The following is a 144,179-nucleotide window of genomic DNA, read 5'->3' as shown; positions in this document are numbered from 1 at the left end:
GCAACTCCCTGGAGCAAAAAGGTGGAAGGAATTTCAGATGGCAGTAACTCCAGCAGGGCTGCATTTTACTCCGCTTCCACTGATAATGAAGAATTACATTGACATTGGTCCCTGGGCTGTATGCCTATTGAAACAATATATGAGAGACTTGCAGGCAGTGTGTGTCCTAGGAAGAGGGGAGTCAGATCATATGGGACCCAGCAAAGATTGAAGCTACTGAGAAAATTCTGTCTTCCTTCCCCACCCCAGCTGTGGCCTTTCCTGCAAAGCATTAGTAAACTTAAAAAAAAAGCAAAACTGAATACAGGTTGCACCTCTAAAATCTGGGACTGTTTGGTCCAGCAACATCCATGGTCCAGAAGGCTGGTCAGGCTCAGGGGCTAGGCTGATCGTGAGGGATGCAACCTTGGTGGTAGCAGGGCCAGTGTGGTGGGGAGCACAGCTCCCTCTGGGGCTGGTGGTGGGGAGCACATCCCCACCCTGGAGCACAGCCATGGTAGCAGTGGGGCAGGCACAGTGGGGAGCACAGCCATGCCTGTCTAGAGGTAGCGGGGAGCTAGCACCCGGGAGCACAGCCTGAACTGGAGCCCAGGAGTGTAGCCTGGGCCGGTAGCGAGAGCAGAGCCCCAGTTGGGGTCAATGTGCTTGGGAGCGTAGCCCTGTCCCTGGGTGGGGGAAGCTCAGGGTTGGGGGTAGTGGGCCTGGGGCAATGGGAAAGGGGCCAGAGTGGGGAGCCTTGACCTTGTTTGGTCCAGAAAACTTCTTGTTCAGGACTGCTCATGCCCCGAGGGTGCCAGACCAGGGAGGTCCCACCTGTAATACCAAAAGAGTTGGCAATTCTCTGTAGCATCTGAATCAGGGACTCCATATAGAACAGTTACCCCACATAATGGGGAACAATTTACAGAGCTGGCAGGGATTTTTCAAGACTTTAAAGGTCCAGATAGAGATCATCGAATCTTGGAAGTGAATGCATGGTTGCACCGATGGTGTCAGAGAGGCGGCTTTGGTTTCTTCGACCATGGGATGCTGTTCTAGGAGCAGGGACTGACGGGATTCACCTAATGAAGAGAGGGAAGGCGCACAAACCTAGCGAGGAGAGCTTTAAGTTAGGTTTGTCGGGGGATGGTGATCTAAGCCCTGAGGTAAGTGGGGGGATTGGGATACTGGGAAGAAATACAAAGAGGAAGAAGCAACAAAGGATGACCCCTGATTCGTATGGAGAAGGTAGGGCAATCTGCTAGTTACCTAAGGTGTCTGTACACGAATGCAAGAAGCCTGGGAAACACACAGGAAGAATTAGAAGCCCTGGCACAGTCAAAGAGCTATGAGGTGATTGGAATAATGGAGACTTGGTGGGATGATTCACATGACTGGAGCACTGTCATGGATGGGTATAAACTGGGAGAAAAGGGGGAGGAGTTGCCCTGTATGTAAGAGAGAAGTATAATTGCTCAGAGCTCCAGTATATAGAAGGAGAAAAGCCTGTTGAGAGTCTTCGGGTTAAGTTTAGAGGTGGGAGCAACAGAGGTGGTGATGTGGTTTGTGTCTGTTACAGACCATCACATCAGGTGGGTGGGGTAGATGAAGCTTTCTTCAGACAACTAAGAGAAGCTTCTAGATCACAGGTCCTGGTTCTCATGGGGGACTTTAATCACCCTGACGTCTGAGAGACCAATACAGCAGTACACAGACAATCCAGAAAGTTTTTGGAGAATATAGGAGACAACTTCCTGGTACAAGTGCTGAGGGAACCAACCAGGGGCAAGGCGCAGCTTGACCTGATGCTTACAAACAGGGAAGAACGAGCAGGGGAAGCAGATATGGGTAGCAACCTGGGCAGCAGTGATCATGAGATGTGGATTTCAGGATTCTGACCGAAGGAAGAAAGGAGAGAAGCATAATACACACCCTGAACTTCAGAAAAGCATGCTTTGACTCCCTCAGAAAACTGATAGGCAGGATCCCCAGGGATGCTAACATGAGGGGGAAAGGAGTCCAGGAGAACTAGAAACATGATTGAAGGCACAGGAACAAACCATCCTGATGCGCAGTAAAAAAAGCAAAGGTGGCCGGCGACCAGCTTGGCTTAGCAGTGAAATCCTTGGTGAACTTAAACCCAAAAGGGAAATTTACAAGAAGTGGAAACTTGGACAGATGACCAGGAAGGAGTATAAATTTATTGCTCAAAAATGCAGAGGTGTAATCAAGACGGTGAAAGCACAATTGGAACTGCAGCTAACAAGGGATGTGAAAGATAACAAGAAAGGTTTCTACAGGCATGTTAGCAATAAAAGGGTGGTCAGGGACGAGGTAGGATCTTTACTGGATAAGGGAGGTAACCTAGTGACAGAAGATGTGGAAAAGCTGAAGTACTCAATGCTTTTTTTGCTTCTGTCTTCACAGACATGGTTAGCTTCCAGACTAGTGCACTAGGCTACACATGGGATGGAGGTGTGCAGCCCTCGGTGGAGAAAGAACAGGCTAAGAACTATTTAGAAAAGCTAGACATACACAAGTCCATGGGTCTGAATTTAATGCATCCGAGGGTACTGAGGGAGTTGGCATATGTCATTGTAGAGCCTTTGGCCATTCTTTGAAAACTTGTGGCACTCAGCAGAGGTCCCAGATGATTGGAAAATGGCAAATGTAGTGTCCATCTTTTAAAAATGGAAGAAGAACAATCCAGAGAAGTATAGACCAGTCAGCCTCACTTCAGTCTTCAGAAATATCATGGAGGGGATCCTCAAAGAATCCATTTTGAAGCACTTGGAAGAGGGGAGTGATCAGGAATAGTCAACATGGATTCACCAAGGGTAAATCATGCCTGACCAACCTCATTAGCTTCTATGATGAGGTAACTGGCTTTGTGGGCATGAGGAAGATGATGGATATGATATACCTGTACTTTAGGAAAGCCTCTGATACGGTCTCCCGCAATACTCTTGCCAGCAAGTTAAGTTTGGATTGGACAAATGGACTGTAAGGTGGCTGGAAAGCTGGCTAGATTGTTGGGCTCAGTGGATACTCATCAATGGCTCGAGGTCTGGCTGGTGGCTGGTTTCAAGTGGAGTGCCCCAAGGATTGGTTCTAGGACTGGTTTTGTTCAACATCTTCATTAATGGCCTGGAAGAGGGGATGGATTGCACCCTCATCAAGTTCACAGAACACCAAACTAGGGGAAGAGGTAGGTACGCTGAAGGGTAGGGATAGGATCCAGAGTGACCTAAATAAATTGGAGGATTGGTCCAAAAGAAATCTCATGAGGTTCAACGAAGACAAGTGCAGAGGTCTGCACTTGGGAAGAAAGAATCCCAAGCATTGTTACAGGCTGGGGGCTGACTGGCTAAGTAGTAGTTCATCAGAAAAGGACCTGGGGATTACTGTGGATGAGAAGCTGGATGTCAACAGTGTGCCCTTGTAGCCATGAAGATTAATTGCATGAGGAGCATTTCCACCAGATCTAGAGAAGTGATTATTCTCCTTTATTTGGCATTGGTGAGGCCACATCTGCAGTATTGTGCCCAGTTCTGGGCCCTCTACTACAGGGAGGTAGTGGATGCACTGGAGAGAGTCCAGCAGAGGGCAACCAAAATGATTAGGGGGCTGGAGCATATGACCAACAAAGAGAGGCTGAGGAATTTGGACATATTTAGTCTGCAGAAGAGGAGAGTGAGGGGGGATTTGATACCACCCTTCAACTTCCTGAAGGGAGGCTCCAGAGAAGATGTTCTCAGTAGTGACGGATGGCAGAACAAGGCGCAATGGTCTCAAGTTACAGTTGGGGAGGTCTAGGTTGGATATTAAGAAGAAGAGCTATTTCACTAGGACAGTGGTGAAGTACTGGAATGAGTTACCTAGAGCAGTGGTGGAATCTCCATCCCTAGAGGTTTTTAAGTCCCAGCTTGACCAAGTCCTGGCTGGGATGATTTAATTAGAGTTGGTCCTGCTTTGGGCAGGGGCTGCACTTGATGACCTCCTGAGATCTCTTCCAGCCCTAGGAGTCTGATTCTATGATAATTCCATTCTGTTACTGGTGGCAATTTTCTACTCTCTTAATATGCAGATCCTTTGACCTGGCCCATCTTGGTTTCTTGCTAGATAATTGTCTCCTGATATTCTTGCCATTATAACAACACCTCTTTGTCTCCCATTTTCAGTTACTATTATGAGATGAGGAGTATCTGTGCATGGAAAGGAAGTTTCCCTTTGCACATGGATTCTAGGAGGGGATAGGGAGGCAGAAAATGCGCCTTATTTCAGTAGCCCCAATGTACTACCACAATCCAATACTGTAATAAAGGTAGTGGCAGCCTATAGCTCCACCTAGTGGCAAATTGTTTGGTCTTTATGTAGCACTCCTTTTTCATCATATTTGCAAAAGCATATTTTATTGATTTTAATCTTGTTCAGGATTGTGATAGCTGTTTGGTTCTTTGTCTAAGAAGTTCAGAAGGAGAAAGTGTTATTGCAATCAAAAAACTTTACAGACCGTTTATAAAATGTTTGAATTAAAGATCTCAGAGGGGAAGCCGTATTAGTCTGTAACTTTAAAAAACCAACCAACCAAACCTCAAAAACCTTGAAAAACATCAATGGTCCAGTAGTACCTTAGAGACTAACAAAAACATATAAATAGTATGAGCTTCTGTGGGCACAACCCACTTCTTCAGATGCGAAATAATGAATTAAAGAGGTTTACATAGTTCCTGTTGCTTTTTCTCCACAAATTATTAATGGTTGTAACTTATTTGTTTGGGGATGATAGCTTGCTACATTTTATATAATTTTAAAATAACAAATCAGCTGCAAATGCTGTTGTGTGTACTGAAGATAACTGAGGCCTGACCTATGCTATAAATTTAGGTCTACGTAAACTGCTTTTTGTCAACCTAATTATCCTCAGATACGTTTGGTGTGCACACAGCATATGCTTATGTATTAGACTGAATTAGTCTGCACAACACAGTGCTGACGAAGGAAGAGAAGTTTAGCACTGTGCTACATACCTCTTCTGACTCTGGAGTACTTACTTCGCTCTAAAGCTGCTGTATTTTAAAAAACATATTTGCAGGTTATGGTTACCTTTGTGGAAAGTAGCATAGCCTAGCGGACAGAGCACTGGACTGAGATTTGGGAATCATATTCCTAGTCCGCTAGCGGGTGACTTGGTGCAAATCACGGCACCTCTCTGTGCCTCTGTTTCCCTATTGGTAAAATTAAGTTAGTGATGACTACCTCCTTTGTAAAGTACATTGTGATCTATGGAAGAAAAGTGCTATATAAGAGCTACGTGTTATTGCTATAATAAGAAGCAACAGTTCACAGATCTAATTATATTTGCTTTTTGGTGGTACTGTGACTTATTCTCCATCAAAGCATTAGCTTAGGCAGGGCCCCATCCTGTATACATCTGTATCTCCTCCGTTTCCAAAAAAGAATGGAAGTTGGGTGAGCTCAGCAGTCCTCTGGTTTGGCCCTGTGTCTGTAGTACTGTACTGAACATATTTATTCATAATCAATGCCTAATGGCCAGTAGGGGGTGAGCTAAGATCATGCAATACAATAGCCTAAATCTCTTCACTTCCAGTGTGTAGAAGAGAGGCGTGATATTTATTCATTGGCTGTACTGTACAAAGGTGTGGGTATGGCATAGGGGCAAATAGGTTACCGACAGATGAGCTAAAAGGCAAGTGTGGAGGGAACTGTAAAAGTAATATAGTAAAGGTAGGGGTTGTTGCGTGGTTGTGTCCATTTTGCTCCTGATGGCATAGAAATATACTTGCATCTCAGCTTTCTGAGACAGCATGTATCATGGAAAATAGGGATGTTAACGTGTAACCGCTTACCCGGTAAGCCTCACAATAGGTGCAATATTCTATTATGTGGGCAACTGCAACTAATCCACTTCTCTGCCCTGGAAACTAACTCTGGCAGAAAATATATTACCGAGGACAAGGAACAACTTGCTCTCAAAGCCACTTTCAAGGGTCACTGCCACTTCTTAGAAGGAGCCCAATTCCTGATCCAAGTCCTGATAAATCACAAGAACCTGGGATACCTTCAGATTATTAGACTCCTTAACCAACAACACCATATTCGCCAGTACCTTATCTTCACTGACTTGGCTTTTGCTGTAACCTGTTGCCCGAGGCTGACAAGTGGGATGGTAGATGTCCTATCCAGAAGAGACAAACATCTCAAATAGCACGTTAGTGACTAGTTGACTACTTGATAAGCTTAGGCTTATCGAATAGTCGAGTCACCACTTGATTAGTCTCTTCCCTCCTTGCTGCCTCTGTATCAGAGGCACCAAGGAGAGGGGAGCGGGAGCTGGTGCTGGAGCTGGTTTAAAAGCCGATTCTGCCCAGCACTGTCTCGGGGGGAGGGAAGGGTAGGGGAGGCAGAGGCACAGCAGGGGAAACAGGGTGGCTTTTGTAAATTTCAAAGACAAAGGTGCAGCGGGATAGTGAGTTCCTCCACTTATTTACTAATCAAGCAGTCAATGGAAATTCCATCGACTACTGGATTAGCTGATTAATTGAAATTTAACATTCTTAACCTCAAATGTGGTAAAAAGGTTTATTCTACAGTACTCAAGTAGTTCAGCTTTAACAAGATAATCAACAGCAATTTGACATCCTCCACCCTCTCCATGATCCCTGATGTACCTTTTGCAATCCAGATCTCCCAGTCCGTGAACAATGCAGTTGTGATGCTGTCTATCAGGTTGCCAGCTCAAATCAGAGCCATAGGTCAATTCACTTGTGGGCTAGTAGGCTTTGGCCAATTTGCTTGTTAGACTAGAACAAGGGGGGATGTTATCACGTTACATTTACATGGAGTATGCTCTGGTAATTATATTTGCTCAAAATTCATGAAAACTAGTGAAATGCTAATGCCATTGTCTTTACTTATCTGTGACTGATTGTTAGCATATCATTTATGTATATCATGTAATTTGATAATCTTAGATTAAAGTCTGTGTTAGTGTTAATAGTTGTATAAACGTCATGAAAACTAATGAAAAATTGTTTGCTGTTGCTCCTCAAAGAAACCTGCTGTATGTTAATGAAGAGGGTTTTTAATGTCAAAGCAGGGGCTCTTAAGGGACAATGGGAATTCACTGACTTTCTGCATTGTTTATTCTTCATCAAAGGAAGGAGCCATGTGGCTGAAGATGCCTGTCAGGTGTCTTTTGTGAGCAGGATTTATATATACTGGCTTAAGGAATGATCCTGCATCTCTGAACAGTTCTGGATTCTAAAAGGGTGAAATGGACAGACACCCAATGGAATTCTGGGTAATCCTAAAGAATTGATGGAAATCTAGGTGAAAGCTACAACTATTATTTTGTACTTACAAACTTTGATTTACCTGTTTAATATATTTTACTTGCTTTAACCTCTCATTCTATTCTTAGCTAATAAACCTTCAGCTATTTAACTAGCAAAATTAGCTTCAGCATTGTCTCTGGTAACATTCAGATTACAAACTGAACCTTGGGTAAATGACTAGCCCTTTGGGATTGGGAATAACCTGTTGTGATTGATATTTGATATAGTGACCAATATCATAAGGTTGTGACTGTGACTCCATGGTAAGGCCAATAAAGTAACTCAGGAGTACACAAATTTGTAACCAGCTTGGTAAAATCTATTGATAGAATATACCACCAGCTTGGAGTGTCTGCCCTGTTTTCTGACTTTCTGTCCTGAGATTAAAAGCTTCAGAGGGGTAGCTGAGTTAGTCTGTCATAGGAGATTGACACACTCAGTTGTGAACCACCAGACAGCTTGATAGCAAGCTCCTGACCTAACTCCAAGTTCTGCCTGCAGAATAATAATCTTTATCACAAGGGTTGTGATTATTTTTCAGAGGGACAACCAAGGTAGTTTCAATTGAAACTATGCCATAATTCAATGCTTTTATGTCATTTTGACTAATTCAAGAATTTGGGCTTGGGATGCCTTTGTTGGCCATGCCTATGCGTGTACATCAAGGCTGACCTCTGTGTCCATAACAAGAACCCATAATAAAGGCAGTTATGTATACTATATATTCAGAGCTTGCAAGTCTTGCAGAAAGAAAAACCTGTGAATACAAATTCTATTGTGCACAATGTTTCCTATTGTGTTCTAATGATTTTTAGTAGTGTGTGTTCAGTGCCATATTTTTGATGTAATGATATTGTTTTAAGAATGATTCATGATTCTTAGTTTATTAATTACTTCTGTGAGAAGTGTTAATTAATTTTCTCTCAGATTTGTCAAATTGGCTAATCCTGGCTCAATGTGTCAGGGATTACCTTTTACTAATCTGCTTGAGAGCTATCAATTACCATGCAATTTATATATTATTAATTTTAGAAAGGCAATCTGATTCAAGGAATTCCCCACTACTAGCTAGAGGAGGTATATGCCGGAAAGAGTTCTGTGCACTCTTATGGCTGGAATAGAGGTATTTACTGCAAACATTGTGACGGACTCATGTGTAGAAACTTCACCAAATAATTTTGATACATAAGATGAAGATGGGCTCTCACCTAAACTTTAGATCCAAACTCTGAGGTGGTTGAAATCTAGAAATGAACTTTGCATCTGAACTCTCTTTCTAGGAATTGGCATACTGGATGAGTTCTATGATATATCTGTGGTCCACTATTCTGTTTCCAGCAAGGGCCAATATCAGATGCTTCAGAGGAAGGTACAAGAAACCCAGCAGTTAGGAATTACATAAGTATGAGAGTTTGGAAACTTCCTGCCCTTAAGAAGTTTACTTCTTGCCTGTAATTGCTGGATGCTGGCTTAGGTTCCTCTAGATCAGGAACATTGAATGTTGGCATTTTGGAATAATAATTCAGTGTAATAAATGGACTCATGAGTTCTTTCAACACTTGTTAAAATTATATATTGCCTGCATCATTGATGGTACTAGCGGGAATTAGTAGATTCATGTGCAGTAAAAAAATCTTTAATCAGATATTTTAATTGCTTGTTGCGTGTTATGGATAATTCCTAACGTGAGTTTAAAAGTAGTAAATTGTTAACCACATTTCAGACAGATATATATTGTATGATGACAGCTTCTACTGTGCTAGCGTGCGAATAACAAGCTCATAGTTCTCACATTCATTTTCTTATGTCATATAAGCTATGAAAGATTAACTAAAGAATTTCATGCTTATTGACTAATGTGAACCTCATTACCCCATAGGAGATCCATTGTATGTGCTGTTCAAATACAGGTCCAGCAGCTGTCTTTGGGTTGCTATTGTAAGTGCTTTGCCCAAGGTGAAGGTGACAGGAATGAAGGGATGGGCAATATCAGAATAACTGAGGGAAAATAATGTTTCTGAAGAGTAATTTTAGGAGGTGTAATTAGATCCCTTTAGTACTACTTAATTGCTGGTATGGTTCTATTGAGTTACATCAGGAATGAATTTGGAGCCACTCGCATATATTAAAACCATTTCTGTATAAAATTTCTTTTACCCCTGGCACGTGGTCACCCACAGTTGCCCGATGCCACTGAATTTTTTAAGCAGGTGGTTTCTTCAATTGTCCCTTATGCCCCAAACTGACAGACTCCCTCCTGTGAAGTGTTCCTGATGCTGGATGTTTCACATTGCCCTTCAGTATTACTTGGCTGCTTTATTTTACTCCTTGGCCTCCTCTCCCCTCTTAAATGTGAGGAAATCCTAGTTCTTCCATGTCCCTCTTTTGCCAGGATTCCAGTGGCAGGAATACTCAGAGATTTAGGTTTTAAAGAAAGGTCTTTTTCTCAAGGTTGAGAATTGATGGTTCTTTCCTATAATCTCACTTTCTCATGACACTTTTTCTACCAGTGCTAGCTCCATTCAGCCACCAACTTTTTCCTTTCAGGGAAAATTGCATCTTTATTTATTTCTATAAATAAAGGCATCCACCTTAATCCTGTAAATGGATCTGAGTGAATCATTATGTGTAGTCTATGAATTCACCAGCATTAACACCTTAACGCTTACAAAGATTTGGCACAAAGTGTCTACTAAATAAACTGGACATAGTCTGGGATGTGTGTTAGAGAGACTATTTCAGACTCAACAACATATGCAGTGCTACAAAATAATAGGTCATCTTTGTAAGACTTGAGACTGAACCATTTAAAAATGATTTGAGGCAGCCTACTTGAATTTACGTAGCATTTAATAAAGCTGCAGACACTATGTGGAGCGACAAGGTGTAGCTCCGCACTGTCCTGGGCAGTTCATGACCTCAACGTTCTTGAAGGAACTGCCCAGTATTCAGTGTGGTTGAGGATGCTCCCTTTCCCCAGAAAATATTGCTGTTGTATTTGCAGTGGGACTTGCCTTTGTGACAAACTGACAGCTACCAGTATCTGTAATACTTCATTATGCTCTGTCCCTTGATTTTTTTTGCATTAGGCTGGATGTAACTGAGTTACCTCCAGTTTGTAGAGCAATGAAACTCCCCAAAAGTATGGAGGATAATTAGGAGCTAAAGAGACTTTGTGATCCAGCTGTGATCCAACTTGCCAGTGTGCCACGACCTCTTCTTTGTTTTTGTCTTTTTTTTTTTTGGTCTTATAACAGTTTTGTTTTTTTTAAAGAAAATTTTCATAGGTGTTCCGCATAAAAAAAATTGTTTGGTGTTCCATGGTCTCAAAAAGTTTAAGAAACACTGCTTTAGAATATGGTAACATAGGGAGAAAACACGCATATATCTGAACATGAAAACTTGCTTACCCAATTGCTTATGGAATCATGTGGATTAATGACTTAAGTGATGGCTGCCAAACATACTGAAAGGAGAGATATTATGGATGAGATTTTTAGAAGCACCTCAAACTTGGGAATCCAGGTCCTATTATTCCTGTTCCTAAATCACATAGGTGCTTTTGAAATCCCATCCTATAGACACAGGCTGTTCCCCTATTTTGCCCATCTCTGTTCTACGTGGTTAGTCTGTTGACTGCTGAAGGGTAGAGAGCAACCTGATCTCTGACAAATGCTGGAAATAGACCGGTGAGTGCAAACCCCCCCCCCCCCCCCAAAACAAAAAAAACAACAACAAACCCCTCAAAACCCACAACAGTGGATGTTCAATACCCCACAGACAGGATACGGATCAAGGCTTGAGGAATGCGCTGTCATTGCCAAGTCATCAGAGCAGTGAAAAAACAGAGGCCAGTGACAGCTGGATATTAACATATTAAGTGAGTTGTGCTAATTTGAAGGAAATCTGGGATAGTTTGTACTATAAATACAAAAATATGCTTAGGTAGAGACAGGCCTGAGCACAGAGACTGTACACTTCAATTGTACATCTAGAGCAAAGGATGTTGCCACTGAAAAGGTGAGAGAATGTGCCAGAACAATAGTGCAAATCAGTATTGAAATTGAGCAACGCATTGTAAATAGAGTGTTGTCGCAGGAAATCCCTGTCAAAAACTGGTAGATCAGGTAGTTCTTAACTCTGCAATATCTTCTAACTTTCCCACGCTACAGAAAGTGTGTGTTACTTCTCAAAGGGTATGTCTACACAGCAACATTATTTTGAAATAACAGCCATTATTTTGAAATAACTTTACTAGCATCTACAGAGCTAACTTTACTAGTGCTTATTTCAAATTTGGTAAACCTCATTCCATGAGGAATAACACCAAATTCGAAATAGCTACATCGAAATAAGCACTTTGTAGACGCTTATTTTGAAATAGGGGGCCTCCAGCCCTTCCCAGGGTGCCCTGGTGGCCACGTTGGGCCAAACCAGGAAAACTCTTCTACTCCCCCCAGCCCTGAAGCCCTTAAAGGGGTAGACTCTGGCCACAGTCCCTGTGCCAGCTGCAAGCCTGCCAGCCCAGAGCCAGCAGTCGCTTCCCCTGGCCCAGCAACCCACTGGCACCCAGCCCTCCACCTCTCCCCAGGAGCAGGATGGCAGCTCCCAGGAACCTGCCAGGGGCTGCAAAAGGCCAGACTCCCAACCCTGAGCTTCTCCTCCCACTTCCTCTCCTTGCCTCCCCCTTCCAGCTCTCTCCTCCCAGGTTTACCCCTCCCCTCTCCCACCCTCATTTCCCCCCCCCAGTTATGTTCAATAAACAGAGTTTGTTTTTGGCAACACACATGTGTTTATTTTACATCAGGAAGGGGGGTTAAGGAGGGGAAAGTGGAAGGATGTGAGTGGAATAAGGCACAAGGCCCCAGGGCATGCGAAGGAGACGTCGCTCCTCCTCCGTCTGGAAGCTCTCCCGCAGGGCCTCCCGGCTACTGACAGCCCCCCGCCACTGGGCCTCCTGGTTGTCAGCTGTATGGGGCTGCGCGTACAGGCCAGCCAAGTGGTTGGCTCTGCCATCCAGGCTGGCAGGAAAGCCTCCCTCTTCTACTTGCACAAATTGTGCAGCACACAGCACGCTGCCACCACATGTGGAATATTCCGCTCGGAGAGGTCCAGGCGGGGGAGGAGGCATTTAAATTGGCCCTTCAGCCAGTCGAAGGCACCTTTCACCACAATACGGGCCCTGCTGAGCCTGGCATTAAAGGCCTGCCAGGAGGGGGTGAGGTGTCCCGTGTAGGGCTTCATGAGCCAGGGCTGTAGTGGGTAGGCCGCATCCCCCACCAGGCACATAGGCATGTCCACATCCCCAACCCTGATGTGGCAGTTGGGGAAGAAAGTCCTGGTTTGCAGCCTCTGGCATACGGAGGAGTTGTGGTATACCCACGCGTTGTGTGCTTTGCCAGACCAGCCCACGTTAATGTCCAGGAAGCAGCCCCGGTGGTCAGACACAGCCTGCAGGATGACCGAGAAGTATCCCTTCTGGTATATGTACAGAGAGGCCTGGTGGTCTGGGGCACGGATGGGGATGTGCGTCCCATCGATTGCCCCCCCCCCCCCCCCCGCAGTTGGGGAAGCCCAGGGCACCAAAGCCCTCAATGACCATGTCCACATCAGTGAGGCGGTTGACTCTGCAGAGCAACACTCTATTCATGGCCTTGACCACATATAGAGGGACACAGAAACTACAGAGAGTCACTGGGGTGCCAGGGTGGCTGACAGTGCGCCTTCCCCACCACTGACCTGCACCCCCTTCCCAAGAGCAACCCCCCCCCCTGCAATCCTGGCCACCGCGGATAGGGCGTAGTGTGGCTGGGATAAAACAAACCTTCTCAGGGAGGGGACTTGCACCACCTCCCCCCCTATTCCCTGGATCTCCCCATGCCAAACTGGTTTGCCACGGATATGTAGCTATCTGGTGTTGAAAGCTTCCAGACGGTGATGGCCACACGCTTGTGGAGGGGAATGGTGGGCCTGATGTGTGTGTGTCCCATCACTGCAAAGCAGGGGTGAGCCACTCACAGAGCTCAAGAAAGGTGTACTTCTTCATCCTGAAGGTCTCCCCAGTGCTCCAGGACGATGTGGTCCCACTAGTCACTGCTGGTGTCCAGACGCCAGATGCGGCAGGGCATGCTGGCATCCAGGCACTGCTGCTGCTCCTCTCCAGCCCCCAGGAGGGTCCAGAACAGGGCCTGGGGGTCGGGCTGCAGCAGATGCTGTGAGGCAGACTCTAGCAATTGCTGCCAGGCTTGCAGCAAGACATCCAAAATGAGCACCAGAGTGCCCAGGGGCAGCTCCGGCTCAATGGCACCAAGTGCTGTGGTGTCCTGAGTCAGAGCAATCAAAGCAGGCAGAGACAAAAATGCTTTGCTGTCCCTCATCGAGATAGGCAAGCAAGCAGGAAAAGCTGAGAACCGGCTGTCCGGTGGGTGGTCCCTTTAAGCACAAGCCTCAGATAGCTTCAGGCAGCAGCCACACAAAGTAATTACTGACCTGATGCCCTGCTGGAACCGGTTTCAGCTGGCCTTAAATGTGATTCAGCGTCCAATCAGTGTGGATGTGCTATTTCAAAATAGCAAAATGCTATTTCGAAATGCATTTTGTGTGTAGATGCATTATTTCAAAATATCTTATTTCAAATTAACTATTTCAAAATAAGATATTTTGAAATAACACTGTAGTGTAGACCTACCCTTAGGGTATGTCTATACTTGCACCCTAGTTTGAACTAGGGATGCAAATGCAGGAATTCGAAACAGTCAATGAACCGGGGATTTAAATATCCTGTGCTTCATTAGCATGATCTCGCCGGCACGTTAATCGAATGCCAGCTGTTTCGAAAGTGAAAGTGCACGCCTGGATGAGTTAGTTCTAACCAAACTCCTTGGTACGAACTAACATTACTCCTCATTTTTGGTTTGATTCGATTTTGGTTTGATTTTTGGTTTTGGGGTTTGGTGCATCTTAGAACAGAGATGAATTTCATCTCAGGTAGGAAGATGATCCCCAAAACCTCTAGATCCTTGATACACATGCCAAATAAACCAGAGAACCCCCACTACTGGTGATGAAGAGAGCTATTCAATCACTTCTCCTTGTTGGTGCAGGATTGTTCTTCACAGTACATTGTCTCATCTTATATCCCAAATAGTGTAAAATGTCTGAGGATGTAAAATGCAGGGGCGGATATACGGCAGGGCGAACGGGGCGGCCGCCCCGCGCATGCACCGTGGCGCCACCGTGCATGCGCATGGTGTCATGGCGCATGTTCCATGACAAAGGGGGGCCCTGTGGAGTTATGCTGCCCACGGCTCCACAAAACAGTCATCTGCCCCTGGTAAAATGTCTCAAGTTTCAGCACTTCCCCGGGAAACTATTCTGGAGCCAAATGCATCTCAGCATCAGGAAGATTTTTCTGATGTTCAACCTAATTTTTGCCTTCCTTAATTCCATTTCATAACTGTTCTCTGTGCACGGTAGAATAGTCTCTTGGGTAAGGCAGTGCTGGAATTTGTCCCCATGTGTCTCAACTAATGAAACAGATCTGTTTCCTATTCTTTCCTCTCCTATTAATTACACCGTCTTGGCCAAGTAATTCTGTCAGTTTGTTGTAAAGTGATTTATTTCCATACTTTCATACAATGGTGCAAAGGTGTGAGATGTGACGTTCAAAAATAAATTAACTTCAAATTCAGCTTGCTTATGCCAGTGTGAAGTTGATCAGTTTAATCAAGAATATAATCTCCCTGACACCGTAAGAGTTCATTCGTTATTCCAGGACCAGTCTCCTAGCCTGAGTTCGTGATGAGGAACCTGTTCATGTGAGAGATGATCTGTCCGTTTTGGAAAATCAGTGCACAGTATATCCAAAATGAAAATAATTCCTAAGGATCATTGCTTCTTTGTCAGTGCCTTCACTTTGCACTTCCTCTTGCTGCCCTTGACAACTTTCTCCCTCCCTTTCTGCATGGCAGATTTTTAGCAGATCACTGTCTTTCATCTCCAAGAGTCTTGAAAACAACTCTGGTGCCAAAGTTGCGACTGAGCAGTCCCATTTCACAGCTTTGAGACTGGCTATTGTGTTTGATGGGATGATCCACACCTCGGTCATTTTTTTTAACCTGTGCAGCCTAGTTTCTTTTGGTCTAGCTGTATGTATTCAAGCAGGATAATATCACACTGAAACGTTTGGGGTGGGGAGCAATGATATTTATAAAAATGTTGCAATACTCTCATTCAGCTCCTCCCATGTTCTTTCATTTAGCAATTTTGGCATAACATAGACTCATAGACTTTAAGGTCAGAAGGGACCATTATGATCATCTAGTCTGACCCCTGCACAGTGCAGGCCACAGAATCTCATCCACCCCTCCTAGAATAATCCTCTCACCTATATCTCAGATATTGAAGCCTTCAAATACTTTGAAGACCCCAAGATGCAGCGAATCCTCCAGCTGTGATCTGTACCCCATGCTACAGAGGAAGGCGAAAAACCTTCAGGGCCTCTGCCAATCTACCCTGGAGGAAAATTCCTTCCCGACCCCAAATATGGCGATCAGCTAAACCCTGAGCATGTGGGCAAGACTCACCAGCCAGACACCCAGAAAGTTCTCTATAGTAACTCCTATCATCCCTCCATTGACCTATTTCCCACTGATAATGAATGGTCAGTTAGTTACCAAGATCATGTTATCTCATCAAACCATCCCCTTCATAAACCTATATAGTTTAATCTTGAAGCCAGATAGATCTTTTGCCCCCACTACTTCCCTTGGAAGGCCGTTCCAGAACCTCACTCCTCTAATGGTTAGAAACCTTCGTCTAATCTCAAATCTAAACTTCCTACTAGCCAGCTTATATCCATTTGTTCTTGTGTCCACATTGGTATTAAGCTTAAATAATTCCTCTCCCTCCCTGGTATTTATCCCTCTAATATATTTAAAGAGTGCAATCATGTCCCCCCTCAGCCTTCTTTTGGTTAAGGTAAACAAGCCAACCTCCTTAAGTCTCCTTTCATAAAACAGGTTTTCCATTCCTCGGATCATCCCAGTGGCCCTTCTTTGTACCTGTTCCAGTTTGAATTCATCCTTCTTAAACATCAAGATCATGGGGTCACACAATATCTTTAAAAGAAAATCTGGGAGTTCCAGGTATAGTTCCCTGCTTTGCGATCGGCTTGATGTGACCTAAAGTCATTTGGCCTCTTTGTGCCACAGAAGGTATGCCAATACTGGGGATGGCCCTTGTTCTTTTTCCTCACCTGAGCCTAGGGACAGGTCTATACAGGGGCTATGTCTATCCTGCTTTCTTCCACAAAAGCTTATGCAAATGAAGTGCAAAGCAGAATATCGCTGTGTTTCATTTGCATAATTAATTAGAAGCTGTTTTTGTGCAAGAGGCTTTTGTACAAAAAGGAGCTGTGTAGACGGCTCTTTTTTGCGCAAAACCCCCCTCTTGCGCAAGAGCCATTGTTGTTCATTTTTTCAGAAACAAAAATGATTAGGAGTATGGAACAGCTGCCATATGAGGAGATATTAATAAGTCTGTGACTTTTCAGCTTAGAAAAGGGAAGACTAAGGGGGGATATAATCATGGCTGGAGTGGAAAAAGTAAACAAGAAAAATTTACTCACTACCATATCATAAGAACTACGGAACACCAAATGAAATTAATAGGCAGCACATTTAAAACAAACAAAAGAAGTATTTCTTCTCACAATGCACAGTCAACCTGTGGAACTCCTTGCCAGAGGATGCTATGAAGGCCAGGTCTTTAGCAGGCTTAAAAAAGAGCTAAATAAATTCATCAAGGTGAGATTCATCAATGGCTATTAGCAGGATCAGCAGGAATGGTGTCCCTAGCTTCTGTTTGGTAGAAGCTGGGAATGGGTAACAGGGGATGGATGGATCACTTGATGATTACCTGTTCGGTTCATTCCCTCTGAAGCATCTGGCATTGGTCACTGTCAGAAGACAGAATACTGGGCTAGATGGACCTTTGGTCTGACCCAATATGGCCGTTCTTATGCAAGTTTCTTCCACACCACTCTAGAGAGGATGGAGCAGAGTCATAAGACAAAAGGAAGAGCAGGACTGAATAGCAGGCAGATGCTCAAAGGTTTTGGAGAGACAAGAGACCCATGGGATCACATGAAAACTCCCCATATTTGTCTTTGCTCGTGTGACCCTGAGGGAAAGATCTGTATCTGTGGCTACATATGTCTGATATAGTGGTGCTTGTCACTGTTTTATGACTAACGTATGACATGTGATTATGGGGAAGGCTTACAGTGTGAGGGTCTGATGGGAGAAATCAAAGGAGACAATAATTAATAATCCATTTAAGGAGAGTGGACTCCCCTACAAGACAGTGTAAGTATTCCTGCTCTACTCTTTTCTCTAAGGGAGAGATGTAGAGATGTGGGGATATAGGCCTGGCACTTGAAAGTGGAAAAGACAGTCCCAATAGGGAACCTATCCAGGAACTGTGAAACAAGCATTGTGGCAACAGAGGAGCGAGAAACTTGAAAAAAGTTTGTCACTACTACCTGAAAGCTTTCAGTATTAGTGTGTGTTTTCTAACCTTTCAGCACTAGGTTCAGTTTCAATTCTGGGTCTACCACTGTGTGTATGCATGTGTATTCAGTATCTTGAAAACCTTGGCCGACTGCCATATGGGCTCTGGGAAGCTGTACTGTAATAAAGTACGAAAAGAAGAGCACTAAACCACTGTTTATACAACTCACTGATTTATTGTTATAGTGAACATTTATGACTTCATTTATCTTTTAAACTCTTGTTCAGGATAGGCTCTCCACTGTTTTTCTGTGGCAGCACGTTTGGCTGCTCATCTTGCTATAGTAAGCAATTTTTATTTGCTATCATCATTTTGTTGCCTTTGGTGTCGTACTTTTGTGAAAAAAATTAATCCATTTCTGGGTAGTTACCTTTGTGCAGAGGACATGTTTATTGTAGTCCCCATCACAATGCGTAAAGTAACTGAGGGATTTAGAAAAAGCGGTGGCAAGTCTGACTCATATGAACTAACCAGTCCTACTCCCCAAACTCAGAACTACCTTAACAGAACTGTATGGAAGTTTTAGACAACCAGTTAATTAAAATATACACACATTTTTCTCATCATGATTCTGGACAGGAGTGGAACTGGGATTGTATGCAAATTGCATGTTTAGATGTGTATTTTGCTGGGATTGAGTTGGGTTTGTGAGACTGTTTCAGTGATCCAGATCTCCTGGAATTTTGATGAAATTGAGAGAAGCCCCCACTTGCAACAGAGCTGTCTGAGATACTGAGCCATTGTGAGCACAGCACTTCAATGCTTCATATAGCCCCACTTACATTGGTACCTTCTTTCAATTGGCCACTTTTCATCTGACCAGTTGAGAATAGAAATTACATCCATCCAAAAGCAGAAGGCATGAGGCTTGACGACATGGCCAAGGGCATGAGCATGAAGAAGACATGGAGGAATGACTCCAATTCTCTTTGGAGCAGGTATTCCATGACCACCTTGACAGAGTCGCTTGTAGCCAACTAGCAGATGTTTGAGATGGTAAGAGGGAGAGAGAGATTTTAAAACTGTCTGGTAGTAGAGGTAGAAGAGAGAGTGTGATAGAAATATGGGTACAGTGGAGGAGGGAGGAGAATGAAGGGGTAAGCATGGAACTGGGGAGAGTTGCTCCTAATTAGTTTGCTCTAAAAGTTCAAGCACAGAAAGGCTTGACAGGATCTCTTGGCTTTCCAAAAGTGAATATAGGTTATATGTATTGTGAATGTGTATTACTATTATGTAGGTCTATTATTTTCCACATCTAAATAATATGACATATCAGTATTTGTGCAGATACCACATAAAATTGTGCAAGGAACCTTCTAGGAGTGAAGAACATTGGGGTAGGTGGTTTTTTGTTTTGTTTTGTTAAACATGATAAACAATATCTTCCAAGAAAGTTAGCAATGGTTTGAAAGAGCGAGTGCTTAAGGAAATTTCCAACAAATCTATAAAATTATATTTCTGGTTTTCCCTAGATTTATGGTAACAAATCAGCTGCTGGATTAGAATGATGTTGTGTTTGAACCTTTACAAGAATTTAGTTTGATTAAGTGAAAGGATGTACTGAAAAAAAAGGCAAATGACCTTAATGGTCAATAGCACCCCATGTTAGATGTCGTGTGTATGTATCTCAGGCACAATATCTTTGAAAACTTCACGAAAGACATTATTATCCGAGCTGTTTGATCTGCCAGTCTGAGCCTGCTGATGGGAAGCTGGAAATAAGTGGCAAGCTTGCAAGAAAAACCTGCTATTTGACATTTCTGGCTAATTAAACTGATTGAAGAGGTTCAAACACAGTTCATATAAATAGTGATTGTGTATTTGAGCCAGCAAATGTTGGAGCATTTGAAATTTGCCCATTGTTCAGTCTGTTCTAAACTCTTCTCTGCCAGCTGCAACATTTGAAATCATGTTTCACAAATGTTTTTTTCAGACAGATTTGTTTTTCTATTGCTCTGTTCATTCCTGTTGATCCTTTATCTCTCCTGTTGAAACTCAGGGTTTCATTTTATTGTTACACAGAGTGTGAAGAGCTTGTAAGGAACGACTAGGGAACATGGATCAGAGTTCACATTGCACGCTCTCACAGTACCCAGTCTAATCCGGGGCTGCTAATGATCCAAGCAGTGGATGAATTCTGGGGCTGTGCCACCTGAGGCATGCTGAGCATACACTAATGTAAACCTCTGCCAGGTAGAATCAGCAGCAATCAGGGCTGGGCTCGTATTGTTGAAAAAGAACCCCTGGATATAACACAGGACTGGCTCAAGCCTCCATCCAGTAACCTGGGGAAAGGACACACCACCCCTGAGCACCACATCCCCACTCGCAAGCACAGAGTCTGAGGGTAGAAACAAAACTTTGAAGGAAAGAAAGGAAGTCACCTGACATTATTTAGAGGAAATGCTACATAAAGCTGTCAGCAGCCTCAGAGTGTGTGGGGGCAGTGCCTTGTGCCTCATGGTCCTCAGTTCTGCAACCAAAAGTCCCTTTCTGTTTCCTCACCCTCAGTCTGGACCCAAGGTTCAGAGGCACATCTGTGTGAGTTCACCTCCCACCTGCGGAAAAAGATACTTTGCATGCTCCACCATCTGAGCAGTAGTTCTGGCTGTCTGCCCCACCAGTCTGGTGTCAGTCACTGAGCTGTCACCTGCCTCTGCTGTCACCTCTGCACATCAGTTTCTTAGCCTTGGTCTACCCTTCGGCGTTATTCTTAAATAACTCCCCTTATTGCAAAATAACAAGCAGAGCATCCACGCTGCCACGCTTGTTACAGTAAAACTCCAATAGTCCAGTATCCAATAGTCCGGCACTCCTGATAGTCCGGCATCAAAATGGCAAGAGCCTAGTGAGTGAGCTCCGGCAAAAAACGAATCACAAGGCAACAGCGGCAGCAGCTGAACCAAGCAAAAAGGGTAAAAAAAGGTTTAAAAAACTAAAACATCACAGTATACTGTATACAGTATGTACAATAAAAAGGGTTAAGAACACTTTATATACAGTATATAATGTATACAGTATATATATATAACCATCTTATAGTACCTCCTGATAGTCCGGCATATCCGATAATCTGGCACCACCTAGGTCCCAAAGGTTCCGGATTATCGGAAGTCTACTGTATTTCAAAGTCAGGGGCTGGTTATTTTGAAATAACTCCTGCTTTTCTTGGGGAATAAGCTTATTTTGAATTAGTTATTTCAGGAGTTATTATTTCCAAATAATGCCCTAGTCTCGACATGCCCTTACTATTTTTCAGCTCTGCTGGCTGGTCAGGAACACCGCACCATCCCAAGTGATCTCAGCTCTCATTTGAGCACTTTAACCTAATAGGCTTTGAATTAAAGCTATTAAGCCATTCAACAGTGGGGAGGAACAGGTTAAAGCAGTCTGGGGACTTTCCCTAAAGGTCCACACCCCTGGCTGGGACACCAGTCCCCACCCCTCTTATATTCACAGGGCATTCAAGCTCCTTGCGTATTGAGGCCCTTTCATCAATAGGTTCCCCCTCATTTGGACAGGTTAAGCATAATTCAGCTCCCCTTCATTCACACCATAATGACGCAATATGGTAACAGCATTTCAGTAGCCCTAAATTCAGTACTAAAGTGATTTGTAACCCAGCACTACCCAAAGTTGATTACTTTGAGCAACAGCTCCCTGTCCACTGGATAGCTAATCAGAATAGGGGTGTTCATGCAAATACAGTTTGCTCCTGAAGTCTCTTACCCCTGCAACAGTGAGCAGTCAGGGGAGAATGTGTTCAGATGCATTCGCTGAGAAGGAATCATTTATATTGGGGGTGCAGTGAAATGTCTCAGGACCAGACCAAACCCATTCTATTTTGGAAGATGCCCTTTTACTGCAATGAACGTCCCATGTTTCTGATTTTGTTATCTTTGTATATTATTTTGGTAAATAAACCGTATAATACCCAGATGTGCTTGGATTCCCACACCTAGCAAAAGCCATGTAGCTCACAGGACTCTGGCCTGCGGGCCAGCTGAGTTCTCATGCAGACGTATGGGCTGTAGGCACATAGCAACTATTTCTCTACAGTGGTTCCTCTTAGCCATCAGGGACTGGTATGACATCAGATTCCCTCTTGCTGCTCTCCCTATTGGATCTAAGCCAGTTTGTAGCCCAAAGGAAAGGGCTACAAACTGAAGTGGGAATGGCTTAGGATTGTGCCATGCTGGAGATCAGATCCACTACCCTACATGGTGAATTTAGCTCTTTTCTTTTTGTTCATGAATTGTACACAAACACACAATCTTTACAGATTACTTTGATAATTTTGGGTAAGTTTATACACGGGTTTGTGTGATGAGAGTTGGCTAGGTTGAATACATCCATAGAGTACAAAAGACACCAATGCCCTTGGGCACTTTTTGACCAGAGTTTTTTTTTTTTTTTTTTGCAAGGGTGGTATAATAGAACAATATAACCCTTACATAACTGGTGGTATAAATCACACGTTTGTTTGCTCGATCAATAGATTAATCATCACTATCTTCATTCTTAATTCATCAGTGGTTCTCTATTAACCAACTGAAATTAATGGACACCAGTATTCTTAGTGTAGCTGTTTGTATCTGCAATTCCAAATGCAGAAAAATATTTGCATAATGATAGCAGACACTGTACAATGTGATGTTAGGACGTTCCTTTGGTAGGTGCACCCCGACCTCTTCTGAGCTGTTACTGTTTTCTTGCAATCAGATAGTAGGTCAGAAAGCATAGGATGCTGATATGCTATCAGCAATGGTCTGGTATGTGTGCAATCTTTTCATGTAGACAGAATTTAGTCTCCTGATGACCTTATATTCATGGAAACTTCTTGATAAGTTAATCACGATTTCATAAAATATACCATATAAAAATGAGGTACTAAAAAGAAGACTTCAATAGCGTACACATTTATAACAGCTATAGGTCAGAGGTTCAAAGTAAGCCCACTCCTAAAAGTACATGAAATTCTAGACTTGATCCTTCTCTATTGAAGTCACTGGGGAGTTTTTCCATTAAATTGAACTGTGTGCAACATAGTACCCACTGTGACATGCTCAAGGTCACACAGGAAAGCCAGGGACAGAGCCAGAAAGTAGAATCCTAAAGTGCTAACTTCCCCGGTTTGTGGTATCAGGTAAACTACACTGCCTCATTACTATGCCTTGATAAGCAGTCAAGGGGCCATTCCCTGCTTAGGAAGGTCATGAACAGTCTCTTCAAACAAGTGTTTTCTCAAAGTTGTAGCTGTTAATATCTGCTTAATCTTATGTGCCCTTTAAATAGTTCCCAAATGAACACCACTCAAAACATCATGATTAGAAAAAAAGTTGGTGATAATAGTCAATTGAGTTAGACATCAGGGAATGCTGACAGAAAAGAGTTTTCAGGAGAAGGTTTTTTCAAAATGTTGTGGAATTTCTTTTACAGTGCAAGAAAGGAAAAGACCTTGTCATTATTAGGATAACAAATAAGAAGAAGTTACCCATGAAAATTTATCCAGATATTACAGCAGACACTATGGGTAGGTAGGGAGAAAGCACATTTAGCACAGTAAGTGCCCACATTAATCTTTCATTATATTTTTTATTTATTCACACTGACAATGAAGGGCTTGTCTGACAATGGAATTCTCCTAAAACTAACCCATGAGAAAGCAATTGCAAACACTTTGAGGTCTGAGCTGAAGAAAAGAGTTGGCAGAATTATGGACTGTGAATAAATTACCTGACCAGTTTAGTTATTTTTCTGCTTGAACCATGTGTGAATGGATTTTTATTAATTTAATTGCTATTCAGAATAGTTTTAAGAGTTTCGGAGAAGTATTGTGCTGTGAGTTGTTTTTGCTCCACTAACCAATGTGTGATAGGTCAGCAAAACCTCTCAGTATTGGTTATTTTTCCTGTCAAAATGTCTGAAATGGGGAAATTGTAAGTAGTGATCTTGTTCATGCATGAATTTCATTATTCACATGAAAATATTTATTTGAGCACAGAATAATCAGCATCATATTTACTTGAAGTTTTAAACATAGCCTTGTTTGTCTCCTAGTACATATAGATTAAGCTTTCCTTGTGGCTTGTTTTCATTTCTCTGACACTTTGCCTTTCGCATTTCCCATTCCCTTTATGCTTTTTTTTTTTTGTTCCTTTCATTGACTTTTGTTTTGTGCCTTCTTTATTGTTCCCCTTTGGTAAACCTTAACAAGTCTGTTTGCCAAGCAACATCCTTTACCACGTTCAGATCTCTCTCAAATATTTACTTCCACTTATCTGGTATGCATGAGTTGTAATAAAGAAGAAAACAGCCTGAATGTACAATACCAACAAGCTGTATATTGTCTCATTAATTGTGCAAACATGTTCTTTTCACTATAATGTTTGTATCTTCCTCTTTTGCTCCTTATAATTTTTGATTGTTGTATCCTGTTGAATTCAGTCTGTGCTATTAAGGGCAGAGACAGTATCTTAATGTTTTTCAGTAGGAACCTAGTATTTTTCTGAGTCCTCAAGAAATACTTTATTTACTGAACATTATTGTAACCCAAATCCATATATGAGCAGACTGTAAAATATGGTAGAAACAAAGAACCATGATTTCAAATAAATGTCCACAAACCATTTTTTACCATGATCAGCTAGGGAATACTGCATTATAAAAAACAAAACAAAAAAGCCAAGCAAATTCTGTATAAATGGATCTAGATCTCCAGCTAATGTTAATGCATCTCTGTTGATTTTAGTTGAATTTTATAACCATCTCAGGGTCTGACTCAGGCCATAATTCTGCATGATCTACATTTACAACAAGGTTTCTCATCATGTTGTCCATAGGCCACCTCTGACCCTCATAACCCTCTGGTGATCTGTGCAAATGATTCTCAATTTATTTAAATTTTTGGGAATGAGTTGGTGGACAGCAAAAAATGTCCTGTAAAACTGAATATCTTAAGATATCTTATCTTAAGATAAGAAGTGCTCAAAAATAAAGAGGTTGTGTAATGATATGGAAGCTTGTGTGTGACAATAACCTGGAGAACTATACTAGCAGGAATTTTAATTCCTGGTAGTGCCATTGCAAGCCTGCAGGTCAAATTGGACCAGATGAAAAATCAGTCTATTGGCTCTTCATGTTGGGAGTTGAGTGAGAGAGAGGCTAACAACTTACCTTTATTAAAACAAATTTAAGTTATAGAAACACAATATAGACATTATGGCAAATAGTATAATAGATGGGTATTGTACAGTCTTGTCTAATGGTATGATAAATCCGTATTTAAGCTGACAATGTGATTATAGCTATGCACAACCTCATGAGGAATTCATACAAGATATTTTTAAAATTTCATTTCAATGTCTCCTTTTCTACACTACATTTCAGGTTTCAGTGAACATATAGTCTAATTAAAAACCTGATTTTCATTTGATTTTGTGTAAAATCCACAAATTTGCCCATAACTTCATAAAAAGAAATCAGCTGGTCCAGGTTCTCTGGAAAGGTTTATGAAGTTTAGCAAATCTTTCACTAAACATGTTTTAAATTACAAATTCAAGTCAAAACTCAGACCAAAGAGAGATGAGTTTGTTGGCTATAGATTTTACTGCAAACATTTTGCATTGCTCGATCAGTGATGATTTTTAGTATCTCACTGTCATTCGTGGGCCAATGGGGCTTATGCCCTGTAACAATCAATTGTCTTTGAAAGCATGAATTGTGAAGATAACTGAATTTGTTGTCCACTCTGTACTGAATTTGTGTCTGACATAGATCAGGCACAAAAGAATTCATGAGAATAGTTGTGAAAATGTGGGGGAGCCAAGCAGATAGTTCCAAGTCTGTTTTCGCACTAAAATGATATCAGTAGTGAGATCCTAAGACCACTAGATGCTCACTGGCATAGGGCATGCTGTCACTTATCAGAACCATCCAACTTGCTACACCCAGCACTCTGTTTTTATGGTATTCATCTAGCAAAGGTTGTATAGAGTAGCCTATAACAAGAAATAACCTGCTGAGAATTAATATTGCAAAATGCATGTGTTAATGTTCTATATGAAGTTATGAATGCCCTCTCTATGATGTGTTTAAGGCCAGACAATCTAGCTTAGGTAAAGGTGCCAAACCAGTCTGTTCTAAACAAAAGAATGAGGGTTTACCTCTGCTTACATATGAGCAATAAACAATGTGATGAAGTGAAGCCAGCCGTGATCCTGAACTCAAGAGACAGAATTTACATGGCTCCTGCACTCCAGAGAGAGAGAGGAGACTGAAACCCCTTGAGGACTTCCTGACTTGTTAAACACAGATATTCCCCTTGGGGATATCAGAAGAAGATTTCCATTTTTTTTAACCTAAGGAGACAAAAGAACCAAGTAATTCGATCTCTGTGATGGGCTCTGGTCAAAGAAAACCTGGAAATGAGAGGTGCGAGTGAGAAAAACCATCTTCAACCAGGACTGTATCTTGCTAGATTAAGTTTTGGTCTTTTAGAAGCATAGTTTCACTTTTATTTGCTTGTAATGATCTCTACATTTATCCCTTGTACTTTGTTTCACTTAATCCTTGTTCTTTGATTAATACACTTACTTTGCTTTCATTATAAATCATCTGTGTTATGTAAGCTGCATAAACTATGGTCCAAGAAAACTAAGCGCATGGATTATTTTATTCTCTTTGTAAAGGCAGCAAATGTGCAACTTTCTTTGTGAGGGGCCAGACAGAGGCACTGGTTCCTGCCATACCATGATTTAGGGTGAATTTTGGGCTGGAAGATACTTTTAGCTTCATTTAGACAGCATGAGGCTAGTGGGTTGCTGGCAGGTGGCTAGGGTGACAGCTCTGGACCCAAAACTGCACATTCATAAGACACTCAGGATTACAAGGCAAACAGTGACTGAACCAGATACTGGCCTGGGAGAACTAAAATGTCACAAGTCAATAAGACACTAATAAAAGATACAGATTTTGGCAGTATTTTGTGATGCTGTGACTCAATCATATTAATAAATTACGTACTGCAGACAATGGATTGGCCTTTCAAACACCACAAAAAATTCCTTCTTACTGTCCCAAAGATTCTCTCCCTTTCATGCCACCAGCAGTAGCTGGGAAGAATAAAGCACCTGGATCCACTCTAGAGACAAAAAGAGAACTTTTGATTCATACATGAGTTAAACTTATGTGGGAGAATTTATGTTGAAAGTTCTCCTTAAGGAAATATGAATTGCTATTGTTAACTGTTATCTTCTGGTGGAGACCAGGAGGTTACAACATAAACTGAAAAGCAGAACAAATTAAACACACTTTCCTTTATGACTGAAATGAATTGGTATTGATTAACTGTACATGCAGAGCAGATTGCTAAGACACACCCCTTCATAGTCACAGCCTATAAATTCTGATGTTCCGTTCCTAAGAAGTCCTCACACGATGGGTGTCACAATGATCTTCGTTTGGATGTTTCTGCCAATTTTGGGAACTCTGCAGCCTGCCGCAGGTAAAATGCCTCCAATTCTTTCAAAGTCATTCTTACAAAAATGTAGAGAGAACTTTTGCTCACTTTCACTGTGTCCACATCTAGAATGCCCAGTCACACTAATGGGAGCTTTGTGCAAAGATTAAAGGTAGTGTCAATGTATGGCCTCATTGGATAGCACAGCTCCATTCTGTTGCAACATGTGAACAAAACAAATTAGTTAACTGTTTGATATTATATGAGCCATTTAAATAAACTGCTTATTATTGTGGAATTAACCTTGCTCCCACCACCTAATGTTTTGTGTTAGTGGCTGGTACAACAATTAAAATCAAGTCAATCTGTCACCTATAAGTTAACAATTTATTGTCTCCAAAATTTTGTCTTCAAAGTGTGAATTATGGAGGAATTATGGAATCTCTTGCGAAAATGCACATTTATTTTCAAGTGCTTCAAAAGTAATACTTTTAGGTGCACATTGAATAATGCAGGTTACATTTCACCAAACATATTTTAACAAAATGTAATAATAGAATTGTGACATTATCATAGTGTACTTGGGTTAAATGAACTATATTGCTGGCATATTCCACTTTGTTAGTGGTTTTCTTTTTTGTTACCTTGTGATTAGTTTAGGTAGCCTGTTCAAAATGTTTGAACCAACCTATTCTAAACAGCCCTGTAAAGCTCATGTGATATAACGTCCGGAAACAATGTGGGTGATCTTCAGATCTAGTAGTGAAGCAGCATAATCGTTTTTTCTGTTTACATCAGGCCCTTAGTAAAATGAGATTTGTGAAGTGCAAGTGAGCAATAACTTGTGTTTTTATGTATGTAACTGTATTTATGAATGATTATGAGAAAGAGGTAAGGATGAATCTTTTAATCCTATAAGTGACCTTAAGACAAGGCAGTTTCTTCAGAATAACTTTGAATTTGGGCTTCTTCCCTAACAAAGTATGTTTCCAGCCAGGGCCAGATTAAATCTTCTGCGTGGCCCAGGGCTATCAGATTTTGTGAGATCTCCTAGGCTCCAGAGCCAAAAATGGAGGGGTTCAGCGTGCTGGAGTGGGCTGTGGGTTGAGTTCGGAAGTTGGGAGTAGGAGGGAGTGAGGGCTCCAACTTGGGCATGTGGGTTCTGGGGTGGGGTTGAGGGTGAAGTATTTGTGGTGCAGAAGGAGACTCTAGGCTGGGGCCAAGGGATGAACAGGCTTAAAGCAGGAAGTGTGGATGGGAGTTAGGGACATAGAGTGCAGGAGAGGGCTCAGGGTTGGGGCAGGGTTGGGGTACAGGGCGTTTATCTGGGACAGCTCCCATTTGGTGAGGGAGCGGGGACAGGTGGTTCTGCACAGCCTGTGCTGTCCTTATGCTCACCCACAGGCACTGTGTCCTGCAGCGCCCATTGGCCATGATTCCCAGGCAATGGGAGCTGTGAAGGCAAAGCCTCCAGGTGAGGACAGTGCAGGGACAGAGCTTCCCAATGTTTGTGGTGACATGGCTCCAGCTGAGGTGGGAGATGGAGGGGTGGGTGAGGGAGGAATATGAATGGCAGCACACAGAATTGCCTCCTGCCTGCCCTGCCAGGGGGGGCTGGCCCAGAACACAGGGACTTTAGAGGTTATAGCCCGGGCTCAGCCTCTAATGCCCTTTGCTTAATCTGGAGCTTCTTCCAGCCTACCACTCATAGGATCTGAGCTATCTCTGTGCTCCCCACTACACAGATGGCTGGCCTCCCAAGTATCTGAAGGTCTTGACTCAGACACCTTTCTTTCTCTGTTCTTCTTGTGTTTCTCGCAACTTTCCCCTGTACTGCCCAGTCCCTTCACTACTGCTTCCCAGGACCCAGGAGAGATTATGTGCACTGTTCTCTATGCATTATGCATTTGGCTATTTCAGGCACCTCTATTTTTTGCACCTCTCACCAAGGTAGCAGTGAGTAGGTGTGTAGAATTACATTCCTAATGGAAATATTTAGTGAGTGGAAAGTGGAGGAGACAGCAGGTACGTTGTTTCACTTAGGCTATGTCTAGACTACAGGTTTTTTTTTTTTAAAGTGGACTTTTTTGAAAAAACTTCACCTGCATCTAGACTGCCGACACATTCTTTTGAAATTAAATTGAAAGAACATGGCATTTTTTTAACAACGGTAACCTTGGTAACTTCATTTTACGAGGAAGAACTTCTTTTTTCAAAAGAGCTCTTTCGAAAAAAGGCGTTCTTGAATGCAAACAGGGCTTTTTCGAAAGAGAGCATCCAGACTGCCTGGGTGCTCTCTTTCAAAAAAGCAAATCGCTTTTTTGAAAAAAGTTGTGGCTGTCAATCTTTTTCGAAAGAAGCTTTTTCAAAAGATTCTTTCTAAAAAGCTTCTTTTGAAAGAAGTGTGTAGTCTAGACGTACCCTTAATCTTGAGCACAGTGTGTAGGGCATTCACCTGGGCTGATGAATCCGTGAACAGATGAAAATACCTTGGAGCTGACACATTTTTCACTATTTGTATGTGTGTGGGAGGGGGGAGAGTTTCAAGTTTAGTCTCAAGTTGACCTTTTTATTTATGGGAAATTTTGGTACAATTTAGTTGATCCATTTTTTTTTTATTTTCAAGCTCACATAAGATTGATTCAGTCATTCTTTCTTGGTCAGTTAAATAAAAACAAAAGGACACATACCACCCTTTTAACTTGGCTGGGTATGAGTATAGTGAACAATGTAGAATGTCTGATTTGGCAACTGTGAACCAACTGATCATGATATAAAGTTATTATTGGATGGGGAATGTTTTCCTTACCCAAATGAAAACGTTGTAATACAATTGCCTTGGTTGTAAGTGCAATGTACTTATTAAATATCCCATATGGAAAACGTTACAGGGATGCAGAATTCTATGGGAATATAGTAGAATTTGCTAGAGACTGTTGTAAAAATTATATAATATAATAGTTGTGATGTCCTTTTTGAATCATTGTATAGATTTTTTTTAGCAGGACTAAAAATCCCTATTAAATGTTTAGAACTGTTAAAAATGATAGGGTATAATTTTCTATTAAATTCTATAGAACCTCTGTTAAAGTGAATGAGAGATGTTTCTTTGGAACAACTTCTCCTGGTGAGAGAGAACAACAACTTTTCCATAAAATCCATTTGGCCAATTTCTGCATTCATTTGCCCCAGGCAATCCCAACTGTGGCCCTAGATAAGTGAATTTAAAGAATGTTGTATTTGATACTGAATAGGGAAATGTGCTGTGGCCATTGACCCTTGACTGAGCTCTGCAAATTTTAAATTCCAGTATTTGAATCAGTTAAACCAACATCTTGTATCTTGTCTTAGCTAATATTGTAAGCTCTTCAGGTAAGCTAACAACGTGTTTGAAGACACTATAACAGATAAATAATATTTTTTTAAATGTATCCACAAGGTGGAGCTAACCCTTTTAGAGCCATGAAAGACGCTCATTCAAAATAAATCATCAAACCCCAAACCAACAAAGAATCTGATGGTACTTTAAAGACTAACAGTTTTATTATGGCATCACCTTTAAGTGAGTTACAACTAATCAGATCTCATGCCATAATAAAATTGTTGGTCTTTAATGTGCAACCGGACTCTTAGGGTGTGTCTACACAGCATCCTAAACTCTAAAGAAGATACTCAATTTGCATAGCGCAAATTATGTATCTTATTTCGAAATAGCTTATTTTGAAATTTGGCGCATCTACACAGAGCCAGATTTCAAAATAAAAGTATTTCGAGCCATCCCTTATCCCTTGTGCAACAAGGTTTACTGGGATGGCAAAATACTGCACCTGGCATTTGATGAAAAACTAACCAAGGGCGATGTCACTATCAATTCTGCCATTTCTCTTTCAAATATATTTAAAAATTACTCAGTTTATTCTAAGGTTAAATCTGGCATCATTTTCCTTGACTAGTACCAAACCAGAGACTTTACTGAATCACGGGAGGTCAGTATTGTTTAGCAGCATTACCAACACTTTCACTGCTTACTGGGATGTTAGAAAAATTTAGGGGTAAATTAGGGCTAAATAACAGCACAGAACACTGAGAGCCAGGACTAGTGGCTGTAAACAAACGTTAGGGGACCACAGGAAACTTGGCCACACCCATGATAAGTGGACATCCCGCTAACTAAAATCATGCTGGACCAAGGATGTTGCCAGACCAGAGAGTGCTGGATTAGGGAGATTCAACCTGTATTAGTATATCGGTACACCTAGGAGTCAGAATTTGTGATCATGCTAATTTTGCTCTATAACGCACTCAGAAATTTTATCTCATCACATGCTATGGATTATTTTAGAATGGGCGCTACCAAGTAACACTATAGCCTCATCCCTCCTTACTAAACCTTCTCCACTGATTTGTGCCATTCCACCAGGTTTCAGTGATGTCTGTTAAGTCCAAATCCTTTCCCATTAACACACCTTCTAGCTCATGTCTTTCTGCTTTTAAGGTTTCCATGATTTTCATTTTTGTTTGTTCGGCTCTTTTAACTTACCTCCATTATGAAAAGTCCTGTTATTTGTCCAGAGCTTTCGCGTGTGATCTCCACCTGCCCCATGCCCTATTCAGCTGCACTTTTCTTACTGTTTCATTCTTCCAGATGCTTGTATTATTCACATCCCTGGCAGATTGTGTTTGTCTGAGCTGAGCACTCCTTGCACTCAGAAATGTTCCTGCTACTTAAGGGTTTCATAGCTCTATTTAGAAAAAGCCTTGGGCTACGTCTAGACTGGCATGATTTTCTGCAAATGCTTTTAACCGAAAAGGTTTCCGTTAAAAGCATTTGCGGAAAAGAGCATCTAGATTGGCACGGACACTTTTCTGCAAAAGCACTTTTTGTGGAAAAGCATCCATGCCAATCTAGACGCGCTTTTGCGCAAAAAAGCCCTGATCACCATTTTTGCGATCGGGGCTTTTTTGCGCAAAACAAATCTGAGCTGTCTACACTGGCCCTTTTGCGCAAAAGCTTTGCACAAAAAGACTTTTGCCCGAATGGGAGCAGAATAGTATTTCTGCAAGAAGCACTGATTTCAGACAGTAGGATGTCAGTGTTCTTGCGGAAATTCTATTGGCCAGTGTAGACAGCTGGCAAGTTTTTCCGCAAAAGCAGCTGCTTTTGCGGAAAAACTTAACAGTCTAGACACAGCCGTGCAGTATGGGTTGTGCAGAGCCAATTCAGGGACCTAGGTGGCAGAGATGCAGTGCTTTCTGTTTGGTTGAAATAGAGTACATGCCTGGTGCTACACCCCTTCCTGGGTCGAAGATGACCAAATAGTCTATGGGCACTGTTCACTCCAGCATGTATAATACAACCTAGGAAGTTCCAAAAACAAGCAGGCTTTGATGTGCAGTATGCTCCCAGCTGGATCTAGCTGGCTGCCCTATCTGCTGGTTACCATTACTGTTTGCTCATTTGCTCCAGGATCAAGACATATTATCTTGAGCTATATGAACTCTAAAGGAAATGAATCCTCTGTGCGGCAGTGCCGATATTGGCATGGTCATTTTTTTTGCATTTTGTCCCTATGTTGCTATTCATAGGATCATTTTGCACATTGGATACCGATCTGCCTGTGTGAAAAACTGATAATGTGAAAAAATACTGAGCAAAACTGCTATCTATACACATTTTTTAAAAAAGTCTCACAACTGACCCCCTCACCCAAGTAGTTGACTGACTCCATGTTCCTTCTGACTGAAGAGATGTCAGTGTAAATCCACTCAAGCCAATGGATCTAAACTAATTTACATCAGAAGAGTGGCCCTTTTAGGGGTTTTTTTTGCGGGGGGGGGTGCTATTGAGGTGTTCAGCAAATTATCCCATTGCAAATAAACAACATGCAAGTATGTCATCTTACAACCTTGGGTAGTTATTTAATAAAAACCCACGGCATACAAACATTGCCAAATCATATTCCCATATCATTTTGTGCAAAAAAAGAAAATACATTTTTGCATCAATAATCGTAAAAACAAAAGACTTACAGAAAAGTAATTGACAACATCTCTAAGGTTAATAGAAAAATGTGTATATGTGAAGCAGTAAAATAATTGATTCTTGTGTCCTTATTAAAACAATTTTCTAATTTTGTCCTTTTCTGAAAAAGGGAGAACTACATCTTTTTATGAAACTACCACAACCACTCCTGAAACTACCACAACGACGACACCAGAGCCAACTACCATTTGTAAGCTCTATTTTTATCCTTACAAATATTGTATCTGTTATATTGTATTCACCTACAAAAAATGTGGCATATAATTTTACAGTTTATCAAACAGACTCACTAAAATGCAATTAGTAGCCTCATGATTGCAGAAGGCTGACCTGGTGTTGCCCAGGGCCTTCAGGGCAGGGGGCTGGTGGGTAGGGTGTGTGTGCAGGAGTCAGGGCAGGGCTTAAGGTGCGTGTGGAGGAGGGCAGAAGGCTGTGGGTGGAAAAGCAATGGTTGGAGGATGAGGAGGGGTTCAGGGAAAGGGGGTCCCATCCAGCAGTCCTTTCTCTCCTCCCCCTGGCTGGCACAAGCCGCCTTTCTGCCTTCAGTCCCCCTTAGACAGCTCCAGCTTTTTCTCTCTCCCCCAAACCATAGGGCAGCCATCAAATTACCTCAGGAATAGAGGTTAATTGCATTTAGTGCGTGGGGGGCCCTGGGCAGGGGGTGTAGGTGATTCAGGCATCAGGGTTGGAGGTGGAGGAGTGAATGCAGAGAGCGCAAAGGTGCCATTTCAGTAGCCAGGGGGATGCCTGCAGCAGCACATATTAGGTTGCTGCTGCTTTTCTTCCTCTTCCTCTCAGGGAGGGTATGTCTAAACTACACCCCTCTGTCGGCAGAGGGATGTAAATTAGATGTATTGAAAATGCAAATGAAGCTGGATTTAAATATCCCGTGCTTTGTTTGCATAATGGCGGCTGCCGCTTTTTTTTCAGAATGGGGCTTTTCGAAAAAACCGGCAGTTTAGACGGGGCATTGTCAACAGAAATGCCCCATTTTGAAAGATCCTGCACATCTCTGCCAGGGTTTTTTTTTTCCAAAAATGCCCCATTTAAAAAAAAAAGTGGCCGCCGCCATTATGCAAAGGAAGTGTGGGAAATTCAAATCCCGGCTTCATTTGCATTTTCGATACATCTAATTTACATCATTTTATTGAAAAGGATTCTGTGGGGAGAGTTAGGGTGTGGGGCGTCCCAGACAGGGAGGCACGTACACCCCAACCAGCCTCTTTTACCTGCCTGGCTACCTGCGGCATAGCACGACGAGCCCCAGGAGCTCAGCCCAGTGGGGAGCAGCTGCAGCCAAGCACCTCAGCTGGCCAGCTGTCTCCTGCCAGAGTGCCACACCAAGATGCACTGGCTTACTTTTACCTCTGGTCTCAAGAAAACAATCGCGGACATACAGGTGTCCTGTTCCATATCAACAGAGGACAGAGAAGCAAAAACCAGGATTGTCCTCTAAAAGAGGATGAATGGCCACCTTACTTGAACCCTTTCCATGGCTGGTATGGGCCTTTTCTCTCCATCCCAGCCCTGCTCCCTGGCCAGCATGGGCTCATAATGGGAGATGATGTAGCCACAGAACAACCAGCCACACACTCAGCTTGCCATAAAGCTCCCTTTCTGCATGGGTATGGAGAGCATCATGAGGGGTGTTCTGTGGCACACAGACTGTGGATCTCACATGAAGTTTTTTCAAGTCCTCTGTCTAGTGCCAAATAGCATTGGATGGGAAGGAGAGGGGCGGGACAGGAAAATGTAGGCTTTCTGAACAAGTTACTATGTTTATTTATATGGTTTATCACAAGAAATTATATTTCCAGAAGCTTAAGCATGTTGTGCTAATATGTTTTGTGTTATGTGCTTTTTTTCAGTTGAAACTATGGGTGATGGTGAGTGTGTCTACACACCATATTGTTCACATTTGTACTTATATGAATTTACAACGTTATGTACAGTATATAGGTACCAGCTTTGTGTTGTGGCTTGGAAAAGGACAATGAGCCTGTGAATTTGATTTTGATTATAATAAAATTGAAGCTCTGTTAATGTAAAGTGGATTTCATGCTTGGGAAAGATGATTCAGACTACTGGAGTCCAAAGTCTCCTATTTCTTCCCAGAACCCAGCATTGACAGCATGGGCCAATATTACTCATTTGGTGGGAATTCCAGGGCTAGCACAAATTGTCTAGCAAGGCATTGTTTTGTGAGAAAGGTGGTTCAGAGTGCTAATGCCTAGTGACGTCTATTCATTCCCAGAAAATCCCAGCACACAGCATGGGCCAATATTCCTCATTTAGTGAGAATTCTTGGGCAAGGCACATTGATCTCTGAATCCTTGATCTTTATGCTGAGACAATCATCTCTACTCGGATAGTGCGATGGAGAGGCAGGAGGGGACTAGCTTCTCAAATCAATGACACTGCGGGGTCAATATAGGATAAAATACCTCCATGGGACAAATTGTCTAGCAAGGCATTGTTTTGTGTCTTTCTCAGATCTGTCTCTAGGACTTGCAAATGGGCCAAACCACTGTGCAGGCCGGGTTGAAATCTTTCACTTTGGAGGCTGGGTAAAAGTTTGTGGTGATCTGTGGGACATGGAGGATGCGCAAGTTGTGTGCAGGCAACTGGGTTGTGGTGAGCCCGTCGCTGCTCTGAGATACAGCTATTTTGGTGAAGGCTGGGCAGATCCTTGGATGACTGAAGTGAAGTGTTCCGGCTTTGAAGATGTGTTGTGGCATTGCCCTTATGAATACGCATATGGTTCATGTGGTTTTTATGGAGATGCTGGTGTCATATGTGCAGGTATGTAGTCTCTTTTATTGCATATCTGGCTTTAAACTAAGGAAGTCAACTTTATGTTTGTGGTAGAATAGACTAAAGATATTTTTTTTTAAAAGTTTGATTTACAGTTTTTCTTTCAGTATACTTTACATTTTATAGCTGAACATACTGTAAATCTGTAAACCCTATGTTAAAGGAAATGTAATTAACTGTTGAGGTAGATAGTACTGTTGAGTGGCATCATGAACCATCTAAAGGATGTATAGGTCAGGAATTGTATCTGTTGGATTTCCATGCACCCAATCTGAACTCCCTTACGGTCATGGAATATTTCTACGTTAAGTTCAGTGGAATTTGGGTTGAATCAGGGACAGCAGAATATTATTGTATTGTAAAGTTATTGTAATGATTAGTAATATTAACTTTTAAAAAACATGGCATTTCATACTTCTGCTCTGTTGGTTTGAAACATGACCTCCTCAGTGAAGGGTCCCTGCAACAGGAATGTCCCATGATTACAATGTCAAATGTTTCTCCATCAACAGGTTCTGGACTAACAGCCCCTCCACAAACAGGTAACTCAAGATTCATACTTTGTCATGAAATGACGGACTTGATTCTGTAGCTGTTGAACAATCTGGCTCTAATAAATGCTTTGCTAAATGCACAGGTTAAAGTGTGTGCCCATAAATACTCCCGTTGAAGTCTGGGAGACCACACATGTACTCAGATATTATGCAGTACCAAAGCCAGACTGCTCAGTACCTGGCAGAGTAGGTTTTCTATGCTGAACTGCACATCTCTGGAATCTGTACTTTAGTTCTGAATGCGCTCGTAGTTCACGTATAAGAGACAGGCGCTGTAGCAACAAGCATATGATACAGATAGATAAGAAATTATGAAGAATTTACTCAAAGGAGCTGATAGATGCAATCTCTTTTTGTTCTTGCTTCCTAATTTAGACATTTGAGAGTAGCCCATTGAATTAGCTGTTCTAAGAAGTGTAAATTTAAAGAGCAGAGAAATTGCTTATGTAAAACTTGTCTTTAGAAATGATCAGTTTATAGTTGGTTGTGAAAAGTCACACATTATTCTTCGGTCCCCCTCAGCACTGCACTTACAATTTCCCTCAATTGGGGACTACAGGTTGTACCTCCCTTAACTGGGACTCCCTGGTCTGGTAACATCCGTGGTCCAGCATGGACCACAGAGCCCAGAAACAGGGAGGTCGGCGGCGGGGCAGGCGCACCACTGGGGCACTGGTGACACATCTGGGAGCCCAAAGTGTGTGTATAGGTGGGGAGGGAAGATGGACGGCATGGTGGGGAGTTCTGGCCCCAGCCGAGCTCCCTGGCCCTAGTGGCCAGGGAACTCCAGCCTGGCCACTGTTGTGGACCTCCAGCTCCGGCCAGGGAACTCCAACCCCAGAAGCAGCCAGGGAGCTCTAGCCCCAGCAGCCGGGAACTCCAACTCCAGCGGCAGACAGGGAGATCTGGCCCAAGCCATGGAGCTCCAGCTCCATCCCTCCACCCTGGCCGCAGAGCCCAGAAACAGGGAGGTCGGCGGCGGGGCAGGCGCACCACTGGGGCACTGGTGACACATCTGGGAGCCCAAAGTGTGTGTATAGGTGGGGAGGGAAGATGGACGGCATGGTGGGGAGTTCTGGCCCCAGCCGAGCTCCCTGGCCCTAGTGGCCAGGGAACTCCAGCCTGGCCACTGTTGTGGACCTCCAGCTCCGGCCAGGGAACTCCAACCCCAGAAGCAGCCAGGGAGCTCTAGCCCCAGCAGCCGGGAACTCCAACTCCAGCGGCAGACAGGGAGATCTGGCCCAAGCCATGGAGCTCCAGCTCCATCCCTCCACCCTGGCCGCAGAGCTCTGGCCCCAGCCGCAGAGCCAGGCGGCTGTGGAGCTTTGCCCCGGCTGTGCAGTTGTGGCTATGGCACTCTTGCCCTGGCAGCAGCGAGCCTGGAGAGAGCAGAGGGGGGCTGAGGCAGCAGTGGGGGCAGCCCGGCCACAAGGGGAGGGACCTTCCCTGGTCCCCAGGGTGTCAGACTAGCGAAGTCCAACCTGTAGCAGTAAGATGCTACTCGTAGATTGGTAGACCTATAAGTCAGAATTTGTATCCATGTCAATTTTGCTCTAACACCTGCTCAGAAATTTTCTCACATCACATGCTATGGACTTTTTTAGAATGGGTGCTACTCACTAGCACTATAGCCCAGGGTTGGGAAAAGGACTCTCCACGGGCCGGATCCATACCACCAAGCTGGTGGATTCAGCCTGTGGCCACCCTGCTACTCCCCCAGCTCCAGGTCAATCAGGGTCTGGGGACGGGGGAGTATGTAAAGTCTCCTTGCCCCCTCAAGAGCCCGTGACAGCTAGAGAGACACGCCAGCTTTTAAAAAACAGCAGGAGTTTATTTCTAGCTGCCGTGCACCTTTGGTGGGGGAGTGGAGGGAGGGGAGAGAGTTTTGCATGCTTCCTGCCCCCAGGCCAATCAGGGAGTATGTGAAGTCTCTTGTGTCCTATCCCTGGCCTGTCAGGGGTGCGTTGCGGCCAGAGAGACATGCTGATTGAGCACTTTCTTCACATATTATCCCAACGTTGTTCATGGAGTCATTTTGAAAGACTAGTCTGCTTGTGTGGCATGATTAAAACAGATGACATGGAAAAAAGCCAAGCAAAACTGCTATCTATACTCATTTTTAAAAAAAGCCTCACAATTAGCTCCCCAGATGGTTGACTCTATACGCCCTCTGACTGAAGGGACCTCTCAGTTGATATAAATGGATGTAAATCCACTCAAGCCAATGAATCCACAGTCAGATTGCTTAGTAATCCACACTAATGTACATCAGAAGAGGAGTGGCCCTTTTGATTTTTTTCCTATTGGGGCATTCAGCAAATTATCCTATTGTAAATAAACTTACAAGTCCTCTTACAACCTTGAGTAACTACCGTATAAAAACCCAGGGCATACAAAAATTGCCAGATCAGATTCCCGTGTCATTTCATGCTAAAAAATGGAAATTTTTTTTGCATCAATAATAAAAAAACCCCAAAAAGGCTCCCAAGGAAGTAATTTACAACATCACAATGATTAATAGGAAAATGTGCATTCATGAAGCAGTAAAATAATGGATTCTTATGTCCTTATTAAAAAAGTCTCCAATTTTGTCATTTTCAAAAGAGAGCACTACAACCACTCCAGAAACTACTACAACTATGACCACCACTTGTAAGTTCTATTTTTATCCTTACAAATATTGTGTATCTTTTATATTGTACTCGCTTACAGAAAATGTGGAATAGAATTTTACAGTTTATTAAACATTCACTAAAATGAAATTACTGGCATGATGTCTGCAGAAGACAAAGCATATGAATAATAACCGTGGGCAGCATTAGTTTGAAAGAATTCATCAGAGGAAAGAAATCTGATCACTATTTCTGGCAGAGACAATGAAGTGGGATTTCATATTTCTGGATTCAGATATAAGATATCTGGTCACTGTCCCAGAAATATTCCTTGGAGACTTCACTTAGTATGTCTAGAACCTAAGTATTGTCACACGAATTGAAAATAGAATGATGAATGATTAAGGAAGTATTGTGATATGTAGCAATGGGCCCACTATAATTATAGAGACCACCGATTTTCAGTCGCTAATCCCTGAGAAGTGCTGTCACATAGGGCAGGGAATATCAGCAGGAGCCTGAATTCAGAGCTCTTCTAAGATGCCACTTTAACTCTTCAGGCAGCAGCTCTTCATAAGAGATAATGTAGTCACAGAACAACCAGCCTCTCTCACAGCTAGTCATAAACCTCTCCTCCTACAGGTGTATAGAGAGCACAATAAGGGTTGTATTGTGGTGCACACAATGTAGAGCCCATATGAAGTTTTCCCTACTCCTCTTTTTAGTGACAAACAGCATTGGATGGTTGAAAAATGTATACTTTCTGAACAAATTATTACATTTAGACAAGAAAAAAGAAAAATATTCCTTGACACTTAAGTATTTCGTGCTAATATATTTTGTGTTATGTGCTTTTTTTCAGTTGAAACTATGGGTGATGGTGAGTCTGTCTACACACCATATTGTTCACATTTGTACTTACATGAATTTACAATGTTATGTACATAGGTACCAACTTTCTGTCTTGTGGCTTGGAAAAGGACAATGTCATGTGAATTTAATGTTTATTATACTGTAATGAAATTGAAGCTCTGTTAATGTAAAGTGGATTTCACAGCATGGGCCAATATTCCTCATTTAGTGGGAGTTCTTGGGTGAGCCACATTGATCTCTGAATCCTTGATCTTTATGCTGAGACAATCATCTCTACTCGGATAGTGCGATGGAGAGGCAGGAGGGGACTAGCTTCTCAAATCAATGGCACTGCGTGGTCAATATAGGATAAAATACCTCCATGTGCAAATGGACAAATTGTCTAGCAAGGCATTGTTTTGTGTCTTTCTCAGATCTGTCTCTAGGACTTGCAAATGGGCCAAACCGCTGTGCAGGCCGGGTTGAAATCTTTCACTTTGGAGGCTGGGTAAAAGTTTGCGGTGATCTGTGGGACACGGAGGATGCGCAAGTTGTGTGCAGGCAACTGGGTTGTGGTGAGCCTGTTGCTGCTCTTAGATACAGCTATTTTGGTGAAAGCTGGGCAGATCCTTGGATGACTAAAGTGAAGTGTTCCGGCTTTGAAGATGTGTTGTGGCATTGCCCTTATGAATACGCATATGGTTCATGTGGTTTTTATGGAGATGCTGGTGTCATATGTGCAGGTATGTAGTCTTTCTTCTTGCATATCTGGCTTTTATACTGAGAAAATAAGCTTTGCATTTGTGGTAAAACAGAGTAAAGAGTTTTTTTAAAAAGCTTTCGATTTACCATTTCCTTTCAGTATGTGACATTTTTTGCTAAAATGTTCTTTAAATCTGTAAACCCTATGTTAAAGGAAATGTAATTAGCTGTTGATGTAGATTATACAGCTGAGTGATGTTTTGAACTATCTAGGGTGTGTGTAGGTCAGAAGTTTTTTCAGCTGAGTTAAGAATAGGGAATATTTCTCCATTTACTTCTGTGTGATTTATTTTGATTCATATATGTAAGAATTTTCTTCCCAGACCAATATCATAATGGTTAATATAATTACTTTTTTTAAAAAACCAAGATTTTTCTGCTGGTTTTAAACATGAAATCCTCAGTGAAAGACACCTGCAATAGGAGAATTTCATATCTAAAATATCTGATGTTTCTACATCAACAGGTTCTGGACTAACAGCACCTCCACAAACAGGTAATTCAAGATTTACACTTTGTCATGTAAATGATTTGATCCTGTAGATGCTGAGGAATCTGACTGTAATTCAACAAAACATTTAAGCACAGCCTAAAATGTGTGCCCATAAATAATCCTGTTTAAGTCTATGAGACTACTCATGTGCTTAAATATTTTGCTGGGCCAAAGCCAGACTCCTCAATACTTGGCAGAATAGATTCTATTAGCTAAATGGAGCATCTCTTAGCATCTGTAATTCAGTATTTAAGTTTACTTACAATGCATGTATAATTGACAGAAGCTCAAGCAACAAGTATATAGTACAGCTATACAAGAAGTTGTGGTGTTACTATTAAGAATATACTCAAAGGAGCTGTTAGTATATACTCGACAGAGCTGGTGCAAAGGTTGCAGGTCTCTCAAGACATCTAGATAGACTTATGTGTAGTGCTGGGGAGGAACTGGTGGTCATGGTACACATATGTACCAATGGCATAGGGAAGGGTAGGAGAGAAATTCTAGAGGCCAAATTTAGGCTGCTAGGAAAGATTGAGATCCAGGACATCTATGGTAGTGTTCTCTGAAATGCTTCCAGTTCCACACGCAGGGCCGGGTAGGCAGGCAGAACTTCAAACTCTCAATGCATGGATGAGATGATGGTGAAGGGAGGAGAGGTTTAGATTTATTAGGAACTTGGGAAGCTTTTGGGATAGGGGGAGCCTATAAAGGAAGGATGGGCTCCACCTAAGCCAAAATGTAACCAGACTGCGGGCACTTAACATTAAAAAGGTTGTGGATCAGTTTTGAAACTAGGGGCTAGAAAAGCCAACCGGTGTGGAGGAGCACATGAATTGGATAGAGACATCTCTTAGCAGAAGGTCTATTAATAGAGATTCTCTATGTTCTAGTCAGGAGGAGAGGATAGAAGTATGGGTCAGATCAGATAAGACATAATCAAATGCAAAAGAATCTAACACATCAGGAAATGTCAGACAGATAAATAGTGACAAATTTGTAAAGTGCTTATATACAAACACTAGGGATATGTCTAGATTACATGGTTCTGTCGATGGAGCCATGTAAACTAGTTTACCCGCATAGGCAAAGAAGCGGGGATTTAAATAATCCCCGCTTCATTAACATAAACATGGCCGCCGTGCTGTGCCGACAATCTGCTGATCTGGCATAGCAAAGCAGTCTGGATGCAGATCTGTTGGCTGGGGAAGCCTTTGCCGACCAATCCTGTAAGCCTCATTTCACAAGGCATAAGGGATCTGTTGGCAAAGGTTTCCCCAGCCGACAGATCTGCGTCCAGACTGCAGCGCTGTGCCAGATCAGCTGATCGTTGGCACAGTGCGGTGGCCATGTTTATTTTAATTAAGTGGGGATTATTTAAATCCCCACTTCTTTGTCTAGGCTGGGTAAACTAGTTTACATGGCTCCATTGATGGAGCCATGTAGTCTAGACATACCCTAGAAGTCTAAATAATAAAATGGGTGAACTAGAGTGCCTCATTTTAAAGGAGGATATTGATATAATAGGCATCACAGAAACTTAGTGGAATGAGGACAATCAATGGGACACAGTCATACCAGGCTACAAAATATATTAGAAGGTCAGAATAGGTAGTGCTGGTGGGGGAGTGGCACTGTACGTGAAAGAAAATGTAGACTCAAATGAAGTAAAATTCTAAAATGAGCCAAAATGTTCCACAGACTCTCTATGTGTAGTAATTCCATGCTCCAATAATAAGAATATAGCACTAGGGATATATTATTGACCACCTGACCAGGACAGTGATAGTGACTATGAAATGCTAAGGGAGATTAAAGAGGCTATCAAAATAAACACTTAGTAATAGTGGGGGATTTCAGCTATCCCCATAGTGACTGGATACACATCACCTAAGGACAGGATGCAAACATAAAATTTCTTGATACCTTAAATGACTGCTTCTTGGAGAAGCTGGTTCTGGAACTTACAAGGGGAGAGGCAATTCTTGATTTAGTTCTAAGTGGAGCACAGGATCTGTTCCAAGTGATAAATATAACTGGACTGCTGGGAAATAGTGACCATAATGTAATAAAATGTAATATCCCTAAGGTGGGAAAAATACCTCAGCAGCCCCAAAATGTGGCATTTAATTTCAGAAAGGGGAACTACTCAAAAATGAAGTAGTTAGTTAAACAGAAATTAAAAGGTACAGTGACAAAAGTAAAATCTCTGCAAGCTACTTTTTGAAGACACTATAATAGAGGCCCAACTTAAATGTATACACCAAATTAAAAAAACACAGTAAGAGAACCAAAAAAATGCCACCGTGGCTTAACAACGAAGCAAAAGAAGCAGTGAGAGAGAAAAAAAGTGGATCTTTAAAAAGTGGAAGTCAAATCCTAGTGAGGAAAATAGAAAGGAGCATACACTGTCAAATTATGCGTAAAAATATAAGAAAAGCAAAAAAGGAGTTTGAAGAACAGCTAGCCAAAAACTCAAAAAGTAATAGTAAAATGTTTTTTAAGTACACCAGAAGCAGAAAGCCTGATAAACAACCAGTGAGGCCCTTGGATGATCTAGTTGCTAAAGGAGCACTCAAAGATGATAAAGTCATTGCAGAGAAGCTAAATGAATTCATTGTTTCGGTCTTTACGGCTGAGGATATTGGGGAGATTCCCAAACCTGAGCTGTCATTTGTAGGTGACAAATCTGAGGAATTGTCCCAGATTGAGGTGTCATTAGAGGAGGTTTTGGAACAAATCGATAAACTTAATAGTAATACGTCACCGGGGCCAGGTGGCATTTACCCAAGAGTTCTGAAAGAACTCAAATTTGAAATTGTTGAACTATTAACCGTGGTTTGTAACCTATCCTTTAAATCAGCTTCTGTACCTAATGACTGGAAGATAGCTAACATGACACCAATATTTTAAAAGGGCTCTGAGGTGATCCTAGCAATTACAGACCAGTAAGTCTAACATCAGTACCGGGCAAATTAATTGGAACTATAGTAAAGAATAAAATTGTCAGACACTTAAATGAACATAATTTGTTGAGGGAAAGTCAACATGGCTTCTGTAAAGGGAAATCATGCCTTACTAATCAACTAGAGTTCTTTGAGAAGTTCAACAAACATGGACAAAGGGGATCCAGTATACTTGGATATAATATACTTAGATTTCCAGAAAGCCTTTGACAAGGTCCCTCACCAAAGGCTCGTAAGTAAATTAAGTTGTCATGGGATAAAAGAGACAGATCCTTTAATGGATTGATAATGGGTTAAAAGACAGGAAATAAAGGGTAGGAATAAATTGTAAGTTTTCCAAGTGCAGAGGTAACTAGTGGGGTCCCTCAAAGGTCTGTCCTGGGACCAATACTATTCAATTTATTTATAAATCATCTAGAGAAAGAGTGAGGAGGCAAAATTTGCAGATGATACCAAACTGCTCAAGATGGGTAAGACCAAATCAGACTGTGAAGAGCTTCAAAAAGATTTCACACAACTAAGTGATTAGGCAACAAGATGGTAAATTAAATTTAATATTGATAAATGAAAAGTAATGCACATCGGAAAAAATAATCCCAACTATACATACAATATGATGGGGGACTAATTTAGCTACAACTACTCAAGAGAGATATTTTGGAGTCCTTGTGGATAGTTCTCTGAAAACATCCACTCAATGTGCAGCAGCAGTCAAAAAAGCAAATAGAATGTTAGAAATCATTAAAAAAGGGATAGCAAATAAGACATAAAATATCTTATTGTCTCTATATAAAACCATTTTACACTCACATACAGATGTGGTCTCTTCATCTCAAAAAAGATATATTGGCATTGGAAAAGGTTCAGAAAATGGCAACAAATATGAGTAGGGGTTTAGACGGATCTCATATAAAAAGAGTTTGAAAAGACTTGGACTTTTCAGCTTAGAAAAGAGGAGAATAAAGAGGGATATGATAGAAGTCTATCAAATCATGACTGGTGTGGAAAAGGTGAATAAGGGAAAGTTATTACTTATTTCTACCATAAAAGAACTAGGGAGTCACCAAATGAAATTCACAGGCAGTAAGTTTAAAACAAACAAAAGGAAGTTTTTCTTTACTCAGTGCACAGTCAACCTGTAGAACTCCTTGCTAGAGGATGTTGTGAAGACTAGGACTTTTGAACAGGGTTCAAAAAGAGGTAGGTAGATTCATGGAGATTAGGTTAGCCAATGGCTATTAGCCAGGATAGAAGAGGAATGGTGTCCCTAGTCTCAGTTTGTCTGGAAATGGGTGACAGCAGAGGGATCATGTGATGATTATCTGATGTGTTCCTGCCTTCTGGGGCATCTATTGGCAGACAGGATACTGCTATATATTGACCTTTGGTCTGACCCAGTATGGCCATTCTTAAGTTCTTATGTAGATGCAACCCCTTTCATTTTCATATTGCTGAAAAAAGAAACAATGTAATCTTTTGAAAGGATTGGCCTTCACGGTAGGCATTGAAAATTCTATTTTCTTTGGTGTGGGTACAGAAATTGTAATAAGTACTATAGCAAGTGCTCCTCAAGCAATACAGCAAAAGCTGATGTTCTCAATAGTATAGTTGAGGGAATGGAATTCACAGGAACTACATATCTATATAAGCTCCTGTTTAACTTGTAGAAAATTGAAAGTAAAGATTTCTTCCAGTAGATTCTGGGACATTACTTTACTTTGAATATGTTGAGGTCTATAATAATGTTTAATCCGGATCATCACTCTATTTAAATTGGTATAGCTCACCCAAGTAAATGTATCTGTAGCATTTAGCACTAGCAGGGGATCTGGTGCTGAGAGGTTCCTTGACCATTTGGGACATTCCTCAAATTACCCAGTATGAAGTAGATGAACGATTTACAAGACATCTATACATTCTATTAATTGTATAAAGAAAATAAACAAGAAAATTCCTTCACTATATACACATGTGTCGCGGGGCACGACTCATCACCATGGTGTCCCTGCTGGTAGCACTGGGAATTAGCTCCTATCAGCCCACTGGGCCCCTCCTTCTGGTTGGTGTCTCCCCTTGCCCTCACTCTAGACTCGCGTTGCTCCTGGACCCCAGCACTCTCTTCAGAACACTGCACTTCTGCAGTGCCCACTACAATAGACTCTCATCCCCCTTCTGGGGGAGGAGGGGAAGTTTATCAGCAATCCTGTGTCTCTGCACTCTGGGATCCTCCTCTCCCAGGACGCCAAATTCCCCTACATCCACCTTGCCTCAGTGACCCACCAGTTGTCATCTATCTTCTACCTCAGGGGGAAACTGCAGTCTGAAATGGCTGCTCATCATTGGGAAGGGGGTGTGGACTGGCTCCCTTTTCCTATCACCGGCTATTTCCCTGCAGCCTTAGCACACTCAGGGCTTGCCTCAGTCCTTGCAGCCTGGAAGTGAGATCAGGCCAGAGCTCCCCAGCTCTGCTTGCCTTTTCCCAGCACTGCCCTATTTCATGAAGCCTCCAGCTTGCTGGCAGCCAGGTCTCTTCTGTTCCCTCAGCTAAAGCAAGAGTGTGTCTGTCCTTCTTCCTCAAGGAACCCTTATTTATACAACCCCAGCTGGGCCCTAATTGGCAATATCAACATCAGCTGTGGGGCTTTCCTCTCTCAGTTCTACCATTAAAGGGTCAGTGGGGGGCAGATGCCCTGTCACACCATGTCATCAGCTCAACCAAGAAAGAAAGACTTTGCTTCAATAATAATCAAAGGAAAAGGGTGTTCAGGAAAGCAGTTTAAAATATCAAAATGGCTCATAAGAATTTGCATATACTGAGCAACAAAGAACTTTGACATCCTTTTATAAACACAGACCTCTCTAATTTGCTTTTGTTTTCTTCCAGAAGAGACTACTACTTCAATTCCTAAGACCACCACAACAGAGACAACCACAGAAACAACTTGTAAGTCCTACCTTACACTGGCTTTACTAATGTTTGATCTATTTTATGGGACATTATATTGTATCTGTATTGGAAATGTAGTTATGACTTCATAGTAAAACTACCATGTTCACTGAAGTGAAACTGCTTAACAGGTTGACTAAAAACCACAACCCATAATAGTAATAACTTCGAACCACATGATTTTGTGAAGAATACATCATGGAAGAAGACACTCATCACTGTTTTTGATTAACACAATGAGTAGAAGAGGGCAGTATATATAATATATGTGGACTCTAGAAAGATATCTGTTCACTCTCTCAGAAATAGTAATTGCACACTTTAGTTAATATTGGTTTAGGTCTAATTATTGTCACATGGATTGAAAACGAATTGAAGAATGGTTAGAAAGAATGATGATGTGCAGCTGTGTATCAGCATTGGGGTTATAGAAATCAGACCCACAAATAAGGGCGGGGGGAGGCACATGGGGCAATTCCCAGGGGTCAAGGTGATTTAAAAAGGCCAAGGACTGCTGAGACTCCATTCTGTCCTGTAAATGGGGCGCACCATCCCTGCAGCATCCTGGGGCTGTGGTATTTCCACATGCTACCCCTGCCCCATGCACCTACTCCGCAGCTCCCATCGGCCAATGAGAGTTGTGGGGGTGGTGACTGCGGGCTATGGTCTGCAGAGATCCCCTGCCCCCTCCACCCACCTAAGAGCCATTTCCAGAGGAGTGTGCCAGTTGCTTTCAGGATCTGCATGAGGTAAACACTGGTCTCTGACTCCCTCCTGCATCCAGAGCCTGCACCCCACACTCAAAACTCCTTTTCATAACCCACACACCCTCCCACATCCACACACCCTCCCACATCATCTCCTGCAGCATCTCCTGCAGCACATCATCTCTCCCATAGCCTGGACTCAGATATAAGACATCTGGTCACTGTCTCAGAAATATTCCTTGCATGCTTCAGTGAGTATTGATAAGTATTTTCATGTGGATTGAAAATAAGATGATGAATGCTTAAGGAAAGTACCATGATATCCATCACTATATCAGCTCTGGTAGCGACCAGAGAGTTTTCTCAGGGACTGATCCCCAAGGAGGGTTTCATATGGGACAGCAAATATCTGCAGGACTCTGAATTCAGAACTGCTCTAATTTGCAACCACAGTCTTGGAGGCTGCAGCCTTCATGGGAAATAATGAAGTCACAGAAGAACAGGTCGCTATCACACCTTGGCATAATTTCCCCCTTTTGCAAGGGCATAGTCAGCACCATGAGTGGTGTTTTGTGGCACACACAGTGTGGACCCCATGTGATGTTCTTTTTAGTTCTCTTTTTAGTGCCAGACAACATTGGATGATGGAAACTCCTTTCTGAAGGAGTTACTGCAGTTATATAGGAAAAGAGAAAAGCTTTCTAAAAGCCTAAGTATGTCGTACTGATTTAGTGTGTATTGTTTCCTTTTTTTCAGTTGGCACTGTGGGTGATGGTGAGTCTGTTTACATATATTATTTTTACATTTGTACTGATTTTAATTTACAGTGGCATGTATTAGGCTAATGACTTTCTCTTTTCTGGCTTGGAAAATGCTGCTGCCCTGTGAATTTAATGATGACTGTAATGAAAGTGAAATTGAAGCCCTGGAAATGTAAAGTGAATGTCAAGCATGGGAAAGATGGTTCCGAGTACTGGAGCCCAAAGTCTCCCATTCATTCCAAGGAAAAGCCCAGCACCCAGCATTGGCAGCACAGGTCCCAACATTCCTCATTTGGTGGGACTTCTCGGGTGACCTCTCAATCCTTGATCTTTATCTGAGACAGTCACATCAACTATGACAGTGCTATGGCCAGCCAGGAGCTAAAGGAGGGGGTGAGGGTGTAGTTTCTCAATTATCGGTGCTGCATTGCCAGTAACGGGTCAAATTTTAACTGATAAGCCAAAAATGATAAAACATCCCCATGTGAAAATGGACACATACGCTAAAAACAATTGTTTTGTGTTTTTCACAGAGCTGTTTCTGGAACTTGTCAATGGGCCAAACCACTGTGCAGGCCGTATTGAAATCCTTTACTTTGGAGGCCGGGTAAAAGTTTGTGGTGATCTGTGGGACATGAACGATGCACAGGTTGTGTGCAGGCAACTGGGCTGTGGTGAGCCTGTTGCTACTCCAGGAGATAACTATTTTGGCGAAGGCTGGGGAAGGCCTTGGATGACTAACGTGAATTGTTTTGGCTCTGAAGATATGTTGTGGCATTGCTCTTTTGAAAGCTGGCCGCAGACATGTGGTTACCATGGAGATGCTAGTGTTATATGTTCAGGTACATACCCTTTTTTTCTGCTAACTCTGTAGCTTTTATGCTAAACTAATTGGCATTGTGATTACTGTTAAATAGACTAAAGATTATGCTTTTAAAGTTCTTTGCTTTACAACTTTGTTTTTATCATGACAATAAACATCCCATTCCTCGCTAGCATACACCTTAAATACATAACCAATGCATAGCTGTTGATGTAGATGTTGCTGGTGAGTGATAAAGACTTTGTTGGAAACAACCATCCTGATTATCTACTCTGGCCTCCAGCACATCACAGCCCACAGAATCTCACCCATCCACTCCTGCAGTTGGCTCATACTCCATTTGAATTACTAAAGACCTCAAATCTTAATGTGAAGACTTCCATGTAAATATATCCATTCATACCAGTAGATTTAGAACATGTTTAAGTGAGGAGTCTGATCAGCTAGGACTATATGGGTCCCATGCAATGTCCATTTGACTTTAGTGGGAGTTGGTTTAAATCCAGTGGTGGCCTAATTTTAATATTCTAATATTGACATGATTACATTTTTTGCAAACTTCTGCTTTGTTGTTTTGAAAAACGCTATCCTCAAGGAAAGATCCATTAAATAGCTCATGTTTCTACATTAACAGGTTCTGGAATGAGCCCACCCACACAAACAGGTAACTCAAGATTAATATTTTATGGAAAAAATTCCTTTCTTCAAGGTACCCTGGCCCTAGTTCATCAAAATAGTGTGCTAGAACTACTAAGAATTTGGGAGACTTTTCTCCACTCCTGCAGATCTTAGAGGGCCACCAGAATGAGCTGCTGCTTTCCTGGATCTATAAAACTTTTGCAACCCCCGGCATAGTTATACATATTCAAAGCAGCAGCAGCTGGAAAACAGAATTAATTGTATTGCCAGCAGTACAAAAACTGAAGAGGGACAAGTAGCATCCTATAATTCTTAGATGTCATATAACTCCCCTTATTTTGAAATAACAAGTCCGCACTACAAAGCCCGTTATTTTGAATAAGGGGCTGGTTATGTCAAAATAACAACTCCTGTTTTCCAAGAGGAATAATGCTTATTTTGAAACCGTTATTTCAAAATAGCAGTAGTGTGGATGCTCTACTGCTGCAATTTCAAAATAACTACTCCCCAGAGTCATTCAAAGTAATTGCTTCCAAGTGCTTCCTGGGGCTCTCAGTTGAGCGTCCACATTAAGGGAGCCTGCCTCGGACTAATTTTGAGGCTTCCCTGTAGTGTGGACACACTATTTCAAAATAGTTATTTTGGGAGTTATTATTTTGCAATGAGTTATTTCAAAATAATTTCCTATTGTAGACATGCCCAGACTGACAGGGTACTAAGATGATTCCTTGCCCACACTGTGCTGATGATAATTGGATGCTTACCTGCTTCTGGGCAGTTGCATGGCACAGTGGGACTGTTTCCTATGTCCAGCTGCCATATGTGTGGAATGGGAGCCTCTTGTTCTCTTACACAGCTACCTTATTGGACCTTTCAGAAGTGAGGTGCTGTCCACTACTCTTGGTGCAGTCTCTCTCTCAGCATTCTCCTTTTGGAGTCACCTACAGCTGGAGCAGGCCATAAAATCTTAATCTAAATTGATATATTTGGGGCTATTGCCTCTCTGCTGTTCAAACTTATATGCTTTTTACTTTCCCTCTCTATTCTCCCTCCTTTATAACTGTTTTTTTTTCTTTATTGGTCCCTCTATAAAAGGGAGGAAACATTTGCTAACCAACTTTGCAGGACTATGGAATGGATTCATGAGTAGTTATTGAGTATGCAATACACTATACAAGTTCTAAAGATATTGTTATTATGTTGCTTTAGCTTTACAGTATTTAGGAGGTTTTCAGAAGCTGTCAGTGTGCACATGGGCTACGTCTAGACTGGCATGATTTTCCGGAAATGCTTTTAACGGAAACGTTTTCCGTTAAAAGCATTTTCGGAAAAGTGCATCTAGATTGGCACGGACGCTTTTCCACAATAAAGCCCCGATCGCCATTTTCGTGATCGGGGCTTTTTTGCGCAAAACAAATCTGAGCTGTCTATACTGGCCCTTTTGTGCAAAAGTTTTGCGCAAAAGGACTTTTGCCTGAACGGGAGAAGCATAGTATTTCCGCAAGAAGCACTGATTTCTTATAGTAGGAAGTCAGTGCTTTTGCGGAAATTCAAGTGACCAGTGTAGACAGCTGGCAAGTTTTTCCGGAAAAGCGGCTGATTTTCGGGAAAAACTGGCCAGTCTAGACACAGCCTTGGAGGCTGGGATTTAGAACATGATTTGCTATTCCTCTACTCTTGCATATATCACTGGTGATTTCTGTTGCACATTAATGTTCACCTCCTTGATAACACAATAGGAGGATCCATTGTTGTTATAATAAATGTCTTTTCTAATTGTCCATTTGTCTTATTTCAGCAAGTACCTCTTACCCTCCAGTGAGCATCACCATGTATGGTAAGTACTGTCTCACTTTGTTTTAATAACATTTCTTTTATTATAGGATTCAGTACTGTTACTGTTGATCTGATCAGAAACACACCCATACTAGGTCAGACCAGTGGTAAATCTAGCCCAGAATCATGTCTTTTAACAGTGGCCAGATGCTTCAGAGGGAATGAACAGAACGGGGCAATTCTGAGTGGTCCATCTCCTGTCATTCACCAGTTCCTGGCAGTTGGTGATTTAGGAATACCCAGTGTATGCGGTTATTTGTTTGACAATCTTGGCTAAGAGCCATTGATGGGCCTTTCCTCCATGAACTTCTCATTCTCTTTTGAGCCCACCTAAACTTTTGATCTTAACAACATTCCCTGGCAATGAGTTCTACAGGTTAACTCTATATAGGATAAAGAGGGATGTCTTTTTATTTATTTTAAACTTGCTGCCCATCAATTTCATCAAGGGATCCCTAGTTGTTGTGTAATGTGAGGGGGTATACAACATCACTGTACACACTTTCTTCACATCATTCATGGTTTGATAGGTCTATTTTATATCAACCCTTAGTGGTTTCTTCTCTGAGTTAAGCCATCCCAATCTTTTTAATCTCCCCATATACGGAAGCTGCTCTGTAACTCTTAATTTGTTGCCCTTCTCTATACTGTTGCTAATTCTAATGCATCTTTTAAGAGATGGGATGACCACAAGTGCAAGCAATATTTACAATGTGGATGTTAGTTTCTATGTTATTTTCCTTCCCTTTCCTCATGGATCTTAACATACCGTTAGCTTTTTTGAATGCCACGGCACATTTAGCAAATGTTTTCAGGGAACTATCCATGATGACTCTAAGATCCCTCTCTTGAATAGTAACAGGTAGTTTAGATGCCATCTCTTTGTTTGTATGCTTGGAATTACTTTTTCAAATGTGTTTTTTCCAAGTTGATCCAGATGTGTGATCTGGCCATGGAATCCCCTTAGCAGTCAATTGGAGTTCCATACATGGATCAGGTTCACCTTAGTTGCCACTGAGTTATGAAAAGGAACAAAACTACAACTCATGAACTAATAATAATTACTTTGCATCTATTTTAGGACTGGCCTTGAGACTAGTGAATTCAGCTAGCAGATGTGAAGGTCGTGTGGAAATCTATTACGCGGGATCGTGGGGGACTGTGTGTGATGATTCTTGGGATCTCAATGACGCAAATGTTGTGTGCAGCCAGCTTGGATGTGGATATGGTGTTGCAGCAAAGACCAATGCTTATTATGGTCAAGGCTCAGGAAATATTGTCCTTGATGATGTGAGGTGCACAGGATGGGAATCCAGTCTGTGGGACTGTCCTCATGCAGGATGGCTCAATCATAACTGTGGTCATCATGAAGATGCTGGTGTCATTTGTTCAGGTGAATACCAAAAGTTTGCTGGTATTTTGCAATTCAATGACTGGCAGAGAATACACTTTTCACCATGCCTAGGATGTTTTTGAAAGTCACATTGCTGAGGTTACAATATATGAAATTCAGTTTCTGGAACCAAATCCTATATTAAAGAGATCACTTTCCTACCTCCTCAAACATTAGTTCCATGCTTCAATTAGCCAACCAGTTATTTTCCTGGTGAGTGTGATTGTGCTAGAATAGAATATAGATGTAGAATGACAAAAAAGGGAAGATAGCCAAATAACGATGATATTAATCTTCCATTCTGGCAACCTCACTTCCTTTGAAAGTCGAATCCTGCCAGCGAGATAGGACATGGTTATGGGAAACCTGTTCATGGTTTTGCCATCCCACTTAGTTTCATTATGCTGCAGTTATCTGGCAAGTAAATTATGGATAATGAATCTTACTCAACTTCATACAAGCCGTAGAGATCCAAAGATGAAAGACCTAATTAAGTTTCAGCCTCAGTCTTGTGCCATCAGGAAAGGTACATTTTTCTGATTTTTTTTTCATTTACTTCAGTGGGAATAAAGCCCATTTTACTCTATTTCATGATTACCCTCAAGGAGACATGAGAAAGTTGTGTCTTCAAAGTTTTACTCTACTTGTTTTGAAATATAACATCCTCCAGGAAAGTGTTGCTGCTTCTAATGTCATTTGCATTTAAAATATTATACATACTTTCAAGCTAATATCCATTTTTTCATTCATTAGCAATTTAAAACAATTCATTCTGATTTGGATCAAAACCAAATATTTAAAATTTTCAGTAAACCAAAACAATCGAAAAAAGTATGTTTCAGATCACTGAAAAAATGCTTGAACACAATCATAATATTTTGGCTTGAATTCAGCGACTTTTGCAGGCTTGGGGGATTTTAAAATAGAACTTAGAAACAAATTTATTTCTCACTTAAAATGCCAAAAAATAATTTTCAAAAAGAAATGTTCCTAGAAAGGTGTTTGAAATGGTAGTTTAATTGATCAGTACATTGAAACTGTCACAAATTGTGTAATGTTTTGGTGTTGCTGAATCTGTAATTTTGCTGCAAAACATTTTGGCCTAAATATTTTGCCCAGTTATGAGACACTAATAACAAACTATAATTTCTCATGTTTTCCCTTTGCAGATGCTGGATACACAACATCGCCATCCACAGGTAACTCATCACTTGCATGTTATCCATCATGACATTACATTTGAATATTCTGAAATGCATGTGTACAGGATCACCACCTATATATATTATAGGCAGACCTGGCAGTGCCATTTCCAGTTGAGGTCACCTAACACTTTCTATGATAAGACCTAAATGTTAGTTGCTTATTACTTTGCCAAACTTAAACCATTAAGACTCAACTCCATTTATGTCTGAGACTGGTGTATTTTGCCAAGTTTTGAGCTGAAACATTTTAGCTGTTTCCCAAATAAGAATAGGGGAACATGTTGTTTTGCCCACATTAAATAAATCTTCCAACTCTTTCACTGAAGAGCTCTGGTGTCGCCATGATTTGGTATGGGGATGTGGAATTTGGCAGCCAGGATGTGTGTTTCGTCATTCCAGTGAAAAGTCACCAGAGGTCTCTAGTTATGCTTCTGTTCTCTTCCTGCAGAAACACCAGGATCCACTACATCATGGCCTTGGTACACAACAACTGGTAAATGCTAACTCATTCACTTTCACTTTCACTAAAATATTTCTTGCTGATCGAGTTCTGTGCTCTGCAGGGGCAGATGACCGTTTTGCGGGGCCCCGGGCAGCATAATTCCGCGGGACCCTCCCTTTGCCATGGCGCATGTGCAGTGACGCCAGGCGCATGCGCGGAGGCGCCACGGCGCATGCGCGGGGCTTTCTGAAGCGCGGGGCCTGGGGCGGCCGCCCCGTTCACCCTGCCGTATATCTGCCCCTGGTGCTCTGAATTCTTGCCTATGGATTTATAGTACAATGGCACAGGAACTGAGATGAGAGTCAGGGCAGGTTGAATAGCAATACACAAGGTAAATTTCAAATGTGATATAGGCAATACATGTTTCCCGGTACATTTGTTGAACTGTATAGGTCCATTCCACACCCATATTCTTGCCTATTGTACCTTCAGAACACTGAAGTTTGGGGAATAAACTCAGTTTTCTTCAATCTATTCAACTCTCCCTCTTCTGTTCCATCACTCCCTTGCTACAAGAGTGCAAGAACCTCATTTTAGACTGAGACTATCTATTAGCCTTTCTGTCACACATATAAATAGGGCATTCCCCAAGAGACAGTCTATGGGACCTTCCTCATTGACGATGGCTCTCTCATAACTTGTCATTCAGAAGATGCCAATGTCATCTATTCAGGGTGCCTTGCAAAAAATTTCGCTTGCTTAACTGATGAGCTCCATGGAGTAGGGATTTGACAAACACAATGTGTAATTTCACCATAGGGCTCTAGTTTAGTTTTTGTTACCTTCATGTAGGAAGACCAGGATACACTACATCATGGCCCTGGTACACAATCACTATTGAGCGTTAACTCATTCTGGCTTCATGTAATGTTTCTACATTACAGGATTCTGTGCTTAGAGAAGTTTTGAAAGTGTAGCTTATGATTTCATTGTGCAGTTGCCACGTGAACTGAAATGAGAGCAAGGAGAAATTGAAAAGAAATTTAAAGGACCAAATTTTGAAACTGGTTCAGGCAATAAAGCTTTCTTGGTATAGTTGTTGAATGACACCCTTGTGTTCTGACGTCTTCCAATACCCTGTCACAACTCCATGCTTACCCTGTGGTTTTGGGGAAGAGAGGAGAATATGGATAGTAGTTCTCAGACTCACTTTATAGCTGTTGGAATGTGGTGGGATTATGTTGATAAATTACATGAATGCAGATTGGGGAATAGAAACCAGATACTTTGACTCGCTGTTACCATGCTATTTCCATAACACCATGTTTCCTTCATTTTTGGTGCCTATACAATATTTACCTTTCTTTCAATAGGCTGTGGCTGGAAAACAAGAATTCCATTTTGGAAAATAATTCTGAGACTTTAAAATTTGTTTTCATTCTGCCTCAGAACAAAAATAACCTTTCTAGTTCTCCTTTTTGAATGTGTTTCACAAACACAAAATTGAGGAGGAGCATTAAGCCTTATGTCACTTAAAGCTCTGCATTAAGTAAAAATTGTGACTTTACAAAGTTGGCTGCAGATGCTATTTTCATTCAGGCTGTTATTTTTCACCCCTGTGTACCAAGTGCTTCCTCAAAAATTTACTTCCAACCTGAATTAAGAACATTGGAGGAAAAAGGGCAAACAATTTCTTTCCTGAACATTTTCTGTGGCCAATATTTTCTGTCTTCAGCTATATCCATTTAGGTCCTAATCTTAAGGGGTGATGAGCATTAAATGAAAGTGTGAGTGGGATCCACAGATCTTGGGATCAGATGCTGACCCCAGAGAGCAACTTTTATAAAGACCATTGGTTTTATAGCAGATATTCCTTTAACTTAAGTAGGTTTTGGGTCTGACTGATAAATCATATACACATATATAAATGACTTGTATGTGTTTACGTTTCTGACATTTTATTCTGCAGCAAGATATACTTGTGGTGGTGTCCTTCAATATTCATCTGGGACTTTTCATAGCCCGTTCTATCCTGGAAATTATCCAAACAATGCAGATTGTGTGTGGGAAATAGAAGCAGAGAACAATTACCATATAATACTTTCCTTTAGAGATATCTCGTAAGTAAATCGCTATTTTCCTGGGCAATTCATGTGTTTAGAGTCATGGATTTTTTTCTCTGTATTTGAAGAATATTTCTCAACAAGGTTTAACAGTTCAAAGTCACCAGTAAACCTAAAATGAAAATTGCATGAATGGAGTAGTATTTGTTGTTACTTGTTGAGTCCTCACAAAGAGGTTGGTACCACACAAGATGCATAATGAAGACAATTTTTGCAACAGACACCTTGCAGTCTGAAGGGTTTAATGTGAGATTTCTGTGTTGCTCTGTAATGAATACCTAAATAGGAGTTTACAAAATGTTTATTTTCCTTTCCTAGGACAGAAGGTAGTGGATGCCAATATGATTATATTGAGATATATGATGGAGCACTCTATACTTCTCCTTTACTGGGGAAGATTTGTTATAATTCGACTCCTACTTATACATCATCCTCAAACTTGATGACAGTTAGATTTCACAGTGACTCAAGTGTCACGAAGAGAGGGTTTCGTGCTGACTATTACACCATTCCAGCAGATCAGAATACTAGTAAGTTCATGCTTTTCAGTAGACAAGTCTATTGATTTTTATTTACTAAATAACCATTGATTAATGTTCAACAGGGGTGCCGACAGCCTCCACAGACCCCTGGCAAAGTGTGGCAGCCTGGCTCTGTGCTCTTGAAAGGGGTGGGACCTCCAGTGGAAGGGACGGGGCAGGGGTAGCCAGAGCTCTGAACCACCCAGAGTGCACCATCTGAAACCAGCCCCCACCCCATAGAGCTATCCGGAGCACATGGTGTGTGCTACAGCAATGAAAGGGATCAGGGATCCTGCCACCGCCACTGCCACAGTAGTAGTGGCGGAGGTTGGGAACCCTTTGAATTGCTGGGCCCTAAGGCCACAACCCTCTTTGCCTCCCCTCCTCCTGTTGGCGGGCCTGGTGTTTTACCACGTAAGTATAGTACAACTCATTGTCATCTTTCATAGTGCGTCATTACTGGCCTTTTACTTTCAGACAATAGTTTGATTTCATTTAAATTTAAAACTTTATCATCAGATTATTTGTGACATTTTCTCTGATTCTCAACCTAAATTTAATGTTTTCGTCATCTCATTATTCTTACTTGTACAACCCAATTACTCATTCTCTTTGGGTGTGATCCTAGCCCTGATGTAGGCAAAACTCTCATTGAAATCACCCTTTTTCATACAATAGGAGTCAATTTCATGTCCTCTCCCCAATTCATTAGTAGTTGTTTATCTGAGCTCGGTGCCTGTTTAGCACTGTACTGATACAAGTTTAGTATCAGAATCATTTACATTTAAATTTATTCCCTCTGCTTCATTTCCCAGTTTCTGATGTTCTTCCCAGAACCCCCTGCAATTTGTCCATGTCTTCAAGTGAACTTGAACACCTTTCACACTCATTCAAAGCCTGATCCTTAAGCCCTCATTCAGACAAATCTCCTGTTCATTTCAATGTGACTTTACAGGATCCAGGAAGTTACTATACAGGATCCAGACTCCTTTATGTGAGTCCACCTCTGCATATGTGATATATGTGATTCCAAACCCCATCAGACAGGGGTGGGGAACCTTTTTTGGGTCCGGGGTCGCTGACCCACAGAAAAATCTGTCATGTGGAGAGCAGCGTGGGCTCCCCAGTGCTGGGAGTGAGGAGCAGCCACATTTGGCCCGTGGGCCTTAGGTTCTCCTCTGCCATAAGGCTTATGTAAGCTCACATATGCAATCCTCTGATTCTGCATCCCTTATTTATACTAAATAGCTTGCAACTGGTTAATTCCACTAGCTGATCAGTAAAATTCATGGTAGCAAAATTGCCATCAACCAAACACACTGATCAGTATCTTAGATGCCTATATACAAATGCAAGAAGTAAGCAGGAAGAACTATAAGTGCTAATAAATAAACACAACTATGACATTGTTGGTATCACAGAGACTTGGTGGTATAATACATATTATTGGTATAGCAGGCTACAGCTTACTCAGGAAGGATAGGAAGGGAAAAAAGGGAGGAGGTTTTGCCTTATATAATAAAAATGTGTATACAGGCAGTCCCCGGGTTACGTACAAGATAGAGACTGTAGGTTTGTTCTTAAGTTGAATTTGTATGTAAGTCGGAAGTGGTACATATTGTAGGGGAAACTCTAGCCAAACATTTCTCCAGACCTCAGTTTTATTCTCCCACACCTCACTTCCCTCAGTCCTTTATTCTCAAGCTGAGGTGTCTGCTGAGAAAAGCCGCTCCGCGTCTCCCTGGTCTGCTGGGGGCGGCTCTAGCTTCGCGTCTCCCTGGTCTGCTGGGGGGAAGCAGCTAGTGCGGGGTTGCCTCACCCCATTTGTAAGTAGGTATCCGATGTAAGTCGGATCCATGTAACCCGGGGACTGCCTGTACTTGGACTGTGGTGGAGATGGACGTAGGAGACAGATGTGTTGAGAGTCGCTGGGCTAGATTAAAAGGGGTAAAAAACAAGGGTGATGTCATGTTAGGGGTCTATTACAGGTCACCTACCTAGGTGGAAGAGGTGGATGAGGCTTTTTTAAAATAACTAACAAAATCATCTAAAGAGCAGGATTTAGTGGTGATGGCGGACTTCAACTATCCAGACATATATTGAGAAACTAACACAGCAGGGCATAGACTATCCAATAAGTTCTTGGACTGCATTAAAGACAACGTTTTATTCCAGAAGGTTGAAAAAGCTACTGGGGGAAGCTGTTCGAGATTTGATTTTAATGAATAGGGAGGAAATGGTTGAGAATTTGAACGTCGAAGGCAGCTTGGGTGAAAGTGATCATGAAATCATAGAGTTCATGAATAAGGAATGGTAGAAGGGAGAATAGGAAAATAAAGACAATGGATTTCAGAAAGACAGATTTTGGTAAGCTCAGAGAGCTGGTAGGGAAGGTCCCATGGGAAGCAAGAGTAAAGGGAGAAACAACTGCAGAGAGTTGGCAGTTTTTCAAAAGGACATTATTAAGGGCCCAAAAGCAAACTATTCTGCTGCGTAGGGAAGATAGAAAGTATGACAAAAGTCCGCCTTGGCTTAAACAGGAGATCTTACATGATCTAAAAATCAAAAAGGAGTAATATCAAAATGGAAACTAGGACAAATTACAATGGATGAATATAAGCAAACAATACAGGTATGCAGGGGAAGATTAGAAAGCAAAGGCACAAAATGAGCTGAAATTCGCTACATACATAAAGGGAAAGAAGAAGAAATTCTATAAATATATTAGAAGCAAGAGGAAGACCAAGAACAGGGTAGGCCCACTGTTCAGTGAGGAGGGAAAAACAGTAACAGGAAACTTGGAAATGGCAGAGGTGCTTAATGACTTCTTTGTTTCAGCTTTCACCAAGACATCTGATGATGAAGGAATACCTAACAGTGAATACTAGTGGGAATAGGGTAGGTTTAGAAGATAAAATAAAAAAAGAACAAGTTAAAAATCACTTAGAAAAGTTAGATGTCTTCAAGTCACTAGGGCCTGATGAAATGCATCCTAGAATACTCAAGGATCTGATAGAGGAGGTATCTGAGCCTTTAACTATCAACTTTGAAAAATCAGAAGACAGGAGAGATTCTAGAAGACTGGAAAGGGGCAAATGTAGTGCCCATCAATAAAAAGGGAACTAAGAACAACTCAGGAAACTACAGACCAGTCAGTTTAACTTCTGTGCCATTGGCTGGGAACTGGGGTCAATAGGAGATGCAGGGAGCAGTGCCTATGGGCAGTGATGTGCGAGACCCACCTAAAAGCTGCTCCTGCTGGTCATTTTTGGGAGCTGCCTGAGGTAAACTATGCTCCCTGCCCTCTCTTGCATCCAACCCTCTGCCCCAGCCCAGATCCCGCACTCTTCCTGTAACCAAACTCCTTCCCAGAACCTGCACCCCACCTTCCTTTCCATACACTAACTCCCGGTCCCAGCCTGGGGACAGTGAGTGAGGGTGGGGAAGAGCCAGGGAGGGAAGAGTGAGATGGGGGTACATCCTCAAGGAAGGAGCAGAGAATGGAGTGGGGCAAAGATCTTTACGTTTGCATTGCTAGACAGTTGGCACCTCTAACAGATAGGCCTGTGGAAGCCATGGCAGTGCCAGAAGAGCATGCCCAGCAGGGTAGCAGACAGCTTTCTGGGCACCAGCCGGTGCAGGTGCAGCACTGTGTACAGGGGGCCCATTGACTAGTATGTCCTGGAGCCCCGAATTGCTGTTGGCAGCCTGACTGGTTGAACAGTTAATTATTATTGTGTGCTTGACTGTGCTAATATGTGTTTCTTCCTCCCACCAGCTCTTCGGTGTCTGCCAGAATACATGCACGCAGTTGTTAACAGAGCTTATCTCCACTCGCAAGGCTACATTTCAGAGACTGTCAGCTTGAATGACCCTTCTTGTAAACCAAACATTACCACAAGCTATATTATCTTCAAAATACCATATAATGGCTGTGGCACAAGGCGACAGGTATGAAGTTGATTTAGCAAGCCGTGTGAATAGGGGTATGTGCAAACTGCACAATTCATTTAGAAAAGGGTCGTGAACAGAAACTTGCCCTGTGATTCCCAGGAGCTGCAAGTGAACCAACAGTACAGGTTCAGATGCACTGATCACTCCCATCTATTCTGCTTTCTGCAGGGAACACTGCATTTATTGCAGATTGATCTTATGGGGAAGATTGTGGGCCAGAGTAGATACATGAACAATCTCCACCAATGTTCACAGACTTCCTTTGAGCATGAGCTGATATTCTTGAATAGTCACAACATTTTGCGCTTAGGTCCCAGTTCAGCAAGGTACTTACACAGGTCTAATTTAAAGCAGTCACTTCAATAGCACTACTCATGTGCATTAAGTTAGACTCATGCTCAATTACCTTGCTGAATCAGGATCTTTGTAAGCAAATGGTCTGGTAGCACTTTATAGACTAACAAAACATGTAGATGGTATCATGAACTTTCCTGGGCACAGCCCTCTTCTTCAGACAACCGGAGTTTTGATTAGAGGATAAGGAAACTCAAAATAAATAGGAGAAGGGAAGGGGAGGGGGAGAGATGTTCTGTCACCCATCTCTCTACCTCTATGCATAAAGTATCAGGAGAAAGGGTGCTAAACCTGAGTAGATAAAGATCAAAGTCAGTGGATGGATAAGGCAGGAAGGATACCATTCAGAAAGTAGTAATAGAGATGTAGCTGTGTTAGTCTGGTCTTGCTGAAACAAAAGACAGGACTATACAGCACTTCAGAGACTAACAAGATGGTTTATTAGGTGATGAGCTTTTGTGGGCCAGACCCACTTCCTCAGATCAAATTGAGGAAGAAAATTGGCACAACCATATATACCAAAGGGATACAATAAAAAAAAAGTGAACACATATAAAATAGACAAATCAGATTTTAGAACAGAGAGGAAATGAGGGGGGGAGGTTAATGTCTACGAGGTAATGATATTAGAGGTGATAATTGGGGAAGCTATCTTTGTAATGGGTGAGATAATTAGCATCTTTGTTAAGGCCCATTTGTAAAGTGTTAAATTTAAGCATGAATGACAGTTCAGAGGCGTCTCTTTGAAATCTTGTGTTAAAGCCTCTTTGAAGCAGGATGCAGGTAGTAAGGTCATTGAGACAATGCCCAGGCTGGTTGAAATGGCAAGAAACTGTTTTTTCTTTGTGAAACTGTCTGATGTCTGTTTTGTGTGCATTGATTCTTTGGCGAAGTGTCTGAGAAGTTTGTCCAAAATACATAGCAGACAGACACTGTTGAGAAGGGCTAAAAGGGAATGGGATCTGAGGAAACGTTATTCTAAGTCAGCCATAAAGATGTTAGCGTACTGTGGGGCCATGTGGGGCCCCTTCTCTACTTATGCTACATCAGTGACATCTTTATGATCTAGACCCATGACCAAGAAACACTGGATGCATTCCACAGAGACTTTAACAACCTACACCCCACCATTTGGTATATATGGTCATGCCATTTTTTTTCCACAGTTTGATCTGAGGAAGTGGGTCTGGCCCACGAAAATTCATCACCTAATAAACCATCTTGTTAGTCTTTAAAGTGCTGCATAGTCCTGTCTTTTGTTTCATTCAGAAAGTAGTTAGCACCTTCATTAATAAAGGTTCCACCACCCCATATCTTGATTAAGTCCATAATTAATTGAATTGAATTTGCATTTGTACTGTAATTCCAAGCTTTCCTTGTGGATTTTGCTTGAAGAACTGGCCTGTGACAAGCCCGCCACCTTCAGATCTATGAGATTATGGTTAGGTAAACAGAAATGTTCTGCCACTGGCTTCTGAGTATTTTCTTTACATATATCCGATTTGTGTCTGTTGATTCTTTCCCATAGAGAACGTCCAGTTTGGCCAATATATATAGTAGAGGGGCACTGTTGGCATTTGATGGCATAGATCAAATTACTAGAGGAGCAGTCAACTGACCCTTTGATTTTGTAGCTAGTGTTGTTTGCTCCAGTGATTAATTTGTCAGTGTAGATATGTGGGCAGAGTTGGCATCTTTTCTGGTTGCAGGGCCGGGTACCTGGAGGCTTATGATGTGGTTGTGTGGCATGGTTATCAGAAAGAATACATTTCAGATTAGGAGGTGGTCTATACGCAAGAATAGGTTTTTTTCACAAGGCCTCTGAGAGTGAAGGATCATTTTTTAGGATGGGTTGTAGATTGTGTACGATGCGTGGGAGGGGTCTGAGTTGTGGACTGTAAGTAACAACAAGAGGAGTTCTGTTATTTTCTCTTTTGGGTCTGTCTTGAAGTAGTTTATGTCAGGGAACTTTTTTGGCTCTGTCAATTTTTTTTCACTTCCCCAGGTGGGTATCTCAGATTTATGAATGCTCTGTAAAGATCCTGTAGGTGATTGTCTCTGTCTGTGGGGTCAGAGCAAATCCAGTTGTATTGTAGGGCTTGACTGTATACAATCAACTGAAAAAATGTGTCTGGGATGGGAGCTGGAAGCATGAAGGTAAGTGTAGCGGTCTATGGGTTTACGATATAGGGTAGTTGAAAGTTGTCCATTATTTAACTTTACTGTAGTGTCCAGGAAGTGGATTTCCCTTGTGGACTGGTCCAGGCTGAGGTTGATAGTGGGGTAGAAGTTGTTGAAATCCTGGTGGAATTCTTCAAGAGTCTCTTTACCATGTGTCCGTATGATGAAGGTGTCATTGATGTAACGTAAGTAAAGAAGGCATGTTAGGGGGCGAGAGCTGAGGAAATGTTGTTCAAGGTCAGCCATAAAAATGTTGGCATATTGTGGTGCCATGTGTGTGCCCATGGCTGTGCCGCTGATTTGGAGAGAGAAATTGTTTCTGAATTGGAGGTAGTTGTGGATGAGGACAAAATCGCAGAGCTCTGTAATCAGGTGTGCAGTATTGTTATCGGGGATGGTGTTCCTGATGGCTTGTAATCCGTCTTTGTGTGAAATGTTGGTATAGAGGGCTTCTACATCCATGGTAGCCAGAATGGTATTTTCAGGGAGATTATTGATGTTTTGGAGTTTCCTCAGGAAGTCAGTGGTATCGTGGAGGTAGCTGGAAGTGTTGGTGGCATAGGGTTTGAGGAGGGAGTCGAGATAGCCAGATAATCCTGCAGTGAATGTGCCAATACTGGAGATGATGGGTCGTCTGGGATTACCAGGTTTGTGTATTTTGGGTAGTAGATAGAAGATTCCTGGTCGGGGATTAGGAGGGGTGTTATTGTATATTTGGTCCTGAGTAGCATCAGGGAGTTTAATGAGCAGCTTTTTCATGTTTTTTTGGTATTCCTTAGAAGGGTCACAGGAGAGAGGCCTGATATTGGATCTTTGAATCTGGTATTGGATCTTTGTGCATTTCATGTTTAGCCTTTGTACTAATGTTAACTAACTTGGCTGTATTTGAATTCCATGAAAATATTTTTCACATCTCTGTGTGATCATCATATCCGTCAACAATTTTGTTTAAAATGTGTCATAAATAGAAAGGACCAAAGTCACATTTCTTTTAAAAAAACTGCCAGTGGAAGCAATGCTTTTATAGGGCATGTTATTCTGGGGTGTATCAAAATGTAATGGTAATTGTGACTTTGGGCAAAAATATGAGCACATTAACTAATTCAGCATTTAATGTGTCAAACAGGGAAACAGCAATACTATCATGTATTCTAACTTGATCAGAGCAACCACTTCTGGCTACATAATCAACAGGGAAAAAGATCTTCACTTGCACATCAACTGCAAAATGCTCGAAAACACATGGAAAGAAATAATGTATGTTGCTGGGGACGAAAGAGCTATTGAGATCAATGAAACGCAGTACAGCAGATACGACTTGAACATATCATATTATGAATCTCCATCCTTCTCACGGCCAGTGTATGATTCTCCATACTACGTTAACCTGAACCAGAATTTATTCCTTCAAGCTTCAATTAACAGCTCTGATGCAAATCTGGTGTTGTTTTTGGACACGTGTGTTGCATCTCCTGATCACAATGATTTTACAACAGTAACCCATGACATTATCAGAAGCGGGTAAGGACTTTCTCAACAATGGTTTACAATGAAACTGTGCATGCCGTTCTGTATTTGTTTTGTTTATGGAATCATCTGAATAGGGACAATGCACACTGATTTCAATTCCCTATGCCAATAAACTGTTTAAAACCTGTTTTAACCAATCCTGTCAATAAATGAGAAATTTCAACAGAAACAATGTTAAGGCCCGTGCAATCATGCAAGAGTGATTGCTCTTAAACATGTTATGTGATAACTAGAGAAGTGAATTCAGTTGTGATGTAAACAAGTTTTATCGCAAACTTCACTGACATCATTGAATTTTCACTAGCCTATATCAAGAATGAATTCAGCCTCAACTAGTTAGCTTATAGAATTCAATTGTGTATTTTCAAAATATTCTGATTCTTTATTTTTTTAATTATTCATTCTCGTTCTGTTCTAGTTTAGTGTAGCATACTGCGAATGTTGTTACAAATTACTGTAGCTCAATGCTTGATTCAAATGACAGAAGCTTAATGATTGATATTCTTGCTATCCTGTATGATTTGCAAGTGACACCGAAGTATTTTAATGTCACAAAGTTGGCCCAGGCTTGTTCTTGTGGCTTGGTTTAAATCATTTCTAATGGAAAATGAGACAAATGAATATAGATTAGATTCTTAGATCTGGTAAGGAAAAAAGTCACTAATCTCATCCATTATAGCATATCCTATGCTTTACTTGCCAGAATTTCAGTAGACTTCTCTCACTAGATTCTACATCTTCCTGGGTATGACAGTGCAAATCTTGTTGGAGCAGGTCCAATTGTCAATAAATGTCTGACTTGTTTTCCTGTCTTCCCCCGCCCCCCCCCAAAAAAACCAAAACCAAAAACACACCTGTTCATTAAAACTGAAAAGTTTCATGGATGTGTATCAGTTTTGATAGAACTGTCATTGGGTAGAGTTTCTCAGCTAAGACAATGAAAGAAACCCAGGCCAAGTGGTTAGATTGGTTGACTGGGTTGCGGGAGACGGAAGGTCAAGTCCTTGCTCTGAATAATGCAGAGCAGGCACTTGATCTTGGGTCTACCATGTCCTGTGTAACAGCCCTGGCTGTTCGGGGTTGGCTCTCTCTCGTGTGTGGGTCTTTTTCATGAAAAAATGAGAGAGAACACATTTTTCATCTGCATTGGAACAAAAAGAAATTTCAAATTTATGTGTGAAATGTTGTTTTCTGTCCAATCTCGTGAGCTTAAATTGTGGTTATATGTCTCCCTTCACAGTAACAATTAACACCCTTTGCATCAGGGGTCATAAACACTGCAGCCTGAAGATATAGGTAAGCCGCTCTGGGCTTTTTCCATAGATTAGTTGCCAGGACGACTAAAGGGGACTCCTGTAGAACTTGGCTGACCTGAGCATTGATCATACAAAGGCTTATGTACAATCTTAACTTTAAGCATGTGAGTTCAGTAAAACTACTCCCACTCTTAGGCATACATATAAACACCAGGGGAAACAATTTTGTATTTTTTGCTTTCAGAAAACTCACTGCCACTATTTTAACCTCTTTTCGTTTTCCATTCTTCCTTCAAATACATATTTTTCTCCCTTTCCATTGGTTATACATTGTTAATTTTTTTAAATCTTTGCATGTAGGGCATGCTTGATGCTCCAATTTATTTTTGTGTGTAGGCATGAAGATTAATTTTGCTTATTTGTTTATTTTAGGTGTGTTAGAGATGCTACCTATGGTACATACTATTCACCCTACGGCTCCATTATACGGTTCAAATTCAGTGCCTTCAAGTTTATGAACCAACATCCATCAGTTTACCTACAGTGCAAAATGGTGGTGTGTAGAGCATATGATTATTCTTCCCGATGCTACCAGGGCTGCGTACCAAGGTCTAAGCGAGAGACAAACTCTTACCAAGAAAAAATGGATGTTGTTGTTATTGGGCCAATTCAGCTTCGGAAAGATGCCACTGAGAATAGGAATGCTGGTAAATGGATATAACCTGCTCTTGTGTTAGTATAAGCGTCTGTAAATCACTTTTCATTTCACAAAATCTGTGCATGTCTGTTTACTTCCAATTTCTATTTAGCAACAGCTTTATCAACAGCTCCATTATAAAAGTTAAGGATCTGTTAAATGACTATTAGCATCTATATTAGTTCCTCATTTAGCACGTTTCCACCATCTTAGTCTGAACAGCTCAAAAATGCTAATTGAATCACTTTAGGAAGAAAGATGAGATACAATCCAGCTCCTTAATACAGCTTCATTGATTTAATTATACCCAAACTGTTCAAGCATTGTGATAGGTATGTCTAGTCTTGAATACCTCCAGTAAAGTGAAGCCTCAGACATCCTTGAGAAAAGTTCCATTCCATAGCTCTTGTGCAACTTATGCTCTTTTCATAATATTGAATCTAAAACATCCTTGCTGGGGTTCAGTTCATGAAATAGTCTTTACTAATATAAAGACATTGATATATCTAACACGTGTTCTATGAAATAGAGTGAAATTGATTTATTTCCTGACCTGATCTAGCATGTAACATTTTTAATTCAAGTTCTCTTGTTCTGATATCTTTGGCAATAGCTAGAACAGAAAACAAAATATAACAAACCATCTTTCTTTTGATTCACAGAGCTGGACTATTCTGAACATCAGGAAGAGGCAGATTCCTATAGGTCACTTCTTGCAACTGCTGGTCATTCCCAGACTCCGTTTATTGTTACAGTTGTGGTACTTGCAGCTGTTGTTTTAACTCTTCTTGGGTTCCTCTTGAAAAATAAATTGAGGAAGCAGGTTCCATACCAGCTGATGTGAGATGCTGGCAGCAGACGCTATCTCAAGCCATGTACCTAATTATTCAGTTGCTAGCTTTTGCACTCAATATCTTTTATATGGCAATTTGTGCTTCAGAGGGAAAGTATGAAAAACTTGCTTTAATAAGTCTACCCTCTGAGTTCTGGTAAATTCAGGCTAGAGCTGGGCCTAAGGTTAAAACATCCAAATAACATGGAAAGTTAGGAAAAGTTGAAATTTAGGTCCCAACTCCCCAGCCTGCTGTCATTTCTAATAATGGACTGAACTTCTCCCCCATATGTGACCCACCGGCTCCCTCCTCTCAGTCTAGAACCAGACTTTGCAGCTCAGGACTGTCTCTAGTCTAGATAGTCCAAAAGAGTTTTCACAGTATTCTGCAGTGAAATTTGATGGAACAACTCATGTAATTCCTATACTACAATGAATGTGAATAGAGGAAGACTGGTCCAGAGGGTTGAGCACTAACTTGGAATGTGAGTCACTGTGTCACCATCAACAGCTTGTGTCACTCTGGGCTTTAGTTCCCCATCTGGGATAACAGCACTTGCCTTCCTCTCAGGGGTGTTGAAACAATAAATACATTTAAGATTTTGAGTTGATCAGATATTACCATGAAGGGGAATATAGAAGTACCTAAGATTGATTGATAGAACTTTGGTTTGAGAACTTTATACATAAAAAGGGTACTCTGATATGTTTAAAAGTTACTGGCCTGTAGAGTAGTTGACCTGAAAACATATACTGTGTATCTGGATTCTAGATGTCCCATACATCTGCAAATCCTGATGTAAGCCCAAGTGTGTAGTCCATCCTTTACTTCCATTGGCTATAGTGAGCCATATATATATATTTTAATCCAATACATGTCAGTACATAACCACTAGACCATACCGCTAGTATATTTTTAGTGTAAAAATACATGAAATGAATCTACTTCTGAATATCTTGGTTAATTATTATATTTTAAAACATTTCCAATAACTCCATGAAATCTAAGGGTTTTGCTGATATCAGTTTTTGAAATTTCTATCCTTATCCCAAAATTAATGGCTTTGAAGTTCCATTATCATGAATGTTGGGGAAAATGTTCTGAGAAAATTAGATATATGAGATGAATGTCACTGCAATTGATTTCTAAAGACTCTAGAGTGTTCAGATCTGGGATTTTCTACTGGGACCTTTTGTGGAAATTAGATTTAAAAATTAAAACCCAAATCTAATTCAACTTGTCTGCATGTATTTTCTTTCCGTGTTCTCTAGGAAATAGTTAATGTGCCTTGTTGTATTTCAAATATATGTGGCTCATTTTCTAGTCTATATTATCTTGGAAATTGTTTCAATATATTGTGTTTCTGGGAAATACAACTATTAAACTCATATTACTAGAGTTGTCTTCTGTTGTACAAATTTTAGAAATTACCAACATCCTGGCTTTAAGAACATTTATTTTATTCATTTTTGGACCAGATTCTGCCAAACTTACTCACAGCTTAATAAAGACCATGAGTAGTCCCACTGAAATCAGGAGCAATAGTATGTAATGTATAGGTTTTTTTTCTCAAATTTCAGAAGTACATATATCTAAATTGTAATCTGGGTAAGCTGTTAAATAAAAACTAACTGAATTCAACAGATGATGGGGTGTAGAATTTAAAAACAAAATTGAACTCAACTTGGTTTTACAACCTCTTGTGTGATCTCTAGGAAATTAGTGTTATGTGGCTCCCTGTCAAATCTGAGTCACTTTGTAGCCCATATTACCTTGAGAACATTCTCATCATACACTGGCTCTGTGAAATACAAATAGAACATTACGCTTGCATATTCCTAGAGTTCTCTTCTGTTAGGTAAGTATGGGGGTATGTCTACACTACCCTCCTAGTTCGAACTAGGAGGGTAATGTAGGCATACCGCACTTGCTAATGAAGCCCGGGATTTGAATTTCCCGGGCTTCATTAGCATAAGCGGGGAGCCACCATTTTTAAATCCCCGCTGCTTCGAACCCCGTGTAGCGCGGCTACACGGGGCTCGAACTAGGTAGTTCGGACTAGGGTGCCTATTCCGAACTACCGTTACTCCTCGTTTCACGGGGATCGAAGCAGCGGGGATTTAAAAATGGCGGCTCCCCGCTTATGCTAATGAAGCCCGGGAAATTCAAATCCCGGGCTTCATTAGCAAGTGCGGTATGCCTACATTACCCTGCTAGTTCGAACTAGCGGGGTAGTGTAGACATACCCTGGGGAATTAACAGCATCATAGCACTCAGAGAACATTTGGCTTATTCATGTATCTATGGTATTATAGATGCTGGAATCTGCAAGTGCCTTGGTCCCATCTTTTGAGCACTAAGACTACATCTACACTGCAGAGTTTTTGTGCAAAAATGGAAGTTTGTGTGCAAAAACTCACGGAGCATGCACACTACAAGCCTATTTTTGTGCAATAAAAATTACAGTAGATCATCAGACAGGGCTTTTTGCGTAAGAGTTATTTCTCTTTCTATGAGGAATAAGCCTTTTTCCTCAAGAGCTCTTGCGCAAAAAGGTGTGTGTGGATGGACAACAGGGGTTTCTTCCACAAGAAACCCCTACCAGAAAAAGCACAGGTGCTCTGATGGCCATTCATAGAATGGCCATCAGAGCTTTCTTGTGCAAGAGCATCCATGGCAGTGTGGCTGCTGTCTTGCGCAAAAGCACATAGCAGTGTGAATGCACTCTTCTGCAAACAGTTCTTGCACAAGAAGCCTTCAGTGTAGACGTAGCCCAAGAGAAGATGACATAAGCTGGTAGGGTTGAGAGAGGAACTGTGATAGGAGGGACTTACACACCAAAAGAAAGAGGTTTGAGGGCTGGATGTCTTAGTCCCCTGCAAAAAAAAAAAAAGTCTTTTCACAATGAGCTCAGTAGTCATGGACACCCATTATAATACAATATTGCCTTTTCTTGGCCTTATTGTCTTCTTTGAGGAGTGTGGATTCAACTGACAGGCTGCATGTAGAACTGGGTAAAATATTTTGAATAAAATAGCTTAATTGCTGAAAAATGCAGCTTTGCATGAAATTTGCATCAAATTCACAAAATAGTTTCAGGAAGGAATAAACTTATAACAATGATGTAATCTAAACGTACCCCTTTGTAGACTCTGGCTTTTACCCACACTTTCATCCAGTCTTGCACCATGAGTTACCCAGTAGTGTCCACCATGGATTTAGCCTCCCTCCTACACTGAGTGTGCACTGGAAGCTTAAGGAACACTTACAGTGTGTCAAAGAGCCCTATAAACATCATGCATCCAAGACCATCAGTCTGCTCCCAATATGGCTTTATTGGACAAGGTGTGGGTCTCTGCCTATAACCTTCAGTTGAACTGCTTACTGGGGAAGCAGTCCCAAAAACTAAATATCAAAGCCCTAAAACTGAGACTTCTCTCAAAAGGCCGTCACAGGACAAAGTCTAATAAAGCTTTTTGTAACAATTTACAATCAAAACTGAACTTTCAATGACAAATGTGTTTAAATAAGATAAGAAATGCTGACGTTAAGAAATCACCCTGATTTTCTTAGCTCTCCTCCACTTTCTAAGGGTATGTCTACACTACCACTCTAGTTCGAACGAGGGTGGTTAATGTAGGCAACCGGAGTTGCAAATGAAGCCCGGGATTTGAATTTCCTGGGCTTCATTTGCATATTGCCGGGTGCCGCCATTTTTAAATGTCCGCTAGTTTGGACTCCGTGCCCCGCGGCTACACGCAGCACGAACTAGGTAGTTCGGATTAGGCTTCCTATTCCAAACTACCGTTACTCCTCATGGAATGAGGTATACCGGTAGTTCGGAATAGGAAGCCTAATCCGAACTACCTAGTTCGTGCCACGTGTAGCCACGGGCCCGGAGTCCGAACTAGCGGACATTTAAAAATGGCGGCGCCCGGCAATATGCAAATGAAGCCCAGGAAATTCAAATCCCGGGCTTCATTTGTAACTCCGGTTGCCTACATTAACCACCCTAGTTCGAACGACATACTCTAATAGATTAAAGGTAGCACATAAAACACACAGGGTATGTCTAAACAACAAAGTTAGTTCGGAATAACGGAATATTGTTCTGAAATAACTATGTGAGCATCTACACAGCAATTCCATTATTTTGAAATAATGGACAGTGTATTCTGACTTTGGTAAACCTCATTCTACAAAGAATAATGCCTATTCTGAAATAGCTATTTCAAAATAAGGCGTGTATAGACACTCCACTTCTGCTATTTCAAAATAGCCCCTCTCCTGGGCTATCCTAAGTTATTTCTTCTTGGGCTCTAAATTGAGATAGAACATCTACATCAGGGAAGCCTGCCTTGGACTAATTTCAAGGCTTTCCTGTAGTGTAGATGTGGTATTTGGAAAGAAGCTATTTTTGAATAACTATTCTGGAATAGCTTATTCCAAAATAACTGCAGTGTAGACGTAGCCAAGTTGGACTTCTCACAGCTTCCCCTTGCCTTTGCCCTCCCTCCTCTCTGGTAGTAGGGACTATGCCCAAGCAAGTGAGATGGAAAAAGCTGTGCATCAAGCCTCCGCTCTTTCCCGGTGAGTGACAAGCACTAAAACTGTCTGTATTGTGTTAGTGAGGTGCATATCATCACCTGTTTTCTCCTTTGTTGCTTATTCCTGCCTCAGACTCAGGCAGCTAGAGGACTTTGCCTGTGTAAACACATGATGGAGGAGGCTATGTGTGAACGTGCAGAATAAGATCAAGTACAAGTGGCTCTTCTGATGGATGATGAGCAGTTCCCTAATGCTTTCGTGTATTGGCACTGGTGGGACTGTAGCATCCGCCGAAGCCCTACCATGAGCATAAGAAGCGTAGCTGAAAGAGAGCCTGAAATATAAGGTCTTGTATTGGAGGCCTGAGGCCTGAACTAAAGTAATCCTCAAAGCTTTGATGATATAAAGCAAAGTCAGGATACGGGTAAGAGGCCCTAGTCACAGAATCTTGTAAGAGCAGGGCTAATGGAGCAGAAACATACACTCCTAAGGTGTGCTAGGCACAACACTCATGCAAACACACTTCAGAAACATAATACGAGAAAAGCCCAATACCCAGTTGATAAAAACACATTCCCCAAGAACATGCTGACTTCTCTTGAAGATAAGGCCAGGACAACAGTGTATTGGATAGAGATATTTTGGCTGAACTAACATGTACAAGGTGGTGGCTAGTCAAGTCAGAGGCTGGCATTAACCTCATCAGGGGGCAGTAACTAACCATGTCAGAGGGGGACAATATGTAGCTTGTTTGTATTGATGAAATCTCAAAGGGAGTGTCTCTGTACGACCCGGAGTTAGGGAGAGACAGAAATCCCTCTCGTTCACTGAGCTGATTCATTGTATTGGAAATAGCTGTGTTCATGGTCCTGTAGAGTCTGCTGTATACTAGGACTGTGTCTTGTTGACAATAAACCTGGCCCAACCAATCTAAAATGCCCTGGATTCCTGTGCCCCTACCCTGAAATGTGCCAAATGTTGCTCCTTCTAAGGATACAGTGTTTCCTGTTTACGCATCTACCCCCTCCTCAGTCATGGTCCCCACAGTGACCAAGTGCACCCAGCAGCAACACTTCAAGGCCATGCGCTGGATTGTGGGTGGTGAAAAAACTGGGAAAACCTTCTCTTCCAAAGACACTTTTGAAATGCCCCACGCAGGTTTCCATGTGGCTCAGTAGCAAATATCACTAGATTAGATGTGGGGAGAGGATGGGAGGTATGATTGCAGTTAACATGGGGCTCCTCAGGGCAGCTGGGGGATGGGGCCATTACCAGTTGGGGTGGATCCTCTGAGGCTATATCTAGACTACGGAGTTTTTCCAGGATACCAGAGGTATTCCGGAAAAACTCCACCATGTCTAGGGAACACATCTACTCTTCCGACATTTTTTGCGGAAAAGCCCTGTATTCCTCATTTTATAATATGAATGATGTAATAACTTCTTTTACACACAGCACTGTGACACATCATAGTAATACTTATCCCAGTATTTCAAAACACTCAGGCTACGTCTACACTGGCATGATTTTCCAGAAATGCTTTTAACGGAAAAGTTTCCGTTAAAAGCATTTTCGGAAAAGCGCGTCTAGATTGGCAGGACGATTTTCCGCAAAAGCACTTTTTGCGGAAAAGCGTCCATGGCCAATCTAGACGTGCTTTTCCGCAAAAAAGCCCCGATCACCATTTTCGCGATTGAGGCTTTTTTGAGGAAAACAGTGCTGTGCTGTTTACACTGGCCCTCTTGCGCAAATGATTTGAGCAAGAGGGCTTTTGCCCAAAAGGGAGCAGCACAGTATTTCTGCAAGAACACTGATGATTTTACATGAGATCATCAGTGTTCTTGCGGAAATTCAAACGGCCAGTGTAGACAGCTGGCAAGTTTTTCCGCAAAAGCAGATGATTTTGTGGAAAAACTTGTCAGTCTAGACACAGCCTCAGCCTATTACTAATGATGCAATAAGAATAGCATCTGACGAAGTGGGTCTATGCCCACAAAAGCTTATGCTCCAATACATCTATTAGTTTATAAGGTGCTACAGGACTCCTTGTCACTTATATACCACTATGTACCCCCTGACAAGGACCAGCTCAATCAGTGTGAGATCCCACTGCCCTGTAGGGGCCAGACAAAGTCAGCACCTCTAGGACACAACCTTATAAAAAGGTACAAACAAGTTACACATCACTCCTGTTGTCACCTTCTGACGTTACTTAGATACCAGCCATTACCCTTCACCTGGTGATTCGATCAAAATCCATCATGCTGTCATTTTAGATCCTTTCCTGAACCTGGGTATCTGTGAGGAGGGTGTGGGTACCAAGGTCTTTTTTAATGCGGTGCTGTTACCACTCTTCTGGAATGTGCTTTCAACCTATGTTCTGTTCCAATTATTGTTTTACAGCTGGTACTTATTGTTCTACACGTGTGCCAATTATCAGTGGCCTCTTGCTCACAGCCTAGCTTTGCTTTATATTAGCAAAGTCTTGACTGTTGTTGGCTAAGTCTCCAGCCTCATGCCAGGCCTATGATACATGGGCTTATGTTTCAGGCCCTCGTCTTACTAAACTAGGCATGGAAATACGTTGCAATGTTGGCTATAAAAGTGCCACATGAATGCTTATTCTCACTTTCTGCAGGTGACGTAAATAAGAAATGGGCAACATTGTCTCCTGTAAATGTAACAAACTTGTTTCCTTTAGCCCTGGTCTATGCTAGAGAGATATTTCAAAATAAGAGGCTGGTTATTTTGTAGTAATAACTCCTGCTTTGCACAAGGAATAACACTTTTTATTTCAACATAGCAGCAGTGTGGAAACTCCACTGCTGCTATTTCAAAATAACTACTTCCTAGACTTATTCAAAATAATTATTCTCCAGTGCTTCCCGAGGCTCTATGTCGAGGTAGCGCATTCACGTTAGTGGAACCTGCCTCGGACTAATTTCAAAGCTTTCCTGTAGAGTGAATACACTATTTCAAAATAGCTATTTGGGGAGTTATTATTCAAAATAAGTTATTTCAAAATAATTTTCTAGTGTAGAACAAGAAGCATGGCTGAGAGGACTTGTAGACGCTAAAGTTTACATTGTTTTATTTTTGAATGTAGTTATGTAACAATCTACATTTACAAGTTGTATGTTCACAGTGAAGATACTGCACTAAAGTACTAGTATGAGGTAAATTGAAAAATACTATTTCTTTTGTTTGCTGTTTTTACAGTTCAAATATTTGTAATAAAGAAGAATATAAAGTGAGCACTGTACACGTAAACTGCGTTGTAATTGAAAATATAGAAAAACATGCAAAATATTGAATACATTTCAATTGATATTCTATTATTCAGCAGTGTGATTAAAGCTTCAATAGCAATTAATTTTTAATAATGATTATTTTTATAGTTAATTATGTGAGTTAATTACAATTAATCAACTGCTATAATAGCAACGCATTCCTATTATGGCAATATAGGTGGGCACCTTCAACCCTAGTCTGATTTTGTGATCTTTGGGGGCTTTCTTAGGGTATGTCTAGACTACATGGCTCTGTCAGCGGAGCCATGTAAACTAGTTTACCTGACATAGTCAATGAAGCAGGGATTTAAATAATCCCCGCTTCATTAAAATAAAAATGGCCGCCACGCTGTGCTGACAATCAGCTGATCCGGCACAGCGCGGCAGTCTAGACACGGTGCGGTTGACAAGGGAAGCCGTTGTCAACCGCGCCATGTCTAGACTGCTTTGCTGTGCTGGATCAGCTGATTGTCGGCACAGCATGGCGGCCATTTTTATTTTAATGAAGCGGGGATTATTTAAATCCCCGCTTCATTGACTATGTCTGGTAAACTAGTTTACATGGCTCTGCCAACAGAGCCATGTAGTCTAGACATACCCCCAGTATCTGTTGTGTTGACTATTTGCACAAAGTCAACACAACACTCAAGAGGAGCCCATGTGTATGCAACCAAATTGATAGAGCAGGAGACTTGTCAGTACACCACACTGGTGAATCCTGACTACTACATCTGATATGCTAATCATTCATGTGCCCTTTGTGCTTTCACCAACATTTCGTAGGACATGCTCCGATGCTGATGATGCATATTAAAAAATAATATTTTGATTAAATTTGTGATACAATTTCTTGGGGGAGAATTATGTCTCCTGATCTGTGTTTCATGTGATCGAGTATGTCTAGACTACATGCTTTTTTCGAAAGACGCTTTTTTGGAAGCCTCTTTCGAAAAGGTCTGTTTTGAAAAGAGCATCTAGATTGCATTATGTGGATTGAAAAAGCAGTCTAGACGTTCTTTCAAAAAAATAGGCCCCTGGAAACTGCTTCTGCAGGAGCATGGGGGCAGCATTTACTTCCTGGTGCTGCTGCATGCCCTTTGCAGAGATGCATGCTTAAAGGGACCCCCCTGAAAAGCCATTGCTCTGCTCCTGCAGTTGACTTGCCTACTTCCTAGAGGGACAGCAAAGCTTCTGCAGTGCTTGCTTTGAGAGCCCTCCTTTCTGGGACATCACAGCAGTTGCTTTCCTGATTGTTTTTTTGTGCTTGTAGTTGGCTTTTTTGCCATGGAGCTAGAGCTGCCCCTGAGCAGGTGATGGCCCCACACTGTGATGCTTGAAGTTCTGCTGCATCTTCATGAGACCATCATGATGTCTGTGCTAGATCTGGATTCAGAACCCAGCTTTGAGCCCCTCACTCGGGCTGCATCCCCACTGCCCTTGCCACCGAACTTATTCTTGGAGAGGTGAGTTTGGAGGCTGGACACCAGTTCAGATTGGTGGGACCGTCTTGTTATGGAGCAGTGGGATGGCCAGGCTTGTCTCTGAAACTTCTGTATGTGGAAGTCCACCTTCCAGGACACCCACAATGCCAGGACACCCACTTACGGCCCGCCATCCCACGGTCGCTATTGCCCACCCCGATGGCTACCGCTCAGTGGGACACCAGTTTGGTGTGGGGAGGTCTACTGTTGGGGCCGTCCTGATAGAGGTAAGTTACTCTCTGGGGACAGTCCATGGGGGGGGGGGTCGGACAAAGGGGACGGTCAGGACCGGGCAGAGGGAATGGGGAATGGGGTGGGAGTGGTAGAAATCCTCCTGGACTCACCCTGCCATGGTGCGGGGGAGGAGGGGCAGAGGGGTTGCCTGAGGGAGGGCTCTTGGGGTCTGGGAGGGGAGAGGTGGGGGAGCACCTTTCATCAGCTCAGGCAACTCCTCTAATTTCCTGTTATGTGTGTTTCTATTTGTCCCTTTCTGCAGGTGATGACGGCCATCATTTCAGAGCTGCTTCACAGGACTGTCCGGCTTGGAGACCTGGATACCATCATGGTTGGATTTCCAGGACTAGGATTTCTGAACTGCGGTGGAGCAATTGATGCGACTGACATCCTGATCCACGCACCGCCCCATCGAGCGGCCCAGTACATTAACAGAAAGGGCTACTTTTCCAGGGTGCTGCAGGCCCTGGTCAGTCACCAGGGACAATTCACTGACATTTGTGTCGGGTGGTCAGGCCGGGCACGCGATGCCCACATCTTCTGGAACTTGTAACTGTACTGCAGGCTGCAGGTCCGGACATTCTTTCCGGAGCGCAATTTTGCATTTGGGGATGTGCAGATGTTTGGGTGTGTCTAGACTACATGCCTCCGTCAACGGAGGCATGTAGATTAGACAGATCAGCAGTGGGAAATGAAGCTGCGATTTAAATAAGCACGGCTTCATTTACATTTAAATGGCTGCCCCGCTCTGCCGATCAGCTGTTTATTGGCAGAGCGGGTCAGTCTAGACGTTCCCCTGTCGACAGAAAACCCTTTTGTCAACCGCCCCGTTATGCCTTGTGGGATGCGGTTTACCTGGGTGGTCGACAAAAGGGTTTTCTGTCGACAGGGGAACGTCTAGACTGACCCGCTCTGCCAATAAACAGCTGATCGGCAGAGCGGGGCAGCCATTTAAATGTAAATGAAGCCGTGATTATTTAAATCGCGGCTTCATTTCCCACTGCTGATCTGTCTAATCTACATGCCTTTGTCGACGGAGGCATGTAGTTTAGACGTACCCTTTATGTGCATTGTGGCTGATGCGGCGTACCCCCTTATGCCCTGGCTCATGAAGCCATTCACTGGACATCTAGATGTGAGCAGAGAACTGTTTAACTCCCACCTGAACCAGGCTCGCTTTCAGGTAGAATGCGCCTTCGGGCATCTGAAGGGTAGGTTTAGATGCCTTCTTACTCACCTGGACATGGAGGAACGCAACACCCCTGAGGTAGTTGCTGCCTGTTGTGTGCTGCGCAACCTGGTGGAGAGGAAAGGGGATGACTTCCTCCCAGGGTGGGGGACATGGGCTGATGTGGAGGGGAGGCGGTTTGAGTAGCCCTGGACAGCTGACATCCGCCAAGCTCACCAGTCAGGATTGCAAATTCGGGAGGCCCTGAGGGAGAGAGTCTCCCAAGGAGCCTGATGACTTTCCCCAGGGCCTTCCAAATGTGGGTTTGCTCCATGCCCCAAGTGCCTTCCCCGCCCCCCAAACCCATCCCTGTCCCACTTTGTACACATACACAGAGAAGATAGACAGGTGTGGTTTATTGCACAGTTGTATGTAACAAACAGTATAACTCTTCTGTAATGAAAAATAAACTTTTCGTTGACAAATTAAAGGCTTCCCTCACTCACTTTCATTGGTGGGAAGGGGGATGTAAACCGGGAAGCGGGGAGGGAGGCTCAGGGCTGCAGGTGCCACCTGGATGAATAGGTCCTGCCACCTCGTGTACGAGGGCCTGCTCGGAGATGGCCGTGTATGCAGCCTGGGACAGTAGGGGGCTGGGCAGGAGATGGGGCTGCACCAGGGTCTGGGATGGCACAGGATGGGGAGGAGAAGGCTGAGCAGGAACAGGGACAGGACCTGGGAAGGCCATCGCCTCCCGGATAGCAGCGCAAACTGCAGTGCGCTGCTGGACGAACTCGTCCAGCAAGCGACTGTGCCACTCTGCCTCTGCCTGCATCCTCTGTGTAAATGTGTCCTGCATCCCTTGCAGGACCGAGATGTACTGGTGCATCAGGTTCAGGTATGTGCGCCAATGCCGATGGGTTCCATGCAGCCATCTGGGTGGTGGGACAGGTGTGGTGCGCCCATCCTGGACAGCTGGTCCGGCTGTGGAGGACAAAAGGGAAAAGTTGTCAGTCATGCATGCTCACACTTTCCCTGAGAGGGCATGCCCTCCTTCTCAGCAGTCAGTGTCTGTCCTAGGGTCAGGGGATTCTGATGTGGTCTCAGCAAGGCATGGTGTGGCCTGGCCAGATGCCATGGCCTCACTGGAGCCCAGAAGGTGTGCAGGCCACCATCCTGCCAGCCTCCCCCCCCCCCCACACACACACACACATCATGGCCAAGCAGCACAGACACGTGTCAGGCCACAGTTGGGGTTCCCACAGGTTGCTGAGAGGCCTGGAGCTGAGTGGCCATCCCAGGGTCCCCAACCCATGCCTGCACCTGATCAGGAGCAGGTGGTGCCTTTACATTTTGTGAAGGAGACATATGATTGTGTATGGGATTTTTGATAATGTCAGAAAGATAAATTACAGTTCTGTTTTTCAACATGTGAGTATGGACAAGTAAGGCGACACTCCATTTCTTATCTCCAAAGGTATTTTGAAGGAAATGTCATGTTGATACTGTTCCAATTACGTGGATATTGTATTTCGATTACTCCCATCTATTGAGTCACACACCTACATAATCAGAACCTATAAATTCTAATGTTTCTTTCATTGGAACTCTCACAAGATGGGTACCACAATGTTCTTCACTTGGATATTACTGTTTATTTCTGGAATTCTTCAGATAACTTCTAGTAAAATGCCTAACATTCTTGCAAAGTCATTCTTACAAAAATGCAAAGACCTGTTTTGCTCATTTCTCTGGGTCCAAATCTAGGACTTCCCATCATGGCCATGGAAGCTTTGTGCAAAGATTAAAGGTAGAATAGGGCCACGCTGGATAGAAAAAGGGTCCCAATGATTCTTTGAACTTCTTCTTCCAAACTGAACTTGCAACATAAATATTGAAGGGAAAAAAAACATAATCTTTCTCCCCTGAACATTTTCCTTGGGCCTCTCTCATCACTTAAATATTTTGAGGGCCTAATCTTGAGAGGCACTGAGCATTAGAATGAGAGAGCCAGTGAGCTTACTACTGGAACAACTGTTGAAAAACACTACACTTCAGTTATGTAATTAATTTGGTTTTATGATTTGTTTGGCATTATCTTGAAGTTGGCACATTATTAAAAATCTAGATATGTCCCTATTAAAATTATGTTAATCAACATATTGTTCTTCTTTTCTATTCATAATTCCCACAACTGCTTCTCCAATGGGTATGTCCTAATTATTTTACTTTTTCTAGGTTGTAGTCTTCTGTAGTCTTCTAGGTTGTAGTCTTCTCATTAGAATATACAAATGATCCAATGGCACCAGATTCCTTTTCAGGGAAACAGGGACAGCATGCTAAAAAATATTAGGACTTTTGGCAAGCTGTCTTCAATAATATCTTAATCCAGAGGCCCCTATTGCGCCAATCAATATTTAAGATAAAATAGAATAAAATTTGTCTTACAAACCCCTTCCTCTCTACCAAACTACACACAGAATAAATACCAGCATATGTAGCGGTTTCAATAATTATTACTGTATGCCTGAATGCACTAATAATGTCTATATTATCTACCCACCATCTGTGCTTGCCAGAATACATGCATGAAGTTGTCAGCCAAGCCTATCTCCGCTCACATGGCTATACTGCTTGGGATGTCTGCTTGAATGACCCTTCTTGTACACCAAACATTACATCGAAGTATGTTATATTCAACATATCATACAATGGCTGAAAGAGATATGAAGTTGAATATTTAGTAGCCTGGTTAGGTAGTTGTGAGCAAACTGCAGAATTAATTCAATAGGTCACAGACAAAAGCCTGTACTTCAGTTCATAGGAAATAGAAGTGAACCAATAGTTGCAAGTTCAAATTCACTGAATACTGCTACCTATCCTTCCTCTGCCTTCAGGGAATTCCTCACTTAGGGTACATCTAAACTACATTCTTCTTTCGAAAGGAGATATGCAAATTTGGCACTAATTTGCATATCTTCTTCTGATCGCTTTTTCGAAAGAACTCTTCTTCCTCAAAAAATGAGGCGTGCAGGGTTCTTGCAAAAAAGGGTTTTTTTTCTGAAAGAACCGCGTCTAAACTGCTTTCTTTTAAAAAAAAAAATGCTTTTGAAAAAGCGATCGAAGATTATATGCAAATTAGTGCCAAAATTGCATATCTCCTTTTGAAAGAAGAATGTAGTCTAGATGTACCCTTATTGTAAATTGACTTTATGGGGATTATTGGGGGCAGGAAGATCTATGAACAACCTCAACCCATGTACACAGACTTTTTTTGAGCATGAACTGATGTTCATGATTAGTGATGATACATGGCACTTACACAGGCTACAGTTTAACAAGGTACATACAGCAATCAAATTTAAATCATTCACTTCAACAGTGCTTTAGAATAGACTTATACTTACATATCAGAGGGTACGTCTAGACTACAGGCTTTTGTCGACAGAAGTTTTGTCGACAGATACTGTCGACAAAGCTTCTGTCGAGAAAGAGCGTCTAGACTACATCCAGTTCTGTCGACAAAGCAAGCTGCTTTGTCAACATGGCAGTGTAGACGCAAAGGACAGTTTAGATGCAATAACGCCTTCTGTCGACAGAACTCTGTCGACAAAAGGTGTTATTCCTCGTAAAATAAGGTTTACCAGCATCGACAAAACTGCTGAGTTCTATTGATGTTATATCAACAGAACTCAGCGGTAGTGTAGACGCAGGTTTAGTTTTGTCGACAAAAGTCCACTTTTGTTGACAAAACCCTGTAGTCTAGACACACCCTTACTGAATCAGGACCTTTGTGCATTCTGTGTTCAAAACTTTGCACAAATGTTAACTTACATGACTGAGTATAGGTTTAAATAATGCATTTTTTCACATCTCAATATAAGCACGATACCATAAAGCCAGGAAAGTTATTTAAAATGTGTTGTGAATAGAAATGACCAAAATCACACTTCCTTTCAAAATATTGCCAGTGGAAGCAATGCTTTAAAATGTGTGCAATTCTATGAGAGCCTGAAAAATGTAATAAGCAAAATAGTAATTATGACCTCAAGCAAACACATGTCTACCTTAGATAATTATCTTGTTAGTTGTTAAAGTGCTACATGACTGCTTTTTTTAGCTTTAGATAATTCTGTTTAATGTGTTAAACAGGGAAATAACAGCACTGTCATCTATTCCAACTTGATCAAAGCAACCTCTTCTGGTCACATAATCAAAAGGGCTAAAGATTTTCACTTGCACGTCAACTGCAAAATGCTCCATACACATGGATAGAAATAATATATGTTGCAGAGGATGTTACTGAAATCAGTGAAACGCAGTACAGCAGATAACATTTCATTTTACCAATCACCATCCTTCTCACGGCCAGTGTCTTACTCTCCATACTATGTTGACTTGAACCAGAATTTATTTCTTCAAGTTTCAGTTCACAGCTCTGACCCAAATTTGGTGTTGTTTATGGACACTTGTGTTGCATCATCTGATTTTAAAACAGTAACCTATGACATTATCAGGAAGGAGTAAGGACTTGTTTATGGAATAATTTGCATTGGGCCAGTGTGAGGTAATTTCAGTTTCTTTTCCCATTAAACTAGTTAAAACAACTTTTTTTTTGGCAAATCCTGGCAAAAAATGAGAAATAACAATAGAAATGACATTTAGGCCATCAACTCTGCACCAGTGATTCCATTTAAGGATTTTCACCTGCCCATATCAAGACTCAATTAATCGCCAAATAATTTGTTTATAGAATTTAATTGTATATTTTTTAGAAAATTCTTCTTTGTTTTTTAAAGAAAAATCTTTTTTTTTTTTTTTTGCCATCTTTGGGTTTGTCACACACTGGAAATGTTATTTCAAATTATGTAATTCAATAATTGAGATTTAAAGTCTCCTTTTTCTTCATGTCTATATCTTTTAAAAATCTTTTCAGTTTCTTTTCATGGTGGATCTGTGTTTTGCAAGTGACATTTAAGAATTTTAACGTCATGCAGGTGAACCCAGAACTGTTTATCTGTCTCGCCTTAAATCATTTCTCATGGAAAAGTCAGATATAAGAATTATAGAATACAATTTAGATTCTTAGGAAGGATGCAAAAAATAAAATAGATCACGGATATCATCCAGTATGGCAATTCCTATGTTTCCATGCTTTACCTGCTAGAATTTCTCTATCACTAGTTTCTTCACCTTTCTGAGTATGAAAATGTATGTCTTTCGGGAGCAGGTCCCATTGCCAATGAATATAAGACATATTTGTTTGTTGGTTCAACCATAATTGTATATAAATAATAGGGAAGAAGAATTAAATCTGAAAATAATTCAATCAGGGTAGCATAAGAACTGCAGCACATATAGCAGTTTAGTTTTAAAAAGCCACCTGATAATTAAAACCTCCTATTTATTGCAGGATATGAAAATTAAATTAAGAAATAATCAAATAAAATCATATAATGATACAGCTAAATCTTTTAAACCTAATATTATTGATTATTATACCTAATATTTATTCAAATTACAAAAATAAATAAAAGTATCATATATATATTTAAACATATCTCAACCATCTATTGGTAACAGAAATGTTGGCATGAACATAAAATAACATAGTAACACATAATTTATAGTATAAATTGAGAGTATAAAAAGATTAATTTAATACTTTGTAATCTTTATTATGAGAACAAATTTATTAAAAGTGTATGACATACATTCATGATAGGACAACTCCGCAGCTTATTCCGAGATAATAGCTGTATGTTAACAGATAAGTTGTGTTCCTTTTCTTGATGGTTAAATTGAATCAGCATGCACTGGCATGGAATTTTGACATTTACTAAAGTTAGCCAACACTGACAGGAAAAAGAAGCCCAGTTCAGCCTTCTCTGTCTGGACGGCTCTTCCCTTAGCGCTGCTCTACTCTGCCCTGGCAGCCCAAGTTCACAAAGAAGAAGGATTCTATTATTCTTTTCTCACTTATTGGCCTGCCTACTCTGTCAGCTGGGCTGACTTGGACTCTTCCTTATGGCCCTGGAGACTATCAATCATAGGATCCCAATTTCTCTTTGGTATTGCTAAAAATGTTTTATTTTTAACTTATTCTGATGTGTTTCACTCACTCTTTGAAGTTTACATATGGGGAGGAAACATATTTTTAATGTACATATTTGTAATCCATATAACCTACATTCATTTTCGGAAAGCCGAGATTGATCCTGTGAAGTCTTTCTGTGCTAGAACTTTTAAAGCAAATTATGAGCAGCTCTCTCCAACTTCATGCATAACCATTGACCTACCAAGCCATCCGTACCCACATTTCCCAGCCAGTGTAAGGAGAGGGGCAGGGCAGCGCAGCACAGGCTGGGATGTAGATGCCGCGTCAGGAGCCCGGCTGGGAGCATGCATGCCTCCCACAGAGCACTCCTAGCTGTCCCCTTTCACCTGCCTGGATGCCTGCTGCTTAGCATGCCAGCCTGCAGAAGAGTGCTGGGATCCCAGCTAGAAGCATGCCATGTCTCCTCCTGCAACCGAGCACCCCAGTGCCACCCCATGTCTCCTCTTAGTGGAGTGGTGCAGCGGGGCACACCACCTTACTTTTGCCTCTGCACAAGACCTCCAAAATGGTGGCCTAACCACTGGAGCAAAGAAATTCATTGCTACAGGGCCTTCCTGTAATTGGGGCATGTCTGTCCTGGGGAGAGCCAACACTGCAGAGGGGGCCCTATAATCAATAATCTCCACACATTTTTCCATAAGCTGTGTTCATCCTGGAAGATATTCCACTTCTGAGGGTGTGAAGGGAAGCAAGGGAAGGTCTTTCCCAAACTGTGCTGCTTAGTGCACTAGTCTAGGAGCTGACTTTGCCTGTGAAGACTAAGGCAAAAAAAGCATTGAGTACTTCAGCTTTTCCCATACCATCTGTCAATAAATTACCTCCCTCATCCAGTAAGGGTCCTACCCCTTCCCTGATAACCCTCTTATTTCTAACATGCCTATAGAAATATTTCTTGTTATCTTTCGCATCTCTTTCTAGCTGCAATTCCAATTGCACTTTGGCTTTCCTGATTATACCCCTGCATGCTCAAGCAATATATTTATACTGCTCCCTAGTTATCTGTTCAAGTTTCCACTTCTTCTAAGCTTCTTTTTTGTGCTTAAGCTCGCCAAAGATTTCACTGTTAAGCCTAGCTGGTCGCCTACCATATTTGCTTTTCTGACTGCACATTAGGATGGTTTGTTCCTGTGCCTTCAATAAGGCTTATTTAAAATACTGCTAGTTCTTCTGGACTCCTTTCCCCTCATGTTAGCATCCCAGGGGATCCTGCCCATTAGTTTCACAAGGGCAGGGGTACCATTTCAGATTTTGGTGGTGGTGGGGGGCTGACCTGTGCATACCATGATGTGTGTGTGTGTGGGGGGGGAAGAGAGTGAGATCAGGGGGGTACAGACTGAGGACAGCAGTTTCAGTAGTGATACTGAGCATGCTCAGTACAAGCCAAGCAACAAATGGGAAGGGGGGAACCATCCCCATCCACACACCCCCTCACACAAATCATTACTAGCCAGGGAATACCAAGGCACTGGAAAACTCTGCTTTTTTGGCACACAATTTAGCAGCTGGCTGACAAGAGCTCTGTATCTAATTTCTGTATAAAAGAAAGAAAATTAAATAAATATTAGATCCACTCAGCTCTAACACTAACATATTCTGACATCTTGTGGCAAGTCACTCAAGGGACACTGGTTAGCCTTAAAATTTTAATGTCCATTCTTACTTTGTTACTAACACTGTGGAGAGACTGAGATTGAGACAAAATGCAGGACAATGTAGCACTTTAAAGACTAACAAGATGGTTTATTAGATGATGAGCTTTCGTGGGCCAGACCCACTTCCTCAGATCAAATAGTGGAAGAAAGTACCGAGACCCATCAGGACTCCATCTCGGCTCTGGATGGGGAGTGTGGTCTAGAGGGTCAGCTTCTTGGGTTAAGCTAGTGAAGGAATAAATAACATTTCAATATTCTATTTTTTCATACCATTTAGTCATTTCTTTTCTACGCTGAAAAGTCCCAGTCTTGTTAATCTCTCCTCATATGGAAACTGTTCCTTACTTTTAATCATTTCTGTTACTCTTTCTGTACCTTTTCCAAATCCAATATATCGTTTTTTAGATGGGTTAACCAGATCTGCATACAACATTCAAGATATGAGCATAGAATTACTTTATGAAGAGGCAATATGGTATTTTGTCTTATTAGCTATTCCTTTTCTAATGATTCCATTAGCTGTTTTAGTTTTTAGACTGCCATTGCACATTGATCAGATGTTGTCAGGGAACTATCCACAATTATTCCAAGATCTCTTTCTTGAGTGGTAACAGCTATTTTGTATGTATAGTTAGGATTATATTTTCCCATGTGCATTACTTTGCACTTATCAATGCTGAATTCCATCTTCCTTTGTGTTGCTCAGTCACCCAGTTTTGTGAAATCCCTTTGTAACTCCTTGCGGTCACCTTTGGATAAGTCCCTGTCACCCCTTTTTCAAGAACATTTGTAAGTTTCACAGCAGTGATCCAAATGCAAATCCCAGCAGCACAACATTCATTCCTATTCTTCCCCGCATCTTTTAAGTGAAGTACACAGCAATGTTTTCATGATGATCTAACAATCTTTCAATTAGCTGAATGCCCAGCTTTTTGTTATTTTTAATCACCTGCCTCTCTCTTTTTATAACAAACTCCCTGTCCCAAAGGCAAAGCTGCAAGCAGCTCAAACTCTGTTGCATTTAAAAACTGCCTCGAGTCAGAGTATGCAGATTTAAGCAAAGCTCAGGCATTAAATCCAGGGCATTAAATGCAAGCATTCCAACCTCGGGAGGGAAGGCTACTGTGCTTTTAGCCCTCCACAAATGGTGCCTTTTCCTGGGGGAGTCAAAGTCTGCTTTTCTGAAGTCCAGAGTCTGTATTTTGCTGCTCTCCTTTCTTCCTTTGGTCAGGATCCTGCAATCATGATCACTGTTGCCCAGGTTGCCACTCACATCTACTTCGCCTAGTAATCCCTCCCTGTTTGTAAGCAGCAGGTCAAGTTGAGCATGGCCCTTGGTTGGTTCCTTCAGCACTTGTACCAGGAAGTTGTTCCAACATTCTCCAGAAACTTCCTGGATTGTCTGTATTGGTCTCCTAACAGATGTCAGGGTGCTTGAAGTCCCCTAAGAGAACCAGGGCCTGTAATCTGGAAGCTTCTGTTAGTTGTCTGAAGAAAGTCTCATCTACCACATCCACCTGATCAGGTGGTCTATAGCAGACACCCGCCATGACATCACCCTTGTTGATCCTGCCTCTAAATGTAACCCAAGGACGTTCAACAGGCATTTCTCACACTTTACACTAGAGCTCTGAGCAATCATACTGCTCTTTTACATATTGTGCAACTCCTCTACCTGTTCTCCCTTGCCTGTCCTTCCTGAACAGTTTATGCCCTTCCAGGACAGTGCTCCAATCATGTGAGTCATCCTACCAAGTCTCCGTTATTCCAGTCAAATCATATTTCTTTAACTATGCCAGGACTTCCAGTTCTTCCAGCTTGTTTCCCAGGTTTCTTGCATTCCTTTACAGACCGCTTAGATAATTAGTGGATTGCTCTACTTTCTCAGTACAAATCTGGGGTCCTCCTCTGTTGCACCTTCCTACCTGTGTTTCTTCTTGATATGCCACTTCCCTACTTAGCTTAGGGCTTAGATTACTGACCCCCAACAAAAGTAGTTTAAAGCCCTCCTCGCTAGGTTTGCAAGCCTGCTGCATGTTCTTGGCCATGTCAAGCCTTACGTCCTCTGCTGCTGGATGGATGTGACTTCTGTTCTTACTCAACTCAGTCCCAGCAAAATAAACGTCAGATCATGCAATTTGCATACAATCCTAGTTCCACTCCTGTCTATAATAATATATATTTAATATGTATTTTAATTAACTGTGTAAGAAAGCTTCCATACAGTTCTGTTAAGGTAGTTCTGAGTATTGGGAGTAGGACTGGTTAGTTCATCTGAGTTGGAGGGACCAGTATAAATCTGTCATTACTTTACATATTGCAGATGGGGTTTGTGACTACAATAAATACATCCTCTGCACAAAGGTAATTACCCAGAAGTGGATTTATTTTTTTCACAAAAGTATGACACCAAAAGCAAATAGCATTGCCTAGTAACAAAATGATGAAAGCAAATAAAAATTGCATAAATATACCAAGATGAGAGGCCAAATATGCTGCCATAGAAAAGCCTATCCTAATGAGAGACTAAGAGATAAAAGGAAGTCATAAATGTTCACTAGTACAATAAATCAGTGAGTTGTATAAACTGTGGTTTAGTGCTCTTTTTTCATACTTCTTTATTATAGTTCATGCTCCAAGAAACCACATGGCAGTCAGCCAACTTTTTCAAGATACTGAATACACATGCATACACAGTGATAGACACAGAATTGAAACTGAACCTAGAGCTGAAAGGCTAGAAAACACACATCAATATGACTAGTTAGCTCCATTCCCTGCTCAGCATTGTGGTATTTAATGAGAATCAAAACCACAGCACTGGTTTAACCCCGCCATTCTATAATACAGCTGTTAGACTGCCTTGATGAATAAATATTATATGTCTATTTTACACATTGTAAATGAAGGTTGGCTATAGAATTGGATGATCTTGGCTCACCCACTAGCGGCCAGTATAAATAGCTATGCTCAATAAAATTGTCCTGGAGTCTCCAGGAATTAAAGATTAATCTTTAAAGATTATGTTGTGACCAAACCTTCAGAAATACATTAGAAAGTTAAGAACGTTTTGAAAGACTTAGTGGTTACTGAATTTTCCAGCTAATAAATCTATAACATTCTATTTATGGTTTTTCCTAGATTTATGGTAAAAAATTAACCAGCCAGATTAGATGTTCATAGAATCATAGAAGCATAGAACCATAGAGCTGGAAGAGACCTCAGAACGTCATCAAGTCCAGCCCCCTGCTCTAGGCAGGACCAATCCCATCTAAATCAACCCGGCCAGGGCTTTGTCAAGCCGAGACTTAAAAATCTCTAGGGATGGAGACTCCACCACTTCCCTAGGTAACCCATTCCAGTGCTTCACCACTCTCCTAGTAAAATAGTTTTTCCTAATATCCAACCTGGACCTCTCCCACCACAACTTGAGACCATTGCTCCTTGTTCTGCCATCCGTCACCACTGAAAACAGCCTTTCTCCAGCCTCTTTGGAACCTCCCTTCAGGAAGTTGAAGGCTGCTATCAAATCCCCCCTCACTCTTCACTTCTGCAGACTAAACAGACCCAACTCCCCAGCCTCTCCTCATAGGTCATATGCTCCAGCCTCCTAATCATTTTGGTTGCCCTCCCCTGGACCCTCTCCAATGCATCCACATCCTTTTGTAGTGGGGGGCCCAGAACTGGGCACAATACTCAAGATGTGGCCTCACAAGAGCCGAATAAAGGGGAATAATCACATCTCTGGAACTGCTGGCAATGCTCCTCCTAATGCAACCTAATATGCCATTAGCCTTCTTGGCTACAAGGGCACATTGTTGACTCATATCCAGCTTCTCATCCACTGTAATCCCCAGGTCCTTTTCTGCAAACTATGACTTAACTGGTTGGTCCCCAGCCTGTAACAATGCTTGGGATTCTGCTGTTCCAAGTGCAGGACTCTGCCTGTGTCCTTGTTGAACCTCATCAGATTTCTTGTGGCCCAATCCTCCAATTTGTCTAAGTCACTCCGGACCCTATCTTTGCCCTTGAGTGTATCTGCCTCTCCCACTAGCTTAGTGTCATTTGCAAACTTGCTGAGGGTGCAATCCATCCCCTCATCCAGGTCATTAATAAAGATATTGAAGAAAACCGGTCCTAGAACCGAACCTTGGGGCACTCCCCTAGAAACCGACCACTATCCTGACATCGAGCCGTTGATCACTATCCACTGGCCAGGTTTCTATCCATCTTACAGTCCATTTATTCAATCCACATTCCCTTAACTTCCTGGTAAGAATATTGTGGGAGACCGTATCAAAAGACTTGCTAAAGTCAAGGTATATCACATCCACTGACTTTCCCATATCTACAGAGACACTTACCTCATCATAGAAGCCAATCAGATTGGTCATGCATGACTTGCCCTTTGTGAATCCATGCTGACTATTCTGGATCACTTTCCCCTCTTCCAAGTGCTTCAAAATGGATTCCTTAATGATCCTTTCCATGATTTTTCCAGGGACCGAGGTAAGACTGACTGGTCTATAGCTCCCTGGATCATCCTTCTTCCCTTTTTTGAAGATGGGCACTACATTTGCCTTTTTCCAATAATCTGGGATTCTCCCGATCGCCACAACTTTTCAAAGATAATGGCCAAAGACTCCTCGATGACATTTGCCAACTCCTTCAGTACCTTCGGATGCATTAAGTCCGGACCCATGGATTTGTGTATGTTTAGCTTTTCTAAGCAGATCCTAATCTGTTCTTGACCCACCAGGGGCTGTCCATCTTCATCCCACCTTGTGTCACTTAGCGCATTAGTCTGGGAACTGACCTTGTCCGTGAATACAGAGGCAAAGAAAGCATTAAGTACTTCAGCTTTCCCCACATCATCTGTCACTAGGTTACCTCCTTCATCTAGTAGGAGTCCCACACCCTCTCTGATCACCTTCTTCTTGTTAACATGCCTGTACAAACCTTTCTTGTTATCCTTCACATCCTTTGCCAGTCGCAATTCCAATTGTGCTTTCGCCTTCCTGATAACCCCCCGGCATTCTCGAGCTATACATTTATACCCCTCCTTGGTCATTTGTCCAAGTTTCCACTTTTTGTAAGCTCCCTTTTTGTGCTTAAGTTCACCAAGGATTTCCCCTGTAAGCCAATCTGGTCTCCTACCATATTTGCTTCTCTTGCTATGCATCGGTATGGTTTCTTTCTGTGCCTTCATTAAGGCTTCTTTAAAATACTGCCAGCTGTCCTGAACTCCTTTCCTCTTCATGTTAGCATCCCAGGGGATTCTGCCCATCAGGTCTCTGAGGGAGTCAAAGTCTGCTTTTCTGAAATCCAAGGTGTGTATTTTACTACTCTCTTTTCTTTCTTTGGTCAGGATCCTGAAATCTATCATCTCATGATCACTGCTTCTGAGGTTGTCACCCACCTCTACTTCCCCTATTAGTTCCTCCCTGTTTGTGAGCAGAAGGTCAAGCTGCGCACGGCCCCTGGTTGGATCCTTCAGCACTTGTTCCAAGAAGTTATCCCCAACATTCTCCAAAAACTTCCTGGATTGCCTGTGTACTGCCATATTGGTATCCCAACAGATGTCAGGGTGATTAAAGTCCACCACGAGAACCAGGGCCTGTGATCTGGAAGCTTCTCTCAGTTGTCCAAAGAAAACCTCATCTACCTCATCCACCTGATTCGGTGGCCTGTAATAGACACCAACCACAACATCACTGCTGTTGTTTGCACCTCTAAACTTAACCCATAGACTCTCAACAAGCTTTTCTCCCTCTTTATACTGGAGTTCTGAGCAATCATAGTGCTCTCTTACATATAGTGCAACTCCTCCTTTTCTCCCCTGCCTGTTCTTCCTGAACAGTTTATATCCTTCCATGACAGCGTCATGCAAGTCATCCCACCAAGTCTCTGTTATTCCAATCAAATCATATTTCTCGGACTGGGCCTGGGCCTCCAATTCTTCCTGTTTGTTGCCCAGGCTTCTTGCATTGGTGTACAAACACCTCAGATAACCAGTTGATTGCCCTGCCTTCTCCATTCAAATCAGGGGTCCTCCTTTGTTGCTCATTCCTCTTTGCATTTCTTCCTGGTATCCGACTTTCCCACTCCCCTCAGGGTTTTGGTCACCGTCTCCCAATGAACCTAGTTTAAAGCCCTCCTCACTAGGTTTGCAAGCCTGCCCACGAAGATGCTCCTTCCTCTCTTTGTTAGGTGGATCCCATTTCTTCCTAACAATCCTTGTGCCCGGAACAGAGTCCCATGGTCAAAGAAACCAAAGCCCTCTCTCCAACACCACCTGCGCAACCACGCATTTACTTCCTTAATTCGATGATCCCTGCTCAGTCCTTTCCCTTCAACAGGGAGGATGGACGAGAACATCACTTGTGCTCCGATTTCTTTGGTCCTTCCTTCCAGTGCTACATAATCTGCAGTAAACTACTCAAGGTCATTCTTGGCTGTATCATTAGTTCCCACATGGAGAATCAGGAAGGGGTAGAGATCTGAGGGTTTATTCAGTTTTTAAGACTCTCAATCACATCCTGAATTCGAGCTCCCGGTAAGCAGCACACCTCTTGAGATTCTATGTCCGGACGGCAGATGGAGGGCTCAGTCCCTCTTAGGAGGGAGTCCCTGAGCACCACAACCCATCGTCTTCTTTTGGGGGTGGTGGACGTGGAACCCCCATCCCTAGGACTGCGCATCCCATGCCTTCCAGTAGCTGGTGTTCCCTTTCGGTTTCTTCCTTGTATTTGTAGCTTTATGGGAATTTGTTTTGATGAAGTGAAAGTGTGTATTGAATAGTCAATAGCACCCCACCCCGTGTTAGATGCTTTGAGTATGTATCTTATGCACAATATTTTTGAAGATTTCTCAAAAGTTATTATCCAAACTGCTTGGTCCGCCAATCCTTGGCCTTCTGTGGGAAGCTGGAAATAAGTGGAAAGCTTTCAAGAAAAGCCTGTTGTTTTGAAATTTCTGACTCATTAAGCAGACTGAAGAGGTTTAAACAGTTCTTATAAATAATCAGGCTTTTTATTTTGTATCTGACCCAGAAAACTGGAGCAGTTGAGTTTTGCCCATTGTTCAGGGGGTTCTAAAACCTTCTCTGCCTGCTCCGAAATTTGAAACAGTGTTCCACAAATTCATCTTTCTGATACTAGTTTTTCCCCACTTCCTCGTCCATTCCTGCTGATCCTTTACAGCTCATTGTGTGGAAATTGGGGTTTTCTCTTTATTGTTACACAGTGTGAAGAATGCTTGTAAGGAATAACTGGGGAACATGGATCAGAGTTCACATCATTGTGTCCATCAGTACTGTGGAACATAATGATCCAACCAGTGGACCAAATTTGGTGATGAATCCTTGTCACATGCCACCTGAGGCATATTGACCCAACGCTAAGCATGAATAACTTGGGGGTGGGGCAAGGGAGGAGAAGAGTGAAATTCTGAGGCCCAGACCAAACCCATTCTATTTTGGAAACTGCCCCTTTGCTTCAATGAACTTCGCATGTGCCTGATTTTGTTATCTTTGTATGTTATTATGATAAATAAATGACAATATCCAAATGAGCTTGGCTTTCCACATCTAGCAAGAGCCACGCAGCTCATGCATGACTCTGGGCTACAGAACAGGTGAGTTCTCCTTCAGGCATATCTCTATATGCCTACTGGCACATAGCAATTATTTCTCTACAGCAATTTATCTTAGCCACCAGTGCTGGTGTGGGACTAGATCCCGTCTTGCTGCTCTCCAAGCCGGGAAGTCTGGGTACCTGAGAGGAACACAAGACAGAGAGTCCAATGCTGGCTCAAGGTTTCCCTCTTTCACCTCCAGTTTTCCACAGCTTCAGCCCCCTCACCTCACAATTCAGCCAGTTTTCTTAAGCTTTCCCTCCCTTTTCCCAGCTTTCAACTACACCCCTCTTACAGAAGGTCTCTGCGTCTGTGTATGCGTCAGTAGTTAGATATGGTGCTAATAGATACAATGCTCAGTGATATGTGGCATAGTTCCTGGGTTTTACAGGACCAATAAAATGACTTATCTTTCACTCGTTCCTCTCTGCAGCTCTTTACGTTGCTTTCAATACCCACCTGGCCCACCACCAGCCTCGTCAGCAGCCCAGGCATAACCACACAGCCTCAAGCCTGCCAACCTCTCTGTACCCTAATTTGAGCAGGCACTTGGCCAGGGGTGGCCCTAGACTAGCTGGCAGCAACTGGCGCCCCAGGCAAACTATGCAATTGGCGCCTCCCCCCCCAACCCCAAGGGCAGATATAGGCTGAGGTTTTTCGTAAACTGGGAAAATTTTGCCCCCATTTTCCATTTAATGTTTTTTAAGCATATTTATTTAAACAGGCATAATTATTTGGTTTGTCCATCCAACCAATGTTACTGAGATCAGATTAAAATAGAGACACGAAATTTTCAGAATAGATTTGTACACAACAGTTAGATGATATTTCAGTATGATTTCAAATAAAAATGCATTACAAATGTTAATTATAATTTGTATTATTACAAATCCAAAATAGTCCATTACACTATCCTGCTTTAACTGCCATTACCACCACCTCGCTGAGGAAAGGGGGGCTGGGGATAGAGTTCTGTGGCTGGGGACAGGGAAGTGGGGACAGGGGAGAGGGAACAGGGTGCCGGGGGTGGGGAGAGAGTCCCCTGCACCCACCTCCTCCCAGGATTCTCCCTCCCCCCAGAAGGAAGCCGGCGTGCACTACCTCTTCCGGGGCCTACTGCTGCCCCCTACGGTGCAGGGGAAGCTGGCGCGTGCCTCCCCCGGGGCAAACTCCCCGCGCTCCTCCTCCGGAGCTGACTCACCCCTCCTGCGGCACAGGAAAGCCTTCCTCCGGTGCCAACGCCAGGAAGGGAAAGTGGCAGGGAATTGAATTTGGCGTCCCATTTAACATGGCGCCCTAGGCGGTTGCTGAGTTTGCCTATAGGCATGGGCCACCCCTGCACTTAGCATTGATCTGCATTTCCCTTTCCTTTGAAAATGGCTATAAAACCTTCTACAATTCAGAATGTTGCACCCTTCACTCTTCCGTGGGTGACCTGGTACTGCCACCCTCCCTCCTCTGAGTCTCCCTCAATTTCAGCCCTTCTCCATGGAGGAACGGAGCATGGGAAAGGACATTTTGGAGACTCAGACATAGAGAACAGCTAATGACAACAGTAAACACATGAGTTAGCAAGGCAGGAGACAGAGTTGTTTAACAAGGAAGACATGGGCATTAAATGAAAAGGAAGAGTGTGTTAAGTGATTTAAGGGCAGGGCCAGAAGAACTGGATGTCAGGGGCAGGATTGAGGATGGGTGGATAAACAAAACAGTGAGAGAGCCAGAAGATTAAGACTAAAGTGGCATAAACAATTCTCAAAAAACCCCAAACCAAAATACAAAGCGTTATATGGTGATCTGCAGAAAGCCCCTGTTATTGACAAAAACCCAGCAGGCAGGTCTTGGAAATCCTTTTACTGAGCTAGGAAACATTTAGTGATTCAGTCTGAGACACCCAATAAAAAGGAACACCCCACTTCCAAGAGGTTTCCAGGGAGTAGTGGAGAAGGGCTGAGAATATACTCTTGTGGCTGCAGCAAAAGGCAGTGAAAAGACAAGCAAGCCCGGCCGACACCTATACTCTAGAAATGGTCCAGCCTATTAGCTATCAGAGCCAGAGTGTCTCATAATCTTAGTGGAGAACAAGACTATTGCTTTTTTGTTATTGTTCCAGGTTCCCTTTTTTGTGATAACCAGACCCTGGGAAAAGGGCTACAAACTGACCATGTCTGATTGATTGTGGCAGATTAGAGACAAGCTTCACCAACCTACGTAGTGAATTTAGCTCTTTGCCCGAAGCTGGGAATGATTGGCAGGGAATGGATCACTTGATTACCTGTTCTGTTTATTCCATCTTGGGCACATGACACTGGTCACTGTTGGAAGACAGGATACTGGACTAGATAGCCCTTTGGTCTGACCCAGTACGGCTGTTTTAATGTTCTTTTTCTTAATTAATTGTCCACAAATACACTGTGACTTTTACAGATTTTACAGATTACTTTGATAATTGCTGGGTAAGCTTATGAATGGGTTTATGTGATGGTGTTGTCTGTGTTGAATAAATTAATTGAGTACAAAAGTCAGATCAATGCCCTGGGACACTTTTGACCTGAGATATTTGCTTACGTGACTGTTGTACTAGAACAATGTAATCAATAAATAACTGGTGCTATAAATCAGAGAGTTGTTTGCTCTATCAGTAGATTAATCATCACTATCCTATGTTTGATAAATGAATGGTAGTATATTAATTAAATCCAGTACAAATGGTATTATATTAATGAAATCCAATACAAGACAGATTGAATTAATTGGCACCTGTATTCTTAGTACGACTGTTATTCCAAATACTGTGAAATGTTTGCATATGATAGCAGTTATTGTACAAGGTAGTACTAGGAAGTTCTTTTGGCAAGTGTTTTCTGGCAAATATGGTGTGAATGTACAATGTGTTGATATGCTATCAGCAATGGTCTGATATGTGCGCAGTCTGTTCACATGCACTGAGTTTCTATTCTCCTGCTGAGCTTATCTTAACAGAAACATCTTGATGTGCTAATCAAGGTTTCATATCATATATAATATAAAAATGAGGTACTAAAAAGAGGGCAGTCCAATGGTGTACATCTTTGTATCAGCTGTAGGTCAGCGATTCGGAATCAGCCTGCTCCTAAAAGTACAAGGAATTCTGGCATTGATCCTTCATCATTGAAATCATCTGTGAGCCTTTCCATTAATTTCAACTGTGTGCAATATAGCACCCTCAGAAACATGTTCAAGGTCATGCAGGAAAGCCAGGGTCAGAGCCAAATAGTAGAACCTGAGAGTGTTAACTTCCAAAGTCCTGCTGTGTCAGGTAAACTACACTGCCTCATTACTATTTCATACAGCTCTTCTCTGATAAGCAGTCAAGGGGCCATTCTCTCCTTAGAAAGTAATGAACAGCCTCTTCAAACACGGATTTCCTTAAAGTTGTAGCTATGTGCCCTTTCAATAGTTGCTAAATGAACTCCACTGAAAATGTGGACTAGAAAAAAAGTTATTGATAATAATCACTATTGTGTTTAACATCAGGGAATGTTGACAGAAAAAAAGATTTCAGCGGAGGGCTGTTTCAAAATGTTCTGGATATTTTTTTCAGTGTAGTGAAGGAAAAGACTTTGCGATTATTAGGAAAAGCCAAAGAGAAGAAGGTGTCCATGAAAATCTATTCAGATATTACAGTAGACACAGACACTGTGGCTAGGATGGGAGAAGGCACATTTCACTCAGTAAGTGCCCACATTAAACTTTCATTATATTTTTTATTTATTCACGCTGACAATGAAGGGCTTTCCCTAAAGCTAACCCATGAGAAAGCAATTGCAAATACTTTGAGGTCTGAGCTCTTTAGTCTTTTTTTTCTTGAGCCATTTGTGAATAGATTTTTTAAAAAATGTAATTATTCATAATAGTTTTAAGAGTCTGAGAGAAGAAATGTCCTCTAGGTTGTTTTTGCTCTGTTAACCAGTATGTGATTTGTCAGCAAAACCACTCAATATTGGTTCTTTTAACTGCCAAAATGTTTTTGAAACAAGGGAATTGTGAGTAATGCATGAATTAGTTTATTCACAGGAAAATGCAGAACCAGCATCCTATTTACTTGCATTTTAATCATAGTCTTGGCTGTCCCCTAGTACATAGTAATGAAGCTTCTTGTGGTCTGTTTGCAGAGCTTCAAATTATATCTTTGACTGTTTTGCATTTCCCTATTCCATTGCAACAGTGCCACTTTTTATGTTTTTTTGTGTTCCTTTCATTGACTTTTCTGTGTGAATTCTTTATTGTTCCCTGTGTATGGAAAATCTTCCCAAACCTGTTTGCCAAGCCACCTCTGTTTCCACACTGAAATCCTTCTAAAATATTTACTTCCATCATCTGGTGTGTATGAACTGTGGTAAATGTACAACACTAACAAGTCTCATTATGTGTGCACATGCTCTTTTCACTACAACATTTGCACCTTTCTTTCTTCTTTTGCCAACTCTTGTCTGTTGTAGCCTGTTGAATTTGGATGGTGTGCTATTGAGGGCAAAGACAGTACCTTAATGTGCTTCAGGAAGCTTGTAATAATTATCCGAGTCCTCAAGAAATTATATATTTACTAAATGCTATTGTAACCCAAACTTATTGAAGTGCGGTGTGACAGAAAAAAGGACCATGATTTCAAATGAATGGCCATCAACCACTTTTTACCAAGTTCACCTAAATAATGCAAAATACAGCATTAAAAAGGTCATGCACATGCTGTACAACCAGAGCTAGATCTCTAGAGGATGTAAAAGTATCCCCATTGACTTCAGTTTAACTAGGCCATAATCCCACATGATCAGCATGTGATCTATGGGCCACCCCGAGTCTGAAAACCCTCTGGTGTTCTACACAACTGATTCTCAATGTATTTAAACTTTTAGGAATAAGTTGGTATATGGGAAAAGAGAGCCTGTAAAACTGAACATCCTGTGAAGTACTCCAAAAAGTACTCCAAGATTTTGGGTAATGATATGAAACCTTGTGTGTGCCAGTGACCCTGAGAAATATGCCGGCAGAAGTTTCACTTTAATTTGTGTAAAATCCACAGATTTGTCCATGACTTCACAGGTTCATGCCATTTAGCAAACCTTTCACTAAATGTTTTTTAAATCACTCAAATCAGAACTCAGACAAAGAGAGATGAGTTTCTGTTGGCTACAGGTTTTACTGCAAACATGTTGCATAGCTAGAACAGTGATCATGTTAAGTATCTCCTTGTCCCTGGCCATGCCAATGGGGCTTATACCCTGTGATCATCCACTATCTTTGAAAGGATCAATAGTAAAGACAACTGAATGTATTGTCTTTTTTTAAACTGAATTTGTATGTGATATTAATTGGAGCAAAAGAGTTTGACAATTATTGTTAAAATGTGGGCAAGCAGACAGCCTTCCTCCTAAAATCTTATCAGTTATGTGATCCTCAGAACCTAGATGCCCACGGGCATAGGGCACGCTGTCACACATTGGACCTATCCAACTCACTACACCCAGCGCCGTTGTCATGGTATTTATCCAAAAGATATTGTGTAAAGCAGTGGTCACCAACCTTTTTACACAGAAGGTTGCTTTCTGAATTTAAGATCTACCCAGGATCTACCCTTCCACTTCCCTGAGGCCCCACCCAGCTCACTCCATTTCCCCTCCCTCTGTTGCTTGTTCTTTCCCACCCTCACTTCACCCTGCTGGGCCAGGAGGTTGGAGTGTAGGAGAGGGTACAGTGCAGGCTCTGGGCTGAGGCCAAGGGGTTCAGAATGTGGGAGGGTGCTCCGGGTTCAACCTGAGGCAGAGGGTTGAGGTGCAGGAGTAAGGGACATATGCTCTGGGGGGGAATATAGGTGCAGAAGAGGGGTCCAGGATGGGGCAGAGTGGGTGAGGGCTGCAGGCACTAGGAGAGAGTTTGAGTGCAGGAGCAGTTGTGAGCTGCAGCCCCCAGCCTGGAGATGCTTATCCCAGGTGCTGATGTGAGACACTAAGGCAAGCAGCCTGCCTCCTCTGGCCCCACATTGCTCCCAGAAGGGGCTGACAGTGGCCATGTCACTGCAGCCCCTGATGGCTAGGGGGCAATGGTTCTCCCTGAGACGCCTACACCTGCAAGCACCAACCCCACAGCTCTCGTCAGCTGGGATGGTCCTGGGTGTGGGGAGAATATGTGGAGCTGCTCCATCTCCTGCATAGGGGGCCACACAAATGTGCTAGCAGCCAGCTATTTTTGGGAGCAGTGCAGATCCAGGGCACACAGGCAACCTGCCTGAGCAACCTCCTTGCTGCTGGACTTTTAGGTTATGTCTACACTGCCCAGTGTTGTGCAAGACCATATGCAAATGAGGTGCGACAATGAATTATTTTCAGGCAGAACGGCTCTTGCGCAAAAGCCCCTTAAGCAAAAATGGCAGCTCATTAAATGAGGCACGATGGTATCATTGCCATGCCTCATTTGCATATGTTTTTGCGCAAGACTGGGCAGTGTAGCTGTAGCTTCTATGGCTGGAAATTGCATTTAATTGTTAGAGATGCCAGGATAGACCAGTTCATCATGATCCACTTGTTGATAATCACTTGGGTAGGATATCCTGTAACAACAAATAAAATGCTGAGTATTAATATCATTGTAAAATGTGTGTGTTTATGTTATATATGAAGTTATAAATGCCCGCTCTAGGACATTTTAGTAAAACAAGTTTAAAACCAGGCAGCCTAGCTCAGGTAAAGGTGTTAAACCAATATTTTTGAGACAAAGGAAAGTAGGTTTACTTCAATTTATATATGAGCACCAAACAGCACCATGGGGCTAAGCCAGGTCCGGTTATCCTGATCTGGAACTCAGGAGACAAAATTAACATGGCCTGACTTGTCAGACACCTGCAAGGAGGTTTACAGGAACTGTCAAAAAATGCTTTCTTTCTCAACAGATCTCCCTCTAAACTGCCACTTTTTGCCGACAAAGTGCTGAGTCGGTAAAACGTGGTGGCCATTTTATGCAAATTAGGCACGGGATATTTAATTCCCTGCCTCATTTGCAATGTTGACCTGCCTACGGAGGGATGCAGTCTAGACATACCCAGAGACAGTCTTTTTGGAAATATGAGGAACAAAGAAATTTATTTCTTACCTTAGGAGACAAACAAACAAAGCAATTTAATCTCTCTGATGGGTCCTGGCCAAAAACAAAAACAAAAACAAACAAAAAAAAGCTGGGAAGGAAACTGAGTGAGAGAAATCATCTTGCACAAGGACTGTATCTTGCTGGGTTCAGTTTGGGACTTTTAGAAGCATATTTTCACTTTTATTTGCTTGTAACTATCTTTGCTTTTATCCCTTTTTTTGGTATCTCTTAGTCCTTGTTCTTCAGTTAATAAATTTATTTTGCTTTCACTATAAATCATCTGTGCCATGTAAGATGAATAAACTGTGTGCTTCCAGAAAGCTAAACAGTTGGAGTGTTTTACTGTCTTCGTAGCAGCAATTGATGTAATGCTTTCTCTGTGAGGGGCCAGAGAGAGGCACTGGTCCCTGCCATAGGATGATTTGAGGGTGAATTTGGGGCTGGAAGATACTAAGCTTGGTTTAACCAAGTTGGGCAAAGCCAGTGCAATGTTATGGGGATGCTGGCAGGTGGCTGGATTGAAAGCTCTGGACGCAAAGCTGCACAGCCATAAGACACCCAGGATTACAAGCCAAATAGTGACTGAACCTGTTACTGGCCTGGGGGAAACTCATAAGTCAGTAATATAATATCCTACGAATATTTGGTAGCTCATTATTTGTGATTCTGTGACTCAATCACATTCCTAAATTATGTACTGCATACAACAGATTGATCCTTCAAACACCATGAAAAATTCCTTCCCGGAGAAAGGCCATCCCATCACTTCCTACAGTCTCAAAGATTCTCCCCCTTCCATACCACCAGAAGGCTCTGGGAAGAATAAAGCACCTGGATCCACTCTAGAGACACCAAAGGTAACTTTTAATTCATGCACGAGTCAAATTGATGTGTCAGAATTCATGCCAAAAGTTCTCCTTAAAAGAGTGTGAATTGCTATTGTTTAAACATTGTCTTCTGGTAGAGACGAGGAGGTTACAACATAAAAAGAAAAGGGGAATGAATTAAACACACCTTCTTTTGTGACTGCAATAAAAACACCTTTGGCATGCACTTTGTATTGATTGACTGTACGTGCAGAGCCGACTGCTGAGACACGCCCCTTCATAATCACAGCCTATAAATTCTGATGCTCCATTCCATAGAAGCCCTCACACGATGGGTGTCACAATGATCTTCGTGTGGCTGTTTCTGCCAATTTTGGGAACTCTGCAGCCTGCCGCAGGTAAAATGCCTCCAATTTTTTTAAAGTCATTCTTCCAAAAATGTAAAGAGAACTTTTGCTCACTTTCACTGTGTCCACATCTAGAACACCCAGTCACATCAATGGGAGCTTTGTGCAAAGATTAAAGGTAGTGTCAGTGTACAGCCTCACTGGATAGCACAGCTCCATTCTGTTGCAACATGTGAGCCAAACAAATTAGTTAACTGAGCTATTGGTTGAGCCTTTTAATAAAAACTTCTTAATATGGTGAAATTAACCTTGTTCCCACCATTTAGTGTTTTGTGTTAGTGGCTGGTACAACAATTAAAATGAAGTTGCACTATATAGCTTGTAAGTTAACAGTTTAATGTGTCCAAATCTTTGTGTCCAGGATGTGAATTAAGAAGGAATATGATTTTGCTTGTTAAAATGTATATTTATTTCCAAGTGCTTCAAAAGTAACAGTTCTAGATGCACACTGAAGCACCCAGCTTGTGTTTTATTAAATACAATTTAGCAAACTGTAATGATAGAATTGTGAAACATAGTGTTCTTGGACTAAATGAACTATTGCACACCACTGTGCTGGCATCTCCCACTTTGTAAATGATTTTTTTCTTGTTACTTTGTGAGTAGTTTGGGTAACCTGTTTAAAATTCTTGAACCAACCAATTCTGAAGAATCCTGTAAAGCTCATGTTATATAGCTTGGTCTTTGGTACAATATGGGTAATTTTCATAACTAGAACTGAAGCGACATTATAGTTATTTCTGTTCACATCACACCTTTAGTTAAACGGGATTTGTCAAGGGTGAGTGTGCAACAGCTTGTGTGTGTTGTTTCAGTATATTTATGAATGAATGTAAGAAGGGAGTAAGTAAATATGTGTGAACTCTAACTGTAATGTTAAAGAAGGGCAACTTCTTCAGAAGAAATTCAGTTTGGCTCCTTCCCAACATTAAACATCTTTCCTAACCTATGGGCCACGGAATCTGAGCTACCTCTGTACTCCCTCTTACACAGCTGGCTGGCCACCCAAGTATCTGAAGCTCTTGACTTAGCCACCTTTATTTCTCTGCTTCTCTTCCTCCCCATCTTCTATTTCCTCCTCTGTCTCTCTACATCTTTCCTCACCCTGAATGTTCCTGCTTTCTCAATCTTCTTCCAGTATCGTCTTCTCTCAGCTCTCCCCGGGTATGTCTACCCTACAGAGTTTTGTTGGAAAAACAGCCATTTTTCCAAAAAAACTTGCAGAATGTCCACACTGCACTTGCGTTGTTTCGAAAGTAAATCAAAAGAACAGAAGGGTTTTTCTGATGTTGGTAATCCTCTTTCTATGAGGAAGAATGCCTTTTCCGAAAGAGCTCATTCAGAAAAAGGTATGTGTGGACAGGAGAGATTTTTTTTTTTAAAGAGGCCTCCAAGAAATAGTAGTTGCCCTGACGGACACTCCATACAAAGTAATCACAACTCTATAGTTCCTGTCTCCTGGCCTCTCTTAAAGCTGCAGGCATCCTGGACAAGCCTTGTGGCAGGAAGCCGGCCTGAGAGCAGCAACTCACTGCGCGGCTCTCCCTGTCACAGGCCTTGCCTCAAGCACTCTGTGACCTCTCTGGCCCTTGCAGGGAGCAGCCCCAGGTGTCCCAGGACCCACCCAGGGGGACCAAGAGGCAGGCACCCTCCTGGTCTGGACCAGAGAACTGTCTCTCCTTGAGCTGTGGGGTGAGAAGGAGACCTTGCAGGATCTCCGGGCCAAGCGCTACAATGTGAACATTTATGGCTGGATGGCCAAGTCCCTGGCAGAGTGTTGATGCCACCCCAGACCTTGGAACAGGTCCTGAGTAAGGTTAAAGAGCTCTACCCCCCACCCCAAGAGGAAGACTTCTCCCTTCCTCTCCACAACATTGTGGAGGACATAACATGCCACGACCACCACAGGGATGTTGTGCTCCCCCACGTAGAGGTGGGTCAGCAGGCACCTGAACCACTCCTTGAGGTGCCTGAAGGCGCATTCAACCTGGATCCAGGCAAGGTTCAGGCAGGCACTAAATAGGTTCCTGATGGGGTCCAGATGGCCAGTGCAAGGCTTCCTCAGCCATGGCATAACGGGGTATGCCACATCCTCCACGATACACAGTGGCATCTGCACATCCCCAATGGCAAGTTCATGGCAGGGGAAGAATGTTCCCACCTCCAGCTTGCAGTACAGGCTGGAGTTTCTAAAGATGCGGGCATTGTGTGCCCTGCCTGACCACCCAACAAAAATGTCTGTGAAGTGTCCAAGTTGGTCGACCAAGGCCTGCAGCACCATAGAAAAGTAGCTCATGCAATTAAAGTACGGGGCCGCTCAAAGGTTTGGTGCGTGGACCAGGATGTGGGTCCCATCGATCGCTCCCCCGCAGTTCAGGAACCCCAGGGCAGCAAATCCAGCCACGATCAGGTCCAGGTCTCCCAGGCAGATGACTTTCCATAGCAGGATTGAGTTGATGGCCCTCACCACCTGCAAAGAACCACACAAAACAGAGAATGAGAGAGGGGCTGTCTGAGCCCTTGGGCGGGGCCTGATCCCCTTTCCTCCCCCTTCAAACATCCCAGGAGCCACCCCCTATGAGGTCTCCCCCCCAGCAGCAGGGATGTGTGATGGCAGGATGGTACAACCCCCTGGGGATGAGTCTTCTCCCCCAACCCCACAGCATCCCCCACAGCTCCCAATCCCCCTTTCCCTAGGATCCCGCTTTTCCAGGACTCCTTTCCCCTCCCAGCTAGTGTAGGTACTGCAGCCCCAGAGTGCCTTACCTCCATGAGGAGGAGCCCCCCTGGTGGACTTCCCCATGCCACTGGCCCACTGACTGGTAGCTGTCTAGGGTGGTGAGCTTCCAGAGGGCAATGGTGACCCACTACTCCAGGAGGATGGTGGGCTGCAGGTGGGTGTCATGTCTCCGGAGGGCGGGGGTGAGCCAGGCATATAACTCCAAAAAGATGGCCTTCCTCATGTGGAAGTTTTGGAGCCACTGATGGTTGCCCCATGGCTCCATGATTTGTCAGTCCCACCAATCTAAACTGGTGTTGAGCCTCCAGCAATTCCTCTCCATTGTGGGGTGCAGTAGCCAGACTGTAGTTCCTGCACCCAAAGATAGGATGCCAAAAATGAACTCGGAGTTGAGCTTGTGCAGGACCAGGAAGGCAGCCAGCACAAAGTGCTGCAAAAACTGCAGTATGGCCATGTGGGGCCATCACATGCCCAGGGGCAGCTCCGGCTCCATGGCACGAAGAACAAAGCAGTGACATCCACAAAAGCAGGGCAACCACAGCAGGCACTGTGAGAGCTTTGCTCTTCCTCGAAGAGGTAGCAAGCACGCAGCAGAAGCAGAGAAATGGATGTCCAGGGGGGTCCCTTTAAGCACGTGTCTCTGCAAGGCTCCGGCACCAGCACTCAGAAGCAACTGGTGACCTCAATCCCTGCCTGAAGTGGTTCTGGGTGGCCTTTGATGTGAGAGCATTCAATCAGCCCGGGAACTCTCTTTTGAAAAAGTGCTTTTTCGATGCATTCTTGTGTGTGGATGTGCTCTTTCGCAAGAAGTTTTTCTGGAAGATCTCTTCTGAAAAAAACTTCTTCCGAAAGAAGCCTATAATCTAGATGTAGCCGCTATAGTGCCCTGTCCATACATCATTGCTTCCCAGGGGCCAGGAGAGATTATTTGCACTGCTGTCTATACATTATGCCATTGCCTGTTTCAGGCAACCCTGTATTTTTTGCACCTTTCACCCAGGTAGCAATGAGCAAGTGTGTAGAATTACATCCCTCATGAAAAGCTTATGTTTGTGGCCAGAGGAGACAGGAGACTATCTGAGACACCACTGCCTGCTGAGAGTGCACCCTAACCACTGATCTAAAGGGCATTAAGGAAGCAGCCACCATCCTGCACCTATTAGCTTGTAATCTAAGTCTGTTTTTTTAGGTTTTATTTTAAAAAAAGCTTTGGAAACACTTTTTATTTGACCATAAATGGGTCATTTTCAAGATTTATTTTTAAGCGTTTTCAGTTTCAGGTCAACTCAAACAGATTTAAATTATTGTTATTTTGTGAAAGTGCCAGAGAAGCTGAAAAATAACTTCAGGCAACTTTAATTTACCATTAGCACTGTGTTTTGATTCCAAATCCATAGTATGACCTTTAGAATTTTGAGACTTGACTGTTTCAAAAATTTCATCTACAAACAAGAATTTGCACAAGCAAATCTGATGTGTTCATAGATAAATAAGCAGTTTGCTGGTTCTCTTTTTGCATGCGTAGCTAAACTTGTCCTTACTATACCTGCTGCTTGCAAACAGGGACATGTTTACTTGAAGCATTTATTTGGCAGTTTCAGTGGTCCAGTTGTTATGTGTCTGCAGACAGATGAAAAACCCTGGAGGTGATAACTTCTCAGAAAGTGGGTGAGGAAAGGATGGATAAATGGTCTCGAAATATGAATAGAACCCTATCAAGTATATAATCCGTGTTGTCAATTTCATGGTAATAGGATTTAAAAATAATAAATTTAATGATTTCAAATATTTTATTCTGAAATTTCACACTGTTGCAGTTATAGGGGTCCTGACCCGAAAAGGAGTTGCCAAGTTATTATAGAGGGTGTTGCAGTACTGCTACCTTTACTCATGCTCTGCTGCTGGTAGTAGTTATGCCTTCTGAGCTGGGTAGCTCAAGAGCAGAAGCTGCTAGTTTAGAGCCCACCTTTGAAGACAGAACCACTCTCAGTAATAGTGCAGAAGTCAGAATGACATAGTCTAGTATTGCCAGCTTTCCTTCTCCACTGTTGCCTGCAGGGCTTGGCCTTCAGTCAGCAGCCACCATGCCCTGACTGTCCAGCTCTGCAGGCAGCAGTGCAGAAGTAAAGGAGGGCATGGTATGATATTGCTACCCTTACTTCCGCAGGCTGCTGGAAAGGCAAGAAGGTGCCTCTACTAAGTGGCCCCAGAATGGAGTTGCCCCAGGCGGTGAAGAGGGGCCCCTCACAACTGGGGCAGCTCTGTGCTAGGGCCAGAGGTGAAATTGCTAGTGCAACAGGTCGAGCTTCTAGGCAAGGGAAAGCCCCCTCCTCCAAAGGCTCCTGGCTGCTTCTGGGATGCAGCATGATGTGCCGCGTCATGCAGGTACCACGTAGCCAGACTCAGTGCCAGTGACAAGGAGCTGCCCATGGAAGGCTGAGGAAAGAAGAAAATCAATGTATGCAGCAATAATTCTACAAATAAAAGATTCCCAAGAAAGTAATTTCCATTTTTAAAAACAGTTAATGCAAGAATGTGTTTTTATTAAGAAATAAAATCATCAACTCTTCTCTCCTTACTAATCTAGCCTCTAATTTTGTCTTTGTTTTCTCAAAGGGAGCCCAACAACTACTTATGGATATATGACATCAATGCCTGACACAACTGCAACTACAGTGCAGTTGTTCAACGCCACTCGTAAGCTCCATTTTATACTTGCTTTACTATAATTGTATCTATTTTATAGCGTACCCAACTGCTGAAATTGTAGAATAGAATTTTACAGTTTAATGATCACTGTCTTCGATGAATGAATGAAGTCACTGAAGAAGGTAGTCGATGCTATGTATGTGGACTCATATGTAAGACATCTGACCCGTGTCTCAGAAATATTCATTGGCCACTTCAGTTAGTATTATCTTGAGCCTAAATATTATCACTTGGCTAGAAAATAGAATGATGAATGCTTAAGGAAGTATCAGGATATGCAACAATGTGTCCACTTTAGCAATACTGATCACAGACTTTTTGCAGACACTGATACCTGAGGAGGGTTTCAGATGTTGCACGGAATAGCAGCAGAAATCAAAAGTCAGAGCTGCTCTGATATTCCACAGCCATACTGGAAGCAGCAGTTCCTCTTGGGAGATAATATATTCAAAAGAAGATCTGGCCCATTTTTCAGGGAGCACCATGAGACCAGTACTGTGGCCCACACCGTTCAGTTTCTGTATGAAGTGTTTTCTAGTCCTCTTTCTAATGCCACAAAACATTGGATGTAAGAAAAATTTACATTTTCTGAACAAATTACTGCAGTTAATTAGGAACAGAAAAAAAGGTTTCTAAAAGCCTACTGATATAGTGCACATTGTGTTTCCTTTTTTCAGTTGATAACGTGGGCGATGGTGAGTCTGTTTACATATATTATTCTTACATTTGTACACACTTTAATTTACAGTGGTATGTAGTTAGCTAACATCTTTCTGTGTTCCGGCTTGGAAAATGATACTGACCTGTGAATTAAATTTTGATTGTAATGAAATTGAAATTGAAACCCTAGAAATCTAAGTGAGTTTCAAGTGTGGGAAAAGTGGTTCAGAGTGCTGGACCCCAAAGTCTGCTATTCATTCATGGAGAAAGACCAGCAAACAGCACTATGAGAAGCAGCCATGATAGCAGAAAATTCAGTTTTGTGTTATGTGAAGGCTTAAATAACATCTCTGTACGCCTTTTCTTAATATCCTTCATGGCTTTTATGGACCTCTGTACTATGCCTTCTAAGTGGTCTTTTTTGGAAGTTAAACAGTCCCAGTCTCTATAATATCTCCTACTCTGGAAAATCTCTTATAACTCTAATTAATTTGCCATACACGCTGTACTTTTTCTAATATATCCTTTTAGAAATGGCATGACCAGAATTAGAACCCATTTTCACAATGTTGATATGACATGGATTTTAGTAGCATTGGGATATTTTCTAGGCTATTTTCTATGCCCTCCGTCATGTGTGCTAACATATTTTTATTTTTTCTGACTGCCATTGCACATTGAACACAAGTTTTCAAAGAGGTACCCATGACATCATGGTTTTTTCCTTGAGACATAACAGGTAGTTTAGATGACAACTTATGTACACACGTGAGAGATGTTTTCAAACGTGTTTTTAATGTTAATCCAAATGTGTGATTTGGTCACAGTTACTCCCAGCAGTAAAATTATTGTTCTGTGCCTGCATCAAATACATCTCAATTGCCTCCACATTATGAAAAAGTGCAAAACTACAGCTTGCGTACTACTACTTATTGCTTTGCATCTGTTTTAGGGCTGGCCTTGAGACTGGTGAATTCAGCCAACAGATGTGAAGGTCGTGTGGAAGTCTATTATAAAGGATCGTGGGGGACAGTGTGTGATGATTCTTGGGATCTCAATGACACAAATGTTGTGTGTGGGCAGCTTGGATGTGGATATGGAGTTGAAGCAAAGGGCAGTGCCTATTTTGGTCAAGGCTCAGGAAATATTGTCCTGGATAATGTAAACTGCAGAGGATGGGAAAACAGTCTGTGGGACTGTTCTCATGCAGGATGGCTCAATCATAACTGTGGTCATTCTGAGGATGCTGGTGTCATTTGTTCAGGTAAGTAGCCAGAGTTTGCTGGTTTCTTGAAGCTGAATGATTGGCATGAAAAATGCCATGTCTAACATGTGATTGCACGTCACATGCTGAGTTTACAAAATAAGAAATACAGTTAGTGGCACCGAATCCTGTAATGTAGAAACCACTTTCCTAGGTCCTCCAACTTTAGTTCCATGCTTCAAGTAGCCAGCCAGTTATTTCTCTGGTGAATGTGATTGTGGTAGCGCAGAATAAAAATACACCACAAAAATGGCATGCGGCAGGGAAGGAAGAAGCACTCACAATGGCCAAAACCTGAATATAACACTCTGAAGTTCATACATGCTATGTAGGAAACCTAAATCTTCTTCCTGGGTCTGCCATGCCACTTCGCTTCTTTATGCCGCTGTTTCAGATAATTCAAAACATTTTATTTGAACAAAATTGTAATATTTAGGTTTGACTTCACCTGTTTTTATGCATTTGTGGTTATTAAAATATTAATAGTACTTTTGAAACAAAATTGTTTCATACGAAAAATGACATTTTAACTTGATTAAAAATAAACATTTCTCGTGAGGTGTTTGAAATTGTAATACATTTGAGCAATGAATTGAAAAAGCAGGAGTTGTTCAATGTTTTGGTGTTGCCAAATCTGTAGTTTTGGGGAAAAAATCTTTAGTCTAACAATTTTGCCCAGCTCCAGGATGTTAACTAAAGAAGCTGTAATTTCTCTTGTTTCCTCCTAGCAGCTGCTGGAAACACATCTCCGTCGACAGGTAATTCATCACTTGCATGATATCGCAGCTCTGATGACAGAACTACTGCCAGTAATAGGGCAGAAATAAGAATGGCATGGCCTAGTATTGCCAGCTTTACTTCTCCCCTGCTGCCAACAGGGCTGAGCCCTCACTCAGCAGTCCCCTCAAGCTCTGGCATGGTATGGTGCTGCTGCCCACTCTTCCACACTGCTCCCATTAAGCCCCATGGAGAGGCTACCAAGCGCTGTGCAGTGGCTCTGGGCAGCAGGGAGGAGATATGCCTCTTCCCAAGTTCCAGAGGTGCTGTGGCCAGCAAGAAAGGATCTCTTCTAGGCAGCCTCAGCATGAAATTGCCCCATGTGGAAAGAGGGGTCCCTTGCAGCTGGGGCAGCTCTGCACCTGGGCCAGCAGTGAAATAGCTAGTACAGCAGGTCCAGGTTCTTGGCAGAGGAACCTCAGGGATCTGTGGGCTGAGAGACCTCATGCTCCTGTCCCGGAAGCCAGATCTGCTGGCCGCTTCAAGAGTGCAGCACGATGTCCTGCATCGTGCAGGCACAGCGCAGCCTGCCTCGGCGCCAGTGACAAGGGGCTGCCCATGGAAGGTTGAGGGAAGAAGAAACTCAATTTATGCCACAAAAATTATCAAAATAAAAGCTTCCCAAGAAAGTAATTTACATTTTTAATAATGGTTAATGCAAGAATGTGTATTTATTAAGCAATAAAACCACCAATTCTTCCCTCCTTACTAATGTAGCCTCTAATTTTGTCTTTGTTTTCTCAAGGGAGCCAAACACCTATTTATGAAACTTCGACACTCGTTCCTGACATTACTAGGACAATACAGCCATTATTTACCACCACTTGTAAGCTCCGTTTTCTTCTTGATTTGCTAAAATTGTATCTATTTTATATTGTACCCACCTGCTGAAAATAGAGAATAGAGTTTTACAGTTTAATGATCACTTTCTTTGACAAATGAATGTAGTCAGTGAAGAAAGCAGTGTATGCCATGTATCTGGACTTTGACCTTTAGTGAAAGAACATCCTGCCACTTCGTGAGGGAACATCATGCGTGCGGTTCTGTGGCCCATAGAGTTCAGTTTCTGTATGAAGTTTTTTCTAGTCTATTTGGGTATGTCTACACTTGCAGCCTATTTCGGAATAGGGCTAAAAACATAGGCATTTGGAATTGCTCATCAAGCACGGGATTTAAATATCCCGTGCTTGATTTGCATCTTCATGGCGGGTGCCATTTTTGAAATTTACAAGCCCGGAATAACTGCCCGCATCTATACGCGGCAGTAAAACGGGCGTTCGAAATAAAGCCCTATTTCAAACTACCTGTTATTCCTCCTGCAATGAGGTTTTACAGGTAGTTCGAAATAGGGCTTTATTTCGAATGCCCGTTTCTCTGCCGTGTATAGATGCGGGCATTTATTCTAAGCTTGTAAATTTCAAAAAAAAAAAAAAAAAATGGCGCCCGGCTGGGAAGATTCAAATCAAGCATGGGATATTCAAATCCCGGGCTCGATTTACAATTCTGAATGCCTACATTTGCAACCTCATTCCGAAATAGGCTGCAAGTGTAGACATACCCTTTCTAATACTAGACAACATTGGATGTTCAAAAAATTTACATTTTCTGAAAAAAGTTACTGCAGTTAAAAGGGAAAATAAAAAAGGTTTCTAAAAGCCTAAGTATGTTGTACTGATAGAATGTTTGTTGTGTTTTCTTTTTTTCAGTTGGTAATGTGGGCGATGGTGAGTCTTTTTACATATATCATTTTTACATTTCTACATATTTTAATTTTCAGTGGTATGTAGTTAGCTAACATCTTTCTGTGTTCTGGCTTGGAAAACGACACCGACCTGTGAATGAGATTTTGATTGCAATGAAATTGAAACCCTGGAAATGTGAAGTGAGTTTCAGATGTGGGAAAAGAGGTTCAGAGTGCTGGACCCAAAAGTCTGCTATTCCTTCATGGAGAAAGCCCAGCAAATAGCACTATCTGAAGCAGCCAGGATAGCAGAAAACTCCCCAGTTTTGTGTTATGTGAAGGCTTAAATAACATCTCTGTACTCACTTTCTTCGTATCCTTCATGGGTTTTATGGACTTCTATCCTATGCCTCCTGAGTGGTCTTTTTTGGAAGTTGAACAGTCCCAGTCTCTGTAATTTCTCCTAATCTGGAAAATCTCTTATAACTCTAATTAATTTCTCATACTCTCTTTACTTTTTTCTGTGCATTTCGTCATGTTTGCTAACATATTTTTAGCTTTTCTGACTGCACATTGAACGAAGGTTTTCAAAGAACTATCCATTATGACAGACTTTTTCCTTGAGAGGTAACTGGTAGTTTAGATGACAACTTTTGAATACACATGTGAGAGAATTTTTCAAATGTTTTTTTCAATGTTAATCCGTATGTGTGATTTGGTCACAATCACTCCCAGTAATAAATTATTTTTCCATGTCTGCATCCATCACATCTCAATTGGCTCCATTGTTATGAAAGAGACAAACTACCAGTCATGTATTAATAATAATTGCTTTACATCTGTTTAAGGGCTGGCCTTGAGACTGGTGAATTCAGCTAGCAGATGTGAAGGTCGTGTGGAAGTCTATTATAAAGGATCCTGGGGAACAGTGTGTGATGATTCCTGGGATCTCAATGATACAAATGTTGTGTGCAGGCAGCTTGGATGTGGATATGGTGTTGAAGCAAAGGGCAGTGCCTATTTTGGTCAAGGCTCAGGAAATATTGTCCTGGATGATGTAAACTGCAGAGGATGGGAAAACAGTCTGTGGAACTGTTCTCATGCAGGATGGCTCACTCATAACTGTGGTCATTCCGAGGATGCCGGTGTCATTTGTTCAGGTAAGCAGCCAAAGTTTGCTGGTGTCTTGCAGTTGAATGATTGGCATGAAAAATGCCATGTCTAAGATGTGATTGCACGTCACATTGCTGAGTTTACAAAATAAGAAATACAGTTAGTGGCACTGAATCCTGTAATGTAGAAACCACTTTCCCAGGTCCTCCAACTTTAGTTCCATGCTTCAAGTAGCCAGCCAGTTATTTCTCTGGTGAATGTGATTGTGGTAGTGCAGAATAAAAATACACCACAAAAATGGCATGCGGCAGGGAAGGAAGAAGCACCCACAATGGCCAAAACCTGAATATAACACTCTGAAGTTCATACGTGCTATGTAGGAAACCTAAATCTTCTTCGTGGGTCTGCCATGCCACTTCGCTTCTTTATGCCTCTGTTTCAGATAATTCAAAACATTTTATTTGAACAAAATTGTAATATTTAGGTTTGACTTCACCTGTTTTTAAGCATTTGTGGTTATTAAAATATTAATAGTACTTTTGAAACAAAATGGTTTCATACAAAAATGACATTTTAACTTGATTAAAAATAAACATTTCTCGTGAGGTGTTTGAAATTGTAATACATTTGAGCAATGAATTGAAAAGGCAGGAGTTGTTCAATGTTTTGGTGTTGCCAAATCTGTAGTTTTGGGGAAAAAATCTTTAGTCTAACAATTTTGCCCAGCTCCAGGATGTTAACTAAAGAAGCTATAATTTCCCTTGTTTCCTCCTAGCAGCTGCTGGAAACACATCTCTGTCGACAGGTAATTCATCACTTGCATGATATCGCAGCTCTGATGACAGAACTACTGCCAGTAATAGGGCCGAAATAAGAATGGCATGGCCTAGTATTGCCAGCTTTACTTCTCCCCTGCTGCCAACAGGGCTGGGCCCTCACTCAGCAGCCCCCTCAAGCTCTGGCATGGTATGGTGCTGCTGCCCACTCTTCCACACTGCTCCCATTAAGCCCCATGGAGAGGCTACGAAGCACTGTGCAGTGGCTCTGGGCAGCAGGGAGGAGATATGCCTCTTCCCAAGTTCCAGAGGTGCTGTGGCCAGCAAGAAAGGATCTCTTCTAGGCATCCCCAGCATGGAATTGCCCCATGTGGAAAGAGGGGCCCCTTGCAGCTGGGGCAGCACTGCACCTTGGCCAGCAGTGAAACAGCTAGTACAGCAGGTCCAGGTTCTTGGCAGAGGAACCTCAGGGATCTGTGGGCTGAGAGACCTCATGACCCCTCTCCACAAGCCAGATCTGCTGGCCGCTTCAAGAGTGCAGCACGATGTCCTGCATCGTGCAGGCACAACGCAGCCTGCCTCGGCACCAGTGACAAGGGGCTGCCCATGGAAGATTCAGGAAAGAAGAAACTCAATGTATGCCGCAATAATGATCAAAATAAAAGCTTCCCAAGAAAGTAATTTACATTTTTAATAATGGTTAATGCAAGAATGTGTATTTATTAAGCAATAAAACCACCAATTCTTCCCTCCTTACTAATGTAGCCTCTTATTTTGTCTTTGTTTTCTCAAGGGAGCCCAACACCTATTTATGAAACTTCGACACTCGTTCCTGGCATTACTAGAAGTACACAGCCATTATTTACCACCACTTGTAAGCTCCGATTTATTCTTGATTTACTAAAATTGTATCTATTTTATATTGTACCCACCTGCTGAAAATAGAGAATAGAGTTTTACAGTTTAATGATCAGTTTCTATGACGAATGAATGTAGTCAGTGAAGAAAGCAGTGGATGCCATGTATCTGGACTCAGATGTAAGGCATCTGACCTGTGTCTCAGAAATATTCGTTGGCCACATCAGTTAGTATTATCCTGGGTCTAAATATTATCACATGGCTGAAAAACAGAATGATGAATGCCTGAGGAAGTATCATGATATGCAACAATGTTTCCACTTTTACAATAGTGATCACAGAGTTTTTGCAGAAACTTATGCCTGAGGAGGGTTTCAGATGCAGCAGGAATAAAAAATCAGAGCTGCTCTGATATTCTCCAGCCAATCTGGAAGCAGCCGTTCTTCTTGGAAGATAATGTAGTCAAAGAACAACCTGCCCGTTGTCAGGGAGCACCATGAGTGCGATTCTGTGGCCCACACAGTTCAGTTTCTGTATGAAGTTTTTTCTAGTCCTCTTTCTAATACCAGAGAACATTGGATGTTCAAAAAATTTACATTTTCTGAAAAAAGTTACTGCAGTTAAAAGGGAAAATAAAAAAGGTTTCTAAAAGCCTAAGTATGTCGTACTGATAGAATGTGTGTTGTGTTTTCTTTTTTTTTTCAGTTGGTAATGCGGGCGATTGTGAGTCTGTTTACATATATTATATTTACATTTCTACATATTTTAATTGACAGTGGTATGTAGTTAGCTAACGTCTTTCTGTGTTCTGGCTTGGAAAACGATGCTGACCTGTGAATTAAATTTTGATTGCAATGAAATTGAAACCTTGGAAAGGTGAAATGAATTTCAGGTGTGGGAAAAGTGGTTCAGAGTGCTGGACCCCAAAGTCTGCTATTCATTCATGAAGCCCAGCAAAGAGCACTACGGGAAGCATCCATGATAGCAGAAAACTCCCCAGTTTTGTGTTATGTGAAGGCTTAAATAACATCTCTGTACTCACTTTCTTCGTATCCTTCATGGTTTTTATGGACCTCTATCCTACGTCTCCTAAGTGGTCTTTTTTTGGAAGTTGAACAGTCTCTGTCTTTGTAATTTCTCCTGATCAGGAAAATCTCTTATAACTCTAATTAATTTATCATACTCTCTGTACTTTTTCTTATACATCCTTTTAGAAATGTCATGACCTGAATTAGAACCCATTTCACAATGTGGCTATGACATGGATTTTATTGCAGCATTGGGATATTTTCTATGCCCTCCGTCATGTGTGCTAACATATTTTTATTTTTTCTGACTGCCATTGCACATTGAACACAAGTTTTCAAAGAACAACCCATGATGACATCATGGTTTTTTCCTTGAGACATAACAGGTAGTTTAGATGACAACTTTTGTACACACGTGAGAGACGTTTTCAAATGTGTTTTTAATGTTAATCCTAATGTGTGATTTGATCACAGTTACTCCCAGCAGTAAAATTATTGTTTCCTGCCTGCATCAAATACATCTCAGTTGCCTCCACATTATGAAAAAGAGGAAAACTACAGCTTGTGTACTACTACTCATTGTTTTGCATCTGTTTTAGGGCTGGCCTTGAGACTGGTGAATTCATCCAACAGATGTGAAGGTCGTGTGGAAGTCTATTATAAAGGATCCTGGGGGACAGTGTGTGATGATTCTTGGGATCTCAATGACGCAAATGTTGTGTGCAGGCAGCTTGGATGTGGATATGGTGTTGAAGCAAAGGGCAGTGCCTATTTTGGTCAAGGCTCAGGAAATATTGTCCTGGATGATGTAAACTGCAGCGGATGGGAAAACAGACTGTGGGACTGCCCTCATAGAGGATGGCTCAATCATAACTGTGGTCATTCTGAGGATGCTGGTGTCATCTGTTCAGGTAAGTAGCCAGAGTTTGCTGGTTTCTTGCAGGTGAATGATTGGCATGAAAAACGCCATGTCTAAGATGTGTTTGAACATCTGAGATTACAGAATCTGAAATACAGTTTGTGGCACCGAATCCTTCCTACATCCTCCAACTTTAGTTCCATGCTTCAAGTAGTCAGTCAGTTATTTCTCTGGTGAATGTGATTGTGGTTGCATAGAATAAATATATCCAATATGTTTTTGCCCAGCACCAAGACGTTAATAAATTAAATTTTAATTTCTCATGTTTGTTCTTCGTAGCTGCTGGATACACATCTCAATCCCTAGGTAACCCATCACTTGCATGTTATCCATGATCAAATAACATTTGAATATGCTGAAATGCATGTCAAGATCACTGCTGAAATGTATTATAGGCAGAGCATGCAGTACCACTTGTAGCTGAGGTGGCCTAAGACTTTCCTTGATAAAACCCAAATTTTAGATGCTTCTTACTTTAACAAAATTCAACCATTAAGGCTGAAATTCATTTGTGCCAGAGACTGGTGTATTTTGGCAGGTTTCAGCTGAAACATTTCAATTGTTCCACAAATAAGATTGGAGAGGACATGTTGTTTTGCCCAAGTTAAAGAAATTTTACCAGCTATTTCACTGAAGAGCTCCAATCTTCCCATGTTTAGGTGTGGGGATTTGGAGTTTGGCAGAATGGACAAGTATATTACCATTCCTGTGTAAAGTCACCAGAGGTCTTTAGTTGTGCTTTTGTTCTCTTTCCATAGGAGCACCAGGATCCACTACATCATTGACCTATGGTTTTATAGTGTAATTGACACATGAATGGAAATGAGAAAATTGAATAGCAATAGAAAGGGCAAATTTCAAATGTGGTACGGGCAATAAATATTTTTCAGCACATGTGTTGAACTACACAGGGCCATTACACAGTCTTGCTCTTGCATCCCGTACCCTCAGAACTCGGTTATCCTTTCTGCCAAGCATCTAAATAAGTCATTTCCCAGGAGACAGTCAATAATACTATTCTTATTCACGATGACTCTCTCATAACTGTGGTCATTCTATAGATGCCAATGTCATCTGTTCAGGGAAATACTGATTGGAGGTAGCTTGAAAAAATTCTTACAGTTGTTTCACTGAAGAGATCTCGTGCCTCCATGTTTTGCTAAAAGGGGTGTGCATTTCTCCATTCTCATGAGAAATTACCAGATATTCTTAGTTATGCTTGTGTTTTCTTCCTCAGAAACTCTGCAATCCACTACATCATTGCCCTGGTACACAACCACTGGTAAGTACTACTTGTTCTGGCTTCACTAAATATTTCTGTGTTGCAGGATTCTTTGCTTGTGTTCTGCCATCCTCCTAACCCCTGTCACAATTGCATGCGCCCCCTGTGATTCTGAGGAAGAGAGGAGAACATGTATGTCAGTCACCATATACAGCTATTGGCATGTGGTATGATTATGTTGCTAAATTACATGAGTGCAGAGTGGGGAATAAAAACAAGATATTTGACTCCCAGGCCATGTCTACACTACAAAACTATTTCAAAATTAATAAATTTGCCTTAATAATTCCTGATTTCACAAATTTGAACTAGTGAGTCCATACTATGGGGAAGCCTTGAAATTAGTTCGACGCAGGCTCTGTTAATGTGGATGCACTACCTCAGACTTAGAGTCCCAGGAAGCATTGGGGAGTAATTAGTTCAAATTACTCTGTGGAGTAATTATTTCAAAATAGTGGCACCAGAGCATCCACATTACCATTATTTTGAAATAACTATTTTGGAATTAGCGTTATTCCTGATGAAAAGCAGGAGTACAGATTTTGAATTCCATGGCCCATTATTTCAAAATAACGGGCTTGGTAGTATGGATGCTTCACTTATAAATTCAGCCTTTGTGGAGGGTGGTTATTTTGAAATAAATTCCTCGTGTAGACCAGAGACCAGTCTCCATGCCATTTCCATTATACCATGCTTCCTTCATTTTTGCTTCCTGTTCAGTGCTTACCCTTTTGTCAAGAGTCTGTGACTGCAAAACAAGAATTCTGGTCTGGAAAATAATTCTGAGGATCTAAAATTTGTTTTCATTCTTCATGGGAACAAAAATCAAATCCTGTTTTTTTTATATGTGTATGTGTGTGTGTGTGTGTGTGTGTGTGTGTGTGTATCCCTCCTTAAAATAATGACTTTTCTAGCTCTTCTCCTTTTTGTGTGTTCCCCAGGGACAAAATTGAGATGGACTGTATTAGCTGCATGGGTACGTCTACACTTACTCCCTAGTTCGAACTAGGGATGCAAATGTAGGTGACCGAAATTGCTAATGAAGCTGGGATTTAAATATCCCATGCTTCATTAGCATGATCTATCCAGCACGTTACTCTGCTCAACAGCTGTTTCAAAAGTGAAAGTGCGCACCAAGATGTGTTAGTAGGAACCAAACCCTTTGGTTCGAACTAACATTACTCCTTATTTTGTGAATAATGTGCCAGCGAGATCATGCTAATGAAGCACGGGATATTTAAATCCCCGCTTCATTAGCAATTTCAGTCACCTACATTTACATCCCTAGTTCAAACTAGGGAGCAAGTGTAGACGTACCCTATGTCATTTAAAGCTCTGCATTAAGTAAAAATGGTGATGTTCCAAAGTTGATTGCTGATGCTATTTTCATTCAGACTGTACTTTTTGTCTCCAGTGTACCAGATCATTTTTCAAAAACTTATTTCTAACATGTATTATGAACATAACATAATCAAAGGAAAAAAATCATAATATTTTTTCCCTGAACATTTTGTTTGGCCCATGGTTTCTGCTTTTAGCTCTATCCATTTAATGCCCAATCTTAAGAGGTGCTGAGAACTAAATCAGACTGAGTGTGATCTGCTGCTCTCAAGATCCAATGTTTTTCTAATGAGTTTTTTTAAATCTTCAATAGATTTTATCCCTGCCCCTTATATCATACACAAATATATGCAAAAGTAAATATAAAAGGCTCATATGTATTTTTTCTTCTGACATTTTATTCAGCAGCAAGATATACTTGTGGTGGTGTCCTTCAATATTCATCTGGGTCATTTCATAGCCCGTTCTATCCTGGAAATTATCCAAACAATGCAGATTGTGTGTGGGAAATAGAAGCAGAGAACAATTACCGTGTAACACTTTCGTTTAGCCAGATCTCGTAAGTAAATCACTAGTTTCATGGACAGTTCATGGGTTCATAGTCATGTTTTCAGATTGGTACCCTTTGCATTTGAATAACATTTCTCAGCAGGGTTTAACAGTTCTAAGTAATGGGTAAACCTAAAATGAAAATTGCATGAATGGAGTAGTATTTGTTGTTACTTGTTGAGTCCTAACAAAGTGGCTGGTACCACACAAGATGTGCAATGAAGACTCTGTCACAAACACCTTGCAGTCTGAAGGGTTTAATCTGAGATTTCTGTGTTGCTTTGTGATGAATACGTAAATAGGAGTTTACAAAATAGTTTACAAAATACTCATGTTTATTCCCTAGGACAGAAGGTGGTAACTGCCAATATGATTATATTGAGATATATGATGGACCACTCTACACTTCTCCTTTATTGGGGAAAATTTGTTATGGCTCCTATCTCACATATACATCATCCTCAAACTTGATGACAGTTCGATTTCACAGTGACTCGAGTGTCACAAACAGAGGGTTTCGCGCTGACTACTACATCATTTCAGCAAATCAGGATACTAGTAAGTTCATTTTTAATACAGAACTTTGCTTTCCAGCAGACAAGTCTATTTTGTTATTTGTTAAATAACCACTGATTAATGTTCAACCACCTCGGTATAATACCACTCACTGTCATCTTTCACAGTGTGTGTTCATTGGCCTTTTGGTTTCAGATAATAGTTTGATTTTGTTTAAATAGAAAGCTATTCATTTCTATTATCAAATTATTTTTGGACATTTTTTCTGATAGTCAGCCTAAATCTACTTTTTCATCACCTCATCTCAGTACTCTTACTTATGGTCCCTTGTACAATTTAATGATTATTTTTTGGTCTGATCCTAGCTCTGACACAGACAAAATTCTCATTGAAATCACCCCTCTTCATACAACATGAGTCAATTTCATGTTCTCCCCTCAACTCATTAGTTATTATTTATCGGTGCTCAGTGGTATTTAGCTCTTCACTGATACATGTTCAGTATTAGAATTATTTACCTCTAGATTCATTCCTTGCACTTTCCCAGTTTTTAGTGCTCTTCTCTGAATCTTCTGCAATGTGTCCATATCTTTTGCTTCAGAGGTCCCCTCATATGATCTTGAACTCCTTTCACAGCCTTTCAAAGTCTGATCTTTAAGTCCTCATTCAAATGAAACTCCTTTTCAATGTGCCTTTTGCTTACTAAGAGACTATACAGAATCCAGTCCCAATTGAATCACTATCACTTTGATGCAATGCATGATCCTTATCACTGATGATGGACTCGCTCTAATCAAAATAATCAAAATAATTTGCAGGTTTTCTTAGTGATAGTAACCCACAGCCTAAACCAGAAGCCCCTGGTACATAAATTGATAATTAAGACAGAAGAGAGGTGAAATATTGTGGTATGGCTTATGAACACCTTCTCCTGAGCCCCATCATACACACAGAATAGGTAGCAGCATATATATTAGTAACAACATTTAATTTTTATATGCCTGAATCACTCATAATATGTGTTTTATCCAACCACCAGCTCTTCAGTGCATGCCAGAATACATGCACGCAGTTGTTAACAGAGCCTATCTTCAATCACAAGGCTATGCTTCAGAGAATGTCAGCTTGAATGATCCTTTTTGTAAACCAAAGATTACAACAAGCTATATTACATTCAACATACCATACAATGGCTGTGGCACAAGGCGAGAGGTATGAAGTTGAATATTTAGCAAGTAGTTTGAATACGGGTCTGTGCAAAACTACACAATTCACGTTGAAAAGGGTCATGAACAGAAACCTGCTCTGTGATTCACAGGAGTTATAAGTGAACTAATGACTGCAGTGTCAGATGCGGTAACCACTCCTTCCCCTTTCTGCAGGGAACACCTCAATTGTTGTAGCTTGATTTTATGGGGAATATTTTGGGCCAGGGCAGATATATGAACAACCTCAATCAATGTTGACAGATTTTTTTCCCATCATGAGCTGATGTTCTTGAACAGTAATAAAACTTAGGCTTCAGTTCAGCAGGGTACTTACACACGTCTACTTTAAAGTATTCACTTCAGTAGCACTTCTCATGTGCATTAAGTTCGATACAAGATTAAACACCTTAGGGTGTATCTACACAGCAGCATTATTTTGGAATAACAGTCATTGTTCTGAAATACCAATAAGAGCATCTACACAGCAATTCTGTTACTTTGAAATAAATTCAAAATAACGGACAACTTATTCCTACTTCTGTAAATCTCATTCCACAAGGAATAATGCCATTCAGAAATAGCTATTTCAGAATAGCAGTAGTGCGGACACTCGACTGTTTCAAAACAGCTCCCTTCCAGGGCCATTCAAACTAATTACTCCCAAGTACCTCCTGGGGCTCTAAATTGAGGTAGTGCATCCACATTAGGGAAGGCTGCCTCAGACTTATTTTGAGGCTTCCCTGCAGTGTAGATGCGCTACTTCAAAATAAGCTATTTTGGACTATTTCTTCCTGAATATCTTATTTTGAAATAAGTATGCAGTGTAGATGTACCCTTACTGAATCAGGACCTTAGTGCATTTCATAGTCAAACTTTGTACTAATGTTAAACAGCTTGCCTGTATTTGGGTTAAATGAAAATATTTTTCACATCTCAGTGTAATCACAGTATCCCACAGCCTACAATGTTCTTTTAAATGTCTTGTGGACGGAAAGGATCAAAGTCACATTTATTTGAAAATACTTCCAGGGGATGCTTTAAAAATGTATATTGTTCTATCGGTTCACCAAAAGCTTAGTAAATATCATGGTAATTGTGGTCTCAGGAAACATGTGACTGTATTAGATAATTCAATATTTAATGTGCCATACAGGGGAACAACAATACTATCATGTATTCCAACTTGATCAAAGCAACTTCTTCTGGTTATGTAATCAAAAGGCAAAAAGATCTTCACTTGCACATCATCTGTAAAATGCTCCAAAACACATGGAAAGAAATAATGTATGTTGCTAGGGATACTAAGGAGGTCAATGAAACCCAGTACAGTAGATATGATGTGAACATGTCATTTTACGAATCATCGTCCTTCTCACGGCCAGTGTATGAGTCTCCGTACTACGTTGAGCTGAACCAGAATTTATTCCTTCAAGCTTCAATTCACAGCTCTGACCGAAATCTAGTGTTGTTTTTGGACACTTGTATTGCATCACCTGATCCCAATGATTTTACAACAATAACCTATGATATCATCAGGAGTGGGTAAGGACTTTCTCAACAATGGCTTACAATAAATCTGTGCATGCAATTCTGTATCTGTTCTGTACAGAATAATCTGAAGAGGGACAATGCAAATTGATTTCACTTCCCCATATCAATAAACTTAAAAGAACTGTTTTGGCCAATCTTGTCAAGAAATGAGTCATAGCAATAGAAATGATGTTAAGGCCATGCAATCATGAAAGAGTGATTACACTCAAACCTGTTATGTAGTAACTAGGGAGGTGAATTCTGTTATGATGTAAGCAGGTTTTATCACAAACTCCATTGAGATTAATGAATTTTTGCCTTCCTACATCAAGATTGAATTCAGCCTCAAATAGATTGTCTATAGAATTCAACTGTGTATTTTCAAAATATTGTGTTTTTTAAATATTCATTCTTTATGTTGTCCAAATTTTGTACTGTATTTCAATGCTTGATTCAAATGTATGTTTTGCAAGTGACACTGAATTTTAATTTTAAGAGCTCTTTCACAAAAAGGCTTCTTCCTCATAGAATGAAGATTACTAATTGCGCAAAAAGCCCTCTGTTCTTTCAATTTACTGTCGAAAGAATGTGCTTGCAGTGTGGACGTAACTCAAGCTTTGTTGGAAAAATGGCTATTTTTCCCACAAAACTGTGTAGTCTAGATATAGCCCTAGAGATATAAATAAGCAGCTCTGGGCTCTTTCCATCGATTAATGGTTTCTTGGTGACTCCTTTGCAACTTGACTGTCCTGAGCCCTGATTGTACAAAAAGACTTATGCACAAAGTTAACTTCAAGCATGTGATTTCAATAAAACAACTCACACCCTTAGGCATGTACATACAATTTTAGCTGAATCAGGAAAAAGAATATTGCATGTTTTGCTTTCAGACAAGTCACTGCTACTATTTTAAAATCTTTCATTTTCTAGTCTTACTATAAATACATATTTTTCTCCCTTCCTGTTGTTAATGCATTGTTAAATTATTCGGATCTTTGTATATACGGCATGCTCGATATCAGCAATTTATTTTTGAGGCATAAAGATTAATTTTCTTTCTTTCTTTATTGTAGGTGCATTAGAGATCCTACCTACAATACATACTATTCACCTTACAGCTCCACCATACGGTTCAAATTCAATGCCTTCAGGTTTCTTAACAAACATTCATCAGTTTATCTGCAGTGTAAAATGGTGGTGTGCCAGATATATGATTATTCTTCCCGATGCTACCAGGGCTGTGTACCCAGGTCCAAGAGAGATACAAGCTCTCACCAAGAAAAGGTGGATGTTGTTGTTGGGCCAATTCAGCTTCAGAAAGATGGTATCCAGAACAGGAATGCTGGTAAATGCAAATAATCTCATGTGTTAGTATAAGTGTCTGTAAATCACTTTTCATTTCACAAAATCTGTGCATGTCTGTTTGCATTTGATATTTTATTATCGATGGCTCCACTATAAACATCAGGAGTCTGTGTATTGACTAATATCATCTAGGTTAGCTCATTATTTCATACATTTCTAGATTGATCATTTTAATCTGCAGAGCTCAAAAATGCTAACTGAATCATTTATTTAGGAAGAAAGAGGAGATGCAATCCATCTCCTTATCATAGCGTCATTGATTTAATTATCACCATTTGTTCAATCATTGTGATTGGCATGTCTAGTCTTTAAAGTCTCCAATAAAGTGAATCCTCAACCATCCTTGAAAAATTGATCCACTCCCTAACTCTTCTACTAGTTATATTTTCTTAGTATTGAACCTAAAATGACCCTGCTGTAGTTCATGAAATTGTCTTTACTAATACAAAGATGGATTGATGTTCACAATGACATGTGTGTAATAGAGTGAAATTGATTTATTTACTGACTTGGTCTTGAATGTAACATTTTAAATGTAAGTTCTCTTATCCTGAGACCTTTGGCCATAACTAGAACAGAGTATAGAATATAACAACCTCTCTCTCTTCATTCACAGGGCTGGACAATTCTGAACATCAGGAACGCATGGATTCCCACCGTTCACTTACTGCTACTGCTGATCATTTCCAGACTCCATTTATTGTTATGATTGTGGTGCTTGCAGCTGCTGTTTTCACTCTTCTTGGGTTACTTCTGAACAGTAAACTCAGGAAAGAGGTTCCATACCAGTTGATGTGAGATGCTAAAGGCACCAGCGTCTGGAGGCCAGTGCTATCTCAGAGCATATACCTAATAATTCAGTTTCTAGCCTTTGCACTTATTATATTTTATATGGTGATTTGTGCTTCAAAAATGAAGTAGGAACCCCATTGCTGTAATGAGGCTACTCTCTGAGCTCTGGTAAATTCAGGCTAGTGCTGGGCCTGAGATTAAAACACCCAAATAACATGGAAAGTTAAGAAGTCCCAACTCCTCAGCCTGATGCCATTTCCAGCAATTGACTGAATCAACTCCCTCCTCTCAGTCTAGAATGAGACTCTGCAGCTCAGGACTATGTCTAGTCTATGCCATAGTTTTCATGGTATTCTGCAACAAAATTCAACAAAGTAACTCATGTAATAACTACAATATAAAAATATGTATGAAGGAAAAATGGTACGGAGAGTTGAGCATTAGCCTAAGATGTGAGCTATGGTGTCACCTCAAACAGCTTGTGTGGCTTGGATGAGTTAGTCTGGGCCTTAGTTCCTTATCTGTTAGATGGGGATAACAACACTTCACTTCCTCTTAGAGCTGTCGAGTTAAGATTGTGAGCTGCTCGGCTATTACCATGACAGGGGATTATAGAAGTACCTCAGATCGATAATACTGTGATTTGGTAACTTTATACATTACAAGAACACTCTGATTTGTGTTTTTTATGTTTCATGCATATCAGGCACATTCAGTCACTGCTGATCATCAAGATATTTGAATGTCAGTGCAAATTTTCTCCTTCATAGTCCTCCTTTCATGGCCAGTGTACAGCATCTAACACTTCAAATATTCTGACATGGAAATTATGGTGAAGAGATGGGATAAAATCTAATGTGGCAGCACCAAATGATCCAAGGTGGTTATGTAGAAGAAAGTATTTTCATTTAGTAATCAGCCATGCCTTTAAAGGAAATACAGAAAGCATACATCCACTTATAGCTGGAGCTGCAAAAACATCTTGTTTCAGATGATCCTGAGCATTGCTCTCTAAGATGTAGATGTAGTTTCTCTTTGAGACACATTTCATAGATTGTAGTAATCTGTAAAATGGGATGACTTCCAGTCTAAATGAATTTCACAGATGAATATGGCATTTGAAACCAGAAGTGGAAGTATGTACAAAGCAATATTTCTGTTGGTGTACTTTCAAATAAAATGTCTATGCATCTGAGCTCTGAATTAATGCTTCTGTCATAAAGATATATAAAGATGAATTTGTGCTTTTGTTTTTTTCCATTTCCAAAACAGGGAGGGTAAAATCAGTATGTACGCTTAAATAGCCTTTTATAAGGAAATGAGATATTTATGCCTTTATCCAGTATAAAATATCATGGAAACTCTGGGTTTAAGAAAACAATTATTACAATGTGTGTCTGATCTTTGACTCAGAAATTTTCTCTCTCCAAATTTATCTGTCATCTTTCCAAGTGTGAAAAACAAAACCTCAACATTGAGGCTGTGTCTAGACTGGCCAGTTTTTCTGGAAAATCAGCCACTTTTTCCGGAAAAACTTGCCAGCTGTCTACACTGGCCACTTGAATTTCCGCAAAAGCACTGACGATCTCATGTACGATTGTCAGTGTTCTTGCGGAAATACTATGCTGCTCCCGTTCGGGCAAAAGTCCTTTTGCGCAAAAGGGCCAGTATAGACAGCTCAGCTTTGTTTTCTGCAAAAAAGCCCTGATCGCAAAAATGGCGATTGGGGCTTTTTTGCGGAAAAGCGTGTCTAGATTGGCACGGACGCTTTTCTGCAAAAAGTGCTTTTGCGGAAAAGCGTCCGTGCCAATCTAGATGCTCTTTTCCGAAAATGCTTTTAACAGAAAACTTTTCCGTTAAAACCATTACCGGAAAATCATGACAGTCTAGACGTAGCCTGAGACTACAGGGGGTAGAGTAGCCTATTGCAGCTCCCTTATCCTGAGGCTCACCTTATAATACACCAACAGCTTATGCCCCCAATAGAATCATTCATGTGTAAAGGATCACTGGAGCATATTGGTACTCTGGCTGTGCCAATCTCACCCTTTCTGTGTCTCCAAAGGCAGGTTGCAATGACAATACCATAGCAGCTCGTTATACCAGCTCTACAACAGACTAGACCCACACCAAATGAATCATTAACTAGGGATAGCCAGCAACTTTCCAGCACTACAGTGTGATGAGAACTTTGGGGAGATTCTGATCCATTTTTTAAAAGTTATTTTCTGTAGAGTAGTTGGCCTGAAAACATGTAGGCTACGTATACACTGGCATGATTTTCCGGAAATGCTTTTAACGGAAAAGTTTTCCGTTAAAAAAGCACTTTTTGCAGAAAAGCGTCTGTGGCCAATCTAGACACGCTTTTCCGCAAAAAAGCCCCGATCGCCATTTTCGCGATTGGGGCTTTTTTGCAGAAAACAAATCTCTGCTGTCTACACTGGCCCTCTTGCGCAAAAGTTTTTCGGAAAAAGACTTTTGCCCAAATGGGAGCAGCATAGTATTTCCGCAAAAGCACTGACAATCTTACATGAGATCGTCAGTGCTTTTGCGGAAATTCAAGCGGCCAGTGTAGACAGCTGGCAAGTTTTTCTGCAAAAGCAGATGATTTTGTGGAAAACTTGCCAGTCTAGACACAGCCGTACTGTGTAGATCAAGGGTGGACAAAAAATGGCCTCTGGGCTGGATCTGACCCATCAGCCTTTTGGATCCAGCCTTCCGAACTAAATCTTAGACATTCTATTTCCAATCTGCCCCTCGGTGACATTGGGCAAATCACCCCACTTCCAGTGCTTCAGTTTTCCCATCTCTAAAATGGAGTTAATGATGCTTATGTCCTTTGTACAGCATTTTGAGACCTACAGAAGAAAAGTGCCATGTAACAGCTAAGTATTATTATAATATAAGCCACATCTTACATGTCCAGTTAAATCATCTTTTGGGTAGTATCATGAGTCATTATCAATTGAAGTGCTAGCTGTGGGCCCCATCCTCTCTGTAGCTGTGCCCTTTGTTTTGAAAATCCAGTGGAAGTTGAGTGAGCTCAACAACCCTCTGGATTGGCCCTTTGTTTGCACTTTGGTAATGAATATAGCTGTTTATACTGGCCACTAGGTAGTGAGCTGAGATCATCCACTGCAATAGTCTAGTTAGCTGCACTCCCAGGGTATCTAGACTTTTGTCAACAAAACTATACCTGGGTCTACACTACTGCCGAGTTCTGTCGACATAATATTGAAAGAACTTGGCAGTTTTGTTGACGGTGGTAAACCTCATTCTACAAGGAATAACGCCTTTTGTCGACAGAGTTCTGTCGACAGAAGACGATATTGCATCTACACTGTCCTTTGCATCTACACTCTCATGTCAACAAAGCTGCTTGCTTTGTCGACAGAACTGGATGTAGTCCAGACGCTCTTTGTCGACAGAAGCTTTGTCGACAGTATCTGTCAACAAAGCCTCTGTCAACAAAAGCCTGTAGTCTAGAAGTATCACCAATGTGTAGAAGAGAAGCATGATATTCATCCTAGCAGTCTAACAGCTGTCTTGTCCAGCAGTGTAGGTTCACGGAAATATGGACTATTGACAAATGAGCTAAAAGGCAAGTGTGAGAGGAAACTGGAAAAGTAATATAGTCAAGGTATGGGTTGTTGAGTACCCATATTGTTCCTAATGGTGTGGAAATGAATTTGAGTCTCAGCTCACTGAACCAGCAGGTATCAAGGAAAGGATGGAGTGTAGCTTCCATTGGGTGGGAAAGTGGGAATGGGATCCAGAGATCCATACTCATTACCAGGTTAGTATGAGTAACAACCACTAGCAAACGGCTGGTCAGGAATAAAATCATGTCCGCTTGTTTTCCAGCATGTATGCTAGTTACTGCAACCGTGTTGTTGCTCATGTTTGTTCCATCTAGAGGCTATGCAAAGTAGCAGTTAAAGCCCAGGAAGTGTTTTGCTCCAATGTGGACAGTTTTATGATGGTATTGTTGGAAAGGGGAAAATGTTTGAGTAGTGGGTCCTATGCTTTTGTTGGCGGGGACAAGGACATCGCCATTCTTGGGATGTGGCGGGCCCCACTTGTGGCTCAGGAAGGAAAATAGGGAAAGAGACTGAGCCCCAGCCCCTCTCAATTTCTGTGGGTTTCTGAATCTCTTTCACTTGAGTAGGATTATCCTTGGCCCTTGATATGGGGGAAGGGAGTCTCCCTTTTGCCAATTCTCTGGTCTTTTTCCTTCCTCACTCTTCCCTGTCTGCCTGAAGCAGGGAGGTTTAATTAGGCTCCTAACAGGCCCTAATTGGCTACAGGTTCTTCAGATGGCCTACGGGGATCCACACCTTTATTAGGCTGCTGTATTACAGTAGATTCCTGAGAAAACATGGCTATAGGTACTTCAATTAGCCCATAGTAGCTTTTCCTAATTTACAGGGAACCACTCATACATTAGCTTAGGGCAGTGGTCACCAACCAGTAGATTGGGATCTACCAGTAGATCTTGGAGCCTTTGACAGGTGATCCTGACTAGTTTGGCCAGGGAGCTATCAAGCACTGGCACTTCAGTTGCCCCTTCACCCACTGTCATGACGTTCCTGCCCTCTGCCTTGGAGCTGTCCCCCTGGGAGCTTCCTGCTTGCTGTGCAGAGTGTGGGAGGGAGAAGGGGGAGGTGCTGATGTCAGGGTGTCCTTCCTCCCTCCACTTCTGTACCCTATTTTCTCACAGAGAGAAGGGGATGGAGGGAGGTTGGCAATGCAAATCTCTGTCACGCTCACACCCTGTATGTGTGTGTGTCATTCTCTCACATACATACTCTCCTTCACTCATTTCCCAGCCCAACACACATGTAGAGGGTTGTTGTTACTTCTTTTACTGCTTGAAAATTGTGTTATGTTTGCTTTTTGACTGGTCTGTGCATTTCATAGTTTTGATTTCTCTCTTACGTGTAAATGTAATTCTTTGAGTAGTGAGTTCTAAAATGCCTAACCTGTTGTGGCTGGAGTAATTATCCCTGTGGTAATTGCTGCTACTGGAAGTGGCTGGCATGTCCCTGCAGCCACTGAGAAAGGCAGAACAAGGGGTCTCCACATGCTGTCCTTGCCTGCAGACACCACTCCTGTAGCTCCCATTGATCCATAACGGGCAACTGTGGCCAATAGATGTTGTGGGCTCAGTCCTGTAGAGGAGGGGCAGCATGTGGTGCCATGGAGCCATTGCTGTACATGCCAGCTACTTTCAGGAGAGGTGCAGGGCCAGGGCAGGAGTAAGCTGCCTTAACCCCACTACTTTACCACCTGGGAGCCATCTCAATTGAATAGTGTTCAGCCAGAGCCTGCATCCGGATCCCCTGTCCTAGCCCTGAACCTCCTCCTGCCCCCAACCTCCTGCCCCAGACGTGAGTTCCCCTGCACCCAAACTCCTTCCCAGAGCTTGCACACTGAAACCCTTCCTGGACCCCAATCCTCCAACCTGGGCTAAGCCTACAGCCCCTCCTACAAGGGCCTTGGAGAAGGGCTGGAGCAGGGGCAGGGCCTCAAAGAAGGGGCAGGAAGGAAGCGGGGCAAGGGTATTTGGGTTTGAGGTAGATCTTACATTGCATTTAAATTGAAAAAGTGATCTTGTGGTTAAAAAGGTTGGAGAGCACTGGCTTAGGGCTTATATATATCCCTGTTAGCACTCTCTTACTACTTCCTGGTTTTGCTGTATTACAATATTTAATGCTCAATATTGGAACTGAGTGTAGTTTATACTTGTTGCATAGCTGTACTTGGTCATTTAACTCACATGTTCCCTGAGTGAATGATGGTAAAAGCCCAATCATGAGAGTATTCCAAGGTGAGAATTAATATTGAGATCTCTGAATAGCTGGTCAAGCAACTTTGAAATTCTACAGTGTCACATAGCACTAGTGGTTGCTGCACAATAGTCTTTTCTCAAGAGCACAGTTTTACAGGATTTAACAATGATCACACCTGCTGGGTCCATGCTCATGCAAAATTAACCATCAACTGCCCGTCACTGCATATCAAATCCCTTCAACTGAAACTCAAACCAATCGCTACCCAACAAGTACCTTTCACCGTTGCTAAGAGTGACTTTTGGCTACAATATGACTGTTTGTTCAGAATTTTTTTTAAAAAAGTGTTTGTCCTCCTCTTGTGTTTGCTTTCCTTGTACCAGTGAAACTGGCTCTCTCAAATGTTCGGGCGAAAGAAAAAAAACTAGGCTAGTAGGTGACATAATGGTTATAGATGTTGATCATACATTGCTATGGTACCTTTTATCCGGAAGTATTTCCTAAATGCCTACTTCAACCTATATATGAAGTTCATCTACTACTGAAATGCAGTTATCTCTGATGAGAAATGAAGAAGTTTTCAACATAGAGAAATGATTCTCAACAGTTTGGGACAAGAAGTAGAAACTTTAGGAGGACTTTAATCAGTAAAAATATTTAAATTAATTTGGTTTGGCAAAGATGCAGGGTTCTAGATCCCCTAGTCTCTACATGGTATAGACTGGGGAGTAGTGGGGGGCATTGGATGGGTTATTTAGTGGTTACTGATAGTCAGAAATTCTATTTCGTGTCTTACCCAGAACATATCACAATAACCCGGATGATAATCTTGTGCTGGGGAATAATATGTGTCTGTTTGAGTGAAGAGTGCCAGCTACTGAATCACCCCTGGGTTTTCCTATTAGATGTCTATCCAAGAATTGACTCAATCTGACATTGCATAGCTTATGATGGATTGTATCTCCATAGTATCATAGCTTAAGGAACTATGGCTGTGCAGCTCTTACAGGTAGGTATTTTATTCTGGCCTTGTCTATCTATCACCTGAAAAGTAATGGACAAATGGAGAGGGTCAGTAAAATCCATTAGCAGCGCCTTTACTGCTTTGTGAGTTACCAGCAAGATGACTGGTTCTTCCTGCTGTGCTTAGCAAAATTTATGTATCATAACACAATCTATATCTTGATTAAGACCTAGCTTATTCTTTGGAAACTATGGCTTTCACTAGTATTCCTACCCAGTCTTGCCTATAAGTTCTTCAGTAACATCTTTCATAAATGTAGAGTGCATTTATACTGCACTGTTATTTCAAGATAACTAGTGTTATTTTGAAATAACAATGTGAGCATCTACACAGCCATTCTGTTATTTTGAAATTATTTTGAAATAATGGATGGCTTATTCTGAAATCTGTAAACTTCAGTCTACGAGGATTAACACCTATTCCGAAATAGCTATTTTGAAATAAGGTGTGTGTAGATGCTCCACTGCTGCTATTTCAAAATAGCTCCTCACCTGGGCCATTCTAAGTTATTCCTCCCCAGTGCCTTCTGGGGCTCTAAACTGAGATATCATGTCTACATTAGGGAAGCCTGCCTCAGACTAATTTTGAGGCTTCCTTGTAGTGTAGGGAACTATTCTGTAATAACTTATTTCAAAATAAGCATGCAGTGTAGACGTACCCTTAGTCTCTCACCTGGGTATGCATTGGGAGTACGAAGAACACTTACAGTGTGCCATGGGAGTCTATAAATACAATGCAGAGAAGACCATCAGGCTGTGGTGGACAAGGTGTGGGTTCTCTGCCTAGAACTTTAAATCGAGCTGCTTATGAGGAACCATTAAAAGTAACTAAATAGCAAGACTCTAAAACTGAGACACTCCTCAAAATGTGTTGGCAAGAAAATGTCTAATGAAGTTTCTTTTTAATGACTCACAAACAAAATTGAACTTTGAATGAAAAACCCATTTTTAAAGAAGATAAGAAATGTCAACATTAAAGAATCACTATGTTTGCCATAATCTTTAATGGTAATTAATGTTTTCCAGAATTCTTAATGGCAAGATTAAAAGTGATGAGATCTATATTTTTAATGATTTGTAATTAGTAAATGAGTATAGCTGAGTTAACTTTTAGGTCAATGCTTTGCAGGCATAAGTTATGGTTTGCCAATTCTTTTACATAGAATTACTAAACTTGAAAGCCAACAGAAAAAATACAAAAGTTGGCTAAATTAAGCTTATCCATTAATAGTGTTTGGGTTACTTAATATCCAAAAGGATGATGTGCTAAAAATGACTGGATATAGATTAGGTTATCTGCAATGTAGAATTCTACAAAAGAACAGCGTGAACATGGGCCTAAATTGAAGGAGCAGCAGATCACAACCCAAAGAACAGGTTTGAAAAATCAGACCAAGGAATCAGAGATGGTGACAACTATCATGGAGGGTGAAAGAACTTTCTGATGTCCCAGAATGTTATAATTTAGGCCATTTACTACACTTTTTCTATTATTATTATTATTATTATTTGTCTGGTATAAATATATATCCAGATGCTATAAGTGACATTAATTCTGTCTTGAATTTTATAAACAAAAGCAAAAATTAATTAACCCTAAATCTGGTGGCATTGTGATTCAGTTTCCAAACTTTTACACTGAACATGACCAATCCAACAAATAAGGCCACCAGCACCTGGGCCCCATCAAGATTATAGAATGGATAAACCCTGTGGTTCCGTCTGCTTGAATCCTTGAAATGCCTCACCATCTTTCACATTTCATTTTTAAAACCCTGCACTGAGAACCCATATTGAAACTGCTTCAACCATCCCCATCCCCACAGCATTCTGTGGCTAGGAGGACTTGGTCCATTAAATCCTTAATTCTCATCAAGATAGGTGAAGGCTGTACTACCCTCCTGATGGGGAAGACTACAGTCCAAACAAGTGCACTTGGGAACGGGTGAAAAACATCCACACCCTGGACTTAGTGTGAGTGTTCTACAGTAAGTACTCTGGGAAGCCCTCAAGAATGTGGTACTGTCAGGAATCAGGTCCTGCAGCAGAGCTAATGTGGAAACAATATCTGAGGTGGCTCAGTTCTCTGAGGGTATGTCTACACAGCAAAGTTATTTTGAAATAACAGCCATTATTTCAAAATAACTTTACTAGCATCTACACAGCGAAATTAATTCAAAATAGCGGAGCACTTATTTAGAATTTGGTAAACCTCATTCCATGAGGAATAACACCAAATTCAAAATAGCTATTTTGAAATAAGTGCTGTGTAGACACTTATTTGGAAACAGGGGGCCTCCAGCCTTCCCAGGGTACCCTGGTGGCCACTCCAGCCTCAACCAAGAACACTCCTCTCCCTTTCCCTTCCCTGGAGCCCTTAAGGGGGTTGACTTTGGCCACAGTGCCTGTGCCAGCTCCAAGCCTACCAGTCCAGAGTCAGCAGTCACTGCCCCGACCCAGTGGCCCCAAAACATGAGCCAGTAAGCCACTGGCAGCCAGCCCTTCACCACTCCCCAGGAGCAGTCTGCTAGCTCCCAGGAGCCTTACAGGGCTCGGAGAAGGTGGGCGTCTTCCTCGTCCAGAGTGGAGATCATGGACCTTATTCAGGTTTGGGAGGGATGCCCCAAACATCCATGATCTCTGCACTAGACTGAGGAACGCAGCCGTCTATGGCAGGATAGCTGCCAGCCTGGCCATCAAAGGCCACATGCGAACCCAGGAGCAGGTTTGCATGAAAATCAAGTTGTTCCGGCGAGACCCCCAACCCTGAGCCCTGAGCTTCCCCTCCCCTTTTTCCCCTTGCTTCCCCCTTCCAGCTCCCTCCTCCCAAGTTTCCCCCTCCCCTCTCCCACCCTCTCTCTTCCCCTCTCCCACCTCCTTTCCCCAGTCTCACCAAAGTGTCATTCCCCTCCCCCATTTTGTTAAATAAAGAGAGTTTGTGTTCATGAAAATACATGGATTTTATTTGACATCAGGAAGGGGGGTTAGGGAGAGGTAAGTGGAAGGACGTGAAGGAGAAATGAGGTACAAGCCCCCAGTGGGGCAGACCAGGGAGGCTCTCAGTGCTCCTCAGGGTGGAAGCTCTCCTGCAGGGCCTCCTGGATACTGACAGCCCCCTGATGGACCTCCCAGATGGCAGCCTGCAGGAAGTGCAGCCAGGCTCGCAACAACACATCCATGAGAAGCACCAGAGTGCCTGGGGCAGCTCTGGCTCCATGTTGCAGAGTGCTGTGGTGTCCTGAGTGAGGACAACCAGAGCACATAGAGACAAAATGCTTTGCTGTCCCTCATCGAGGTAGGCAAGCAAGCAGAGAAACCTGAGAACCAGCTGTCCACGGAGGGAGAGGGGGAGTCCTTTTTAGCACAGTTGAGCAGCTGGTCAAAGCATTTGCCCACCGCTGTGATAACACTTTTGTCCAGTTGTTTAGGCTCCTTCCTTGTTCCTTGCTTAGACCAAACCCTGACCCTGTTTGCCTCAATCCAGGTAAACCAAGTTTGACTCAACTTCTTGACCTCTTATTTTTGGTTACTGTCTCTTGCTCCAATCATTACTCATGCTCATCTTTGTCTGAGTCCCTCACAGAAAGAATGCAAGTCCTGTGGAAAGATAAATCTGAGAATATAAATTATTTCTACTATAATTTAATGACTTTTGAATTCTGTTTACAATAAAAGCGTGGAACTAAAATTATACTCTTTTAAGAATATTTCTGAATGTTTGATTTATTATTTACATAATAATTATTAATTATTATTTACTTAATAATGACAAGGACAGCATGCTTTGTGCTGTATGAGACACAGGGAAGTGTCATTTATTTTGCTCCTAAATTTGACAAGCTGGGCAATAGTGACTTGAGGTGTCTCTAATTACCTTTTACTAATTTGCTTGAGGGCTGTCAATTGCCAGGCAGATACAAATCAGGATTAATTTCAGAGTCAAGGAGTTCTCTCCACATTTGTCCAGTGGAGCTATGGGCAAGAAACAACTCAGTGCACTCTTCTGGCTGGAATGTAGAACTCTTACTGAAGAATTTTGATACTTATGGTGAAGTTGGGCTCACACCTAAGCTCTAGATCTAATCTCTCCAAAACGTGAGGTGATTGAAATCTAAAACTGAACTTTACACTCTCTTTAGGAACAGCCATAGTTGATGAAATCTGTGACGTAACTATGGTTCACTATCCTGTTTTCAGATGCTTTAAAGGAAGGTGCAAACAACCCTGAGGTTGGGAGTTACGGAAGTATGGGAGTTTGGAAACTTTCTGCCCCTATTAAGCTCCCTGCTTGCCTGTAATGGTTGGAAGTTGGCTTATGTGTCTCCTGATCAGGCAAGTTGAATTTTGCACAGGTAGCATTTGGAATCATAATTCAATGTCATAAATAGAACCTTTAAATGAGTTCTTTCCACACTATTTGTATTAAATGATTAGTTGCATCATTGCCATAGAAAAGGGTACCAATAGAAATTAGTAGATTAATGTGCAATTAAAAACCCTTTTAAAGTACATTATGAGACTGTTTGTCATATTTTACAGGCAACATTCCCTCATATCTTTTCCATCCATATGCAGAGTAATTTTTATGTGCACTGAGACATGTTTGAATGTGCACCACCAGTAGAAACAAAAAAAGCCTAGCTATAGATGATTTGCTAATCAGCAGGATGGCATTTGAATCTTTCCCAAGCAGCTGCACAAATGCACAGCTTAGAGGGATCACTGGTTATGGGCAATGTTTAACCTGATTTTGAAATTAGTAAACTGATAACCCAATTTCAAACAGAGATGTAGCAAATAATGTCAGATTCTCAGTGCTAGCATGCAACAAGCAAGCCTAGCCTGCTCGTATTTAGTTTATTATTTCACATCAGCTATGAAAGATTAATGAAAGAATATTTATTAAGTAATGCAAACTTCATTGCCCTGTGGGAGGTCTATTCTATGTGCTGTGCACAGTCCTCATTGGATTGCTATCGTAAGTGCTTTGCCCAAGGGTGAAGGTGACAGGTAATCAATAGATTGGTTGCATCAGCACAAGACTAAGGAGATTTATTTATTTTAGATTTATTGTAATCTGGGGGAAAAACATTCTTTCAGAACAGCAAGTTTAAGAATTCACTTTGGGCCAAATCAGTTGCTGGTAAAGTTCTTTTGAGATGAATTTGGGCCCATGAGCATGCCTTTAAACCATATCTCTGTATTAAATTTATTTTACCTCCTGCACATGGTTTCTCTGGAGCCCTTTGTCACTCAATTTTTAGCAGGTGGTTTCCTTCAGAGGTCCTTTAAATCCAAGAGTGACTCCCACCCTCCTGTGAAATGTTCCTGTTGCTTGACATTTTGCAGGCCTTTCATTATGACTCTGTTTTATTTTACTCCTTGGCCCACTCTTCCTTCAGTTGTCTCTTAAAGGTGAGGAAACCCCAGTCCTTCCTCCTTCCTCATTTGCAAGTTTCTCAGTGGTAAGAATACTGAGTAGGACAATCTGGATCTTTTCCTCAGGCTTGAGAACAGTTTCTCATGCCATTTATTCTACCAGTGCTAGCCCCGCTTCACCACCATTTTTCTCAAGGAAAACTATATTGTTGTTCACTAGCTCCATACATAGAAGCACCCACCAGACACTTTGTGTGGGACTTGAGATAGTCCCTTTAAAAGGAGTCTATGTGCCCACATCAGGATTAAGTAAAGTTTACCAAGTTTCTGGCACAGGATCTTATGTGACATCCACCAAAGGGATAGTTTGAGAAATACTTTTCAGAGGCTACTAGAGCCTCACCTATATATATACACATACAAAATACTAGGGCGGATTTGTCATGCTTAAAACTGAACCATTTACAAATAATTTGAGTCCTACTGCACAGGAATTTACAAAGCATTTAATAAAGTTGCAGACACCATGAGAAGTGACAAGGTGTCCATAATATACTGGGTAGATTATGAAATCAAAGTACTCTGAGGTACAGTCCTGTTGGTCATCCCAGAGAAGAAGGGTTTGGAAGTACATGGTTTGGAAGTACATGGAGAAACCACAGCTAGAGGATTCTCTGCATCTTGGGGTCTTCAAAGTATTTGAAGGCTTCAATATCTGAGATATAGGTGAGAGGATTATTCTAGGAGGGGTGGGTGAGATTTTGTGGCCTGCACTGTGCAGGGGGTCAGACTAGATGATCATAATGGTCCCTTCTGACCTTAAAGTCTATGAGTCTATGAGTCCCCAAAAGTTTTTGCTGTTGTATTTGTGTTGAGTTTTGCCTTTATGAGAAACTGTCTTCATACGGGCTGTACTCTGTGCTTGCTGCAGATCTACCAGTGATTGTACTATTTAGCTGTGCTCTGTCATGCATTTTTGTGTTAGGCTGGATGTAACCTCCCATTTGCAGGCTTAGGGAATTCTCTCCTAAAACGCTGGAAGATAATTGGGAGCAAAAGAAACTTTCTGATGAACCATTCTAGTAGGAAAAGAGAAGACTTTAGAATAGGGCAACATAAGGGGAAAATATGCATATATCTGAATATGAAAGCTAACTTATCCAGATTGCTCATGGAAACAGTTGTTTAATTTCTCTAAGTCTTGGCACTCAAACATACTGAAAGGAAAGAAGACTATGGGTGGGATTTTCAGAAGTGCTTATGTAACTTGGGATTACGAGTCTCATTATTTTTATAGTCAATAGGTTCCTAAATCACATAGGTGCTTTTCAAATCCCACCCAATATACACAGGTTCTTTTCCAACACAGCCTCTTGCCTGAAACATACACATAAATGAGGTTTATGTGGCTTTTCGACAAAGGGGGGGAAGCTCACAGAAAAAGTTGCATCTAAACTACTTTCACTTTTAAAAGCTCTGCAAAATTTGCATAGCCTCTTTCGACTGTAGTCTAGATGAGCCCTTTGAGACTTGGAGCTGGAAAAGGAGCTGCTCGGTATTGTTGTTCTGAGTCACAAAAAGGAATTGCTACAGTATTCACTTCCTGATTTTCTTATCTAAATTAGACTTTAGTTCTCTTTTCTGCAGTGGTGTTACAAGTGAGTATAATCTCTCTATATAAAAAAACTTTTCCTGCAGGGTGACAGTGACATCATCACGTCATTCTGTATTACTCGCCCCCCAGCCTGAGCACAGTCCCCAGAACAGGAAGTGGAGGCCATGGCTCAGGGTTTTCTCAGCCCCTCCTTGGGGGGGCGCCCTGGGTGCTCCGCTGGCCCCCGGCTCCCTTAAAGGAGGGCCAGGGGGTAGCAGCAGAGGCTCTTCACTGCACTCCAGGGCTCGACACTCCGAGACACAGTAGGGAACTGGCACCTCTGCCTGCCTAGTACTTTAGCCTTGAACCTTGCTTGGCCCCTGGCTCAGCCCCAACCCTCCTCTGGCAGCCAGAGGGGGGAAAAGAGAACAGGGCTGTGACCGGGGTGGGACATGGGGAGGCTGAGAGGCTGGAGGGGTGTCCAGAAGTCAGGGCTGTGACTGGAGAGAAGGGCTGAGAGGCCGGAAGGGGAGGGTGAGAGGCCAGGGCTTGATGCTGCTAGGGTTTGGGGGGAGCAGGGGTGAGAGGTCAGGGCTAGCTGCATCTCTGGAGGCTGGGGGCAGTGGTGGGACTGGTGCGGCCCTGGGCAGTTATTTCAAGTAATTACATGCTTGTTTCTCCATAGATATACATTTGCAATAAAATAAGATAACTGAAGCTATATCTTCTACTGGTTGAAGCTCTCTAGTCTGGCACTTTCTGGTATGACAACATATGTAGTCGGGCATGATTGTATCATGAGTGTGGCCAAATTTCCCAAGGTCTCATAAAGTTTGATGACAGCCACTGGTCCTGGCTCTGTGCTCTGTGCTGTTATTTAGCTTGAATTTAGCACTTGAATATCTCGCAGGCCTAAGCAAACTGAGTGAACTGTATTTACATGCACATACTCAGAATCTCATTCTTTAAATGGAGAGTTTGCATGAGGTTAAGCACAGACTTTCTTCTTTTGCATGCACCCAATAATTACCAACATTACAATTAGTATTAACCCAATTTGTGACCCAAGTTGATTACAATGAGCAAAATACCATTGTAATAGCTGAATATCTAATATCTAAGCAAAGCAGGGGCAAACTGCATTTACCTGAACACACCCAGGATTTCTTTCCTATTCCAGCTGGCTGTAATGGAAGCATTGATTCAGACCCTGCTTACATGCATAATATCTTATACCTTTCCCACACTGTTACAAGTGCATGTTACTTCTCTGTGTGAATGTTTCCTAGTGATAATACCACAGGAATGACAGTTTGACAGATTACTTGAATCTTCTGTCAGTAAAATCTTAACCCTATCATCTAAACCTCAGGATGTCATGTAGAGCTTGCCTACTCTAGAAACCTGTACAACCCCCTCAAATAAGGATAATAATACTTAGCTTTTGTACAGCATCCTCTATCCGTGAATCTTCAAACTCCATACACAGGGGAGAAGGAGAGTCCAAGCCACAGAGCAGTGATTGTCTCTCATAGCAGGCTAGCTAGCAGCAGAGCCAGGAACAGAATACCAGGTTGTGATTGTCAAAGCTCATTAAGAAATTTAGCCACATTGAAATTTATGGCAGTTGTGTGGCTCAATCCACGAATTAGCCTTAAAAATCTCAGCTCAGGTTTCTTGACCTTCAAACATCCCAAATCCTACTCATTTGACAATGCAGCTCAAGTTTTTGCCCTAACCTCATTTGTAAAATAGACCTCATGTGACTTTCCAATACATGCACAGAGGGAGAAACCACAGGCCCTTAACAAAACTCAGAGCCCTGAAGCCAATTCCATGCTGTGAACACAACCCAAAGTCACAGTGATAGAAATGTAGCCGTGTTAGTCTGGTGTAGCTGAAACAAAATACAGGACTATATAGCACTTTAAAGACTAACAAGATGGTTTATTAGATGATGAGCTTTCGTGGGCCAGACTCACTTCCTCAGATCAAATAGTAGAAGAAAATAGTCACAACCATGTATACCAGAGGACGCAATTCAAAAAAAAAGTGAACACATATGAAAAGGACAAATCACATTTCAGAACAGAAGGGAGATGCCGGGGGAGGGGGGAAAGGAAGGTAAATGTCTGTGAGTTAATGATATTAGAGGTGGGGAAAGGTAGATGTCTGTGAGCTAATGGTATTAGAGGTGATAATTGGGGAAGCTATCTTTGTAATGGGTAAGGTAGTTGGGGTCTTTGGGGGGCTGAACAAGTGGGTCTGGCCCACGAAAGCTCATCATCTAATAAACCATCTTGTTAGTCTTTAAAGTGCTACATAGTCCTGTATTTTGTTTCAAAGTCACAGGACCTTCAGCAGGAATGGTATTGAACCCAATGGCCAGATTTTAAACATCACACTTCAGTCATTTTCAAATCTCTCTCAAAATCTCTATTTCTCAGTCTTGTGACAGCTGTGGATAAGACAGAACAACAGTGTGATGTCTCTCTCTTACTTTTCCTTTTCTTAATTCCATTTCACAACTCCAAGCTGTGTTTGTGGTAAAATAGCACTGTGGGTTAGGCAAGTGCTGGAATCTGTCCCCATGTCTTTCAACTAATGAAACAAATCTGCTTTCTTGTCTTCCTTCTCATAGTAATTACACTAAATTGGCCAAGTAATTCTGCCAGTGTGTTGAAAACATGGAACTTAATCACTTTATCAATGCACAGTAATTTAATTATTTCTTGCCTTATTTAACCTCCTGTCTTTCGACAAGCCACACTGGAAAACCTGCATTTTTACAAACAATGGTGCAAGGGTCTGAGAGGTGACATTAAAAAATAAATTAACAAATTCAGCTTGCTTATGCTAATGTGAATTTGATCTATTTTATAAGGATTAGTCTTTCCCTGACACCGTAGCAGTTCATTCATTGTTTCAGAAACAGAGATTCCCAACCTCAGTTCACCATGAGAAAACTGTTCATCTGAAAGATACTCTGTCTGGTTTGCAAAATCAATACACAGTATGTCCAAAATGAAAATAATTCCTAAAGATCATGGCTTTCTTTATATATATATAAAGACATCTGGCATAAAACTAAGACCATTGGGTTATATATATATATATATATATATATATATATATATATATATATATATATATATATATATATATAACCCAATGGTCTTAGTTTTATGCCAGATGTCTGAATGGAAGAAATTGGTCTTAGTTTTATGCCAGATGTCTGAATGGAAGAAATTGGAAAGAGACTGAATGAGAGACTCATAAAATGGGAGCTGTGGAAAACTGGGAAATATTTAAAATATTTTGATAAAAATTATATTCCTCCCTCCCCCCCCATGCATCTGTATGATATTATCCTGCCTGGATACATATAGCTAGACCAAAATGGGTTGTTAAAGAAACTGGTCTGCCCAGGTAAACCAATGGCCTAGATATGGATCGCCCCTTCAAACACAACAGCCAGGTTTATAGCTGTGAAGAGGGACTCCTCAGCCCCCACTCTGACATCAGGGTTTGTGGCCAAGGCTCAGAACCTGGAGATGAAGAGACACAACTCTATTAAAAGATTTGTCTTGCAGAGAGGAATGGAGAAAGTTGTCTCTAGTGCAAGGTTTGAGCACTGACATAGAAACTGGGAGTCTCAGAAGCAGTTCCCTGCTTTGCCATGGGCTTTGTGTGTGTCCTTGAGTAAGTCACTTGGCTTCTCTGTATCTGAGTTCTCTGTCGGTTAACTTCCCTACCTCACTGGGGTGTTGTGAGGGTCAGTATATAAAAGGTTGGGAAGGGCTTTATGATCTATGGCTGAAAAGTTCTATATAAACCCTGGAAGATTATTTCATTTGTTTTTATGCAGGCTGACAAGGAGACGCTGACTGAGAGTCAGGGGGTCTGCAGCAAGAAGGCTGTAACTTGTTTCTCAAGAGACTGGGAGACAACAAAGGCCACATCACACCTACCTAGGAGGAGAATGCCAAGAATAGGTATACGTGCGTATGCCTGTTATTTTAAATCCATTCCTTTGAGTGCTGGGTACCTTTTGGCCAAATTCCATCAAACTTTGTTTGGAAGAACCGGCTTCTGCATCACTGTTACCAGCCATAGGCTCCCAAATGAAAACTCTAG

The 144,179-nt window shown here is 41.8% G+C and overlaps 1 protein-coding gene across 1 annotated transcript; it reads left to right on the top strand.

Annotated features, from left to right (window-relative positions):
• Nucleotides 1–27,322: 27,322 nt before the first annotated feature.
• LOC106732019 (scavenger receptor cysteine-rich domain-containing protein DMBT1-like) lies at nucleotides 27,323–127,518 on the top strand. The gene is made up of 45 exons (XM_014573714.4): nucleotides 27,323–27,414; nucleotides 33,522–33,602; nucleotides 35,281–35,298; nucleotides 35,906–36,214; nucleotides 36,739–36,768; nucleotides 39,385–39,432; nucleotides 40,255–40,272; nucleotides 40,679–40,987; nucleotides 41,473–41,502; nucleotides 47,350–47,409; nucleotides 48,876–48,893; nucleotides 49,414–49,722; nucleotides 50,338–50,367; nucleotides 52,141–52,179; nucleotides 53,260–53,571; nucleotides 54,741–54,770; nucleotides 55,225–55,269; nucleotides 57,188–57,338; nucleotides 57,660–57,871; nucleotides 61,641–61,813; nucleotides 65,478–65,872; nucleotides 67,570–67,844; nucleotides 68,497–68,675; nucleotides 78,483–78,643; nucleotides 97,880–98,091; nucleotides 98,310–98,506; nucleotides 102,623–102,769; nucleotides 103,029–103,137; nucleotides 108,503–108,583; nucleotides 109,273–109,290; nucleotides 110,208–110,519; nucleotides 111,248–111,277; nucleotides 112,042–112,122; nucleotides 113,003–113,020; nucleotides 113,826–114,137; nucleotides 114,866–114,895; nucleotides 115,660–115,740; nucleotides 117,352–117,663; nucleotides 118,909–118,953; nucleotides 120,700–120,853; nucleotides 121,190–121,401; nucleotides 122,399–122,571; nucleotides 123,721–124,109; nucleotides 125,171–125,442; nucleotides 126,079–127,518. Exons 1-45 carry the CDS (start codon nucleotides 27,348–27,350, stop codon nucleotides 126,258–126,260), a joined length of 6,666 nt encoding a protein of 2,221 aa, XP_014429200.4. The 5' UTR covers nucleotides 27,323–27,347; the 3' UTR covers nucleotides 126,261–127,518.
• Nucleotides 127,519–144,179: the final 16,661 nt, after the last annotated feature.

The sequence above is a fragment of the Pelodiscus sinensis genome, chromosome 8 (genome assembly GCF_052426305.1).
Source record: "Pelodiscus sinensis isolate ZL-2025 chromosome 8, ASM5242630v1, whole genome shotgun sequence".
NCBI lineage: Eukaryota > Metazoa > Chordata > Testudines > Trionychidae > Pelodiscus > Pelodiscus sinensis.
The sequence above is the reverse complement of the archived record's forward strand: the minus strand, read 5'-3'. Positions and strand labels throughout refer to the sequence as shown.

Bases quoted from the DNA above. Each gene is read 5' to 3' on its own strand.
- LOC106732019 (XM_014573714.4), top strand. From the start codon at position 27,348: ATGGGTGTCACAATGATCTTCGTTTGGATGTTTCTGCCAATTTTGGGA. The intron at 65,873-67,569 runs GTAAGGACTTTC...TGTTTATTTTAG, and splicing joins CATGACATTATCAGAAGCGG to GTGTGTTAGAGATGCTACCT. The intron at 124,110-125,170 runs GTAAGGACTTTC...TCTTTATTGTAG, and splicing joins TATGATATCATCAGGAGTGG to GTGCATTAGAGATCCTACCT.